This window comes from Mixophyes fleayi, chromosome 4 (assembly GCF_038048845.1).
Source record: "Mixophyes fleayi isolate aMixFle1 chromosome 4, aMixFle1.hap1, whole genome shotgun sequence".
Classification (NCBI taxonomy): Eukaryota; Metazoa; Chordata; class Amphibia; order Anura; family Limnodynastidae; genus Mixophyes; species Mixophyes fleayi.
In genome coordinates, this window is record NC_134405.1 from 114,059,124 (window position 1) to 114,203,302 (window position 144,179).

The following is a 144,179-nucleotide window of genomic DNA, read 5'->3' on the forward strand; positions in this document are numbered from 1 at the left end:
GAGAGTGGATCCTGTAGGCATATAGCAGTTGGCACAGGTCCTGCAGACCTGTTCTGGTGCAGCCTCTAATGGGCACTCTTGTCTTCATAAAGGTAACCAATAAAGAGGCTTGGATTTTGCTACAGGTGGCTCACAGACCTAAGCAAAGTCCCACTAGGAGGCAGCTGAAATCAAAATAAGTTCAAGGGTCAAGGGCTGCAGCATAAGAGAACAGTCCTAGAACAGGTCAGGATCCAGTTAGTTGAACACACAGAGTAATGATCAATTGCCATGGTGAAAAACTAAAAAAAAGATAATATACATTTCTTTTGCACAGAATGAATACCTGTTGCTCAGAGAAAGATCATAGAGAAGAGACAGAATTAATGGGGTGTCAGAGTGGCATCACATAAATATTGACCCTTACCAGAATGGAAGTGTGAAGGGCAGGGGTCAAATCAGGACTCAGAAGACAGGGGTATAATCCAAATGTGGTTTTATTACGCCAAAGTGAAGGAACAGAAAACATGCAACAAAAACAAATTTAAACTGACACTGCTAGACTTCATGAAGTGAATAAGCTCCCCCAGTGTGAGAAGATTGAGCTTACCCACACTTCAGAAGTTAACCCCTTCCTTAGGGACCATACAGTTTTGGATGTCTCGGGGCTAGACTGCACAGTTCATGACCAGGACTGCTCCCCGGCTGTTCCAGTTGTGTGCCATGAACTGTAAAGAGAAGAGACCACTGTGCTTTTCTGAAGCAGAGCTGGGGTCTCAGGTGGATACTTTGTAATGGGTTAATGGGTTAAACTCCCTCCCCAAACCTTTATTTCCTCAATATTGCTGTTGTACATCCAGGGGTGATTTCTTAATTCAGTTAATACCATGCCTCATTTACAAAACAGGCCAGGAAAAATTTGCTTTAATGCAATACATAGTAATACCCAATAACAATAGAATTAAAAAGAAAATCATATAGCCTGTAATAGCACATATTTATAGCATATACCCTCAATCCATCTATGTACTATGCTGAGTGGCAACAATAATTTCTACCAAATGAAACTAATAGTGTAGGGAGTAGGGAATAACTAAATATAAATAACTATATGGAGCTATCAGAGCTCCCCAGGGATGACGTTTTAACTCTGGATCAAACATGGAAGTATGTGTAATATAACCCATTTAGCTCACAAGGGGTCAATGATTACACAACAGTAAGATCTCACCCAGAACCTTGCTGGTTTATTTTAATTTACTAAATCAATCCCAACTAATCAGTGTTACTCTGTACGCAGAACTCACTGAGGAAGCCACTGCACATTGTGAAACGCGTTTGACCCTTACCTACCTTCACTACAAGAACAGTCTGCTATTCAATTAACTCTATTATTTAAATTTATTTAATTTTTATTTATTCTTATTTTTATAGTTGCATACTATTGTCTATCTTCTTCTTTTTACTCTTTATGTGCATCTACCATTTTTATTTTTATTTAACACCTGGTACTTCCACCTACATTCCTAGCTTGTGATCCCATCTGTACTGCTGCCTTCTATCTGTTTTATTTTTACTCTCACCTCTATTTTTAATTTGCATTTTGTTTCATTATTTTTATTTATATCTTTATTTCTATTTTCATTATTGTTTCTGATTTTTATTGTTTGATATAATTTTTACTTGTACCTGCATTTTCACTTCTACACCACTTCCACTTTAACTTTACCTCTACTAATATTGTTTTTATCTATATCCACATTTCTACCTCTACATTACTATTTATATTTCTATCTTTATTTACATCTATTTCTCATTTTATCTCTATTTGTATTTCTATGACCCCTAACCTTCGCCTGTAGCCTCATTCTATTCTGCACCACTACACTCTGCTTATCTGGAACAATTTTTCACTTTTACTTTACCCATACCTCCATTTTTGTTTCTATCTATACCTATATTTCTATCTCTACCATCATCACCCTCCATACTTCTAATCCTTTATCATTAAATCCTACTTATATTTCCATTATTATGATCCTCTAACTCTTTTCTTTATCTTCCTTACCCTACACCACTATACCCTGTATATACATCATCATCAACATTTATTTATATAGCGCCAGCAAATTCCGTTGCACTTTACAATTGGGAACAAACATTAATAAAATAATACTGGGTACTACATACAGACAGAGAGGTAAGAGAACCCTCTGGAACAACCACCTTAGCTCAACAGAAGTAACATCTGGATCCATGTTCCTTGACAATATCACAACGACCACACCTCACGGACAATAGGTGAGACACCACACCACGACAGCCCACTCCGGCCCACGCTTCACGGCTACAGAATGTTAGGTATAGCTCCTTCAAGCAGTTAAGCTACAGGAGTCGAACCATTATAAATCCCCACTGCTAGGGAGGACTATACACTCTTTTAATGACATTGTTTACCAATAAAGGAGAGTTACGAGCAAATGAAAAGGAGCACATTTGCCCTTGGACAAGCCATATTGCAATACAAGAGGTGCAAATGCATTTATTTGTTGAATGCAGGGAAAATACTGGCTGCTTTACTTGTAGCACACATATACTGGGCAGCTTTATATGTACACTGCAATTTAGAGTTGAGCTAGGACATACACCCTCCCAACTCTAAATCTGTCAGCACATTTTAAATTGCAACATGGTATTGTTAAGGTGCAGATTTTCTCCTTTGTTTTGCTCTTAACTCTATATAAAGTTCAAAATGGCTTTATCTATAAAACATAAATAAAGGTAAAAGTATGCTATAATATTTCCACAATATCACTAGCAGGAGAGAAAATACATTTTTATTTTTATGAGAAAATATAATATTATTTTTTTAAGTTTATTAGTTTAGTGTTTTTTTTCCCTTTAAAGCAAAATGCTAGTTTCAGTCAAGTTATTTTTATTTTGGCAACAGAGAAGCACCAAACTAGATTGGAAACAATTGTATCCATGCAATTGTTATAAAATATCAGGTTGATGAAAAATACAAATGTAACAGACCCTGTTTCATTGTTATTCACACCTCCCATGGACAGGATGTGTGGCCCCAGCACTAGGACACAAAGGAAACACATCAGGAATGGTTGCTTAGCAACAAGAGGAGGGCTGACAAATTTTAGCCCGGGGAACAAGACTCAACTCAGCAGCTTGTTAGGGAGCCTATTAGGAACATTTTAAAGGAAAAAAAATGCAGGTGGCCCAGTGACCCAGCTCAAGGTAGCCCACCATGGGGCTGTCCCAGGGGGGCAGATGCCCCTTAGCCAGGCCTGCCCCTGTTAGCAACATAAGGCTAGTATGAGCTGATCAGGATTGTATGACGAGAGAGTGACAGCAAGGGACCTGCGACGGAGGGGAGGCGTTCCCGGGATCTCACAGCAATCTGTGGAGCAGGTTCCTGGCCAAAGTACGTCATCAAAGAGTGAGTATGAGTGAAATGGGACAGATTTGTGGTAGAAATTGGCTGAAGAATGTAGCTGTATCATAGAAAGGACTGCTCAGTCTGAACAAATATACTGCATTACCTCCCAATATAATGGTATAGCTGAGCACCTGAGTGAGTGTACCCAGAGACATCCTGCTGGGAGCAAAGAGGCAGTAAACATGTGACATGTCACCCGCACAGAGGAGAGCTGAGCAGGGCTGAGAGAGTACTAGTCTGTAAGTAAGTGAGTAATGCTACCTTCGCTGAGGAGGGGTGAGCAGGGCTGAGAGAGCACTAGTGTGTAAGTGAGTGATGCTACCTTCGCTGAGGAGGGGTGAGCAGAGCTGAGAGAGCACTAGTGTGTAAGTGAGTGATGCTACCCTCGCTGAGGAGGGCTTAGCAGGGCTGAGAGAGCACTAGTCTGTAAATGAGTGATGCTACCCTCGCTGAGGAGGGGTGAGCAGGGCTGAGAGAGCACTAGTCTGTAAGTGAGTGATGCTACCCTCGCTGAGGAGGAGTGAGCAGGGCTGAGAGAGCACTAGTCGGTAAGTGAGTGATGCTACCTTCGCTGAGGAGGGGTGAGCAGAGCTGAGAGAGCACTAGTCTGTAAATGAGTGATGCTACCCTCGCTGAGGAGGGGTGAGCAGGGCTGAGAGAGCACTTGTCTGTAAGTGAGTGATGCTACCCTCGCTGAGGAGGGGTGAGCAGGGCTGAGAGAGCACTAGTCGGTAAGTGAGTGATGCTACCCTCACTGAGGAGGGGTGAGCAGGGCTGAGAGAGCACTAGTCTGTAAGTGAGTGATGCTACCCTCACTGAGGAGGGGTGAGCAGGGCTGAGAGAGCACTAGTGTGTAAGTGAGTGATGCTACCCTCGCTGAGGAGGGGTGAGCAGGGCTGAGAGAGCAGTTGTCTGTAAGTGAGTCATGCTACCCTCGGCGAGGAGGGGTGAGCAGGGCTGAGAGAGCACTTGTCTGTAAGTGAGTGATGCTACCCTCGCTGAGGAGGGGTGAGCAGGGCTGAGAGAGCACTAGTGTGTAAGTGAGTGATGCTACCCTCGCTGAGGAGGGGTGAGCAGGGCTGAGAGAGCACTAGTCTGTAAGTGAGTGATGCTACCCTCGCTGAGGAGGAGTGAGCAGGGCTGAGAGAGCACTAGTCTGTAAGTGAGTGATGCTACCCTCGCTGAGGAGGGGTGAGCAGGGCTGAGAGAGCACTAGTCTGTAAGTGAGTGATGCTACCCTCACTGAGGAGGGGTGAGCAGGGCTGAGAGAGCACTAGTGTGTAAGTGAGTGATGCTACCCTCGCTGAGGAGGGGTGAGCAGGGCTGAGAGAGCAGTTGTCTGTAAGTGAGTCATGCTACCCTCGGCGAGGAGGGGTGAGCAGGGCTGAGAGAGCACTTGTCTGTAAGTGAGTGATGCTACCCTCGCTGAGGAGGGGTGAGCAGGGCTGAGAGAGCACTAGTGTGTAAGTGAGTGATGCTACCCTCGCTGAGGAGGGGTGAGCAGGGCTGAGAGAGCACTAGTCTGTAAGTGAGTGATGCTACCCTCGCTGAGGAGGAGTGAGCAGGGCTGAGAGAGCACTAGTCTGTAAGTGAGTGATGCTACCCTCGCTGAGGAGGGGTGAGCAGGGCTGAGAGAGCACTAGTCTGTAAGTGAGTGATGCTACCCTCGCTGAGGAGGAGTGAGCAGGGCTGACAGAACAGTATCAAAGTTACTGTCAGAGCCAAGTGAGTCATGTCATCCCCACAGAAGAGGGGTGAGTTGCAGCTGAGAGTGCACCAAAGACAGTGCCAGAGCTGAAGAAGTGATGTTACCCCCACAGAGGAGGGGTGAGTGAAACACTGCTGAGAGAGAATGGATGTGCACTGAGGCACCACTTTATATGTGACTGTCCTAGTAACATATCCATAAATAACTGTTTAAGAAATGTGCTGGAGGAGGCCTGAGCTGCATTAATATTATTATTATTATTATTATTTGTATTATTATTATTAATATTAATAATAGTATTGCAACTGATTAAGAATGTGCTCAAGTGAAGGAGTGTAAATAAAGAGTTTCTATTTTGCAATATAGAGATGGTCTGGCACCCAGATGACTGACAACTATTACATTGCACCATCACACAACAACACCTGTGTTCCTACTCAACAGATCTTGCTGAAAATGTGCATGTGCAGTAGCCCTCTGGTCACCTATGCCCACACCCAAGAGCTAGCTAGCCAGGGCACATTAAAGTGCCAGTGAGGAAGTACATTACCCATCTATGCACCCCAGTACCACACACGCACAGGTAGATTTACACATAAATATACCTTGAAAATAATCTTTTATGAAGATGGAACTCACATTTTGAAGGAAAACTGTAGCTTTAGTTAAATGTATCTTCCAGGTACCTTAGTTTATGTTTGTACAGGACGAAAGCTGAGCTCAGACCTGTATAATGGCAAGAAACAAACTACCCTAGATGATTGGTGGGATTTGTATCCTGAGTGCCAAAACTCCGACACACACCTTCTTGGTTTTTTCTGACTTAGTCTCCTCTCCCACCCATCCTACAACCTGCCTCTTCATATAATTTCCTATCCCCCAAGTTTCCCCTTCCCTTCTTTTGTCCTCCCCCTCTTCCTCATTTTTATCTGCAAAATGTTTTCTTATTTCTTTAATACAGACTTATTTACATACTTTGCCTCTTATTTATTATTTTCTTTTTACTTGGAAATGTATTCAGTACTTGGCTTGTCTTTGTTACATTTTATATACCCTTATATAAAAATATTTACAGGGAAAAAACATATCAGCCTGGAAGACACTTTTCTCTGCAGGTACAGTTTCCCTTTAAAGAAACTGCATTTCCCACAAAATATTTTATAATGAAAAATTGTGACACTTGAGTTATGTAATGTAAGTAAATGAGGGTCAAAAGAGCAGGGAGAAAAGAGGAAACTTTGTGCAGACGGTGGTTACCCTTTTCTCTTTATCACAAACGTTTTCTCTGGCATGGAACAACCTGCTGTCTTAAAAAAAAAAAAAAAAATTGCAATTGCTCGTAATGTAGGGAGTGATGCAACCCATTAAGAGGACCAAATAAAAACCATGTATATTTCAAAATAATCCTCAATATTGCACAAAGAATCTATGCAAATGGAAAAGAACATTCCTGCATAGGGAGTGAACCTATCTTTGTGTAGTGCGGCGGTTCCCAAACTGTGCGCCGCGGCTCCCAGGGGTGCCGCGGGCCAAACATTGAAAAAAAGATAGAACACAGAAACTTACCAATCCGCTGGGAGAGAGGAGGCTGCTGGGTCCCGGCGCCCGGCGGATTGGTAAGTCTCTGTGTTTTCTTTTTTATCTATGGCTGGTGCGCAGCAGAGGAGAGGGAGGGTGACAGCGGGGCACAACGGGGCAGATGAGTGTAACAGGTGGCAGAGGAGGGTGACAGCGGGGCACAATGGGGCAGAGGAGGGTGACAGCAGGGCAGAGGAGGGTGACAGAGGGCAGAGGAGGGGGGACATCGTGAGAGAGGGCAGAGGAGGGGGGACATCGTGAGAGAGGGCAGAGGAGGGGGACAGCGTGACAGAGGGCAGAGGGGGCAGTGTTAGAGAGGGCAGTGTGTCTGGATGCAGAGGGGACAGAGTGCCTGAGGGCAGTGTCTGGATGCAGAGGGAGCATTTTTGCATACAACTAAATAAGTATTTCTGTCCTGACCTAAATACTTATTACAATTTTTTGACCCAACTACTTCTAAAACAGGACTGCTCAATAATTATTTTGGAGGGGTGCCTTGAAAAAATTTGGAGACTCTAAGGGTGCTGCGAACTGCAAAAGTTTGGGAAACACTGGTGTAGTGTGTAATATAAACACTACACGAATCATACATATGTTTGTTTTGAAAATGACCTCTACCACTACCTTAATTTAACTGCTTGAAATTCTGCATTTGTTTCACCCTTCCTCCAATGGAGCCCTGTAGCAGCATTAGAAGCAACATAGTTCTAACCTTTCAGTATTGTAAGCTGGTTTATATTTACATATATTTATATTTCTGAACTAAGGTGGAATCTATAACAATGCATTGCAAAAGGACAGCATATATAAATGTGTTAGAATCACTTATAATTTTTTTATATTAATGGGCCTGTAATCCTCTTCTAACTTTTACATTAAAGGACTTTTTTTCAATAGGTTTACAATTGGAACTATGTAAACTTATAAACCCTACTACTGATTATTGCAAAACAGTTGTAAAACGATTGATCTTTTTTAAAGCATGAAACACACACATACATTTACTACTGTACTTTAAAAAGAAAACATGCAGATTCCTTTATGCAGTTCCCTGGTCATTAATCCTTAATAATGTTTCAATTTCACTCCAACTAAGTAGATTGTTCTAGATGTGGGGATCTTCTTCTGAAAACAAATAGAGATTCATTACATAGAAGCATTAAGGCAGCAATTTATGTTGCTCACAGACAAGTTTAAAAATGATTAACGTTACAAAGTAGCATAAATTGTCTTATAGTGAAGAAGGCGTTACCCCAGAATCAGCTCAAACACATGAATAAAATATAGAAATGGCAAAAGCCTGTGACAGGTGAATTTACACAGGCACAGAGCACTGGAGTGTTACAGAATTGGAAAAAGAAAAGGCATACAGAGAAGGCACTCTGGGGGGGGTAGTAAATTGTAATACAATGCTGTTTCGTGTTGTATTTGTCGATTTCACATATTTGCTTTGTGATCTGTTGCCATAGTGCTCATGGGAGTGAGGATCACAGCCAAGGCAGCGCATTACAAAATTAAATAAAAAAGTTTTAAGAAGAAACTTTGAAAATCTTATGGAATGCAACTTTTCAGGTTATCCACATTAAGGTATTTTGTTCAGAGATGGTGATCAATGTTCCCTTTAATTTTGGAAACATATGAGAATAATTTCTTCCAGCTTTCTAGCTGTGGACAAAATACAGACCTCTCTGCAGGGCCGGATTAACCGATAGGCAACCTAGGCACATGCCTAGGGCCTAGCGGCTCTCAGGGGGCCTATTTTGGGGGGCGGGAAATAATTGTGGCTCCAACCCCAACTCACGCCACCCAAACCCCCCCTCTCCCTCCCCCGAGTGAATCGTGCGCACGGGGGGGTCGGGTGCTGCGAGTCGCGGGAGGGGCTAAATCCTCTTCAGCTTAGGTACCTTCCTACGTCACTCTGACATCACAGGGTCATCAGCGGTCACATGGTACACAGTGTATATTAGGGAATTTAGACTGTAAGCCCCAATGGGGCAGGGACTGATGTGAATGAGTTCTCTGTACAGCGCTGCGGAGTCAGTCAGCTATATAAATAAATGATGATGATGATGATGAAGGCAACAGCAAGAAGGAAAGAAGAAAAGAAGGAAAGAATGAAAGAGAGAATTTACAATCACTTTTATTCAGCTAAGTGTATGTTAAGTTTTTTAATATTACCTTATTAATCTTTATTGTTAAAAAAAATAGCATTTCTTTGTGTATGTGTGCGAATAGATAATCATACAAATAGTGTAGTGCTATTTGTCTGATGATCTATTAATAGTGCTTGATAAATAGGTTCCCCCAACAGGGGTTATCTCCAGCGATAACCCCATTAGTATTTTACGGAGTAAAACCAAGCCATTTTGCTGGCAAAACATCAGTTTTTTAAAGCAAAATGGCTTTTTGCACTTTGATAAATCAGCCCCTGGGTTCAGTACTGTAATAAAACATTATTTTATAATCTAATGCTAAACCCCCCTCCCACCTTCAAGGACGAACAGGCAAAAGTATGTAAACATGCTAAACCCGTTGTACAGCACCTCGCGACAGCTGGCGAAATGGCCGCAGCAACTCCTCCCAGGCATAGCCAGACAGTGTAAATCGTCACTGGCACCCTGCACCTGAACCATGAGTCCCAGTGACACTGGGCATTCAGCTAATTATATATAAAAATATAGGATATATATTCTTTATTTAAAAATATACTACATTTTTTACTTTAATTGTATTTAACAGTTACTGGGTAGTATATAAACTGAAAGTCAGCTAGCAAAAATGTTATAGATTCCGCTATTTTATATCCTATTTATCATTACTAAAGTAAGTACTGAAGCCTGCCTCTAAGCTTTAACCAGATTTCTCATATATATATATATATATGTGTGTGTGTGTGTGTGTGGTCCGCTACTTATGGGCCAGTGCTATGTACTTGCCCCCCGGGCTAAAATTTGCCAGCCCTCCCCTGGTGACCACATACTGACCCTGTTATAGAGGCCAGTATACAATGCAGACCTCCAAATCTCAGATAGCTTTATATTGCAGACTCCCATAATTTGTGTATTTACAATGCAAATGCCATTTCTCTGATGGTTTCACAATATAGATCACTATTTTTAAAAGGCAAATTATATCCCTTTTAGTCTCACTCAAATTATTGTGTGACACAATGATGTGTGTCTAAATAGAAATTAGAACAAAGTTACAGCCTACAGAAACAAACACTGACTGATACAGACAATAAAACATAGAATAGCTGTAATATCTCCAAAGACACAGATCCTCCTTTACCACCTACCCCACTCAGTGGTACCGTCACTAATTGTGACTGTCCTTGCTGCTAAACTACTCAGCTCTGGATCATTAAACAGCAAAGCAGCTCTAAGCAAGGAAAGAAACAAGAGCTGAGGAGCCCTGTAGGGCAATGTGGCTCTATACTTTTGTATCTATGTATCCATACCACTAATACTGGCTCTGATTGGGTAAGGAGGGGCATAATGTATATTACAGGACACAAAGTTATAACCATAGGACAAAATACTGAGAAAAATACCTAACCTACCCTAGAAGTGGCTCTAGCTAGTTCAGATATCTACCGATTAATTGCTGATTCAATATAGACTCCTAGTAAAAAGAAGATATAATTAAAAGGAGTATGAGGTCAAGAAGAATTTAGTTTCTTATTTTACACAAACAAAAAATCCCAAATGAAGTACTCGATAACCTTTTACTAATGATAACTTGGTCAAAATGGAACCCAAACCCGGTGGTAGTCAGCATAACCATTATCTATCTCCATTTCTACTCTTCTTAGTAAACATGGAATTTTAACATGAACAAGCATTCTACCCTTTGAATATTGAGCAACCTGCCCGCCTCCCTAATATTAAATTGATTCAGATGTAGGCACTGCTTCCTTTATTGCTGACTAGATATATGTCTGCATCAAAGCAAAAGGTCCTGATAAACACAATCTTGAAATAAAATAATATACAACAAAACACCTAGTAAATTACATTACTCTCTGTAGGTTACCCTAGAGATACCTAAAACGACAGCCAGAACCACTAAAGGGGAGAAAAAAGCTACTTCTTATAATGTCACCAGCAGCCTGCAGAGTATTCTACACAGTGGGATACAAAGTTGTCCAACCATGCTAACATTATTAAAAGAAAAGCTGTTTAATAAGGACTGACTAGAAAGAACTCTTAAAAAAAGCAGGTCCAGAGATGTTTCCGCATTTGTGAACGCTATGTTGGCACACTGCCTTCATTGAATAAATAACATATTAAACATATTAAAGATTGTCTCCAATGTACAGAATAGTACAAGTCAAGAATACATAGGGATGAATCAAATATAAAATAGCATGGATACTATTCTTCCACACTATCACTCAATGTATGAACCACAATTATTCACTTACACACCACAACACCTGTTCCAGCTCCCTATTATTAAAATGATTAAGATGTAGGCACCACTTTCTTTATTGTTGACTAGATATGTCAATATCAAAAAGAGGCCATGTTAAACACTATCCTGAATGCTTCAACATATTTGCATATACAAACAGTACGCTCCACTTTTTTCTGTATTCACTTCTCTAGTTCAATAAACAAAATGTGAGAAACATTTGCTAAACCCATAGTTTACCACTTATCACATTTTTGTCACATATGTTTTAGATAAGTTCATGTTTATGGACAGCACGGTGGCTTAGTGGTTAGCACTTCTGTCTCCCAGCACTGGCCTTATCTGTGCGGAGTTTGTATGTTCTCCCCGTGTTTGCGTGGGTTTCCTCCGGGTGCTCCGGTTTCCTCCCACTCTCCAAAAACATACTGGTAGGTTAACTGGCTGCTATTAAATTGACCCTAGTCTCTGTCTGTGTGTGGGCATATTAGGGAACTGTAAGCTCCAATGGGGCAGGGACTGATGTGAGCGAGTGCTCTGTACAGCGCTGTGGAATTAGTGGTGCTATATAAATAAATGATGATAATGATGATGATGCTTCTAAATGCCCTTACCTTTATAATTTTTGTGTGAGGTATTATAATGTACAAGGTCTAATTTTTTTTATAACTTATTTTGTGCACGGGCAATCTAACGACATAGGGCCTGATGCTGTGTTAGGGACAAAGCAAAAATACAGGACTAAATTTGCTCCTGGCCAAACCATGTTGCAATGTAAGGGGTGCAAATTAATAATTTTTTGTGCATGCAGGGAAAATACTGGATGAATTTGCATATACCCTACAAATACTGTGCAGCTTTAACTGTACACTGAGTTGAGATATAGATAGATCACTCAGTGCTTTGTTAGATTAGGTATATGCAGTGAAACATAGTTTTGTCAAGGTGCTCCTATTTTGCTTTGCTCCTATAACTCAGCATCAGGCCCTCAGTGTTATTTTTACCTTAACCTAACACCTTAAATTGTGATAAGACCAACAGAATGTACATTTCTCCACTAATTTAACACTTTATATAGGTATAACACGAGTATATCACATATGCCAATACTAAGGCAAATGCTTCAAATATTACCGAAGTGTAGATCATATTCCCTGCTGATTACTGAACTCTACAACAATTTACTAAACACGACTGGTGTCCACGTGAATGTCCTTCATTCATGTTGTTAGAATTTGAGCTTAATTAGAATTTGTTACAAAGCTTTACTACACTTTACATTGCAAATATTAATTTAGCAAAAAAAAAAATTCAATCAAATCAGATACACACACCAGTCAGTGGCTTTTTCTAGTATGAGATTCTTACTTTATCCCTTATTACCAGTAACTGCATCAAACACAGCCAGTGACATAAGTATCTCAAATGAATGCCGTATGTGAATTAAATCCCCATTAAACAACATTATGGCAACTTGTGCAAATGCTTTTTTAATATTACAGTAATTTCTTATGCAAAGCAGTTGTCATCACCAACATCTGTGACTCAGTGAACAGTACTGGGAAATGAAAACTCCTGCAGATTGGAATATTCAATGAAATATGAAATTATTCATTCAGCATTACCCAGTGTACTCAGGGACATGCTGGGATACCAGAGCGGAATCTATTTGAACTTTTAATAATCTTCAAGTGTGGTATGCAGATTGTGCATCAAGAGGCACTGTGTGATCAGGGCATACTTTCTGCAAACTGAAGAGGACAATGAAATGGACTAATCTATTAGCTCATCAGCAGTTATTATAATAAGAAAACAAATGGCAACTAGGGAACTTTTAAAATGTGTCTTTTTACCACAGGCGTTTTGCTGCAAAATGTTATATTTTCAGACAAGGTTTCTAAACAACTGAATACCCCATACGGGAGCGATGCTTGTAAAGTCAAGGCAGTATATTATGGTCTTTTACTTATAAGGGGCCAACAGGGATTAAAAGAGTACAAAATTAAATGAACACAAAATAACAAAGTTACACAATTACATTGAAACTTGCAAAAGGAAACATAATTACATATTACATAAGGAAAACACTAGGTGAGAGGGCACTGTTTGTGAGAGCTTACATTCAAGAAAGGATGGGCGAACACAGAAAAGGTGAAACTGAGTGGGGGGAGCAGATATGGGGAGTCCGGAGGCAGAAGAGTTAGGAGGAGGGCTGGTAAGCTTTAATGAAAAAATGAATTTTAAGAGCATGTTTGAAGACTTGGGAGACTGATGGATAGTCTAATTGAGGGTGGGAGTGCATTCCAGAGGATGGGAGCAGTGTGGGTGAAATCCTGAGGGGCGGGAGATAGTGTTTATAAAAATGAGGTTTAATTATATATAAGAGAGGAGTGCTTGAGGACTTTGTAGGGGAGGATAAGAAGTTTGAAATGGATTTTGAAGCAGACAAGGAGTAAGTGTAGCAACTGGCAGAGAGTGGTGGCAGATGTAGAGTGGCGAGAAGGAAAATGTGTCCGGCTTCAGGATGAGGACAGATTGACGTCAGGAGAAAGGAAGTGCAGAAAGAAGTTACAGTAATCAAAGAGAGGTAACGCAAATTGGTTTTATCCAGAATCAGAAAGGGCCTGATTTTCTAGATATTACAGAGTTGAAAGTGGCAGGATCGGGAAAGGGACTGAATGATGGGGTGTAGGAGAGGAAGGAGTCGAGGATAACACCCAGGAGGCAGACTTGAGGGACGTAGAGGGATGGTATTGTCAACAGAGAGGGAGGTAAAACAACTATTTCTGTCTTAGACATGTTCAGTTTCAAAAAGCACTTTGACATCCAAGAGGAGAGATAGTTGACAGACAACTGGAGACACGAGAAAGGAAGCACAGAGAAAGATAAGGGGAGGAGAGGTAGATTTGGCCATCATCGGCCTAGGCGTGACATTAGAGGCCAAAAGAGCTGATGAGATCACTGAGGGAAGAAGCGTAGAGGTAAAAGAGCAGGGGCCAAGAACAGACCATTTGGGGATGCCGACAGGTAGCGGAGAAGAGGAAAGGTGGAAACAGGGATGGAGGAGCAGTTGATGTGTTAGGAGGTGAACCATGCAAGGGCAGTGTTATGGATGGAAGTGTTTAGAAGTGACGTGGTCAAGTGTTGAATGCCGCGGAGAAGTCTAGAAGGATGAAAATGGAAAAATAACCCTTATATTTTCCAGTGAGGTCATTAGTGATCTTTGTAAGAGTTTTGGTGGAGTGGAGGGTTTGAGAGGGGGAGGCAAGCTTGGTGTGAGGCGATTGTAGACAACCAGCTCAAGAACCTTGGAGGCAAGAGGGAGGAGGGAGATGGGGCGATAGTTCGCAAACCCTACTTCAACCCTGCCTCTAAGTATGGGGGAGACCAGGGCATATTTGAATGTAGAGGAAAGTACCAGAGGAGAGGCATAGGTTAAACAGGAAGTGTGGGATTGAGTGGGAATTGGCAGGAGCAAAGAGTATCAGTATGGTGTGCAGCAATGGAGTCAGGAGTCAGAGTAGGGGCACTATGGGAGGCCTTGAGGACATACCATTTATCAGAGAAAATGTAGGAGTGTCATAGCAGGGGAAGAAGAGTGTAGAGGTGAAATTGGGTGAGGGAGGTCATAGGTAAAGGGCAGGAAGAAGGATCCAACATTGCAGAAGGCACAGAAAGGGATGTGGGTGCAAGCGTTGATATAGGGAGATGGGTGGCTTTGTAGCTTAAGGGTATAATGGGGGTTTATAGAGGCCATGGGCAAAATCCAGGGGTTGGGGCTGATGTCACCAGCTGACGGAGAAGAGATGGAAAATATTCTAGCAGTGGGGCAGAGGCAAGGCCATGAGAGATTGGGGTGTGTAGGTTAGGTAAAGAGGAGTTGGGGAAGACAGGCAGAGATGTGGGACATCGATGTCAGGTAAGAAAGATAGTGGTAGAAGAGATATGAATGCTACACAGTTGCATTGCAATGTGGCTCAGACAAGAGAGGATGATAACAGTAGTCGACACATACACTGAAAAAACTGCAATAGGTCAAATGTGATAAATTAGCTCCATTGTCTAACCAAAATTCCACCACTTGTACCGACAATTTAGAACCACAAATGGGTGGGTTAACTGGATGCAAAAATTGGTGATTTTTTAATAAGAGAATATACCATTGACTTACCACCATAACAAACATTATTCATACTTCCGGATTCCTCCATTTTCATAGAATTAGCCACTGAAGATTTACGGAATAAAGGCCTTTGTGCAAAATATATAAAACATTTTGCTGTTTTACCGGGGTAAGACAGGTTTCCTTGGTTGGAAGAAATAGACACAGTTTTTACTAGTCTTTTTTCCAAAGCGAGTGTGTGACTTCTTGCAAGCATGTGAGAACTTTAAAAGGTTAGTATCAACTGTGAAACATCCCAAGTTTACAATTTCAGTATATCTGTAACAAACAGAAAACATTCCATTCTATAAAATTAAAAAACCCTTAGATGCATTTTGACAAGGGTCAGAACCCTTATTGCATTCAGTTATAAAAATTGGTACATACAGACAAGAAAATATGGAGTGAGCTGAGGTAACATACAGCAGTCATTCCTTAGGGTCCAGAGGCTGACAAATCTGCAACTGACAATCCAGCAGTTCAATTGACTATCATGTATAATATAAGCCAAGAACAAGTAAAGCCTGATTTTGTTTACATATAACTAGATTTTTAAGAAGCAAAAGTGAAGCAATGTGACCTTGATTTAGGAGTTTAATTTTTAACAGAATATAATTTTTAATGCACACATTCAAATAAGAGTTTGAAAAAAAATGGACTTGGAATAATTGTGGTACGCTCAGTTAGTAAAAATGTTACAAATGTCAAAGGCAGCATTGTAGATGCTGATAACATTTGTCACCACCTTCCTATGTGTGATGGGATTTTTCATCACAAAAAACCTGCCTAAACGGGAGCGATTGTGTGGCCATTTCTAAAAAAAAACAAAACAAGTGACCCACTTCAAGAATATTATTAGTAAATAATGGCAAAATAGTAATTGAGAAATTACTTGAAATTTTGGGTTGAATTATAATAAACAAGTATTTTGCAATAAATTTAGGTCTTGTCCCCCATTTTGCATTACACTCTAAACTGCTCTCCCTCTTTTCCATCCCTTCTCCCCCGTACTCAATAATATTTAACAAAAAAAAAAAAAATTAAAATTTACATATTTGAATATTTAAGTTATGCACTATATTTGTTTGATACAGTTATCTCTCATTGTGTATTGCAGATTATTTTTTTCTGGTGTCTCTGCTAACGATCTTGTCTTACTAGGTGATAAACAATGCTTGTCTTAAGCTTTTCAATAAAAACATTTAAATGTATGGGGGTTTTTTTTCCCAATATATTTTTGGGATATAAAGATCTGAACATATTTTGAGACTCAAAGAATAAGAACCACTGACTTAAATCAAGTATGTGCTTTTCTTGGGACTTACAGTACGTATGGTATCCTTAAATAACAAAACATTGAAATCTTGACACAAATTTTACATATAATAATCAGTGTACTCTAACTTGTAAGTTATATGTTGATGGGAAGAGACGAGTAGTATAATCGTTAAAAAATAAAGAAATGTCAACAACTTGTGACTTTACTTATACATAAAATATTTATTTGTCAGACTGACTGTACACAAACAGCCTTTCTCCATGTGCTCTGGCTTCAGATATGTAAATGGGCTACAGTCCAAAGTGCTGTAAAAACGTTTCCATAATAAAGCAAGAATTGTAATGACAATGTAAAGAGGCCGATATCAATCCCTAAGATGTATCTTCCATGTCCACATCCTCTTGTAATTTCTGAACCATTTTGTCTTCCAACTGTTTTGCTTTTCCTGAAAAACAAAAACCCAAAACATTAACAGGTTGAAGGTATCAAGTTCGACCTAAATATTTTTAGACAAGCATGTAACTAGTGACTGCTCAGTTTATCAGATTTATTGTGTCATTCAAATCAACAAGGAAAACAAGGATGTTCTGCTTAACGGTGATGATACCCGAAGGAGAATGACTGTCCTGTCTGCCTAAAGTGAATTAAAGGCAAGTTTCAAGCTGATTGGTCTCAGCAGCCAAAAAAGAAAAAGTTGTATTAATACTTTGATGTTTAAAAGGAAAAAACTAGCAGATGAAAATTTAAATGATATGTAGATATTTATATGTATAACCCATTAGATAAAAATCTAAGTGTGGGGAATCTAATCCAATACAGAAGACACTACAGTACAGGGAGCAGAAACCTGGCTTTGTGCCCATACAATGCTGGTACTAATCACCTGACACATCTACTTGAAACTTTGGACAAGTGCCTGAAATCAACAACTACACAAAAAGCTGTAAAAAGGAATGTAAAACAAACATTATAAAAAAAAAAAAAAAAAAAAAAAAAAAAAAGGTTGTGAGCAAATATCACATAACTTACCAGCATGTGGAGCCCGAATAAGGTGTATGTTCTGTTTGACTTCTTTGATATCCTGGGCTTTCTCCAACTCTTTGCCTTTTTTAAGTCTACAAGAGAGGAAATATATTAAACACTTGCTTCATTAAAGCGAAAAGTGTTTGGGAGAGCCGGCTCGGAGCTGGTGTGTTCCTACCTGTTCATGATAAACCGGGCCTGCCGCTTCCGCTTAATCTCTTCCACTCTCTTCATAGCCTCAACTAAAAAAAAAAGTAATTTAGCAGTTATATATCAGTAAGTGCAAAGAAAATATATTTTAACAAATGTAATTTCATTCTGTTTTGAAAGTGATCTTAAAGACTCTATACATATTTTTGCAAATATCCCTCAATCACACACACAAAACAAAGACATTTCATTTCCAAGCCTGGGAGTGTGGATTATAGTAAGGGATTATTCACTTCATGACCAGAGTTAAATTTGCATCATAATAATGGAATTATTTTAATATTATTGTGCTGCACTGATTTTGTCAGGAATAATTTATTAATCTAACAAAGCAAATGTGTTTGTCTTTACAAAAAAACTGGGCTTTCATTTGGTAGATTATTGGATTAAATATCACTTTATTTTATGAGCTTTACCATAAACGGAAAAAACATACATTAAACAAAAACAAACAGAAAAACACTTTCTATTTTAATTAAACAGCACAACGAGATTTGAGGTATTTACAGAAACAAGATCAATTGTATGTTTTTTGTTTCATACTTAAATTAATTAAAATAAATACTACCTCAACGGGGATAGAAAGGGTTAATATATGTTTATGGAAAAATGAAAACAAATGTGTTTTTGCAGTATTACAACTAGCAAGCTCCTCTCTTGCAGATAAAACCGCTCTCGTGGTGGGGAAAATGGAGAGGGGCTAAAGATTAGGGGGAGAGGTCCCAGTATCTGTATGTTACTGGAAACAAACTTCTACTGTGCTCTCCAATGAGAGCGCTCTGCCTTTCCTTTGTATGAGATCCTTCCTGCAGTCTATGCATGGCAGGTGTGATTACAGACCACATATGTACAAAGGGCAGGCATGTAAGGATTACGCAGTACAGTTCAGTGTCTACAGCATTCAGCAGTTTCCAAACAGGAGAAAACTACATTTTATTCACAAATACGGTCAAACAGACAAACGTTTAGTCTCTGCTGCTGTAATTTTTTCTTAGGAAAATAAAATAATTACAACATATGTTAACAATGAGTCTTTTTTTCTAATAAAGTGTCTTTAGTACAGAATGTTTGTCAAAAGCGCCACTGTTTTTTTTATGTAACCTAAACTGCTATTGTTAACCAAGGTTAAACTAGATATTCTCTGCCATTAATGTCATTTTTAACTGAATACTACTTTACATAGCCCAAACATATTCCACAACAATGTACAATCTAGTGAAAAAACAAACATACAATGACTAACAAATACCATAATTAAAAAAAAAAACAAATAAAAACAATTACCAACCCACTGTCCAATTTTATTTAAGAACAACAAGGTGAATTTTATTATAAATATACTACATATTTTACCCCACCATATATACATACTTATAGCTTCAAAGTAAACAATGATTAACAATATTTTCCAGTATTTGATTGGGAACTTTTATATGTGAAATGATATAAAAATAAAACACATTACCTGTCTTGCTCCACAACTCCCTCTGGTATTTAACAGGTTCATTTCTTCGTTTTTCAAATTCCAGTGAATTATCCTGTAGAAAACAAAATACAATAAACTATATAGTATACGCTGCACATCATAGCACTGCAGATATTGTACACAAAGAATACTGATTCAACCGCACCAAGCAATTATTTTATGCATTCCCTAAATTTGTCCACGTGGACCTAATTGTTCAGGATATTCTGTGGTTTGTACATTGAGGCGCGCACCCACACGCAGTAACACATACAATCACAAGAGGAGGGGAAAAAAAAGAGAAGTATGTGAAATGGGGTAGTCTGAGATGTTAATAAATTAATAAAATTTAAATTCTTTATCAATAACATTTAAAATATAAGTATATCCTGATTGCTTAAAAATAGCGAAATAAATAAAACCATTGTGGAATTGTGATGAGACTAATATAGTTTGTAAACAGTAATGAATTTAAAAAATTGCAGTCTGTATAAGCACTTATATTTGTGTATCAAATAATATCTCCGCTAATAATTTTTTTCAATAATTATTCAGCTGATCATAGGGACAATCAGATCTCTAGGGTCAAACCTGATATATCTCTCAACTATAACCTTTATATTGCCATAGGCACAACGTAGAGATTATATAAACCTACAGAGGGCTCTGTATACTATATACCTATGACAATATAAAGGTTATAGATATAAGTGTCATTTTGATGCATTAATCCTACATTGCATCAAAGAACATGTACACGGAAAATAGACTAAAACTACAGTCCAGTGACCACATACTGTTACATGTGCACAGTAATGTATCAAAATGACGCTCATGTGCATGAGAACTACGAGATTTTCAGAGCATAGATTAGCACTTACCACAGTCAACTCTTTACCAGCTGCCTTTCTGAAGGCTTTTGTCCACCTGATCTTTCTGGGATTACGCTTCTTTTTGAAGTTTTTGTGGCATTTAGACCGACAGAACCTAAAGGCCTGAGGACACACAATAGCAAACAGATTTTAGTTAAAACAAAACAAATATCATTTACTTTAGACACAAATGACTTGTTTTCTGCCAATAATAATTGAAGGGGTAATAATGATTTAAAAAGTCATATTATACAGCACTAACTGCATGGTCTGTTATGAAAACAGTTATACTTTCCTATAAACATGGTGTGGCAATAAAACCAGGAGATTAACGCAACTGTGTGCAAATGGTATAAAGCCACTGTGGTGTATACAAATGATGTCCTCCAATCCACCAAGTGACCCAGGTTACACATTGTTGATTACAAATTATGATTATATTAATATTTCAAACTATACACAGCAATAGTTAAAAAAAAACACAAAACTGTATATTCCATTTCTGTGTGGAATTTGTATTTAATGAAAGCTGTTATAGGTCTCTTTGGGAGGTGTCCTCTGCTACCCCATGGGGAGATTTCTTATAAAAGTAGTGCACTGGGCACTTTGTCACTTTTCTTTGTACACTTTATACTATAGACGCAACTGTGCCTGTAATTGCTACTTAAGCCATTAGATGTATGAATTTTGTTTTTGTTTTGTTTTTTTAATGTCAATACAATACTGGAGTTTCAAAGGATTAAGAATAATATCGATAATTAATCTCGACCAGGAGGTCTGAATTTTCTATTACATTTAAAAACACCGTATCACCTTGTTATTACGATTAAAGCATATAGTTGTTATACATCAGAGCAGCATGTACACAGTGACATACAGCAAGTTACATGTACACGGTATAAGGCCAGCGCTCCCTACACACCACGCACCGCATTACCGGGACCCACGTACCTTACAGTCGTTCCTCACAAACACCATACCATGTCCCGGGTAGATGGGCGCCGAGCAGAAGTAACACTTCTCGATGCGCATGTTGCCAGCTCAGCCCACACTCCGTCCGGGCCTCACCAGCACGAAACGTGAAAGGAAGTCACGTTACCCAGACACCGATGTTCCCGACAACCAGAGGTCCTTGTACTCAAACCAACTATCGCTTTCGTTCACAGCGACACCTGCTGGAGCCTAGTGTCAACTTCGTGAATGTTATTACTGTACTGGAAGGAGCTAGTGCAAAATGATGTAAAATACATTATCGATTAGCTGTTACTTAAACAAGACTATCGTTTCCGGTTTAGTATTATTTGAGTGTGCACAACATTGTTGGATTAGGCTCCATCTATGTATTCCCAACTTTAGAATTGTTAAAAGTTGCAAGGTAGTTATCACTGCCATCAGGCCCGGCGCTCCCATTAGGCAAGGTTAGGCACTTGCCTAGGGCGCCGGGCTCTGGAGGGCGCCACAGTATTCTAAAATACTTTAAAACTGTGCGGCGACCGCTGACCATACCTGTCACGGCCGCCGCACAGCATCAGATGGACGGGGAGGGGGGGAAGAGGCTATTTTGTCACCACCGCCGCCTCTCTGCTCCGTCTCCTCCCCTCCACTTACTAGTGTCAGTGAGTGGAGGGGAGGAGACGGAGCAGAGAGGCGGCGGTGGTGAGACAAGGTAAGGAGAGGAGGGAGGAGGGCGGCGATTTTTGCGGGGGGGGGGGGGGCGCCACTTTTTTAAAAATGCCTAGGGCGCCGTGGACCCTAGCACCGGCCCTGACTGCCATGGGTTTCTATAATCACACTTACACAAATGGAGTGAAACAAACCACTGTGGTGGAGCTGGAGAATTACAGGGATGTATCAGTGCATTGAAAAGAACAATTAAAAATAATTGTAATATGTTTTGCCTGTAAAAGCGAAAAAAAAAAAAAATAGATTGGAGGCCTGCATCAACATATGCGTCAGGTGGGTTTGTATATTTTCTAAAAGCATTGGACCTCCACATTTTCGGCGCCAAAACTTAGAATTCTAGCGCCTGGGGCAAGAAAGAGAAATGCTGCCCCACTAGCCCTCAAATTTAATTAGATTAGCCTAAAATATTCCTAAATTGCGCCTCCCCTCAGCATTGCGCCCTGGACGATCGCCCCTGTCGCACAGCCCTAGTTACGGCCCTGCACATTTATAACAACGTGTCCCTAGTAATGACAGTACCTGGTACCTCTCTCTTATCCTTATCTCCCCAACTTCTCATAGGTCAACCCCTCACCTTTTTTTTTTCTTAAATTAACGAGGAGTAATGATAGAGCAAGCATAACCTTTTAGTATAAATAAATAATGAAGGAGGATGAAGTCATAGGTTCAACTGAAATGGAAAACTGACCTCTGCAGAGAATTCCGCCTATGTTGAGTGGGAGCATATATTCCAGAATTCTTTTTGCATGTCCTGGGGCCTCAACCATTTGGAAATTTTCCTAAAGCTTATTAATAGGTTATATCTCACCCCAGTAAAGTTACATAAGATGTGACCTTCCCACTCTTAAGTTTTGCTGGAGACAATGTAATATGGAAGGTGATCCATTTCATATTTTTTGGTCATGTCCTCAGGACCGCAAAGAGGAATTTCACGCCCCGGTACAGCAACTTCTTGATGCCCCTTACATAGTTGGCAAAGGGGGCGTGACCACACCAGGGTGATGGTTCTTCCAACTACACAGGCAGGCCTGGGTACCGGTACTTTGTATCTGCACCCCTCCCCCTCAGCACCCCTGCTATCCTACAAACTTTATGGAGTGAAGTCTTCACCTTGGCCAGCAAAGTAATCAGCATCTCTGTTCCCCTCTCACCTGATTTGGCACTCCTACATCATTTCCCCCCTCACATAAGTAGTGGTAGATATGTTTTGGGTCACATTTTCATAGCCCAGTGTTGGCTAACCTGTGACACTCCAGGTGTTGTGAAACTACAAGTCCCAGTATGCTTTGCCAATATATAGCAGCTTATTGCTGGAAGGGTATGCTGGGACTTGTAGTTTCACAACACCTGGAGTGTCACAGGTTAGCCGACACTGTCATAGCCACTAGCACGGCTCTTGGCCAACAGTGGAAACACCCACTACCCCAACCTTGAAGGTGCTAGATTCAGTTAGTCAAAGAGCTTTTTATTGGGATATGTTGTTTCTTCCTTAGGTAATGTTTTTTTGACCGATGTGATTTTCTTATTGTGTTCTTTCCCCACTTTGTACACCTATTACCCTGTCTCTTTTCTGCATCTCTCACTATCTTGTTTTCTGTATGCCTATTGTTTGATGTATGTTTCAGTAAAAAAAAGTTTGAAAGAAAAAAATATATATATTGTCTTCCTCCATGTCATTGCTGATTATAAGGTGTTAAATGTAAGGTGTGCAGCTGTTCAGTATAGCTTTTACTAATGCTACATAAAGATTTCAATGTATTATCACATAGTGCACTTTTCAACTTTCCTTATAGTTCTTGTTTTACACTTTAACTACATTGTTACACTATTGCTTGCCTCAGGAGGTGCAATTTACCAGATTTAAGTTGTTCTACAATACTAGGTCGCAGAGATCAATTGTTGCGTCAGTAATTTCAAATATGTTCTGCTGAACAAGAGTTTTTTTTTTCCATCTCCAAGGCTCAGTACTAGTCGCAAATAATGTAGATCCGTCCCGATCTGTAGGTTTGTTTTCTAGTGCATGTTAAAGTGCACAGCCCCTGGAAAATCGATCTGTATCCAAATCTGCAGGTTGACACATACAACAGAAAAGAATAACGATGGAAAGACTGAATTGTCCCCTCAAAGTCCAACCTAGTAACACTTTAGGGCCACCCCATATATATTTTTTTCCCAATACTGCTCTATTTATCCTCTTTTATTACATGTGCCCCTTTTGTGGTTTCCATTGGACAGTGTGTCTGGAATGGGCTTTTATGTAACAGAGCAACTACAGTGCAAAGTGCATCCCATTAGACATCTACACTGTCAGAGGTTGTGGAAAGATATAAGGCTGCCCCTCTGTGAGACATTCTCCACCCCTTTGTCTCATTTAAACTCACCCTGCAAATATCTTATTTGTGATCCCTGGCAAGGTAAAGCTATTTGCACTTATGTACCCAATCCGCTCAACTCCTCCTTTCAGACAGTTAAAAGTTATTGCTACCCCTCAGACATGGTCTTCCCGGTCTGCAAATCTATGTGCTTACCCATAAAAAGGGTGCATTTGTGCAAAGAGAGACATCTGAAAACAGCATTTTCACTAAGGTTGCACGTTTGCAAAAACTTTTTGCGTAGCATCGCTCATTTCCTTCCATCACTCAATGTTGCAATTTATTCACCTATCATGAATTTCAGGATAAGGTGAATAATTGCTTTTGCCAAGAACTATTAAACAATTCTGGGTAGGCAATGCTTATTTTAATTAGATAAAAACACTTTATTTCCTTTGGGTGATTAAATCACAAAATGTGACTGAACTGGTCTATTTTTTCTTCAGAGATGAATCTCTCGAGCTTTAATGTTGTGACTGAAGATCGTCATGTAGATCAGGCATAACTGATCTTTGAGATAATAGTTTTGGCAGAATTTGCCCGAGCCACTTTCCAGACGTGATCACACTGCTCTGAAATCGCAGCAAAGCGCCACAAAATCGTTCATACCTTATTTGGCAGCTTTTCAGACCGTCTGACTTTGCTCTGACTCATGTGAACAACCAAAGCGTGCAGTTATCTGAATCAAAGATCCCAATGCCTGCTTGAGTTTTAGGTATGCTCAGGCTGCAGACTGAAGCAGCAGTTTTCTTTATTTAACAGCCAATGTGAAGAATAGAGAATTAGAAAAAATGCAAAGAATAATTCAAGATACCTTTATTTGATAATAGATTTTAATATACTTCACTGTTTGTAAAACATCTGGTTAAAGACAAAATACATTATAACATCATCAAAAATATGCCATTTAAGTATTTATTAAATCTCACTTTAAATCTTAATTTCAGACCATTAATAAAAAAAATAGGCGCACACGATCTTCATCGTAACGAAGATGGCAACAGGCCTGGTCCAAGATGAAATCTGAGCTGTGCAAAACAACATTCTCTTTTATATGTATAAAGACAACACTTGTTTCGTGGAATGTAGTAGAAGACTATTTTGTATTTGGCACAGTAGAAACAAAAAACACCCTTTGGATGACTGGTATAAGAAAGGCACTCATCAGTGTTATACCATAGTTATGCAGTACTCTGACTATATTTAGCAGGGCCAAAAGCACAGTTACCTATGAGATGTAAATTACTATACTAATGTACAGTTATAGGTCTGTGGAAGCAATCCCCACCTATAATGCCAGTGGACTAGTTCAGACATTGGTCCTTTGAACAATGCACCTTTAGGTGCAATACATTTAGCACAGCAGGCTCCGACTATAGTTATGTATACTGCTGCAGGTCTCCTACAAATAAGTGCACAGACTGAGTCCTGGAAGACATGAACCAGATCTAATATATGACTAGTGTACAGTTACTAGTCTTTGTAGTACAGAACTGCGTGCTTCGTAATCTGTAGACAATTTCATACAGGGTACCAATATAAAATGCTATTTAAAGGCATAAATAATGAATTGTTAAGTACAATTTGATTTCCTAAGACTAACAGGTACCAGGAGCTCTTAGTTTACTTAAACTCATCAGGTGTGGTTGGATTGCTTTGGCCTGCGATAACAATGAAGGCATTTCCAGTAGTTCTTGCAGGAAGATTTGAGACACATATCCGATCATTTTGGCATCACCAAAAGTTAGAGTTATATATTTAAGCAACATGTGGCTTTCCAGCAGTTGTGTAACTAGTATTCCAAGCTTGCCTTGACAACTTGATGTCATGGCATGCTGGGACCTGTAGTTCTAAACCTGATTAAGTGCACTGTGAATTGTAGCTTCTAAAGATTAATGTGAAGTTACAGATTAATGGATCAGTGAGAAAGCTAGTTAAATGCAATCATTTTTTTTATGGAGATGTTTACAGGCATAATAAATGTAAATTATAACCAGAACATAAAAGGTATGTTTCCTTGACATTTAGGCCTCATACCCACTAGTCTTTATTACATGCGCTTTACTTGCATTTAAAATATTACTAAAATATATGTAACCAGTTCGGACACTAGAAATCATTGTTTCTACCATTGCTAAACTGATGCCACTTTGGCCAGCATTGCGGTTTTCAGAAAGTATCATGGGGGTAAATGTATCAAGCTGAGAGTTTTCTGGCGGCTTTGAAAAGTGGAGATGTTGCCTATAGCAACCAATCAGATTCTAGCTGGCATTTTATAGAATGTACTACATCAGTGATGGGCAAACTTTTTCAGGAGCAGGCCAAATAAAAAAGAAAAACTTTAGGCGGGCCAATATAATTTATTAAAAAACTCAAATATTTTAATATATAATACAAATGTTTTGAATGGGACGGGAGGGTGTTATATAGCAGTGTTACCTCTATAAGTGCAGCGATCGTACAGACACAGCACTTATTTCAGCAGGTTGTTGCAGATCCGTCTGTCTGGTGAGCCACTAACTGACAACACAGCAGCCAATCGAAATGGCCCAGCCCATCTCTTCTCACATGACTTTCAGCCATTAGGGGGCGGGCAGGTGTTTGAGTAATTGACATACGAAGTGTCCTTTTAGGAAGGAGGATGAAGTGTAATGGAGGAAATAGCTGGGAAGGCATAAAAATGAAGGTTCTGACACACAGGGTTGGCCCTAATAATTTTATGCATATTTTAATGAAATTTTTTAAAATATTAGCGGGCCGGATAGAACCTCTAAGTAGGCCGGATCTGGCCCGCGGGCCGTAGTTTGTCCATCACTGTACTACATAAATGATAGCTGGAATCTGATTGGTGTTTCAAACCCGCCGGAAAACTCTCAGCTCGATACATTTACCGCTTGCTCTATTCAGTGCGGTTACTGTGGGTATACACATTGGGGAAGCCCACAGCGAGCACCAAATGAGTAACACACACATCCATTTTTAATCATCGCATTATAAACACAAATACGAAGCCAGTGGGTATGTGGCCATAGAGTCCTTTTCTTCTGTCACCGTTACTTCTGATGATTATTGCTGCAAACTCACCTACCCTAACCCTTTTATAGGTGTTAATTCATGGCTGTTTATAATAGTGGATATGTCTTACACAACATACAACATGCACATTTTACCAACGTCCTTGTTCATACCACACTCCATAACTAAGAGCTTAGTCAGCTGAGGATTGCAGGAGAAAACCAAAAACCATGTTTCCTCACGGTGCTGACAATTGTCAGATTATTATTAACACGCACATGAAAAAGGAAATTATTAGAACAAACATCATTTTTAAATGTATGCGACCATGGCATATGGCAAACATAACATCGCTGACATTGTGTAAAGGCTGCAATAGGTCGATAAAAGAAGCAATTGCTTAGAATGGCCATGGCTAGCCTATAGATCACAGCTGAGGTATACTGGAATTTTGTAAATATGACTTGTACTGTTTCAGTTTATGTGGGACAGATTTACACAAACTGCGCATCCCCATTGTTTTATGGGTTGTTTGTTTTTTACTTCCCTCTCTTCCAGCCTGATGTATAGGAAACAAGATACTGTAGTATTATAGTACTAGAGATACAAAACCTAATGCTGTTCGTGACAAAGCTCAAAAGCTCAAAAGAAATGCACTCATTTAAATGCCATAGAACGGTTTCTGATTTGATGACCCAACGGACAGTTTTCTCCATCAGAATAGTTTATTGATTTTCTTATATACTTTCCCCATTAATAAATAGACCTACTGCTTTAAATGTAATACAAAGGATTCCAGTTACTCATATAACCCATATAACAAAATATTGGTTAAAAAAAGTAAGTACATTCATTTTGGCATTTTGAAAGATCTTGTTAAAGCCATTGTTTGTACTTATGTTTACATTTCAGCACAATGGACATCTAGATAAATGTATGTATATGAACTTATAATCAGTGTATAAAAAGAGAAAAAAAATGAACCCCCTGCCAAATTAACACCAAAGAACAGTGAAAAACAAAATAATCAAAATAATTATAATTGTCATCCAGTGAACAAGTGAAGCATTTCCAACCCAATTTTTTTTTTTTTTTTTTAATTTGGCCTCTCGCAACATTGAGTTCTTGTGTGGCAGCATGTCTCACCAGGACCAATGTGGGACTCTCTCTGTCCAAAAGGGTCCCAAAAAAGCACAAATGGCACATACAAAGTCATCGCTTAGCACCAGCCCTGAAGAATTTTTGTTGTTTTTTATTCTGCCCTAAATTCCTGTTGAAACATAAGAAATTGTATATATAATTTATGCATTAATAGCTGTGCACATAAACATAAGGTGATTGGTATAGGTCATGTCAGGAATCCTAACACTTACAGGAAGATAATAGCAACATTGCTGAACAGAATAAGTCATACTGCAAAATTGTATTATAAAGGCTAAACACAGCCAGGAGCAACGGGCTTGTGAGTGTCTATAAATGCAGTCATGAATTATATTATTTTCCTTGCAAAAAAAAAAAAAAAAAGCCATATTGCACCTTGCAAGATTTTTGGAGAATGTAATATTACGTTCTGACATAATTACATATTTATGTACAGAACACACTGTATTTTGCAAACACTTAAATGTATGACTACAGAGCTCTAAAACTAATGGTGGCATTATGGATTTTGGTTAAGATTTATTTTATAGGGGTGGTCTCAGCATCCACATTTGCCTTGGTCTTTGTCCTCATTTAATTGCTCAGTAGAGCTGTGGCCATTGGACCGTACAACCCCTTGGGGTATCCAAGACTTGTCCACACACCGTTCCATGCGCTTCATGATCAGGTCCAGTAAAGTGTCCACTGCTTTATTCACGTTTGTCCCATCTGCAGCACTTGTTTCAAAGTAGGGAATTCTGAAATGAAAAAGCACTTTTACCGTAAATGCTACTTGGTGGAGCATATTAAACAAACTGCTCTGATTCAGAAACCTTAGAAATGATAGACTGTAAGCATATTGACAACAGAAAGTTTGACATTTAGAGCAGTTCACAGGTAACACTTTATTTTCATTTTTTAAATAGAAGAGAATAAAAAAAACAAAAACAAACATGCATCACTGCTATTGACTGGGTGTACTCAGAATATTCATTGAGAACAGAGGGGATCTAGGAATTAAATTAAGAGGAAACAGAAGGAATGCTTCAACTATAAAACGTATTTTATACCTTATCTAAATCATATAAATACCCTTTACAGTTGGTGCACACAGAGCACAAATGCTCAGCACCAATAGAAAAAAAAGAAAAGTCGAAATATCACTCTGCTATGATAATGCAGAGTATTGTCCATTAAACCAAATCGATTTGGATTTGAAAAATGTATTGAATGTCTGTGCAATAGATCTATATTTATATACACAATATTCAATAAATGTTATTGTCCCTTTTCCACTATTTAGTAGACTAGAGAAACAGGAAGCAGATTCTCCTTGAAGTAAAAAAATAAAACATTCCCCCCAACCACACAGAAATGCGTAAATATTTAAATGTGTTGAAATATGAGCTTTAAACAGCAAAACGGACATTGTGTTTTAAGGAAAACAATTTCTGTAAAGCAAATAGTTATATTTACCATCCACAAGGTGGTGGTAAATGCAATACGAACAACTGGTTGCAACAATTGCAGGCATTTCAGCTTCACAAAAAACAAACAGAGCCGAATTGACGTCTATTTTAAACAGCCCATCTCAGTGATCTAGGACACCACTATGCCAAGTGGAAGAATCCAGTTCAGACGTTTGCTTTTTTCTGCAATTCTTTCTATAGTATCGGCAATGAAATTTGTCAGGCGCCTTAATTACTACGGTAGATGGTCTAAAGGACTATTAGTTGTTGCAAGATTACTTATGTGCTCTAAAGGAGAACAGTAAAGTAAATTATGGAAAACACCAGGCTCTCCTGCCAGTATCTACACATTCAATGACCATCTACTCTCTTTCCAGCCACCTACTAGTGTAGTTCTACAGATACTTTTAAATGCAAAACATCAATCAACATAATCTTTGTGAACTCTTCATGGAACAGCAGCATTACAGCATCTAGTGGTCCAGCCAAAGGACTCAGATGGAGCAGGCAAGCTGCAGGCTATCTGAAACAATAGAAGGAAGGAAATTGCTCACCCATATTTCTCCGCAAATTCCTTGGCCTCCTCTTCCTTAACGGCTCTCTGATCCTCCAGATCACTTTTATTTCCACATAGTACAATGTCTGGGTTTTCACAATACGCGTGTATTTGCAGCTGGCCTAATAAGAGAAGCAAGTAATTGGTCACCTAGTCATTTCTCTAGTGTAAAATGCAAGAGGGGGTTGGGAATTCCATACCTTATTGTTTATAGGTTACACTAAAGCTAAGTGTCTTTATTAAAACAGGAATTCTTTTGAAGATCACCATTCTTGTGCATAGCTTCTTGTTTAGTAAAACAAGGTAATGTCAATGTCTGAGAAAAGCAATGTTTCAAAGCTATTTGTGATCGGGTCATAGAACTGTGCTGCATTATGATGTACAGTTTTCAGCACCAGGTGGTGCTGTTGTAACGAATTTCATGATATATTAAGGCAGTTCACACACATACAGGAACATAACTGCATCTCTCTTTTTAAAACTTTGTTTTAATGGTTCAACAAAGCACAGATGGAAAATGGGTTATTTTGCAATTATACAGGCAGCAGTGTGATGTTTCAGTCAAAGTTTTAGTTTTTCCATAATTGTAGCATGTAAAAAAAAAAAAAAAAAAAAAGAAGACTTTACTAATTTCTGTTTTGTTCCTCACTCTCTCTATTACTCCTGTTCTATTTAGCGTAAGGCATGCTAATTGTGCCCCTGAATGCAAATCATATATTAGACTACTATAACCCTTTCCATAGACATTAAGTAACTAAAAAGGGAACTAAGATTTTGGCTAAATAGAAATTGTGGAAACCGTTGCATAATTCAATTTTGTAATAGGTTTTTATAATAAAATGATAACCAAGACTTTGTTCTAAAAGATCCCCAAACGCATTATCCCAGGTGTGGGGGAGGGAGAAGTGTTTCAGAGTGTCTTGGGGGTATATTTATCAAGCTGCGGGTTTGAAAAAGTGGAGATGTTGCCTATAGCAACCAATCAGATTCTAGTTATTTATTTAGTGCATTCTACAAAATGACATCTAGAATCAAATTGGCAGCAATAGGCAACATCTCCACTTTTTCAAACCTACAGTTTAGTATATATACCCCCTGGTCTTTTATTTTACACTTCCTAACGGAGACTAAACTTTAAAATGTATTTATGTAACAACACAGAGTATATTTCAGGTAAAATGTCATAATAGTTCCCTCTAGAAGAGTGGCAGTTTAGGTTGTGACATTTTGGAGGAGTGGACTATTGCGGTGATGGCCTCCCTTGCACTGAACCTTAGCAAAAGTAGTAAATCAACTTGATGTTTGATGGAAGCGCTGTCTCCCAGTGAGAGCAATTATTTGCAGTAAGGTCTGGTGAGTAGTGTGAAAACCTGAGCCCAGACTACAAGTTCTAAAGTCATGGACAAAAGTTTTGAGAATGTCACAAATTTTGCAGCTTCAGTGTTTTTAGATCTTTTTCACAGATGTTGCTATGGTATACTGAAGTAAAATTACAAGCATTTCATTAGTGTCAAAGGCTTTTATTGACAATTACATTAAGTTCATGCAAAGAGTCAATATTTGCAGTGTTGACCCTTCTTTTTGAAGACCTCTGCAATTCGCCCTGACATGCTGTCAATCAACTTCTGGGCCAGATACTGACTGATGGCCGCCCATTCTTGCCTAATCAATGCTCAGAGTTTGTCAGAATTTGTGGGGTTTTGTTTGACCACCCGCCTCTTGAGGATTGACCACAAGTTCTCATTGGGATTAAGGTCTGGGGAGTTTCCTGGCCATGGACCCAAAATTTCGATGTTTTGATCCCTAAAACTACTTAGTTATCCCTTTTGCCTTATGGCAAGGTGCTCCATCATGCTGGAAAAGGCATTGTTCGTCACCAAACTGTTCTTGGATGGTTGGGAGAAGTTGCTCTTGGAGGATGTTTTGATACCATTCTTTATTCATGGCTGTGTTCTTAGGCAAAATTGTGAGTGAGCGCACTCCCTTGGCTGAGAAGCAACCCCACACATGAATGGTCTCAGGATGCTTTACTGTTGGCATGACACAGGACTGATGGTAGCGCTCACCTTTACTTGTCCGGCCAAGTGTTTATCCAGATGCCCCAAACAATGTGAAAGGGGATTCACCAGAGAAAATGACTTTACCCAAGTCCTCAGCAGTCCAATCCCTGTACCTTTTGCAGAGTATCAGTCTGTCCCTGATGTTTTTCCTGAAGAGAAGTGGCTACTTTGGAGGATGTCCTGGTGTCAAGAAGGCCAGCAAACGTCTTCGCCTCACTGTGCATGCAGATGCACTCACACCTGCCTGCTGCCATTCTTGAGCAAGCTCAACTTCAGAAGACGGTCCTGGCGCTTGCTGGATGTTCTTGGGCGCCCTGAAGCCTTCTTCACAGCTGAACCTCTCTCTTTGAATTTCCTGATGATCTGATAAATGGTTGATTTAGCTGCAATCTTACTAGCAGTAATATCCTCGCCTGCGAAGCCCTTTTTGTGCAAAGCAATGATGACTACATGCGTTTCCTTGCAGGTAACCATCGTTAACAGAGGAACAATAATGATTTCAAGCACCACCCTCCTTTTAAAGCTTCCAGTCTGTTATTCTAACTCAATCAGCATGACAGAGTGATCTCCAGCCTTATCCTCGTCAACACTCTCACCTAGAGAATCACTGACCTAATGTCAGCTGCTCCTTTTGTTGCAGGGCTGAAATGCAGTGGAAATGTTGTTTTTGGGATAAAGTTAATTGTCATTTTAAAGAGGGACTTTGAAATGAATTGCAATTCATCTGATTACTCTCCATGAAATTCTGGAGTATATTCAAATTGCGATCATAAAAACTGAGGCAGCAGGCTTTGTGAAACATAATATTTGTGTCATTCTCTAAACTTTTGGCCATGACTGTAGCCACCAGGTTTGCGCTACGTTTTGTATACTAATCACTAGTTTGGAGTCTGCTATTTAGAAAATCCACTAGACTCAAATGTAGAGATGCACCGTGTTATATAGTAACTCTCATATGGGTGAGGGGAGCCCAGGGGCAAAATCTGTATCAGTGACTATGACCTCTAGATACTCCACTAGTCCACACCTGACACATGTGCAACAGAAACATATCTTCATGTGTGTTGCATGAAATATAATTTTTTCCCCACTTCGAATATAAAGTCTTGATAAAAAAAAAACGCTAGGAATACATACTGCAATTTCTGTGCCGTTGCAAAACAATTGAGCAGATATTACAATGCGTTGGATCCCCAAATTAAGCAATTTGATCATCAAAGATATTGGTAAATCCAGTCAGTAAACAAACGCTATCAGCCTGTGTGCACGGTCATCTTCCATCCACACTTACAGCCCCCAGTTACACAATGTAATTGGAATGCTTGGCCTGAATCCAACGTGATCACCTACATTGCTCCTGCCAAGCTGCAGGATCGACCAGTGTCTAGCTGCTTTAAGAAAGCTAATCTGCACATCCACTGTATGCATTACAATACATCATCACTCACAAAGTAATCAAGTCTAATAAATGACTATTTCCACCCAGTGCTTCAATTAGGAAAACTATGGGATGCTGCACTGGCCATTTGTACACACTACTAGTAAAACTATGGCAAGACTGAAGAAGTGAAGTTTCAAGGACAAAACATGACAAAACACAGCTCAGGTAGCTTGACTGGTAAATGTATGGTTTGTAAAAAAATAATGTGGGTGGCAAGTTATATTTCCCTTTATTCCATGCACTACAGAACTGCAACCAGTTTGTTAGAGATTCTTAAATATACAAACACAAATGAGGTGAAAGTTCTACTCCCTCTTTGTGCTGCCCTTTCCATAACTAATCTGCAGCTCTTGATCTTGGGTGGGAATCTAGACTCTCTCTAGACAGCATACTGTTTGCAGAAGAGGAGGGTGTTCCCTGGTAAGAAATACAACAGGGCTTGTTAAGCTTCCTTTAACAAATAAAAAATATGCAGATAGAGCAGCCAGCTCTAAACCAAACAGCATATAGTTTCACACTGACATTCCTAGCCTCTGCTGAATCTGACTTTACAGGTTTATGTCTCTGTAATTAAAACACCAGTAACACCAGTCAAATAGATGTCAGGAGTTGTGTAAAACAGTTAAAGAGCCAGAACTTACTTACAATGTTTTCTGGCACATGGGCCACGCAGTGCAGTATGTATATTTAGGTGAATATATGACAAGAGTACTAACTCTAATACCTGTAATATTATCACTTCTCTGCCTTGTGGCCAAGATCAAGTATAGTATATCTGTTCTTATCAGGTGGTTAATGTAGACAGGCTGCGCTTGGTCCTCTGGCCAGGAGGTCAGGAGCTGCGTTGAAAGCCCAGGACAATATGTGCCATCGGAGTGGTGACCCGGGCTTGCCAGACAGTCACAGATCCTCTGCACATCATTATTAATGCACTCTTGCACATTTTGACCACTTTCTTTTAAGCAATGTCTCCTTATGGCCATGCCTTTCTGACTGGGAGGTAGAATATTTATATTTGCCCGGCCAGTAGGCTGGGGCCGTACCCACAATGCACTATTTATTTTCACTCCCTGTGTGTCACTTTCATGGTTATTTTTCATGGATTTTAAGGCTGTGGTAGAAGCTTGTGGATTCTGTATTCCAGAAGACAGGGAGGGGGGCGCAACAGCGGGGGTAGATGCTCTCCCTTTCAGGACGTTGGACAAGTTTTTAAACCACATAGGATCCTTGGGATGCAAGGCTAAGGGACCTTTTGTCTCAGGAGTCGGGGGGCAGAAGGGCCTTTCCTCTTGAGGCAGGCCTGAAGTTCTGCACCCCTGTGTACTTCTTGGGTTTTTGCACTTGTACACAAAAGCCCTGATCCTGGCCTTTCAATATCTCACAATCCAGCAAAGACTACCTGTACTTTAAAGTAATTAATAATTATTCTGCATTTGAGCTCTTTAACCACTACATGGGCTTTGACGTTCAATAATGGGTTTACTCACTCTTTAAAACTGTATAGTAAATATTGAACAAGAAAATGCATCCTCAGTATTTTGGTCCTCAATGAATGAAAGAAACAACACAGTTTGTACCTGAATGACAATGTTGCTCTTAACCCTCCATATAGTGTGTGCCCATTACAGGATTCTCATGTACGTGAAATACATATGCGAGTTACACTGAATTGATATCTAAATTCATGCTTGTGTTTGATTGGTTAAAGAAATGTATAACAGGGTACTAATTGCTACTGGTAACTGCTGTCAAACAATACGAAGCAATGTACCACTAGAGGTTATATACAATGGGAAGTTGGAAAATAACAGTTTAATTGTATTCTTATACCAACTTTGGTTCAGGTTTATAAAGACTATATATAAAAAAAATACAATGGGAAAATCACTGAAATCACTGCAGAACATACTTATCCAGTTCCTGACATTCAAGAAGCTTTGCTCATTTGTTAAATCGAAAAGCAAAAGGAATCCCATCGCATCTCTGAAGAAGGCTGTTGTCAGACTGCGAAACCTAAAAACCAGTACAAGACACATCATTGGCTGCAGTACCTGTACGACGCACCTAATGTAACATTGTTCTCTTATACACACACTTGTCTGACGGCTCCTTTATCATGTTTTTATTCATCCCTGAAAACCGAAATTACAATTGGCTAGAATGTATATAGTGCTTCTCTCCCCACTGCCAGAGATCACTCAGGGCCAGCAAAATATGTCCAGGACAAGACCATGGCCTTACTGACTGTCACCATGACAATACCGCTACATGCGTCCATATAAATAGCAGCTTCAACCGTATTAAAGATCTGTGGTTGTTGACAAGGCTAATCATTTGTCTTCTAACTGCAGTACATATTAGTAGCAGTGGAGACTTGCAAGACATGAAATTCCATGTCCAGTTATCCAGTGGTAGGATTTCATTTTCAGTGATCATTAGTTGAGACATCTAAAAGGTGCTTGGGAACATGGTCTTGCTGAATTGTCTAGGTGCTTTCAGCCTGCAGTCTTTACTTTGTTGGAGTTCATTACTGCCTTGACCCAGACAAAAAAGAAAATAGAATACAGAAATATATCAAATATTTGACAGATTGTTTTGGGTTTTTTTTAACACAGAACTTGGTGAAACTTGTGTTAAAATAATGAATCCTTCACATATAACCAAGAGTGATTTTATTGGGTATAAGTAGATTACAAAGACTGAAAGGATTTCTTTCACTCTAAAAATATAGTATTGTCCTAAAACAGGCCTCCAGATGTATTGTGCACATACACCTACATTTGTTTTCTATTAATAATTTACTCAGGAGTATGTCCTATTTGACTTCATGTGTTCTTAGCATTACTTAATATTCCTATGTCTTATTACATTTACCATGAAGCTGAACACTGACAATACATCAATTTAAAATGTTTCCCGTTTTAAAACCACAAGGTAACAGATTTCCTCTTTTTAGGATGTCACGTCTAGGAGCAGAGTTTATTGTAAAAAATGGTTGGTTTGTGGTGTGGCACTTAATCGGTTTCCAAACTACTTCTCTTAGAGATTAACCCTTAGTCACAGAATCATGGGTGCATGGCCCGCAATACTTAGCCAAACACCATCAGATTTTGTGTTATGCCTGAAACAAAGTAACAAACCGTCCTGACAAAAACATAAATCATGCAATGCATTTCACACAAAATCATACCTTTTGGATCATTACAAAGTCTGTAACATCAGAAAGTGTACAGAAGAAAACCCACCAATAAAAGACATGGTTGTTTATGATTTCAGCATTAGACTCTCACATAAAATCCATGTGTACCTACCTTTCCTGACCTGCTGTGTCCCATAACTGCAGGTGAACTCTTTGACCTCTGCCAGCAATGCCATCAGGACCATTCGAGCGATATACCTGTGTAAAAGAGCAGCATTAGACATGCAACAGTATACGGCAAACAACCAACATTTCTAACAAAATAAAACAATAACAGAGATACAGTCAATCCCTGCTTCAGTAAGACTAGCGCACATAGGGGGAATTCAATTAACCACGTAGTTCGTCAAAACAACACAGCCTGTGCACTATTACCATTACTACGGTAGTAGTGCACATTATTACTGTTAGTACGGTTATTTAATACGGATTTGTGCTCACAACTCTGTGAGCCATGAGCAGAAATCTGCGTTAAAATTACCTTACTAATGCTAATGGTAAGTGCGCGGGCCGCATTGTTGGTCAATTGAATTCCTCTCATATAGTACGGAAATATGCATCTTGTAGTTCAAAACCTTAAAGAGGCTGCCAGAGGCTTGCGTAGAGTTTACATACACTCATATTTAAAAAGCATTTACTCAGTCATAAGGGGTTTTACTCTCATTTGTCTCTTGATTGTTAGGTTTGCAGGGACATTATAGTGAACTTGTATATCAAAGATGCTACATGGGGGCACTATAACATTATTCTATGGCTAATATTTCATTGCATGTCGGACAGGAATGCAGTATTCAACCTGCACCACCTCTACAGCCAGGCTAGTGCTGGGCTACAGAAATGATCTTTAGATGCACACTTGTTTGTAGGTAATCAATCACCTTATACACTTCACAAAGTCTGTAGCTGTCTTTTTTGAGCCTTGTTACATGTCGCACCATTGGACAATTGTCTAGCACAATCACAGAGTCATTTGTATGGATTCCACCAGTTCACATGACATTAATTAGGAGCGTAAAGAATGGGAATCACATATATGGCAAAACCAGAACATAAACTGTACACAACTAATCATGCAGCTACATAATATGCTGCCACTATAAAAAAATGGTAATAATAACATCTGTATGTGTTATTTGTTTTCAACCAATGAGATAAATTTGCAAGTCTAATTTCTACTAATTACAGGAGTATACATATGCAGGTACTCTGGGTCATAATTTAAATGTGATAAACAAAGGAAAGAAGAGGAATACATTAAAAGTTGAACTTTTTAATAATTGTTATCATTTATAAAGTGTACAACTACATGTATACAGTATATTTCAGGAGTAGAAAGCAAAGTAGGAACACAAAGAGATAAAAAAAAAAAACATGTTAATGAAAGTAAAGGTAAAATAAAAGATGTCTCAAAGTTATGCATAATATACAAATTTGATATATTTAATGGTTAACTAATAAGAGAAGTTTGTACAATTACCCGTTCAACAAGTGCAACAATATAATGGATGAAGCATACAATAGAGGGAGAGTAAAGAGATAATGGATAGATTTACTTAAAATTTTCTGCAGCAAGTACCAATTTTACTTAATGATGACATAAGTAGGTAAAGCCTGGCTTAATAATGCCTTCTGGGAAGGAGGAAGAATGGACTTTCTATAATAGGATTAATATGATCAATGTGAGGTTAAATAGTAACATATGTGGTAAATTGTCCTACAAGTTCTAGGCATCGGCCGAGAAAGTGCCCAATAATGGCATGCAGACAGCAGCTAGTGATGGCTGGGCTCTAGATCAGCTCTACCAGTAGCTGCACAGAAATGCCAGTCACCAATGGTTGCTTTATTATAGGAGGCTGATAACGCTACTGTCTTACAATAGCCAAATGCACTTACCCCACCAATAGTTATTCCACCATCTCCTGTATCATCATTTATTTATATAGCGCCACTGATTGCGCAGAGCTGTGTTCCCCACACCTCTTAGATTGTAAGCTCATTTGGCCACTACCTCCTTTACTTTCTGTTTTACGGCATGGTTTGCTGCAGGAAACTCATACGGGCACTTTCTATGTTATAGGAACTGATAAGTGAAAAGAGGAATGTTACAGATCAGGAAAAAAACCTGATCAATGGGGATAAAGTTGAAAACTGATCCACAAATGAAATTGTTCATTTCAGCTCTACAACACCATCATTCAGCTCTTGATGTGCAACATCTAAACCAACTAAACCTGTACAACTGGTCCACTCAAGGAGAAAAAGAAAAAAAAGGATTTCTAGGTTTCGCAATATGTGAGCACTAACAATACCTCTTTACCTTGCAAACTAATGTTTTTAAAATCAATTTCTCAAGAAATCCAGAGACTGGAAGAAATAGTTGTGAAATGTCAATTCCTTTGCATTTTCCTGTTGGCATACTGTCATCTTGGCTCCGCCCCTAAGACGCAAAAGCAGCATTTTGCCACGGAGGGTGGGTGGACTAGGAAGTGGGCAGGATACCGGAGAATGGCCTGCTCTCCCGGAAGTCCAGGAGACCTATCCGGAATTCAGGAGTCTCTCAGACATTCCAGAAGAGTGGGCCAGTAAGCCTGTTGGTACTTTTATTATAATGTTTGTCTCTATGAGTCTTCTAAGCACAAGCAGATTCAAATTTGTCAGTCCGTCCTTTTGGGTATCGTATCTTGGTGAAATAGCTCTGCGCATGACCAAACATAAACATTATGCCGATGAATGCAGTTGCATGTCTGCCCTCAACAGATACTTACAACTGCCTACGACTTGAGAGGCAGAAGGAGAGGTAATAGGCATTCCAACATAGGCCTTGTACAGTAAGGCTGTTCTGACGCAGATGAAGACGGTTCAAGTTCTGTGTGTCATAAGTACGCTTGTTTTCAGCCGCATGTTTTGCTATAGGTCAGGTGTAAATGCCAACTGATTGCGATGACCGACATGGCAAAGTGTTCAAATGGAAAATGACCTGTATACTTGCCAGTACCCTTCAGATAACTGTATGCAATTAAGATAGACTATAAAAATGCATTATATGTACAGCACACATTTAAATATTCCCTATTTATGTACTTAAAATAAAAAATAAAATATATTTAAAAAGAAAAAACTCACTTTGCATTTGTTAACAGTATAATCAATTATATAAAATATTTATTTTCAGCTATTTTTAGGAGATCAAATTTGCACACGTTCTGACGTGCACTTTTATTGTACTTACGCATGTGCGTATACTGCAGTCTTATGTGTGCCTACGTATGGCAACAGGGGCAGGCTGGGCTGGGGGGCATCTGCCCCCCGGGCCGGTGCCATAGTGGGCTTCCTTGGGATTGGCCACTGACTGGGACATCTGCATTTTCTCCCTTTTAAATGAAATGTTTCTAATAGGCTGCTGAGTCGAGTAATTCCCCCCAGGCTACAATTTGCCAGCCCTCCCCTGTATGGCAAGTACTATTAAGGCAAAGCGTACTTACAACAGGATTCAAATCAAAACGTATCTTGAGATACACTTGGATTTGAATACGGCCAGAACTATGCTAAAGTTGCACGCTCTTTTTAAAAATGCAACTTGTGTTCAGATATAAATCAGACCTATAGTGTATATATTTACTTAATTTTTTTCTAGAAAAATATTCACTGATACACACTGAAAATTCTGCTGTTTTCATATATTTTCAACACTAGAATTCCTATCAGGGGTTCCATTTTTTCCAGGTGTAGAATGCTTTTGAAAGATTTATTTTTTGCCCATTTAATATAGCAGACTTCCAAGAAAAATGAAAAAAATATATACATGTGTATTTAGGTGTGGTTACCCTGCCTACAATACACACACAATAAAAAATAAAAAAAACATGTTAAATGCCTAGATGTGCATGGCTTGTTATGATGATGCACCTGTTATGATACAGGCTGATTGCAGCCTATTAACTTAACAATAAAGTGAATTGACAGGGTACATTCTCAAGAACATTGTTATAGTGTAAGCTGCCACTGTCTGCAGGCAGCAAATGCACTTATGAACATGTTCCTTTTTGCAACTGAAACCTTGAGTTCAAACATTAATCCAGAACACACAGGGTAATGCTTAGCCTGCATCACGTGTTTAAATACAGGAACATATAATCAGGGATTTTATAATCTGGATCCAGCCAATCGAATGAGTCTTTGGAAGCCATTTGCTCCTCCCCCATACAAATAAATAAACAAATCTCACCACTCTCTTTTCCCGGAAGTCAATGCCTACTGTTGTGATGAACTTGGAATTGAATTTTCCATCTGTATATTGGAAGAGGAAACTGGTTTTTCCAACGCCGGAATCTCCCAATGCTAAGAATTTAATGAGGTAGTCATAGTCCCCATCAAACATGGTGAAGTTTGGTTGATGACCTGAATAGAAAAAGGATAGATAGATAAAAAAAATGTTATCAAGAAATTATCTGTGTGTTGGATCAAGTAAAACATGTTTTTGAGTAGGGTCGCCAACAGGATTTCAAGCCCTGGCACTGCAACTTCTTGGGGCCCCTTCTATAACCACTAAAGGCAAAAAGAGTGCCGAGTTGTAGATTTCCCTTTTATCTGGGGGCTGATGTGATAGGAGTGAGTTCTCTCCTCATGTATCCTAAGCAGGTCCTGTTATGGAGATTTACCCCTATGTGTGAGCACAGCATAATCGCTCACGGGTACATACCAATTCACTGTATTAGGCTAATTCTGTTATGTACAGATTATATGTGGTGAGCATCTATAGATCAAAAGGTAGGTAAAATAGAACAGCAGATTACAGGGATTTTAAACCTCTTAACATAACACATATACTGCTTTCAGATCAGACTTCTATTTGTAAAATGCCACTTAACCCAACGTTGTCGAAAGTATACTAATAAATGTCCACAAATATCTAGCTAAAATTTTCAGACACGTATCATGTTTATTATGTTTGCGGGGAGAGGGTTTCCTAAAGAAATCAGACTTCCTATTAGTAATCCCATTGAAGAACGCTCCAGCCAGCCTATTTTAGCCAAAAACATCCGATAGGGAACAATAGAGTGCACTTTCCTACAGAACAAGTAAACACAAATGTCAACAAGTTCTGTCAAGGTATGGAAACTTTTACATCTATATTCATGTTATCAGAAGTTCTTTTACATCCAGCATGTATACTTCTATCTTTAGCTATGTAAATTGTATAATTGTGGCATAGTATCTACCTTACTTTGCAGCCGAACAGAATGTACAGGCAGTGTCATTTATGCATCACACATTTCTGGGTACTGAACTACCCAAACATTGCATTCCATAGACGTGTGCAGAAAAATCTGCAATGAAAAATGTACACTGCTGCATCAGCACGGAGTAAGCCTTTGCGACTGATCCGGAGAGTCAGCAGGAGAACTGAATCAGCCCCTAAAAGCTGTCAGCAGTGCAGCCAGAACATTATAACAGCTCAGAGAAGTTCTGAGTTCCACTGAGCACAGCCCCACTAATCCCAGTTACACTGTGATGCTTGTATTAGACCCACTAAACCCAATTCCACAGCAGCTATGAGCACTCCTGAGCTCAGTACCCCTAAACAGCTACTAATCTTATACCGTGCATTATCCAAACAAAGGAGATTACAGCAGCACTAGATCTATATCAATAAACATAATTGTTTGTTCGCTCCCGAATCTTGATAAGATAGGATATAACCAGTAAAATATAATCAGTTTATTTTTAACGTAATATATAATTGGAGGAGAGGAGCTAGCACTTTAAACAATATGAATTCACATAAGGCAAAGAAAGTGCCAGTGTTATAATGTGGTGTACAATCACTGAACAATCTAAATTTTAGGTAGCTTTCAGTACACTTCTCTTTATAAAAATATAAACTGCTATTATCTAAATGAAAAGTTTCTCAGCGAATTGTTAAAATTTTTTGAAGTGTAAAAACCGTGTGTTGGGAATAGTCTCATTACTATAATATTTATCTGAATAATACATTGTAATAAGTCCTCAAAGTAAGAATCAATGTAGAACAATTGTAGTGATAGTTAGATCCCTATAATGACCGATTTAAGAGCTATTGGTTATACCCTAGTTAATGAACTGGCTTTCTCTCACAAATAGTGAGTCACAGAGTTGTTAATGGTTATGTTCTACTAACTATCCCTTGCAGACTATGGGGTAACTTTATCGAGCTGCGGGTTTGAAAATGTGGAGATGTTGCCTATAGCAACCGATCAGATTCTAGTTATCATTTATTTAGTACATTCTACAAAATGAAAGCTAGAATCTGATTGGTTGCTATAGGCAAAATCTCCACTTTTTCAAACCCGCAGCTTGATCAATTTTCCCCTACGCCTCATTCTAATGCCTTTACTAAAATATTATTACTCCGTATGGGTATCTCAAATTCAGTGGTAGAGATACATCCAGTTATGGTGAGTCAGCTATTCTGCACAAACAGCAAATCACCATGTGATGCAGTAGGTAACAGGCTAACTATCCCAGCATTGTAATCCTGCATCAAAAATTAATAATCCTGATTCACTTTTAACAAGTTGAGGACATGAGACTCCCAGCGTACACGCCGACATGCCTTTCACTGTACTTTGTCAAGGCAGACAGACTGCCAGTAGAGCGGGACATTTAAACTTGTTCTGATCAATCCTTATACATCTTGATGATAACACCCAGATTGTTGGTCTACATACCTTTTGTATTAACTGTTTCCTATTGGTGTTCAATTCATTAAACGCCAAATGGCTGATATTCTCCCTCTGCACATTCACCTTCTACGCCTTAAAAGGAATATAAATTACTTCATACCTGAAATAAGATATGGACACAGGTTTTCAATTTTGGTGCACTAAGGTCATAGTTTTAATTGTATAAATGATGGTGGCAATGAAAGGAAATGCAAGTTTAGCTAACCAGCTAATACTATACCAGCAAAAATAGGGGTGGCCAACTGGCCCAGAATCCCAGGCGCTAACTTAACGGTGTCAGAAAGACTGCACCCCCTTCTGGCCTGAAAGGGTATGTTTGCCAAAACGATGTCCAGGGCATTCAAATAAAGGACCTTAAAAGAGACAGATTCTGCATCCAAACAAAATTTAGCACCATGTATTAACTGATTACTACGCCGCTTTCACGCCAAAAGCAGTGTTTCTTTAACAGACACACAGCGCTCCACCACTTGACCCTAGAAACGCTGTCAAAGAGCAAAAAATTTGGACTTTAAAAATAGCTACATTTTTGTCCATGAGATATATCCCATTGGGTCTAAAAAGATGAGGGTGGCAGAATTTAATCAAAAGCTGTTGGCACTCCCCCTGAGCTCCTCCGGAAATTAGAGACAGGCCGATTAACCTGTCGTCTAACTTTGTCCATGACAAGTCCACTATGGGCACCCCACCATGTTCATCTAGGGATGATATTGAACCAGCAGATCTTAATTTCTGGCCAGTTATCAGCTATGATATACAAAATGAGCCTGACACAAGTCATTATACCCTAAATTAATCACTAAAAAATCTGGAGCATGATCTCTGGCAATTATAATAAGCAGCAAATCATTGAAACTGAGTCAGCACATTCCCCTCCTACCAATGCACTTGATGTCCACTAGGATGGTAAAAATGGATAAGTCCCATGCAAAGGAATTTCTGGCAGACCAGAAGATGAAAGAAAGCCTAACCAGGGCCAGATTGAGGGGGGGGGGGAATAGAGGCACTATGCCCCGGCCCCCCCTTTCTCAGGCGGCCCCCTGGCCATGGGCAGGCGGGCTGGACAGAAAAAGACTAGGTGCAGGGACCATTGGAAGTCTCGATTACTTGGTGGCTGGCCCCTCCTCCGGGAACAGCCACCTATCATTGGCCGTCCCCCCTCCCTTCCCCTCTGTGTTGCTTTCGAGAGACCCGGTGTCACATGGGACGTACACCACGTAACAGGTGCCGTCCCATGTGTGCGCAGCAGCAAGACCACACAGCCTGCACAGATGGAAAGGGCGAGGAGTGGGGGGGGGGGGGTAGTATGTTAATGTAGTGTGTGTGTGTGTGTGTGTGTGTGTGTGTCCATATAATTTGTGTGGGGGGGGGTTTAATACAATGTGCGTGTATGCATGCGTTTCTGTTAGGGGGGTGTTAATATAGTGTGTGAGGTAGGCTGTTTAACGGTAGAGTGCAGGTGGGGGCAAATTATTTAATGGGTGCTATTTTATTTGTGGGGTGATGGTGGGGCAATTTACTTTAATAGTAGGGCCTATCAATTTAAGATGGGTGGCTGGACCTTTTAATTTAATGCTGGGGTAAGTTGGGGCTGTTAATTGAATATGGGACTGAATTTATGGAGGGGGGCTAATAATTATTAAATGTGAATATGGATTATTTAATACCGGGGATGGTTTTGGGAATTGGTTATATTATTAAATGTAAATGTTATTTCATTTATTGCTGGGGCTGTTTTGAGGGAAAGATTTATTTAGCAAATGTGAATATTATTTTAATATTGGGGCTGGAGGAAGGCCTAATTATAAAACGTGAGTGTTCCTTTCATGTACCCATGTTTTTTTGTTTTGGTTTTTTTTTGAAAGTGGGCCTCCAACATTCCAGGATCCAGATAAGCAGCAACTAATCTAAAAGACACCAGCAGCCACAGGTGGTGAAAGTGAAAACAGGAGAAGTAGGAGAAAGCAGGATAGTCTGCCAACTGTCCTTAATCTGGTTGGGCAGTTCTGAATTTGGGAGATATGTCCTACTTCACAGTGTACTGCTTGTGAAGGCAGAGCTGCGTGCACCTAACAGTAGTACACACAGTATTGCATGTCTATTTGTCTAAAATGATAACCATGTTACATCATAGGGTCCCTCATGTCTAAAGTGCCCCGTGCCCCCCAGAACCTTAATACAGCTTTGGGCCCAAGTATTGGATAATACTTTGCCACATTACAGGGAGTTGCAAGGGCAAATTGTAAGGAACTCATCCACTTAGTGAGCCAAGTGACCTGTGCCCGATTCTATGCACTAGTGTAAAAACGTACTGAAACCTTAAAAGTAAGCAGATGAAATAAAGCACCCCATGGGAAGGCACCTGTGACAGGATGGACCTCCTATGCTACTCTGACCGTGCTGCTGGGAATAGGCTAGGCTTGCTTTGCCAAAGTCCGTTTTTATTTATCCCCTCTACGCAGTAGGAGGGTCTTGCTGCTGCCACCACTAGGCTCCTTCGTTGACACCTAGAACCGGTTGCCTTCTGGGTAACTCACGCTGCTAGTGTACCCCTTGCTGGGCACCTGGGCTTGTACACCAGACCTCTTCCTTTAGATAAGGTTGCTGTGGATGGTTTCCCCTGGCCTATCACACTGACTAGAGCTGCGGGGTAGCAGAGACTGTTGGTACTGGATGCTGGGTCCCAACCTCAGAACAGCCGGATAATGGATTACATTTGTGTAATCTGTAGGTCATAGGAATTGCCGCAGGTAAGTAGGTGTCAAAGCAGGATCTTGAAGCAGAGATGTTTATTAGCTCAAGTAGCCTTTATAAGGACAATTACACGACCACTTATGGTACTAGTGATCTTTCCAAAAGTGTGCAGATGGAATGATACATTACATGGTAAAACCTCTCTCTTTTTACACACATACCCTGGTAGGAGGTAATCCAGCCTCCTGCCCCTTTAACTAATCCATGCTGCTTCATGCAGCCTGCACATAAATCAGCCTGGAGGGGGTAACACCTTTTTACATAGCTGCTAGTGGCAACACGTCTGAAATATTACATCAGATCTCAGGATGTAAAGTCCTCTAGACATGGAGTTAACACAATTTTATACTTTTAACAACATTAATACCAATCTGTGATTTCCCAAAACTTTCTAGTTGCATTGTACAGAGGTTTCCTCTTCAACAAGGCAGGATAACAGGTAACAACTCCCTGATGTGTATTCAAGTGTTGGTCACTCACAGATGAAAAAGATTTAATTAGCATAATTGGGGTTGCCTCTAGAAAAGTTACAAAGCCAAATCATGACATACTGGGCCTGAGTCATTAAGGAGAGCAACGCATAAAAAAAAAAAAGGAGTAACTTTGCACCTGGGCAAATTGTGTTGCATTGGAGGGGGAGGTAAATTTAAAATGTGGGTACAGATTTATAGTTGGGATGATGCATGTCCTAGGTCAACCTTAAGTTTCAGTGTAAAATAAAGCTATCGAGTATTTGTGTGCTAGATGAAAACATTCCGCAATTAACTTATGTGCAAAATAATAAACTAATTTGCACCCCCTTGCATTGTAACATGGCTTGTCCCAGAGAACATTTACTACTTTTTTGCCTTACTTTCCTTTATGACTCAGGCCCATAAGTTACAAAGCAAATTTCCCCCAACATTTGGCTATTGTATCAAAAATCAGTGCATTTGCAATGCTATAAATTGGCACACTTCGTTATGAATTTAAATAAATTTATACAATAAGTTAGTTATAAGTGATCTAGCCACAGCACCCATCTATGAAAAAGCCTCTGATGTTTGAAAACCCATGAATTGTAACGATTCAGGGTACAATGAGAGGAGGCAGAAGGCTGAATCTACAGCCACCTTTGCCAGTAATGCCTCATAGCCAAATTCCCTCACTAAACCCAGGGCAAACTCAAAAGGTCTGTTAAATCACTCTGGAATGCTGTGGGTCAATAGTGACATTTACTGAACAGCCCGCTAGAAAGGATAAGTGCTGGATCAGACAAAATTTGCCAGGAGCTGCGACAGAACAGACCGCCTATGCCACCCTGTCTGTTGCTGGGAACCGGCTGGGCTTACTCTGCTACCGTCCTCTTTCGTTATTCCGAATACGCCCCTCCTGCCACAGTAGGAGGAGCCCGCTGCCACCACTGCATGACTTCTTTATGGCGTCCAGAGCCACATTCCTTCCGGGTAACTGTTGCTGCTAGTGTACTGCCCTGCAGTCTTGAAACAAAGAGTGATTTTTTTTCGCACAAGTGTCCTCACAAGGACAGTTTAACTGATTAAAAGGTATCAGTGGTCAGGTCAGGTGGAACATCAGAATGATACATTTTAGTTTACAAGTGCTCTTTTTATACAGTTTAAGACATAGCCTCATAGGCTATTTCTAGAAACAGGATACAATCTGTTTATCCAAACATGGATTTACATGCAATGCAAAGCTAACAAGATTTACGCTCATCTGTGATATCCTAAAACCTTGCTTTGATTTTCTGCATCTTACAGTGGACATCCGACAGCAAGTCTAATTACCCCTTACTTTCCCTTAAGAGGTATTGGAAGCGCACATCAAAAGGTCTAATCAACATGAGATTAGCATGGGTGCTTTCTTCCAACAGTCGCAGAATACACATTTCCTCCAAAGAAAATAATCCCCCTAGAAAAGATGGAAACCCCAAACAAGGCATTTCCTTACACCAAGATATACAAAAGACTTTCTAAACAAAGGCTTATTCTATCACATATATACATCAGAAATAATGCATGTCCCCTAGCAAGGTTAAAACATAATAAATAAATTTTCTACCCTGGTCTCAGAAATAAACATTTCCTATTTCAAAATATATACAATATCAAAAATAAGTGCATTGGCAATTATATAAAAAAGCGCCCTGCGCTATTTCCGTTAAATAAATTTATACCATAAGTTACTTGTAAGTGATCCTGTCACTGGGGCCTTTTTGGGTACAACGCCAATGGTTGAAACAATCAGCCTCTCTAAAGGTGGGGAGGCTCACACATGCAGCCTAAATCAAATATGTGATCACCAAAATGTATAAGGATTGGTTGGAACAAAGGACCAAGTTTAAATGTCCCACTCTACTGCCAATCTGTTTGCCTAGACAACGTACAGTGAAAGGCATGTCGGCATGTACGCCGAGTCTCACATGTCTTCAACTTATATGTTAAAAGGGAATCAGGATTATTAATTACTAGTGCAGGACTACAATGCGGTTTAGATTTGCGAGGGAGAGCTAACCTGTGACTTATTGAATCACTTGCTGATTTGCTGTCTCTGCAGGACAGCTAACTCATAACTGGAATTACTATTGAATTTGAGATACTTCTACAAAGTGATAATACTGTACTTTAGTATAGCATTAGAATGTGGCATAGTCTGTGAGGGATAGTCAGTAGAACATAACTATTAACAACTCCATGACTATCTGTGAGGAGAAGCCAATTCATTAACTACAGGCTACTGTATGTAACAATCAGGAAACTTACAATTATTCTATAACCCCACAGTATGTGAACACAATTAGTAGCTCCTTAAATCGAAATTATACAATTTGCTAACCTCTAAAACTACTATTAAATCATTTATAATTGTCTAACTGTTCACGATACAAGAGCTCTTTAATTGGTGATCATTAAGAATCTACCACTACAATTGTTATACATTGATTCTTACTTTGAGCACACAGTACAAACATACTATGCAGATAAGTATTTTAATAATGAGACTATTCCCAACGTACGGTTTACAATACACTTCACAAATTTTAACAATTACCTGATCTACTAGGTAATATCAGTTTATATTTTTAACAAAGATAAATAGTTTTGTTTTTAAATTACTGATAGCTACTTAAACTTTAGATTGTTTAGTGTTTGTGCACCACAATATAACACTGGCTCTCTATTTTCCTACTGTGCATTATCTGCAATAAAGTATGAGCTTTCAAATAGAGTATCACAAGCCCAGCAGATACTGTACACCTTGTAAATATAACTGTAAAGTGAGCTGAACTGCTGGGAGCTTGAAAATGTGCAGTCACTGTTAACAGGTTGGAACCTACAGACTAAAAAAAAAGTGGAAAGAAACAATTTAAAATTAAAAAGAAGTATGTCAGGCTGCAGGAATAGACACAGGAGGTTGGACTGGTCACCAACAAAAAAAAAATCAAAGAAGAAGGCAGAAAAATGTAAAATACAAAACGGTCATAAGATGATCAGTTTCACTTAACAAGATGAGCAGTATATTTTGAGCTAGTGACACTGAAGGCTATTAACAATGCATATTTCAAAGTTACAAAAAGAAACAAGGTACAAAAAGAGACAAAAAAAAAAAATGGGTTTCATAATTACCAATTTCTGCAAAAGGTAGAATCTTGGCTTTAGACTTTACGCTGCTTATGCACAGTAGAAATAGTTGCTTACTCAATATCACACATACTAACTCATTTAGTTTAAACAGGTATTGCTTAGTATTCTGAAGTCTAATAAGTTAACAGGACACACCTTCCTGTTTCCACCAACACACGCAATGTATGTTTAAGCGCAATTTGTAGACTATTTGCCAGAGTTCTGGTAATCAATTTTCTGAAACAGATGAGGAAGTGACAACTAAAATTACTATTTCACAAAGTTATTTTATAGGAGTCACCACAAAGGAAGTGTTGTCCTCAGAAGATCAGGAGGGCACAAACATAAAAGGCAGATGTAAAAATAAAATGAATGTGGTTTATAAATTGATCACAGCACATTTTCTCACACTGAATTAACAGTCTCTAATATCGTTTTGGGTTTTGTACCTATCTTTACGGTTGATCTTTTATCATTGAATCTTTTTAAATTTGCTTCATTGCAAACACATAAAAAAGGAACTTGAACAATCATTGCATATTTGGACATCGATGTAAGACTACTTGATCACAGGTTTTCTGGTTTGTCCTATTATAGTACATCTAAACTAAACTTCCTAAATCACTTGTGACTTTCTTGCAACCAGTAATTTGAAGCATTACCAAATATTCTAAGGATATTAACCTACATCCTTAATTAAAATGTTGCATATGGTAATTACACACCTCAGTAATGTTGTTGTGTTGATGTTGTATTCTCATCTGTTGGATACTCGGATTATGACATACAATATACTGAATATTTCTGCACTTTTGATGGTGGGGAGGACTTGGTACTTAGGCTGATAATTTGTATAAAACCCAGCCCCTTTTCTCCTCCTCACCTATCTTAGAGGTAGTAACCCTGTTCTGATCAATACCAAGATGGGAAAGTCTTGTATGTTTTTGGTATGTACTCTGGCACCTTGCTGGTGTCTACACCAGAACCATAGTCTTGGGGTACCAGATGCAGGGGGAAACCTCACTTGCCGCCCACAGCGGATAAATACTGACTGCTATTTTTGATGATTATCCGTTTGCTTCTGTCCCCCCTCCCAGATCATTTCTTGTACTATGTTCTTGTGCATTTATACATTTTTGGCCTGATTCATTAAGGGAAGCAATAAAAAAAAAAAAAAAAAAAAGTTTTGCACCTTAGCAAAACCATGTTGCATCGGAGGGGAGGTAAATTTTAAATGTGGGGGCAGTTATAGTTGGGGTAGGGCATATCCTAGATCAAGTTCAGTGCAAAAATTAAGCAATTAACTATTTAGGGGGGGGGGGGATTCAATTCCCCCCGAAGTAGCGCTGTGATAACGATCACCGATATTATGGTAAAGTTAACTCTGCTTGCGCTGAAACTACCGTAACATCGGTTTGTAAGCGTACTATTACCGTAATAACGGTAGGTAATAGCGTGCAGGCCACGTTACTTTTTAAAGTAACGCGGCCAATTGAATTCCCCCCTTTGTGTGCTATATGAAAAAACAGCTAGAATTATGAACTTATGGGCAAAAAAATAAACGAATTTGCACCCCATGCATTATAACATTGAAACAGACCATTTGTGTTTATGGTTTTATGGTGAAATAGTAGTGTGACTGAAACGATTAATTATTTTATTGCTTTAATGTCATTTATATTTTTTTTGTAGTGTGCAAAGAGACCTGGGGGTAAATGTATCAAGCTGAGAGTTTTCCGGCGTGTTTGAAAAGTGGAGATGTTGCCTATAGCAACCAATCAGATTCTAGCTTTCATTTTGTAGAATGTACTAAATAAATGATAGCTAGAATCTGATTGGTTTTTCAAACCCGCCGGAAAACTCTCAGCTTGATACATTTACCCCCTAGCTGGTAAGTACATAACTACATGTAACTTAACAAGAACACTTCTAACTAACATGATATAACCACCATTAGTTTTGAAAGCCATTTCAAGAACTGTACACAAACATAGTATGGATGAATGTATTCATGAGAAAAGTGCGGCTGTGACAAATTGTTAATGGTTAACTCAGAGTCACAAAACGAGTTAAACAACAACTAACAAAGTAGCCTTAAGACTCCTGAAAGTGGAGCTTAGAAAGTCTTCCAAATAGCTTTGAAATTAAGGACATCAAAACATAGCCTGCTCTACCTCTAAATTACATGTTTGCTGCTCATTTAAAGCATTGATAAATTACGAAGATCAGTAAAATTACTATATACAGTAGATTAACTACATTAAAGAAAAAAAGAACATGCAAAACTACAGATGAAACTGCATTCATTCAGGTCACAGTCTAATATACAGCATGATTTTGCTGTAAAATAAAAAAATCGCTAGAACCCAAAGATGGCAATAGGAAATTAGGAGCTATAACTAATACTTGCAAAGCAACAAAAGTGAAAGTGAATACGCTCTCTCAGTTTGTCATGGGTTCACTAGGACGCAGTTGTCATGTGAAAATCTAACTTAGAACCACCACCACCTTACACAAATACCAGTGGTCTCTCCACCCTCTGATATTATTCTAACGAAAACCGCAGATTTGTCTTGGGGAAAAGCATTTTATACATTATAAGCCTTATAACCAAACAAGACATTGTATTCCTCCACAACAAGTACCCACACCTGTAAGATTTATTCACAAGTTCTTTAGTGATAATCGGTAATTCACATAATGGGCGAAGTCTTACACTGCTTTTAGTTGCTAAATTACTCAGTTTACCACTGGCATTATCAGTGTAAAAATTTCACTTCACACCCACTGTACAAAGTCATTTTATCACCATTTCAAAGTCAGCATATGAGTAACTAAGGTCTTTCTAATCTGGTCTTTTTTGTGTTACACACACACACAAACATACATAGATGTATATACTTTCATACATGAAGTATTTCATAATACCCTGATCCCATTTTTCCCAATTCTATTCCAGTCTCAGTAAATTGGGGCGGAATGCTACAGGTTAATGCAAACAAGCTGGAATGAGGGAAACACTGCATTGAGTGACTGGACCATGTTGTAACACAATATAATTTAACAAATGGGTTGTTTTTATGCAGCACCAAGTACCTTTAAGGTGATGTTCACTTTAAAAATCAGGTTTAATAAATAAACTTCCCTTACCAAAAATAGTGCTTTGGTTGGAACTTTTAATTAGAGCCCCTGTGTCTTATCACCCCTGTTATTTTTTAATGGGAAAAAAAAAGAAACCTTTAAAGTGGAAACCCCTGCAAGATATAATGTATTGTTTCACCTGGCCTGATCCTCAAACAGGCGACACTATCCATTAGACACAAATTAGTTCTGTTACATGTATCGCTGGATACCAGAATTTAACCTGTAGGAGGTCAGCCTTTGACTATGTAAAGAGAAAGTCTCCATGTAATATAGCTGTTTGCAGAGTGCACTGAGGCACATCATTCTCTACAAACAATTTATTTCCAGCCCTGCACTGAGCAGGAATATATAAAAAAAAGGACAGGGGGAGAAACATGTGAATATACTGTACATCTGTCAAATTACAGTCTAAACATAAGATTACAATACACACTAGAACCACAGAATCTGTGTACTTTAGAAGACATAGTGTATGTTATGTAGGAATAGTGTAGAGTTCTGCAGTGTAGTACTTAAGGAAAGAAAAAAAAAAAAAAAAAGGAGTGCACAGGAAAACTCACCTCCACTATGGACCAGGGAAAGAAAATTCCAGCTGCGCTGTAATCTAAAAGGTGGATGTTTAGTAGATGTGCTTTCTCGCTCCACCTGTTTAGCACACAGTGAAGCAGCCTACGTGTCACCTGCTCGCACTAATGTCAGTATGAGCTGAAGGTGTGCCTGATGTCTAAGCTTACAGGAAAGGCTATAGCTGTACAGGTGTCAGGAGGACTCCTGACTCAACAACTCAAGTAATGGAGAAATCATTGTGCATTTCCTTCCAAAAGCTATACATTTTATAGGACATTTTACCATAGATGGTGGTGTCCTATATGCGCTTTGCTGCACCAGAATCATATGCACTTTGGAGGAAACTATTCCCAGAAGCCCCAAGATAAGGATTTTTGTCTTTTTTCCAAGCAGCTTGCCAAGTTGGCATGTGCCCAAATAACAGATAGGATCTCCTGTATTTCTTTGTTTGTACAAGCTGGCTGGGAAAGGTCCCACACAGTGGGAAATGTTACGTTCCTTAAGTAAACTTGCTACTCTATTTTTCAGTGGTTACATTGATGTATTATCTTATATTTACTTATTAGCAAGGTTTTATTGTATTATTTCAAAATGTTGGTAATTCTACAGACAATATTAATACATAGAACAGTCTCTAGGTTTTTTTATGCTTCTTTATCTAAAATAGAACTCTTCACAGTAGCCTGCAATAAAGAGTAATCATTCCAAATTGTTTTCTTATTTTTTGACCCTGTAAATACAGATTTACTTGGCACAGAAAAAAAATGAAACGGACTGAGGAGGTTGAAGCCAGAAGCCAGTAGAGCCCAATTGCGGCTTGATGCTCACTAAATGCATATAAGAAATGGACAGAGATAGAGAATCTGTGCTTCACTCCCTGTCTTTTAAATTCTCAGATTTGGGGAGACTAGTCAAACAAATTACCAGATATCACATTAGAGCAGATATACTGTATGTTGAAATGTAAAACAATATATGCCTTAAGCAGCTCTCCTTCCACCTCTTATCCTGAATTCCTATCAGGTTATTCGAATATGGAGAGAGAAAGCCATGGTTAATGGCTCAGTCTTTGTTGTGTGCGCTGGAATTTGTTTTGATTAGTATTTTATTTGTTCTGCTACAAATAAACAGCATCACATACACACCGATCAGCCACAACATTAAAACCACTGATAAATTAAGTGAATAACATTGATTATCTTGTTAAAATGGCACCTGTCAATCAGTTCTTGAAGTTGATGTTTGGAAAGCAGAAAAAAAAATGGACAAGTGTAAGCATCTGAGCGACTTTTACAAGAACCAAATTGTGATGGCTAGACTGGGTCTGAGCATCTCCAAAACGGCAGGTCTTGTGGGGTGTTCCCAGTATACAGTAGTTAGTACCTACCAAAAGTAGTCCAAGGAAGAACAACCAGTGAACAAGCGACAGGGTCATAGGCACCCAAGGCTCATTGATGCGCATGGGGAGCAAAGGCTAGCCAGCTTGGTCTAATCTCTCAGAAGAGCTACTGTACCACAAATTGCTGAAAATTCTGAATATCATAGAAAGGTGTCAGAACACAATGCATTGAAGCTTGCTGCTTATGGGGTAACGAGTGCCCATGCTGACCCCTATCCACCGCCAAAAGTGCCTACAACGGGCACATGAGTGCCAGAACTGGACAATAAAGCAATGGAAGAATGTGGCCTGGTCTGATGAATGCCGTTTTCTTTTACATCATGTAGACGGCGAGGTTAACAAAACCACCTTCAATATTATGATGAAAAGGAAAATGAATGAACAAGTTACATTTAATGCAGTCATCTATTTTGAAAACAAAGAATTTAGGGTCTATTCTTCGGTGAGAGAGTAATTTTATTGACAAGACCGTGCAGTTTAGGAATGGAGAGCTGCAGGCAGATATCAGAGTGACACTGCCCTCTCATGTCAGAGCCAAGACAGCTCTTGGTGTGTACTAGAACTGCACCTAGATGACATATTTCACAGTGAATCCACCTCCTTCCTTCTAGAAAAAAACAGCAGTGGTACAATAACTGGGATCTCCACCATTCAGGAGATATTAATCTCCTGCTGTAGAGGGAAGGAAAATTTAGATGATGTCGATGCTCATGTCATGATCAATAACTAGAAGCACTGTACACCACCGCTACTCCCCTCCCCTGTCTCTTATTATGGAAGTTTGCAGATCGCAAATGGGGTTAAATGTTCTGTATTTACTGGTTATTGCTTTTGGCTATTAATCAGTTCCAGGGACCTGTTTAGCCAGGAACAAGATGGGTTGGATGTACATACTCTGCTTCACCTGAGTGAACTTACCTAAATTTCTCATTTAGACCTAAATCGACTACTAGCTAATTAGATATAACACAATAAGTTACCGTTGGCAGCACATTGGAAAAAGACAAGCTATTGAGACTCACAAAGAAACCTACTGAGAAGACAACTACTACTATGTTGCTTTGTGATTGAGGGGACCTTTCCTATAGAAATGTGTTTAAACAATGTCAATTAGATTATGGTCCATTTCAAAATGTATCTGTGAATGGATCGCTTATAAATAACTTATGGTATAAATTTATTTAAAGGAAATAGCGCAGGGCATTATTTATATAAAGTGCCAATGCACTTATTTTTGAAAATGTGTATATTTTGATATAGGAAATCCTTATTTCTGAGACCAGGGAAGAAACTCGTTTCTTTTAACCTTTCTAGAGGAAATGCCTTATTTCTTATGTACAGTGCATCCGAAAAGTATCCACAGCGCTTCACTTTTTCCACAGTTTGTTATGCTACAGCCTTATTCCAAAATGGAATAAATCCCCCTTTTCCCTCAAAATTCTACACACAATACCCCATAATGACAACGTAAAAAAAGTTTTTGGGGAGCTTTTGGAAAATTTATTAAAAATTAAAAAAAACAACTAAGAAATCACATGTACATAAGTATTGTCAAAGTCAGCAAATTGGATAAAGTAATTTCAATATCTAGCAAACTTGGTTGTCTGTCTGGAATTATGCGTAGAGCACGCTACGGCGTGGAAGGGCGTATCCAGCCACGACACGTGGCAACAACAGGTTTTACACTTTTACATACATTTACACGAACATACACATTTGTAATTAGTACACATAAATTGTAGTTGCAACACATAGTTATTGATGTCGAAATGTAGCAGTATTTATGTTTAGTATTATAAGTTATATACATGTTAGTGAAATCAAAGGTGCAGGTTGTCATGTTTAGTATCATTTTAATCCCCTATTCATCCGCAGTTGTCCGATTCATTCGCCGAAGAGATCGCACATTGCATACTCTAGTTAGCGATGTTAGGGAATAAATGTTTAAAATGGTGCTGACAGTAAAATGTAAATAGACTAGTTTAAACTGGATTCTTGGCGGGAAAATCGGAGTGCATCCCGTGGAGAGATGACCCCCACCTTTGGATATTTTGTTTTGAACTGGCCTATGACCTGCAGTACACTGAACCTCCTTGAAGCCTGGAACAATAGAAGCAAGCCACATCATCTGCATTGTTTTACTGTATTCACCGACTGTATATAAGCAGGGGCTCTGGACCTAGTGGACAGTCTACTTGACCACAGCTTTCAGACCTGAATGACTGTACACTGGATCCAGGGCGCTTGCGATAAGTAACGGTTGTACTGGTTTTATTCTGACTTGTTATTCTGCTACTTTTGGCTATTAAATTACTTTGTGCTTTGGAACCACACATCGGCAATCGACAATCGTTATTGAATAGCAATTAGACGTGCATAACAGTATTCACAGCCATTGCTCAATACTTTGTTGATGCACCTTTGGTGGCAATTACAGCCTCAGATCTTTTTGAATAGGTTGCCACAAGCTTGGCACACCTATCTTTGGGCCATTTCGCCCATTCCTCTTTACAGCACCTCTCAAGCTCCATCAGGTTGGATGGGAAGCGTCAGTGCACAGCCATTTTCAGACTGGGTTCTGGCTGGACCACTCAAGGGCATTCACAGACTTTTCCTGAAACCACTTCTTTTATATCTTGGCTGTGTGCTTAGGGACGTTGTCCTGCTGAAAGATGAACAGTCGCCCCAGTCTGAGGGCGAGTGCTCTGGAGCAGGTTTTCAGCCAGAATGTCTCTGTACATTGCTGCATTCATCTTTCCCTCTATCCTGACTAGTCTCCCAGTTCCTGCCGCTGAAAAACATCCCCACAACATGATACTGCCACCACCATGCTGCACTGTAGCGATGGTATTGACCTGGTGATGAGCGGTGCCTGGTTTCCTCCAAACATGACGCCTGGCATTCACGCCAAAGAGTTCAATCTTTGTCTCATCAGACCAGAGATTTTTGTTTCTCATGGTCTTAGAATCCTTCAGGTGCATTTTGCCAAACTTCAGGCAGCCTGCCATGTGCTTTTTACTAAGGAGTGGCCACTCTACCATACAGGCCTGATTGGTGGATTGCTGCAGGGATGGTTTTCCTTCTGGAAGATTCTCCTCTCTCCACAGTGGAATGCTGTAGCTTTGACAGATTGACCATCGGGTTCTTGGTCACCTCCCTGACTAGGGTCTGTGACAGGATGGACCACCTATGCCACCCTGTCTGTTGTTGCTGGGAACCAGCTGGGCTTACTTTGCCACCGTTCCCTTTCGTTATCCCAAATGGGCCCTCTTTCCGCAGTAGGTGGGGCTTACAAGTGCTGCCACCACGGGACTCCTTACCGGCATCCAGTAGTGGGTTTCTTCTGGGTAACCGACGCTGCGAGTGTACCCCGTTACTGGTGTACCTGGGCTGGTACTCCTGATCTTACTATGGATCAGGGAAGCTGTGGATGGATCCCCCCTGGCCTATCCCACTGACCAGGGCTACATGGGTAGCAGGCAGAGTGGTGGTACCGGAAAGCTTGGGTCCAAACCTCAGAAACTGCCGGCGAACGGATTTGATTTTGGGTTTAATCTGCAGGTCACAGGAATACAGCAATACTGAAGAGGTTTTCAAGCAGGTCTTTAAAGCAAGATGTTTATTTGCCCTCACACTGGTTAAAGGTACCAGGTGATCACTCAAGTCAGAAGAAATCAGAAGAACAAGTTTCCAATACAAGCTAGTGCCTTTTATACAGTTTAGATACAGACTATTTTTAGCAACAGGATATAACCTGTTTACACAAACAGATTTACATGCATTGCAAAGCCAATAATATTTACACTTCGCTATGAAATTCTTAAAACCCTTGCTGTGATATCCTGCATCTTATTTCAGAGGCAGGAGACCCACTATTAAGTCAAAAGATCTAACTGGCATGAATACTTCAGACAGTCGCCAAATACACATTCCGAAAGAAAAAGTACAAACCTCAAAACAAGCCATTTCCTCACATCACAATACACAAAAGGCTTCGTAAACAAAGACTCATTGCATCAGATATATACATCAGAAAAGGGATTTGCTTTAGAAAGGTTAAAATAGAAAACACAAATTTTCTACCTTGATCTCAGAAATGAAAGATTTCCCTTACCAAAATATATACAATATTAAAAATAAGTGCATTGGCAATTTATATAAATAAGCACCCTGCGCTATTTCCTTTAAATAAATTTATACCATAAGTTATTTATAAGTGATCCAGTCACAGGGCCCTTCTCTCCCGATTGCTCAGTTTAGACGGCCGGCCAGCTCTAGGAAGAGTCCTGCTGGTTCGGAACATCTTCCATTTACGGATGATGGAGGCGCTCATTGGCACCTTCAAAGAAGCCAATCTTTTTCTGTACCCTTCCCCAGATTTGAGCCTCGAGACAATCCTGTCTCGGAGGTCTACAGACAATTCCTTTGACTTCATGCTTGGTTCGTGCTCGGACATATACGGTCAAGTGTGGGACCTTATATAGACAGGTGTGTGCCTTTGCAAATCATGCCCAAACAACTGAATTTACCACAGGTGGACTCCAATTAAGCTGTAGGAACATCTCAAGGATGATCAGTGCGTTTTCTAAGTTTTTATTTTTAATAAATTTGCAAAAATCTCCCAAAAACTTTTTTCACATTGTCATTATGGGGTATTTGTGTGTAGAATTTTGAAGGAGAAGGAATTTATTCCATTTTGGAATAAGGATGTAACATAACAAAATGTGGAAAAAGTGAAGCGCTGTGAATACTTTCCGGATGCACTGTATATATCTGGTACAATAAGCCTTTGTTTTGAAAGCCTTTTGTATATCTTGGTGTAAGGAAATGTCTTTGTTGTTTACAACATTTCCTGGGGAATTCTTTTCTTTGGAGGAAATGTGTGTTCTGCAACTGTTGGTAGAAGGACTCATGCTGATTAGACCTTTTGATGTGTGAAGGTCATAGGAAGATGCAATTACACTTGCTGTCCACTGTACGATGCAGGATATCACAGTAAGGTTAAGATATCACAGATAAGCGTATATATTATTAGCTTTGCAATGCATGTAAATCCATGTTTGTGTTAACACATTGCATCCAGATTCTAAAAATAGCCTGTGTCCAAATCAGTATAAAAAGCACTGTTTTGTACACTGAAATATATCATTCTGATGTTCCATCTGACCTGATCACCTAGTACCATAAACCAGTGTGAGAGCAAACAAACATCACTCTGCTTTAATTACCTGCTTCACAACTTCAATATTGCTGTAATCCTGTGACCTGCAGATTAGACCCCAATTCTAATAATTTCTCCGGCTGTTTCTGAGGTTGGACCCAGCTCTCCAGTACCACCGCTCTGCCGCTACCCAGCAGCTCTGGTGAGTGCGATAGGCCAGGGGTGATCCATCCACAGCAACCCTGATCCATAGTAAGAGGTCCGGAGTACCAGCCCAGGTACCAGCAAGGGGGTACACCAGCAGTGACAGTTACCCAGAAGTAACGTGGTTCTGGCGCCATAAAGGAGCCCAGTGGTGACAGCAGGCTCCTCCTACTGTGGCAGGAGAGGTATATTCAGAAAAACAAAAGGGGAGGGTTGCAAAGTAAGCCCAGCCAGTTCCCAGCAACAACAGACAGGTTGGCATAGGCGGTCCATCCTGTCACAGTATTGATATTTAATAATACTCCCTAAATGGCAACATTATTTATAATGGTTTGGGTTCTAAATATTGTGAAGTAAAAATGCGGACAGACATTTTACACAGAAATTATTTTTTTCTCAGTAGATCTATACTGACTGGAGCACACTGATCACCTACACACAACAGAGGCAGCTGTCTGCTGGAATGAACAAATGTTTAATGGGAATGCATTGTGACTATTCGTTTGGTCTACAAAATAGATGAAACAAATACAAGAGGAAGCAGTGATATCGGTTGCTCAATATAAGATTTAGCATTTGTACTCCAACACAACAATGCCACCAAATGGGAAGACAATGGGAAAAAAGAAAGGCAAGCAGGGACATCTGAAAGGTATGCAAGTTCTTACTACACTCTATGCCTGGGGAGATGAGAAGACATTGCAAAGATGAGTCAGTATGCAGTGTGCAATATGGGTCACAGAGGGGGGTATCAATTATGCGCCATGTGCTGCTGAACATAGCAGCTACACACATGTCCAGGTACTATGGTATCTCAACATCGCGGAATACTCCTGGCACCTCTATGGGGGGGGGCGAGGTGAAATCAGCGACGTTACATTACCATGGAGTGCTTTCACGAACGCTCCAAAGGCAATCCGGGGGTAACTGAATCCCTTCCTCAAAGAGAGAATGGGACAACAGGACACCAAAATGGATATGTCTAAACAGAATACCTTCTGTGAAGGATTCCAAAAAACTATATGTTGAAAGAAAAATAGTTTGAAAAATAAATAAAATTGAACAGTCCTTAAGCTGGGTTCAAAATACAATAATTTCATACAATTATCGTGCAGAACACACGATAAATGACCGTTTGGTCAGACACTGCATTAGTGTGTCCCACGATCATGTTTTATCACACCAAAGCACATTGTATCGTTTGATTTCATTTTATAAACTTCCTAAAATCACAATCAATGATGGAATGATGATGGGGAAATGTGGAAATGTGTATGCACTCAGGACCAGCAGTGTAGGCAGATCTCTATAGAGTGTGCAGAGTCACAATCATTTCAGCAGATGGTTATGAGAGATGAAAAGCACAGATCTGATGGTAAACCGTACAGGTGTGTACACATAAATCTGCATGGATTTTCAGTTGTTTGTAAAATAGTTACAGAAATCGCATCTTCAGTAGTCTGTTCCCAGCTTTAATCTAGTTACAACAGTGTTTTCTGTTGCAAGACTAACATAACTTGTAACAAATGCTGCAACTTCCAACTTTGGACAGGAACACTAGCATATTGTTGTCTCTAATAAGAGGGTGGAATGCGGATATATATTACTTGGGTGGTAAAAGACACAAAAAAAAACAAAAAAACTTTTATATAGAATTCTCTCTATAAACCACATCCACCTTCTTTCAATGTTAAGAGTTACATAGTGACTCAATGGTGGACATTTATTAAAGCAGTGCTTAATAAAAATCAGGAAGAAAAAGAGGAGGGACATTTATTTTTAAGTTGTGCCCCCATAATTTTGAAATGAAAAAAAACTCATGTGACCTGGATGATAAGACTCTAAAAATCTTTTCCCATACCACCTTTTAGGCCCCATATAAGACAAGGGTTAAGGAAACATATCTCCACTTACCTTGTTAATGTAGGTGTCTATGATGTCTGTATTATGCTAAACTAAGCATTGTGAATTAAATATTTGAAAAGGATAAAAGGACTGACTCCTGATTACATAGGAGTCCCTAGATTATTTGTCTTACTTTGCAATGCCTTCACTGGATATTATATTATATTGTGATGTCAAAAGTTGATATGTTACAGACAGGCTACTTGGCTTTGAGATATATGGAACTGAAAGGGTTAATGCAACTAACTCTTAGTTTGCCAGTCACAACCGACATGACACCACAAAATCACACACAATTAGTCCCTCTCCAGCTCCTTTACATTAGAAACAATTAATCTAGCTTCCACAACCAGTATCTAAGGTTTAACATAAATTATATTTTATCTCTTATAATAATCTACAATATAAAATCGTGGGGCCAAGGTTACCCACTTGTGAAACCTCCGAGTTATGAAACACAAAAAAAGTATTAAATAGTACTAAAGACATAAGAATCATGCTACACTTTATTCAGAAGCAAAAAGTTTATAACAGGAAACAGAAACAAACAAATGTTTAATCTGATAAAATACCACAGTGCTTATACATATATAATAAAGCAAAGAGAGTATAATTGGAGCAAATCAGAAATCTTTTCAATGTGCATAACAGAATAGAAAGCATACAGCCGGGAAGATGGATTATGAAAAATAAAGCTTATGATGTGTAATCTACTCTTCCATAGGATCTTATTTTATTAGTGTTCTTTTTCCACAGTGAATGCTGGCCACACACGAGCTGATGCTGCCGATAGATTACATACAGGTGGCCTAAGGAAAGACTTCTGGCTCCTTTCCTGTGTTACACGCAGGCCAACAGCAGTCGTCTTCTAGCTGCTTTATCCACCGTGCCAATAATGTTGGTCTTGATTTTGAGAGTGCTCTATCAAACCACTAGCCAGATACTGAAGCTCATTTTTACAGCAACTCCTGAGTGTCAAAATGAGAAGTAGGCAGACATGCATATAATAATATAGGTAGTATAACACCTGAACGATAGAACCATAATAAAAAAGATCTGTTCCCACCATGAACTTTGTTAGTACCAGTGTTTCGGGGTGGTTGGCATGCTTACAATTAAGCTGTCACAAATGTGATTTATAGCATGGGAATACTTGGCAGAAACTAAATCCCCCATACTGGTTTAAGATTTAGAACTATGGAAATACTAGCCCCAGTGCACCCTGGGCGCTGCACTTCTCACAAGTGACCTGTTCCTTTCTCCTCCTACTCTGCCTTAGGTTAGGACTGTCGCACACAGAAGCTGCAGATTGAGGTGTCATCCCAATCCGCTGCTTGTCTACTCTTCAGGTAAGAAAAGGGCAGGTTAGAAAAAAATTGGGCGGGCAAAAGTTATGCGTGCCCAGTAGTTAGATATACAAAAATCACAGCATGGACATTGGATGTGTCAAACATACTAAATCAGCAGTTGTTGGAAAATTAAATTACATGTACTTAAAAATAACACTTTTACATTTCTAGTGTTGGCGAATTACACTTAAAATAAATATAACAGTGTATGTTTTTAGCAGAATTGTGTAATATTTAAGACTTCCTCTATAAATATATATATAGCATATGTTGCATTTGTTCCCCTCTGGACTGCATGAGCTAAATTTTTAGAGTACCAGGCACAAAATGTTGTATATATCCTCCACTGAACAGACAAACAAAAAAAATGCCATGCCCAAAAAATACACACAGACACATACCACACACTATTGGTGGCTGTAATCCAATTAGTATTTAGATTCTGGATATTATACAGACCTACACTTGGCTGCTGCTAACCACAGGACGTTAGCCTGCTAGGTGAAAGCAATCATGGTTTAAAGGCACTCACCAATCACAGCCCTTACACACAAGATTATTCAAATTCAACACTAGTATACTTCTTAGGCCTTTGTATGCTACCATTTACTTTCCTGTTAATTGATAAGGGTAGTGTTAAACCTAGATTTAGAACACTTAATTCAAGCCAGGAAAATGCAATAAAAATTTGCAACTGATGGGTGCATGATTGCTATTTTATATTTACATATTTATTAAGCATCAGGCAGTTGCATTAGCAAATTCTTGAGAAAACTGTCTATTAACATATAGCAGTGGAAAGTCCTATACATAGGTAACTGCTCCAATGCAAGTGTGTGTCCTGGAGAGTCACTTCATTGACATAAAGAGTGGGCAAGTTTCATAACTTTCGCCATAACGGAACTTCAGGGAAAAAAATGCACTACTGAATGTCATGTTAAATAGGGACAAGCGAGTTATGTTTTCCAGACAAAGCATTAGTTCAGAACTGGTATAGATGGATGTGGTATCTCTCAAACCACAGACTTCGGAAGGAAGTACTTTTATGCTACCATGTTCAAACACAAGCTCTTCCAAATCACAAATGGGTCTGCAAACTATAACAATGTGTGCATTCATGGTCACCCTTCCCAATTATACTGCCAGCACAACTCACATGATCTTCAATGTTTTCGTGGAATTTTATGGTTAATTAGGAGCATACAGATCTACAGAAAGCGGGAGAAGTAGCTGTAGTAAAGAACCATCATATAGATCAGTAGGATAAGGTATGATACAGAGGTCAAAAACTTAAAATGGTATGGGGAAAAAGTTGCAGTTCAAAAGAAGAATTAAAGAATAAATTCAACCAAATGTTATATCTTTTTAGCAGATCGACTCTACTCATCGCAACTGGGAGAAATGCAGGGTTTTCTCACATTTAGGAGCATATACAGACCTACGTCTCCCAGTAACTGTCAATTCTTCAGGGCTAAACACTCTAAAGGACCAAGAAACCACCACTAAGTGCAAATGTATTGATATAGCTAATTGGATGGAATGGGACGCATGACATCCCACAATGTACATCAATGTACGCAAGACAATGGTATGCTGATCTATAAACAAGCTACTAAAGTACACAATCTGAAAATATTTTTTTATTTTTTAAGTTAAGTTACTTTGCAAAATGAACTTCAGATTCTGAATGGTCCAAGATTACAGATAATTACAGGGTTCTTCAAGATGAATTATCTTTTAAGGATAATCATCAACTTGTACTCCTGATTAAACAATCTAAAACACGAGACTTGGAACAATTGGATAGCGTTTGAAGTTTAGAATGAATAAACAAGTTATTCTGGTTGGTTAATACAGTTTAGATCATGATATTTATGGCCTATCATGATAAGGGAAAAACAAAAAATACAACGTTGGGAACCTTGGCTCCAGAATTACACTCTATATAGGTCTGGAACAGTCTATTAACCGTGACAATGTGAGAGGTATACAATGCTAATTCAGCAATATCTGGTCACACAGTTCAGGGACACTAGTGAGAACCTAGTACGCAGTCACTAGCATGGAGGGCACGAGGGAAGGTTTACCAAATATTGCTTCCTTCCTTGTTACTGCCGTCTAATGTGCCATCGCTTATGCATATAAGGAATAGTAAATTACACTATATAGTAAATTAAGGATTGTTACAAGAAACTGCAAAGAGAACCTGCCAGTCACAAAATAACATCCGAACATTACTCCAACCAAAGATGACATTTTATCTTGTAGGTTTATAATCTTCCTAGAACTTGAACATTCAGTCAAGTAGCAAAAGCATTTTCATAGTAAAGTTATCCTGCATATTATCTGTTATTTAAGCAGATGGTAACATTGAAGGGGCGAGAAAAGCATTCCTTAATGAACAGGTTCTTCTTCTACTTGGAACCTACAGAACTGCCCTGTGTCACAGGAAGAGGCTGCATGTTTTAGATAGACTTTTAGTTGCATCTGTTGTGGTAACTACATTTGTTGTATCGCTTAAATGGTTCCGGTGTTATTTTTGGCACATATTTAATTTCTCTTTTTAACGAAAAATATATGCAGTTACAAATGAGGAATGCATAGGTGTTTTTATCCACAACCTGCTTCCTGCCAATGTACTACTTGTACTACATCAAACAGAACACGTTTAGTTATAGCTACTGCATGAGCTGAGCAGTATAACAAATGATAATACTTTTAGGGGTGTTAAGTGAAAGGCCGGGTCCATTATTTACACTTAAGTAACTTATTTCCGTTTTCACTAAATAGAGCACAGTTTTAAAGCCAGTGAAAATAAAAGCACACCTAAATATAATGATCATCCCTACATATACAGTTTCACTTCATGTGACAAATAAAGTCTTTATCCTACAAGCAGGTGGTTCACACCTATATTACATATACCATGTAAATGTAGGTCAGGCGTGAGGACCCATATATGGGGAGGTGCCCGAGTGTCTTATACAGAGATACAGAAAAAGGGAAACAAAAGGCATTATTGACTGTAAATTCCCATGCTATCTCAAAGGCTGTTCTGTAGGTGAAATCACTTACATCTCTAGACAGGTGGTTTGTTGTATCTGAGCATTAGTTGGAAGAGAACTTGGTGGGACTTTGTGGTACATCAGTGTAGAAGGAGAGATCTGGAACACACAGTTTGCTTAGTTTTAGTCGTTCTGCCCATCAACGAGACCAATGACTAAAGGTACTAAACTATAACTGACACTGGCAGAGTGCTGGTCCATACAGCTTTAACATGTACTTGACAACCTGCATCCCTGAAAAAATATACATGGCTGATCCCAAATACAAAACAAACATTGTGCCTTGTGTTTCCCCAATTTCCTGGCAAGAACTCACCTTCTGTTTCATTGTATATTATTATGAGAGAGGCCATTAGCCGAAGGAGTTTAAAATCATGTGTTGTGAAGCTGATAATGTTACTCACCACTGGGGGGTTTTAAGGCTGTAGTGTAATCAGCCAATAGGAAGGAAGTGGGAGTGTCGTGGAAAGAATATATCAAGCAGTGGGAGAAGGAGAGAGCTTCCTGTTTCCTGGATCCGGAGACACAAGGTTTCAGTTTATATTGGTTATATTTCCTCGTCAGGAGGAGCGAGGTTTTGAATGGCAGGAGAGCATGGCAGTCATAAGGTTGTTAAACATACGGTACTTAATGTGTTGGCAATATAGCCTTGGTTCCCTCAATGTTATGAGACTCGTTGATACTCTGGTAAGGAGTATCAGGTTTTTGCCTAGAAAGGGCTTGACCAGTTTGAGTTCAGAGGGTATTGAGTTAATCTATAGTGTATAGTACCGGCCAATAGATAAGGTGTTAACCTGGGTTGGTGGAAAGGAGGCGATCTTCCACCGTATTGGTTTATGTTGGTTTTAGCTGGCTGTCCTTGCTCTTCGCCACCTCTATAAAGAAAAAGGTCCAAATTGTTTATAGCATTTTGATAGTATTGATAGATAAAATAAAATAAAGATAAATAAAATTAAATAAAAATAAACAAATAGTTTAAAAAAATAATAATGTATTAAAAGGACCTTTTTATTCCAAACTTAAGTCGGTGTCCGTGTCTTTATTTTTATGGTTGTATATGTGGGGATTTTTTAAACAAAGAGGGGAATGCATTTGAAGGGTAATCAACACTATGCATTTTAATGTAATCATGCAATGTTCAATTTATCTATATAGGTTCTATCACTATATAAAGGATCTAGCCTGTGTTTTGTCAATGTTAGCTTTGCAATGTATATATGCAAGGATAAATAAGTGTTACACTAGGTCAAATTGGGCATCTAATTCTAACTCCAGGCTGAGCATGTGTTCTCCCAACATTAGACAATTTGGCTGAAAACCAAAACTATGCAAACCCTTTCCCACACAAAAATCCTTTGATTACAGCATTCTGACGTCAATGGTTTTAAAACTAGCTCTGTCGAACTGAATGCTTGTGTTAGTCTAAAGGAAAATCTTACTCCTCAGAAGCATTTTAAAAAGATGAGAATGTTGACTCGTGAGCCAGCAGAACTGCACAACGGGCAGATACAGATCAGTAACTTCTTAGTGGTACGGCAGCCTTTAATTCAGCCCTTTATAGTGGGTAGATCAGACAAAACTGAATCCGCTTACCTACTAAATACATGGGGTCAAATTAATGGACATCTTCTAATTTAATCACCTAGGGATTATTTAGAGCAAATGACTGTAGCTGAAAATAATTACAACACATAAAATCAAAGAAGATAAATGCAAAATGAAAATTACAAACCACAAGACTCATCTTGGCACATCTCATTTATTCCCTTGCACTCCTGCCTAACATTAAGTCATTTTCTTGCCCGACTATTCTCAGATGAGCAACTTGGCAGTGATTTTATTTGTTAATAACAGTAATTGCTATTAGACCGATTTGCCCAACTGGTGTTCGTCAGTGGGAACGGTACAATTTGCTGACAGCATGTCAAGGAAGTGCCCTGACTGGTTAAACTGGAAAAGAGTTTCAAAAATACAATCAGTTATTTTAAATAAACTGTGATCATTAGAATTGTTATATTCCAAGTACATTCTTTACCTGCAAGGAAGGTTGTATGGATATCAATATCCTTTAAAAACAAATAATCTCATAAAAACAACTGATTGCAAACAGCAGGATTATAATTCTTTACAGTCTTTGGATGTCTACCACAAAATTTCTTCTTTGTAACTACGATATATAAAAGTATTACTTTTTTTTTATAAATACTCATACAAGAAATAGCTTCATAAAGAGTAATGGCAGTATTCAAAATTTAGGGTCTTAATAAAACTTTAATATGTAGAGATAGTAGCCGAGTTTACAATACACAACATTCACAGTTCTGTCTATCCTTATAATACTGAATAAAAATAACTGGAAACTATTGAAAGCAACATATATTGAAGCAAGGTATAAACCAAAAAGCTATTTTCTTTTATTAAAAAAAAAACCTTTTTCTTCTACAAATTTTTCAAAGGTACTTTTAAATCCACTTCTATTGAAATTTCTATGCGTGTTTTTAAAAGCACATTATGGTTTAAATGTGCTCTAAACCATTATCGGAATCTGAAAAAGGTTTTCAAAAATGTCTTCATATAAAAATTTTACACCATATTCAACTAAATAGTCTTTACTTACTATATACAAAACTTCCTTTTTATTTTCCTTAAAAAAGGGTTTTATTGCATGCTCCATTAATAAAAAATGCCTTTATAGTAATCTCCTCCTTCTATACAGACTTGATAATTTCCTATTTTTTAAAAAAAAAAATGAAGTGCTTATTCAGTCAGAGAAACAAATAAAAAAAACAAACAAAAAAAAAAAAAAACACCTAGTATGTAAATCGAGAAAAAAAAATTAAATTAAATATTTCGGGGATAACTAAAATAACTAAACCACATCCAGTTTTCACTCCTTGGCATAAGGGGCGGTTAACTAAATTATACAATATGGAGTAAAAAGAAGGCGGATCCTTAAGACAAGTTAAGGCAAAGTTTTCCATTTCTCCTCTTTTCTAGTATGTCCACTATACTTTCCTACATATTAGCCGTGATTAATTTCATATAAGCCCATGTGAACAGACCTCACAAATGCTGTCTGTATATAGTTCACAGAATAAATTAGAACATAGGTCTCATTCACAATGGTTTATTTATACTAACACGGATACATTATTTTATCACATAATATGTGTTTTGTATAGCATTTCTTATAAGCAGAACTGCCAATGTTAAGGCTCCCATCCTGGAAGAATGTGCAGGCCATTTTTTTGACACAGAAAACATTTCTATCTACTTCAAAGTACAATCATAAGATGGTTTTCAGTGACTGCACACAATAACTTCTCCACATTTATTATACTGTTCTGGGTTCAGCTTTAAGACCTAGATATTAGATCTTTAGTTCTAGAAACTAAATACAAACAATAAATATTGTAATAAGGTAAAGAAATATCATACCTTGCTAAAACGAAATTAATTTTCTGTGTGAAGGCTCCAGTACAAAAAGCTGCTCAGAAGTCCGTATACATCTCACATATCAGTCAAAAGCTTGAACTGTGTTGCTAGTTAAAAAAAAAAAAAAAAAAAATCATATAAAAGAACATCTGATTCAAGAGACGGCAGGAAGCATACAGACATTCACAATGGCATTCTCACTGCAAAGTCCATCTAATTCTCCTCAGCTGTTTGTCATGTGGTCTTGCTGACTGATCAAATGATTTTCCTTTGACAAGCTTAGCAACACAGCTCTGTATTCCTTCACAGTGTAACATACTCCAAATTCATTCATTACATGTACTATGAAATGGTTATACTAACAATGCCACAAGGATCATAATAGTCTATTTTCCATTTTTATTTACCACACAAAACACTACTGACCCCATTTCTCCTCTAGTTTAAATTGAATTAGATCATAACAATCCTAAAACTGAGTGGAGCATAAATATACTGTTCTATTTCCCAATGGTCATCATCATCATTTTATATAGCGCCACTAATTCCGCAGCACTGTACAGAGAACTCACTCACATCAGTCCCTGTCCCATTGGAGCTTACAGTCTAAATTCCCTAAAATGCACACACTGACTGACAGAGAGAGACTAGGGTCAAGTTTGATAGCAGCCAATTAACCTACTAGTATGTTTTTGGAGCGTGGGAGGAAACCGGAGCACCAAGAGGAACCCACTCAAACACGGGGAGAACATACAAACTCCACACATAATATTATAATATTCCTATATATATTATCTATTATTAAATAAAAAAACAAGACAAACCCAAACTAAAAGAACCCACTTTACCTTGAAAATGTCTCCAGTGACTTAAATAAGTTTCCCTTCCCTTTGGTGTCTCGTTGAGGATCTTCCCAAGCTATCCTGGTAAATATAAACCAACAAAATGGGTGGGAATAAACGGGTGCTAAGAATAAGTTGAGATGGAGCAAATGGTTTACACGCTCCTGTAGGTGGAATAAAAAGTTGATCTGTCAGAGTTCTTTTGTTCTGGAAAGGCAATTTTAAATTGCCCTGGGTATGTAACTGCTCTTCTCTATTCTTAGTTGGTTGCGGATAGTGGGAAGGAAGTATAATATTTTGACCGATATGGAAAGTGTAAACCACCTTAGGTAGAAAAGTAGGATAGGTTCGTAGTAGCACTTTGCCCATATATAGATTTAGAAAAAATTCTCTACACCGTACATTGGTTTGTGTTTCAAACCATTGTCCCATAAGCTTGCGAGCAGGGTTGTCTTACCTCTGTCTGTATTACCCAGTATTGATTTATTAATGTTTGTTTCCAATCGTAAAACGCTAAGGAATCTGCTGGTGCTATATAAATAAATGTTGATGATACAGCATGTAGCTCTCCAACTGAATGGGAAGATGTTATTGCTACCAGAAATACCACTTTAAAGATCAGCCATTTGAGGGATACTTCTTGCAGAGACTGAAAGGTATCACCCAGTGCATCTAGTAACATATTAAGATCCCCCGGTGTTACAAAATTTTTGAAACATGGGCAAATTTTTTGTACTTCTTGGAAAAAAAAAAAAGTGAAAAATAAATTTATTAGATTACAACCTTGAGTCTAAAAAAGCATTAAGTCTAAACACCTTAAACTTTCAGGGTAGCGGGTGCCATCCTGAAGAAATTCTAGAATTTGTGTAATGGTAGCAGAAGCTAGATCAAACAAGTTATGTTTGCACCACATAAATTTTATTTTCTGGCTTTTAGAAGTTCCTTAATGGCTTTACCTGAGATTATCTTGCGTCTGAGCAATAACTGCTCAATTTCTAGATCATCAAAGACATGGGGGTAAATTTATCAAGCTGCCAGTTTCTGTCGGGTTTGAAATGTGGAGATTCTAGTTATTTTGTGGAATGCACTAAATAAATAACTAGAATCTGACTGGTTGCTATAGGCAACATCTCCACTTTTCAAACTCGCCAGAAACTCACAGCTTCATAAATTTATCCCATGGTCTTTTGGTTGGGATGTAGAAGGTCTGACCAAGCAAGTAGAGGCCAAGGTTGTTCCAGAAACATTCCCCAGGCTACTGCAAACCAAGGTGGAGCGTGGCCAAAATAGAAGCACTGCTACTACTTCTGCTGTTTCTTTCTCAACCAGAAATTGAAGTTATAAGTGCTTGTGACCTTCCGGCACGCCTTCTGTTGTAGAAAAGTAGTAATAATCAAAACGGAATTACAATTTTGAAGGTGCAGTTTCACAAAACAGCCACCTACTAAATAAACAAAGTGGTGAAACAGGTGATATACAAAACAGCAGTAGTACAGATATATATATATAAAATTTGATTTTTTTTTCATGCAAACTTTACATATTTTGGAACATGTTTAAACCACATGGTGATGTCTTAAATAGTAATAAGAATTCTAAGTTTCCTAATCCTGTAATATATTGAAACAGTCCCAGATACTTGGCTGCAGGTACCCTCCACATGAAGTGTTGAAGTCGAATAATTGGATGAAGTTGTTATAAATTAATAAAGTATTGATTGTAATAGTTTCACATGCGATTGTGATGAGTATGCTACATCATGCCAGGGTTAACTACACAATCGCATGCGCAAAACAGAGCAAATACACTTAGACTCACTTCTATATTTGTAAATAGTTCACATTTAATAAAGTTCCAACTCACATTCTTTTATTATTAAGAATTAAAGATTATTTACACAAAGATAAGCCTACATTAAAGTCTTTATATTTTTGTAATCCCGGTACTGGGGCAATGTGTATGACCTGTACTGTTGTGCTTTTTACACATCTGCTGTTATAAATAAAAAGTTAAAAAAAAAAAAAAAGATAAGCCTACATTAAAAGGTACTTATGGTTCAGATCCTAAGAAATGTATGTTGTTTGGTCTTATATTAAGACACATTTTACCAACAGAAATCCGGTATCAGAGAAGCGATCGCTAGTTATGATTAGTATAAGATTAGTTTTTAAAAGAACCCTGTTATTATTATTATCCTTTATTTATTAGGCGCCACAAGAGTTCCGCAGCGCCGTACACAGCACAAACAGTAGACTAAACAAGGTAACATCACAAACGGTTAACAAAAAATACCAAAACTTCAGAGACTCCAGGCAGGCTAATGCAGTAAAGACGGAGCAGAAGAGCAGGTATGGAGAACAGAGGGAAGAGGGCCCTGCTCAAATGAGCTTACATCCTAAGGGAGGGTAGACAGAACACAGGCACACAGGGAGCAAGATGAAGAAGTGGGGAGAGAACAGGGGGCGGGAGGAGAGAGGGGAAGAACAGGTGGAGGAGAGGTTAGGTGGAAGGTTGGTAAGCCTTTAGGAACAGATAAGTTTTGAGTGCCCTCTTGAAGGAGGACAGATTGGGAGAAAGACGGATGGAGCGAGGGAGGTCATTCCAGTGAAGGGGGGCAGCACGGGAGAAGTCTTGGATTCTGGAGTGGGAAGAGGTGATCAGAGTGGAGGAGAGGCGACGGTCATTGGCCGAGCGCAGGGAACGGGCAGGGGTGTGAATGGAGAGGAGGTTAGAGATATAGGGAGCAGTAGACTGGGAGAGAGCCTTGTAAGTGACGGTCAGGAGTTTGAAGAGGATTCTGTAAGGAATGGGGAGCCAGTGTAGGGCAAGGCAGAGAGGGGAGGCAGACGAGGAGCGGCGAGAAAGGAAGAGGAGTCTTGCAGCCGCATTTGAGTATAGAGCGGAGGGGGGCGAGATGGGAATGGGGGAGGCCGGTAAGAAGGAGGTTGCAATAATCAAGGCGGGAGATGATGAGTGCGTGGATGATAGTTTTGGTGGCATCCTGGGAGAGGAAGGGCCAGATGCGGGCAATGTTGCGTAGCTGGTAGCGACAGGCTTGGGCGAGGGATTGGATGTGGGGGGCGAAGGAGAGAGAGGAGTCGAGGGTAACGCCCAGGCAGCGGAGTTGGGCGACAGAGGAGATGGTGGTATTGTTAACAGTGATAGAGAGGATGTGGTGGGCGGGGAGTCTAGGGGGAGGAAAGACAATCAGTTCAGTTTTGGAGATGTTCATTTTGAGAAAGCACGATGACATCCAGGAGGAAATGGCAGAGAGGCAGTCAGATACACGAGAGAGGAGGGAGGAGGAGAGATCAGGCGAGGAGATGTAGAGTTGGATGTCGTCAGCGTAAAGGTGATACTGAAGACCGAATGAGGAGATGAGAGCCCCCAGGGAGGAGGTGTAGAGCGAAAAGAGTAGAGGGCCAAGAACAGAGCCCTGAGGGACACCAACAGGGAGAGGGAAGGGGGTGGAGGAGGAGCCAGACGTGGATACTGAGAAGGAGCGGTTAGCGAGGTATGAGGTGAACCAGGCAAGGACAGATCCAGAGAGGCCAAGAGAGAGAAGTGTTTGAAGCAGGAGGGGGTGGTCCACGGTGTCGAAGGCCGCAGAGAGGTCAAGGAGGATGAGCAGGGAGAAGTGACCCTTAGATTTGGCTAAAAGTAGATCATTAGTTAGATTTGGCCAGGGCAGTTTCGGTGGAGTGGAGGGGGCGGTAACCGGATTGAAGAGGGTCGAGTAGGGAATTGTCCGAGAGGTGTCTAGTGAGGCGGCAACAGACAATCCTCTCAAGTAATTTGGAGGCAAAGGGGAGAAGTGAGATAGGGCGATAGTTTGCAAGAGAGGTGGGGTCAAGATTAGGTTTTTTGAGGATGGGAGAGATAAGAGCGTGTTTAAATGAAGAGGGGACTACACCAGAGGAGAGTGATAGGTTGAAAAGGTGAGCAAGGTAAGAGCAGGCAGTGGGAGAGAGAGAGCGAAGGAGGTTAGAGAGGATAGGGTCGAGAGGCTAGGTGGAGGGTGGAGAGGAAAGAATGAGGGAGCGAACTTCATCACCCGAAGTGGGGCAGAAGGAGCACCAGAGTAGGTTGTTGGAGAGAGAAAGGATGAGGGGGGCGGGGGAGGGATGGGATAAGGAAATGTTCAGTCGGATGATCTCAATTTTAGAAGAGAAAAAAGTGGCGAAGTCAGAAGCGGAGAGGGAGGGCGGGACAGGAGGGGGAGGGGGAGAGAGGAGGGAGTTGAAGGTGGCAAAGAGGCGGCGGGGATTGGAGGACTGAGAGGAAATCAGGGACTTGAAGAAGGATTGTTTAGCCAGGGAGAGGGCGGAGCAGAATGAGGTGAGTGTAAATTTGAAGTGTTGAACTGGTGAAGTGAAGTGTTGAAGTGGTGAACTGTTAATGGGTTAGTTCAAACCAGATTTTCAGCGGCAAGACACATATGCAGCTGAGTGAGTTGCCCCCCCCACCTTTGGAGAAGAATCCTTTGAATTGAACTATGGCCTGCATTGGACTAACCCAATGGTCAGGGAACAGGGGTAAATTACCCCAAATGGTGTAAAAATTAAATTCCTGGGGGTAATGCTGCCGATTCACATGCTGTCAGTTGGATTGTAGACCCCTTTAAATGTGAAATTGCTGTTGTACCAGAAGAGCCTCAAGGGTTGGCAGAGGCACTTCTTGAGCTTCGATGCAATAATGAAGCACGTATTGCATTTGAATACAAAGCAGATCTGTCATATTTTTGGATGTCAACAGCTGCAAAGGCATTCAAAATTGCACATGAGGAGGCAGTCAAAAAGTTGCTGCCTTTTGCAACAACCTACCTTTGCAAACAAGCAGAGAAATCGATTGGACGCTGAAGACTGTATCCAAATTGCTCTGACAACAAAATGCCCCAATATTGATGCTCTCGTATCAAAAATGAAGCAACATCATTTCTCCAAAACCTGAAGTTTTGAAGTTGAAGCTTTCAAAGAAATTTTGAATAGATTCAATGAAATTTTGAATTCCAATAATTAATATATGATTTCCTTCCTTTCAAATCAAGGGGGTAACGTTGGCATATCTAAATATATTTTGGGGTTAAAGGTAAAAAAGTTCCCCGACTCCTGGACTAACCTGAATCTTGAACCAATGAAGAACTCTTTTAGTTATTAAATATGCCGCTACAGATAAGTAGGCGACCTTTGGCCCTCTGGTTGTTGTAAAACTAGAAGTCTCAGAAAGCCCCGACAGCAAACCACGGGTTGCCGGTTTACTCTACTGCAACCTATAGGGTCATTATTCAAAGCAAATTAAAGCTATTTACATATTTGAAAAGTATTCAATGATTAGTACACATTGTGTAGACATTGTCATTAATTTGCTATTACTGGGTCACATTAAAATCATGTAGTTACTCCTCACGGCAGGAGGTGTTTGGCATGCAGTCCTCAGAATACTGCATTTTTATTTACATTAAAGTGGGTATTGTTCTATTCACTCATTCTTTGATTCAACAAGGAAAGGATTAAGAAACATAATCAAACAAAGCAGACAAGGCGTGGGAAAATACAACCATACTCTGGACTATTAAATGGTGCAAATTCAATTTAAAAAAAATAATATATAAATATTTTATTTTTTTGTTTGTTTGTTTGTTTTTAAGTGTTAGGTGGCATTGCTGGGATTAGAGAACTTTGACAAGTTTGTCTTAACATATTACTTTTTGGTGGGCATGAGTTCATACCAAAATTCTATGTTACATTGATGAACAGATTAAATTATTATATATTAAATATGACAATATTAAAATATCTAGAAACAAAGCACTGAGAATCAGGATGACCAACACCACCCCAGAATACTCCTTGCTATGGTTGATGTATGACTCATCAGGATTGTAAGCGTCACCACAATAGAGTTGGCTGCCAAGTACCAAAATACTTTGCCTACACAAAAATGTAACGTTTAACGGAAGTGAAAACTATTTACCAGATTCCGTGCGTATTAACCCAGCCAGAAGAAGACATTCTTTTGTATAACTACTTCACATATTGCTGATTTTCCATGTTTGTTGACCATATGAATAACAACATGGCCGGCCACATATTTGAATTATGCAGAATCAGGTACAAGGCAAATTTTTATACCGATTTTTTAACTTTAAAGATTGCAAAGTATGCAACTGCTTTTTCTAACAAAAGAAGACAGGGCCAACTCTAAAAGGTAAAACAGGAGGGACAAGCTCACTAATCCAGCAGGGCTAACCTACCAGCACAGTTTGCTAAACATTTCAGCACTGACCAGAAGGGTCACAAAAATGACGTAGGTCCAAATATGAAGTAAAAGAATAAATAAATAATCACATTCCTTAACAAGAATAGAAACCACTTGTAGAAAAAGTCCAATCTATGTGAACTGGCTAGAAAAAGTCCCCTTTTTGGCACGACTGTCTGGCTTCCAAGACCCTGAAAGGGATGGTGGCTAGCAACAGGTAGGCTGTGGCTTCTCGAGACTGAACTTTGTTGCATGTAAAAAAAAATAATTATTTAACCGTTAGAAGTTTGTAAGCAAATTCAGAGACCATTCAAGTTGTATGCCTCATGAAAGAGTAGAGAAATATTTTGGCTGATTCTCATGCCAAGTGCCAGCATTTACATATAGGATGGTCAGTTTTGTATGTCCTTCTCCAGTTTAAATGGAACATATTTATTGTTGATCTGTTTACACTTAACTTGTAACACTATGTGAAATCTGTATTAGGTCCTCTTTAAATCACACCTGCCAGACAGAGGTGAAAAGGCTTATTTACAGGTACCTAACATGCTACACCCATGGGCCATAGACCAACCTCTAAAGTGTAAGCAAGGTCCTTGTGCTTGGTGTTCACATTTGTTAGAACTCATAGGTAATATGCAATAATAATAATAATAATAATAATAATAATAATAATAATAATAATAATAATAATAATAATAATAATAATAATAATAATAAAAAGGGGTCAACTTTGCAAAAGGATAAAGTATACCACTCCCAAGAGGTGCCTGAACAGGAGCAGTCATCCCTTTGACTCAGATATGAAAGACGTGAAATTCAAACTAGAAGATGTTGACCGCAAAAAACGGAACAATGTGCACATTACAGGTATCCCAGAGTCAATAGACTTCTAAGTGCTCCCAGCCTTTATTGTGGGCCTGGTCCAGAGAATGCTACATGAAACCTGTGAGGAAGACCTACTTCTAGATAGAGCCAATCGCACCAAGAGACCCTCTACAAAGCACCCCTCAGATTTCATTACACTATCTACAATGAGAATATTATGACCATTACACACCTATGGTTTCCTCCCAGGGGACCAGAAAAGTTTTGTTAATTGATCTTGCATTGAGTATATTGAAGAAGAGGAGAGATTAATATGCTTTACAAAGTCCCTGCAGAATAACAGGATCCTTTACAGGTGGAGGTTCCCCTTCCACCTGCTTCTTTTATCAGATGGTCAAAGCACATACTGTAAAAAACCAAAAAACTAAATAAAAAAAATAAAAAAACCTCAAGCAGGGGCTGACCACCCTGTTGAACAAATTGGGCATACCGATTTCTTCACACAAGAGAAACTACTTGCCAGATCCCCAGCAAGAGCACCCCCTTGAGATTATTAATCAGAGACCTGTTAATAACAGATTTATAAATACCATGTCAATTTAAACCAAACAAACTGGTACCTAGTGCACAGTGACACAGTAAGGACCCTCCGTCTTTCAGACAGCCAAGCTTCACCAGCACTGCCCAGCATATCATCTTTGCAAGGCCAACTACACATTTGTACTTGGTTACTTTTGATTTGATCTTTTATTTTGTTTGACTTCAACAAAAAAAAAAAAAAAAAAAGGGAAGAGTGCCTTGATGATCTCTAGGATTCATCGTTTGCAGTTATAAAATAGAGATGCTCAGGCTTGGTTCCTCGAGAACCGAACACACCCGAACCTAGCAGATCCGAGTACCAAGCCAGCTCGGTACTTTCGCACGCTCTCGGAATTGAAAACGAGACAAAACGTCATTGTTGCGTCGTAGGATCTCGCGAGTTTTGGATTATATAAGTACCGCCCACCACAGCGATCCAGCGCCAGTTCACAAAGGGACACAGAAGTGGTAGCACAGTTCTTGGCAGTCTGTAGAGCAGTTGGGCAGCGTCATAGGTAGAATAGAAAGAGTAGAGTTAGCAATGTTCTTCAAAGTCTCCAGTGACATTCAGGAGAGCTCCATTGCTAATTGTCATTGCTGAATTAGAATTAATAAGTCTGGAAGGCTTAATCTTCTAAATCTGCAGTCACAGGGTACTGTGTTATATAGGTTACACACAAAGAGGAGCTCGTTGCCATGTATTAGCTATAGAAAAACCAGTTATACAAGAAACGGGTGGAGCGATCAAATGAACCATAACTGGTTTCATGATCCAAGGACAATTCCATCTTGCACCACTTTTATTTTCTGCCACTGCTGTGTGCCAATGTTTCCTAGATGTGCTAGGAACTGCCGAGTGTTTGAGTCATTGCTCTGTTGCTCAGTATCCAGCCAGGTCACTGCAGTCTTTGTTTGAAATAGAGATGCTAAGGCTCGGTTCCTCAAGAACCAAACACACCCAAACTTAGCATATCCGAGTACCGAGCCGGTTCGGCACTTTCACTCTTTTTCGGAATCAAAAAAGAGGCAAAACGTCATTGTTACGTTATCGGATCTCTGGAGTTTTGAGTTCTATAAGTACCGTCCTCCACTGCGATCTAGCGTCATTTCACAGAGGGATACAGAAGATGTAGCACAGTCTGTAGAGCAGTTGAGCAGCAAGCTAGATAGAATAGAAAGAGGAGGGGGTAGCATTGTTCAACAAATTCTACAGTGATATTTTGAGAGCTCCATTGCTAATTATCATTGCTGAAATACAAATACTATGGTTGCCAGGCTTGGTCTAAGTCTGCAGTAACATTTTACTGTACAACAGTCATAGCTCACTCAAACAGGAGAGGTGGCAGGGTTCAGTGCAGATACAGAAATTGTAATAATAGGGCTGTCAGTGTTCTTAAGTCTCTAGTGACCCTAAATATTTCGGGACACAGACAGCATCTCCTTCATGTCATTGTCATTTTTAAAAAAGTTCGGTACCACCAAGTTGATTATGTGAGCAAAACAGGAAATGTGATGGAATTCCCCCTGCTGTAATGCTCTATCGATATTGGTGGTGTTAGCAGCAATCATATATCCTCAGGAGAGTCCAAGCAGGATAAGCCATGTTGCAATGACATCCCTTGGTTTTTCAAACAGGTTGGCAGCGATATTACCTCTGACTTGCGCCTTGTCTCATCTCTGATAACCACCTCTCACTCCCGCCTTCAAAACTTCTCCCATGCTGCTCCCCACTTATGAAATTCCCTGTCACACTCAATCAGACTTTCCCACAGCCTTCAAATCTTTAGATGCTCTTTGAAAACCCATCTCTTTTCTAGAGGTGATCTTATCCTCGATAGCACTATTCACACCAATGCACTCTCACAACTATCCCAATCTCCACTTTGAGCCACACTCGCTTCTCTTGTTTCAGCTGTGCCCTCTTCCCTTTATAATGTAAGCTCTCTATTGAGCAGGGTCCTCCATACCCTTTGTTTTCATGTCTCCATTCATTTTGTCTGCCTTGCCTGTGCTTGTTTTGCGTATGTCCTGTTTTATGTATGTCCTTGCCTTCCCTACTGTATGGCGCTGTGGAGCCTTAGAAATCTACGATAATAATAATAATAATAATCCTCTTAGTGAATCAGATGATACACACAGTAGCCTGTGTCAGAAAAATGTGACGTACTTGGGTACATGCTGCTGCTGTTGAAGACGAATCACCAACCCAGTGGGCTGTCACAGTCATATAATCTTTAGTTTGCTCAGTTACGCTTGTCCACATATCTGTGGTTAAGTGTACAGTGGTTAGAATGGCATTTTGTAGCCCAATTACATTTTTACAAATCTTCTGGTAGAGGTGAGGAATAGCTTTTCTAGTAAAATGGTGTTGTGATGGAATTTGGTAACGGGGACACAAGACCTCAAGTAATTGTCTAACACCAGCTGCATTAATTGTGGATATTGGACGCAGATCTAATACTAGCATAGTCGCCACAGCGTCTGTGATCCGCTTTGCGACTGGGCGACAGCTTTCAATCTTGCAAAGGATTGTTTAACAGTCAACTGTTGTAAACTACTAGTAGTCTTCTTCTTGATCTGCTTCTGGGTTGAAGATCCACCCCCAGTAGCAGGAGCAGCAGCAGTGGGCCTAAGGCACAAGGATTCTTCAGAGGAGTCATCTCGCATTAGCAACTTGGATGCAGGACCAACTCCGATCACTTGTGAGGATATTGATGATGAAGGTGTTGGGGGTGTAGACTGCAGGTGTTGGGATCTAGATGAGAGAAGGATCCTAGCTGATGCTTGACTGCTTGTTGTTATTTTTTTAGCATTAGTTTCTGATTTTCCCAAGAGCTTTCCATGAACTCGCTTAAAATGGCGTAACATGGATGAGGTTCCTAGATGGTGAAGATCCCTACCTCTACTGACTGTGGCTTTACAAACACTACAAATGGTTGGACAACTGTTGTCAGGATTTGGGTAAAAATAATTACACACATAAGAGGTGGATTTTTTGGTCTTATACCCAGGCATGACAATGGCCTTCTTCTTATCACTGGCAATAACTGCTGCGGTCTTTTTTTGAAAGTGTATGAAAATAATATTGTGACCTGTGAGGTGGTCAAATTTGACTGCAAATGACTTGAAATTAGTGTTATTGAGGTTAATAATAATGTAGGGGGGGGGGGGGGGGGAGAGCAAAATATGTGATTTTAGGAGGAAACATCAGGATCCAAAACCAAAACACACAAGGGCGGTTTTGCCAAAACAAAAACAAAGTTAATCCGGATCTAGATCCAAAACCAGAACATGGGGGTCAGTGAACATCTTTAGTTATAAATCACTTGGATATCAAAACAAATGTGATCTGCCTGAACATTAAATAAAAATGATTTTTGCATAGAGCTTCGCAGTTACACCTTGAGGCAAATTTATCTTCATCAGATAAAAGATATTAATGCATTTATAATACTAAGGTATTTATGGATGAAGTGAAATATGCATGATCGTTGACAGTGGCTGACCATTTCCATACAAAATGAACAACTATAGGCTTATACTCTCACCAATATCAGTTAGATGGGAAGTTGTAGTGTACACCTCCCTTTTATTTAATCCATGTGTTTGTGTAATTTCTGCCTGCTATCTCTCTATACATACTTGGGGCTATTTCACTATGATGTTTAACAAACTGTATAATTATCATTTATTTATAAAAACTATAGCACTATATTTATAGATAATCGTTTCTTTTATTATATGTTTACTTATTTTATTAATATGTGGGAGACATTTAAACTTAATGTGAATTAAATCTTGATACGCTACACAACATATAAAAGGGTTTATTTCATAACGTTTTTAGCAAGTGTTTCTTTGAGAATTAAATGTTATAGTAAATCTCACTTAATGTAAAGATCTTGAAACAAACCATATTTTTAGGAAATAAGTATATAACTAAAATATTCTTGTTTTTGCCGTGGCGCAACCTGGGGAGAGAAAAGAAAAAGAAGAGGGGGGGGGGGGGTTGTAGGGGTGGTGTGTAGAGAACACAGTAGAGGTGGTACAGGGATCCCTGACGAAGTCTAAGGACGAAACGCGTTGGACATAACTACACCCCGCACAAGACTCTCTGCACACTCACCTCTGCCCCTGGAAAACATCACGTCAGGGATCCCTGACGAAGTCTAAGGACGAAACGCGTTGGACATAACTACACCCCGCACAAGACTCTCTGCACACTCACCTCTGCCCCTGGAAAACATCACTCGCAAACTCTCCAAGATCTGAAGCAGAAACAAAAGAACAAGTATCGGAACAACCTGCAGTGGAACGCAGAGTGCGCTCCAACAACACCGGAAGTCCGGCGGAAGCGCCTCAGGTGAACTAGCAGCACCCGCTCGGCCCCAGTCAAGCCATCACTCGGTACACGCTACAAATCAGCTCTAACTGATAGCGCCAAACAGAAAACCAGAGAGAACGGCTGACGAACATCCAACTGCTCTTATAAGAGCTACCTAAGCAAAAGTTCATTACTTACATATCTCGCTACACATCCATATTCCATAACACATAGTTTTTATCACCTTGCACACAACAACTGCCCAACACTTTAAAAGCACACCTCAGCACATAATAACTAACAATTAGAGGCAATCATAACACTAAGTGCCTCTATTTATAGCTCTAGCCAACCAAGAGCTCTTAACACCCCTACAGATACACTAATCACACCCCACACAGAAGTAGGGATGTGCACCGGCGACTTTTGAGGTCTCGTGTTTTGTGTTTTGGATCCGGATTTTCGTTATTTTTGAGGTTCGGATTTGTCTCGCAAAACACTTGACGAAAGGTCTCGGTTCGGATTTAAGGTATTGGATTCGGATTTTTTTTGAAAAAAACATAAAAAGTTTAAAAATCAAGTTTTTGGGCTTATTTTCACTCCTAGGCTATTATTAATCTCAATAACATTCAATAACAAGCATTTCCACTAATTTACAGTGTATTCTGAACACCTCACAATATAGTTATTAGTCCAAAACGTTGCAAAAAGGTATCTTTCTGGACTGCGTAGAGGAGTGGGTCACCACAATATATATTAAAAACCCTGAACTTTTATGATTCGCACCAATAATTGTACCTGGACTGCGTAGAGGAGTGGGTCACCACAATATCTTAAAAACCCTGAACTTTTATGATTCGCACCAATAATTGTACCTGGACTGCGTAGAGGAGTGGGTCACCACAATATCTTAAAAACCCTGAACTTTTATGATTCGCACCAATAATTGTACCTGGACTGCGTAGAGGAGTGGGTCACCACAATATCTTAAAAACCCTGAACTTTTATGATTCGCACCAATAATTGTACCTGGACTGCGTAGAGGAGTGGGTCACCACAATATCTTAAAAACCCTGAACTTTTATGATTCGCACCAATAATTGTACCTGGACTGCGTAGAGGAGTGGGTCACCACAATATCTATTAAAAACCCTGAACTTTTATGATTCGCACCAATAAATGTACCTGGACTGCGTAGAGGAGTGGGTCACCACAATATATTAAAAACCCTGAACTTTTATGATTCGCACCAATAATTGTACCTGGACTGCGTAGAGGAGTGGGTCACCACAATATATTAAAAACCCTGAACTTTTATGAATCGCACCAATAAATGTACCTGGACTGCGTAGAGGAGTGGGTCACCACAATATATATAATAAGAAAACCATCAACTTGTTTGATTCGCACCAATAAATGTACCTGGACTGCGTAGAGGAGTGGGTCACCACAATATATTAAAAACCCTGAACTTTTATGAATCGCACCAATAAATGTACCTGGACTGCGTAGAGGAGTGGGTCACCACAATATATATAATAAGAAAACCATCAACTTGTTTGATTCGCACCAATAAATGTACCTGGACTGCGTAGAGGAGTGGGTCACCACAATATATTAAAAACCCTGAACTTTTATGAATCGCACCAATAAATGTACCTGGACTGCGTAGAGGAGTGGGTCACCACAAGATATATTAAAAACCCTGAACTTTTATGATTCGCACCAATAAATGTACCTGGACTGCGTAGAGGAGTGGGTCACCACAATATATTAAAAACCCTGAACTTTTATGATTCGCACCAATAATTGTACCTGGACTGCGTAGAGGAGTGGGTCACCACAATATATTAAAAACCCTGAACTTTTATGAATCGCACCAATAAATGTACCTGGACTGCCTAGAGGAGTGGGCACTGGGCACCACAATAAAATATATAAAAAACCTTCAACAGGTCTGCATTACACTACACATACGGCTGCTCCTCCATCCTCTCCATCATATACATGTTGGAGTTTTAGCGTGTGACAACCTCTTGTTTTTGATAATGTCAGTGCATTTTGAATATTTTTCAATTTGCCCCACACCACTGAATGTACTTTATCTATGATACGCATCTATCTATCTTGACTGCGTAGTGTGGTGGCCCCGGTACACAATTTGGTACCGAGGCCACAATATAATTAAAAAACCCTCCACGTGTCAGAATTCCACCAAACAAGTATCTGGACTGCGTAGTGGGGTGGCCCCGGTACCCAATTTGATACCGGGGCCACAATAAAATAAATACACCCTCCACGTGTCAGAATTCCACCAAACAAGTATCTGGACTGCGTAGTGGGGTGGCCCCGGTACCCAATTTGATACCGGGGCCACAATAAAATAAATACACCCTCCACGTGTCAGAATTCCACCAAACAAGTATCTGGACTGCGTAGTGGGGTGGCCCCGGTACCCAATTTGATACCGGGGCCACAATAAAATAAATACACCCTCCACGTGTCAGAATTCCACCAAACAAGTATCTGGACTGCGTAGTGGGGTGGCCCCGGTACCCAATTTGATACCGGGGCCACAATACCTCCTCAAAACATGCTCCAGACAATTCGTCATTGACAGACCCCAGACAGACAGGGTCGTAGTGTTATTGTTTGACTTTGTAAACCCAAAAAAATGTCCCTGTTGCACTTGCACATAGTCGTGCAATGAAGACTGACTTTTTCATTTAAAGGCACGATCTTTAAAGTGTCAGAAATAGAGAGAAGACACAGGAGAGGAGAGTTGTAGCTGGGGACCTGGGGTGGAAGCTCCCAGGCTCCCCCAGCATTGCCTGGAAGTCTGAGCGTGGTGACTGAGCCAGGGCAAGGAATGTGTGCCCTGGATGAGGGGGAGAACTCCATGCCACTATAGTGAACCCAAGAGAGAGGGGGACACTGCACATGGAAGAGGCCCTGGAGTGAGGGCTGCTACAAGAGGCATGGTAGCTGTAGTGTCAGATCCTGAGGCTGAGAGTACACAGAGTGACGTGTCAGAGCACAGGAGACATTATCCCCGCAGAGGAGGGATGAGCTGCAGTTGAGAGGTCTGTTGTTGAAATAGGACATGCACACTTTAACAAACCAATCATTTCAGCGACAGGGCCTACCAAACAACTTTGGCTGAAATGATTGGTTTGTTTGGGCCCCCACACCAAAAAAGCTATTCATCTCTCCCTGTACAGACTAAACAGGCTCTACTGAGGCAAGATGTCGTCCTCATCCTCAACCTCTGATTCCTCTCCCCCTACAGTGTGTACTTCCTCCTCATCACACATTATCAATTCGTCCCCGCTGGACTCCACAACCACAGGTCCCTCTGTAGTATCTGGAGGGCAGTGCTGTACTTCATTGAGGAATTGATTATTCATTTTTATAAACATCATTTTTTCAACGTTGTGAGGAAGCAACCTCCTTCGCCGCTCACTGACCAGGTTCCCCGCTGCACTAAAAACTCTTTCCGAGTACACACTGGAGGAGGGACAACTCAGGTAAAATAGAGCCAGTTTGTACAGGGGCTTCCAAACTGCCTTTTTTTCCTGCCAGTAACAATATGGACTGTCTGACATGTCTACTTGGATGGTGTCAGCAAAGTAATCATCCACAATTTTTTCTATTGTGACAGCATCCAATGCAGCGAGAGTAGACATGTCTGCAATGGTTGGCAGGTCCTTCAGTCCGGACCAGATGTTATCAGCATCCCCGCCAGTGCCTCTTTTGGGAAAACTGAGCTTTTTCCTCGCAGCCATAGATGTGGAAGAAAATGAGGGTGGAGCTGTTGGCATGTCACGGTCCTCTTCAGAGGACAATCTCCTGACCAGCAGGTCTTTGCACCGCTGTAGATTTGTGTCCGCCGGAAACAGAGACACAACATACGCTTTAAACCGAGGATCGAGCACGGTGGCCAGAATGTATTCCTCTGACTTTAAAAGAGTGACCACCCTCGGATCCTGGCAAAGCGTACGAAGGGCTACATCCACAAGAGCTACATGCTTGCTGTAATCGCAATGGCTTACCAGCTCCTCCCTCACTTTCTCCAGCTGCTTCTGCAACAGCCTGATCAGGGGAATGACCTGACTCAAGCTGGCAGTGTCGGAACTGACTTCTCGTGTGGCAAGTTCAAATGGCTGCAGAACCTTGCACAACACGGAAATCAGTCTCCACTGCGCTTGACTCAGGCGCATCCCCACTCCTTTGCCTATGTCGTAGGTGGCTGTGTAGGCCTGAATGGCCTTTTGCTGCTCCTCCATCCTCTGCAGCATATAGAGGGTGGAGTTCCAGCGCGTCACAACCTCTTGTTTGAGGTGATGGCAGGGCAGGTTCAAGCTTTTTTGATGTGCCTCTAGTCTGCGGTAGGCACTGGCTGAATGCCGAAAGTGTCCAGCAATTTTGCGGGCCACCGCAAGCATCTCCTGCACACCCCTGTCACTCTTGAGGTAATGCTGCACCACCAAATTAATGGTGTGGGCAAAACATGGGACGTGCTGGAAATTGCCCATATTTAATGCCCGCACAATGTTACTGGCATTGTCTGACACCACAAATCCCCATGAGAGTCTAAGTGGGGTAAGCCACTGGGAGATAATTTCCCTCAGTTTTTCTAATATGTTGTCAGCGTTGTGCCTCTTATTAAAGCCTGTAATGCACAATGTTGCCTGCCTTTGCATGAGCAGCCATTTTGTAGATGCTGCTACTGATGCAGCTGTTGCTGTTGCTGCGGAAGGGGATGCATCTACCCAGTGGGCTGTCACAGTCATATAGTCCTTCGTTTGCCCAGAACCACTTGTCCACATGTCCGTGGTTAAGTGGACAGTGGGTACAACCGCATTTTTAAGAGCACTGAGGACACTTGATCGTACTTCTCTGTACATTTTTGGTATCGCCTGCCTAGTGAAGTGGAATCTCGAGGGGATTTGGTACCGGGGACACAATACCTCCATCAACCCTCTAAATCCCACTCCACTGATGGCGGACACCGGGCGCACGTCTAACACCAACATTGCAGTTACAGCCGCAGTTATACGCTTTGCAATAGGGTGACTACTATCGTATTTGGTGGTCATGGCAAACGACTGTTGGACGGTCAATTGTTTGGTGAAAGACTTAGCGGTCTTACGACTTCCCCTCTGGGAAGATGACCGACTAACAGCAGCAACAGCAGCAGTGGCAGTAGTAGGCGTACCGCTGCAGGATTCCTCGGATGAATCCCGTATTGAGGAGGACTCAGTCTGGCTGGTGACTTGGGCTGCAGGACTGAATCTGATGGAGATTGTGGAGGAAGTTGACGAGGAGGGTGTTGCTGGTGTGTATCCAACTGGACCACGGGATTTAGGTGTCCCTGTACCGATGAGGGTCCTAGCCCCAGTTCCTGAACTAACCACTGAACTATGAAGGTTATTCAGGTGACGTATAAGGGAGGATGTTCCTAGGTGGGCAAGATCCTTACCCCTGCTTATTTGAGCTTTACATAAGCTACATATTGCCATACATTGGTTGTCTGGATTTGGATAAAAATAACTCCAGACCGAAGAGGTGCATTTTTTGGTCTTCTGACCAGGCATGACGATGGGCTTTTTCATCCCGTGGACATCAGCTGTTTCCCCCCCTGGTGCCTCATTTACAATAACCACATCACCATCCTCATCATCAAGTTCCTCCACAGCGCCAGCTACATCATCAATAGCCTCCTCCCGAGCCACCTCTTCCCGTACAGTGATGGGAAGGTCAGGCTTGACAACCACCAACACCCTTGGACTCGCCTTGGGGATTTGTGATAATTTCTCTTTAGAAGGCAGAGTTGTTTGCTGTTTTGTTGCTGACAGCATAACTCTCTTCAATTTTTTGTAGGGGGGGGGAGGAGGAGGAGGGCTAAGATCCGTGGGTGAAGCTGAACCACTAGTCATGAACACGGGCCAGGGCCTAAGCCGTTCCTTGCCACTCCGTGTCGTAAATGGCATATTGGCAACTTTACGTTTCTCCTCAGATGATTTTAAGTTTCTCTTTTTGCTACTTTTTCTTAACTTGGGCTTTTTGGATTTTACATGCCCGGTACTACGAGATTGGGCATCGGGCTTGGAAGACGACGTTGATGGCATTTCATCGTCTATGTCATGACTAGTGGCAGCAGCTTCAGCATTAGGAGGAAGTGGGTCTTGATCTTTCCCTACTTTATCCTCCAAATTTTTGGTCTCCATTATATGTAGCACAAGATACTGCAGAATGTGTGAACTTGGTAATATTGCAGTACCAATGGACTTATACTGCTGGATTGGTTTTGCAAATTTGGTTATAATTATTATATATTTTTTTTTTTTTAAATTTTTTATTATTTTTTACTTTTTTTTTATTTTTTAAAAACTTGGGAATAATGGGGAAATAACTATGCCCTTAGAAGCACAGAGCACAGGACACAGCACCACTGGACTGAACAGGACACGGCACAGGACCCAGCAGCACTACGGAACTCAGCAGGACAGAGCACAGGACACAGCACCACTGGACTGATACTGCAGAATGTGTGAACTTGGTAATATTGCAGTACCAATGGACTTATAATGCTGGATTGGTTTTGCAAATTTGGTTATAATTATTATATATTTTTTTTTTTTTTAATTTTTTATTATTTTTTACTTTTTTTTTATTTTTTAAAAACTTGGGAATAATGGGGAAATAACTATGCCCTTAGAAGCTCAGAGCACAGGACACAGCACCACTGGACTGAACAGGACACGGCACAGGACCCAGCAGCACTACGGAACTCAGCAGGACAGAGCACAGGACACAGCACCACTGGACTGATACTGCAGAATGTGTAAACTTTGTAATATTGCAGTACCACTGGACTTTTACTGCTGAATGTGTGAACTTGGTAATATTGCAGTACCAATGGGCTTATACTGCAGGATTGGTTGTGAAAATTTTGTGGTAATTAAAAAATATTAAAGTAGTTTTTGGTATTTTTTAAAAAAACTTTTTTTTATTTTTTTAAACACAGGGGAATATTGGGGAAATAACTATGCCCTTAGAAGCACAGAGCACAGGACACAGCACCACTGGACTGAACAGGACACAGCACAGGACCCAGCAGCACCACTGACCTCAGAAGGACAGAGCACAGCACACAGCACCACTGGACTGATACTGCAGAACACAGCACAGCACAGCACAGCACTAAACAGCACAGCACAGCACAGCACTAAACAGCACAGAACTAAACAGCACAGAGGACCACCTAACACACCCTCCCTCTACCCTGATCAATGCCCGAGTGAAGATGGCGGCGACTAGCGGGGAATTTATAGGATCCGAGTATCGCGAGATCCGACAACGGGATTATGAGTCAGAGCCTCAGTTTCACTTTTGAATTTGGCGCCAATACCCGGATCTGTCTCAGATCCGACTCGGATCCGCAACGTTCGGGTGGGCTCGGATTTCAGAAATCCGAGCGCGCTCATCCCTACACAGAAGGTACCAATCCACCCCAATATACATTGCAAAAAGCTATAAACCAACAGCAGCAAAAGAGCTATAACATTTAAAGCCCCACAAGTATATTGGTGGTACCACCTCTACTTTGTTCTCAACACACCACCCCTACCACCCCCCTCCCCCCCCCCTCTTCTTTTTCTTTTCTCTCCCCAGGTTTGCGCCACGGCAAAAACAAGAAGGCAAACAACGAATTCGGAAACCGGAACATCCGAAGAATCCGTAACGGCAGCACCGATCCCAAAGACACTCCCGTCAAGCGCAGACGCCCAAGGTAAGCTCACCAAAAAGAGACCCTACCACCTGATCCCGAATATAACTAAAATAAACCTCAAACCTATCATAATGATGAAGTTATTTGCAGAATGTAAAACTGGTTTGTAAACCTTATCAAAGGAATTAACAAGTGTACTAATTAATTGAGGGGTGATTTTATGCTCATAAGACTATTTAAACTGGCTGCACTTGGGAAATTTAGCTTTGAAGAAGTGTAGATCTGCTGAAGGAAACGACTCAGCTATTTTATACACAGACAACACTAACTGAATACTCCGATTGCAGGGAGGATAATTACAAAATCACAGGCTACCATCTGAATTACCATTGAAATCTAATTTATAAAATAGCAGGTGGCCACCAAAGGGTAACAACTATACATCATTTTCTTACTCTTTGCTTCCCTCTATCGTTTTCATGAGATATACACTACATGGACAAATCTATTCAGACCATTATACCAACAGAGACTGTAATGATATTGTATTCAAATACATATACTTTACTATGGAGCTAGTCCCCTTTTGCAGCAATAACAGCTTCCGCTCTTCTTGGAAGGCTTTACACAAGATGTTGGAGTGTTTCTGTGGGAATTTGTGCCCTTTCATTCTGTAGAGCATTTATGAGGTCAGGCACTGATGTTGGACGAGAAGGCCTGGCTCACAATCTCCGTTCCAGTTCATCCCAATGGTGTTCGACGGGGGTGGGGCAGGGCTCTGTGCGGGCCAGTCAAGTTCTTCCACATCGAACTCATCAAACCATGTCTTTGTAGTCCTTGCTTTGTGCACTGGGGCACTGTCATGTTGGAATAGAAAAGGGCCTTCCCCAAACTGCTGCCACAAAGTTGTAAGCATAACATTGTCTAAAATGACTTGGGATGGTGAAGCATTAAGATTGCCCTTTACTGTAGTAAAGGGACCTAGCCCAAACCCTGAAAACAGCCCTATGCCATTATCCCTTCTCACCAAACTTCACAGCTGGCATAATGCAGTCAGGCATTTAAGGTTCTCCCGGCATCCGCCAAACCCAGACTCACCCATCTGACTGCCAAACAGAGAAGTGCGATTCGTCACTCCACAGAACACGTTTCCACTCCACAGTCCAGTGTTGGTGTGCTTCACCACCCCATCAGACGCTTAGAATTGGTCTTGGTGATGCGAGGCTTGCATGCAGCCGCTCGGCCATGGGAACCCATTCCATTAAGCTCCCGTCGCACAGTTTTTCTGCTTACATTAATGTCAGTGGACGTTCGGAACTCTTCAGCTATGGTATCAGCAAAGCACCATGGCGCCTTAGCAGTCAATGACCCCGCTCTGTGATTTTATGTGGTTTTCCGCTTCATGACTGAGTTGCTGTTGTCCCTAAACACTTTTTAATAATATAACTTACACTTGACTGTGGAATATCCAGCAGGGATGAAATTTCACGAACCGTCCAAATGTGGCATCCTATCACAGTACCATGTTTGAAGTCACTGAGCTCGTCAAAACAGCTAATTTTATATCACAAATATTTGCAAATGGAGACTGCATGGCTAGGTGGCTTGGGGAACCACAAGTGCCAGCACGCCCTGGCACAAGGGCTAGCTAGGACCTGTAGTGCACACAAAAAAAAAAAAATGTAAATAACAGAGTTAATGTTCAAAGCCTGGTTAAGTACTGTTTGCGACTTGAATTTCCAACCCTAGGATTTGGGGTCACATCAAGTAATGAATATGGAAGTGCCATGTGCCTGCAGAATACAGCTACAGTTCAATCTCCTAAATGATCTCCTCTGCAGAAACAATGGTCCAACACATGAGCAGATTGCAATCCAAGGTCTATGTCGATCCAGCCTCTTGGCCTCATCATTGCACTATGAGGTTCCAGTGCTACATCCATTGGTTGAAGAGGCTTGATGAGGAGGGCAGGAGGCTGAAATATTACTCACAATGAAGCCTACTCACCTATCTAACTATCTGTTGTGGGCATGAACTAAACACGGACTCAGAACAGAAGAGGAAGGTACTCCAGGTGAGGAAAATCACTGATTCAGGTAAAGGAGTCCAAGAGGGTGCAGACCTACTTTATTACGATATCACTAAAAGGGTGTATTTAGCCATAAGGTAAAATGTAACAAACACAGAACCTGGTGCTTTATAAGTAATGCAACACATTGGCTACTTAAATTAAAACCTCCATTTAAAGAAAAATGTCAACCCTAGAAACATGTACAGCAGAGGTCCACACACACACACACACTAATACACATATATATATATATATATATATATATATATATATATATTATATTATATATACACACACACACACACACACACACACACACCCTCCTTCCCAGCCTAGCAGGAGTAGAATGTCCATTGCAACAAGCTCTGCTGCGATGGTTCCACTGCCTGCTGCTGTTGGCAGGAGAATAGGGGAATATTTTATTCCTCCGCTGTTGACATCTCTTGATTGGATAATTGTCACAGCTGTCAGGAGAAAGAGTCTGGGGTATTGCCTGAACAGGAGGAGAGTACTGAACAGCAAAGCCCTGCACTAAATCTGTACAAAAGCTGAACTTCTTCAATAAATGTTTAGCATACCAGATGTGTACTTCATTTTCACAAACCATATTTGTCTCCATATTTGAATGTATTAAAATGATCAAGAGATGCCATATTGCTAGCCTACCCAAGTTAAAATGCAGTGTAAGTCACTAGTGCAAAAATTATCTTGAAAATGGTGGGTTACATGTTTGTATTTACAATTACAAAAGTTGTAGAATATGGGAAAAAGAAGTTGGAGAAGAGTATTTGGTTTTGTTACCCAATACTGGAAGCACAGATTATAATAAAACGGTAATCTATGTACATATAAATCTGTGCTCAGTGATAGAAAGGATATAAATATTTATATGGCAGATGCTAAAAACAAAAAAATGTATTTAATATCAAACTTTTACACTGTACTCGCACAACAGAAAATAAGTTACTTTATGTACCAAGCAAGCAACTAGTGTCAGCATTCGGATATACTCATTTTATTATCTGTAAGAATGGTTGTTAAATACAAATGTGAATATAAAGGGCAAACATTGGATAAATACTATAAACTCAATATCAGAATATAATACATTTAAATTAATTCTGTTGAGACATAATACAATTTCATCTGACACTGCTTACTTTGAAATCAGTTTCATTAAGGGGGGGGGAGTTGCAGACGAGCAGCATAGGATAGTAAAACAAACCGTCACACGTTGGTGGGATAATCAAGAGAAAAAAAAAGTTTTCATAAAATACATTGTTATAGGAATATTTAAGGATTACTTTTTCGAGGAGCCAAAATACAATAAAAGTGCATCCTGTATGCAAATACAGTGACTGCGCTATGTGATGACTGACTCATCCCACATATTGCTTTATACTCTCACCTAGGAATCTTCACTGCCTCACAAGTGATATGCTAGGTGCACATATAGGTTGTCTTTCTTTTTTTCTCTCATCATGTTTTTGACAATGACACTGCTTTCCAATAAAAGAGACAGATTCTTTTATTCTTAAAGTGGACCTGATCCATGCATACAATGTAGGTATCCATTTGGGAGCTGCAACAGTACGTATCCTTTCAATTTATGAACAACCAGTGACATCACTGAAGTACTGTCTGATTAATATTCATGAGGTCCGCCTTACATTTACTTGGAATCGATAGGTGGCTAGTGTCATAAATATTAGATCAGCAACCACAATGGCTGCAGTCCCTTGGCCTGATTCATTGAGGCACCCAAAACATATATGTAGTGCATTAATGCATGTAATTCAGGCATACGCACGTTCGTATTCAACTACAAGCGGATCTGAAGAAACGTCTCTTGTTGTATACGGGTTTAGGTGCACTTTGATTATACGGTACATGCTGTACTGAGACAGACAAAATATGCTACAGGATACATACAAGACATATGTGGAATATAAAATCCCATCAGACGTAGGGGGGGGGAAAAAAAAAAAAAAAAAAAAGTACTCAATTATATGCACCTGTTAATAACCATTAATGAAAAATAATTTTAAAAAATATATATACTTTCCCTTGAAATCCATTTAGTGTGATGTTATTACTGTATACTGTACACATAAAGCAATTTTACAGTTGCTCCTGATTGCAAACACGTGTCATCACTATCAGTCAGCACTAATACCTGCCCTGTAGCTAGTGAAAGTGATATGACTAAAAAACACGCACCTTAGGAGGCAAGAAAGGCTGCGTGCACTAGAGTTTTGCACGCCCTTACTGTACATTGACTACAAGCATATGCCCATTCCACTGCCTGTTCCACTCCTGAAATCTGTTGCAAGTGTTCTTTGTGCTCGAAAATGAAATGCATACTCTTACTCTTTATGGGCATGCACAGAATACAGCACGTATCGGCATTAACGTTCCATAATGAATGAGGACACCCTGTAAGTAAAAGATGCAACTTAAGCCTATAGAATGGAGACCTACAAAGGTGCTATTAGAAAATTACCCTAAATATTTCGAGACACAGACAGCATCTCCTGCATGTCATTGTCATTTTTTAAAAAGTTCTGTACCACCAAGTTGATTGTGTGATCAAAACAGGAAATGTAATGGAATACAGTTTCTGGGCATGCCCAGAATACTGCACGTATCGGCATTAACGTTCCTTAATGAATGAGGACCCGTGTGTGTAAGTAAAAGATGCAACTTAAGCCTATAAAATGAAGACCTACAAAGGTGTTCTTATAGTACATCAACTGTACAGTCGAGGCTTGTCAAACAGGGATAACCCATCATCAACATTTATTTATATAGTGCCAGTATATTCCGTAGCACTTTCACTTCCATGTTTTGACAGTGATCATCTCAGTGTGCAATTATCCTGAAACCATAAAAAAGAGGAAGTTTTCAATAGAAAGCATAATATAGCTGGCAATCAGGGGATCTTTAAATGGAAAAAAAAAAAACAACACATGTTGGTATCATGATCTGTAAGTAAATCTAGATTCATCTCGATTACGGCTTTCCCAAGTTGTGAACAAACAATGGTGTAAGCTGTCTGCATGATTTTAACCCCCAAATTCATAAACCTACATTTATTCACTTTGACTAACTTGCCATGCTGCTACCCAATCTCCCAAATTATCCAAGTCTACTTTTAAGGAATAGTATAAAGAATAAAGAAAGAAAGGAAAGAGTGTAATTTGAGGCACTCCGTGGGTGCTTTATTAAAATTTAACTTTTATTGAATATGATTAAAATGGAAAGTAGATGAGCGAAATAATAAAAATATAGTGAACTGTGGTTTATAATTGGAAAAAATTGGGGGGGAGGGGGGGGGGGGGGGGTTTTTTTTTGCAAGGTCTCACCTGTATCCTAATACATATACAATAGTAAGCTGATTTAGCACTGATAATTGTATCTATTGCATATAAGATGTAAGAAAACTCTGTTGCCTGTAATTGAAAGGGCACTGTATGGTGATAATATTAGGATATTGTATTCCCGGGTTTACATAGCGATCCTAATATATAAGACATCGCCAGATAACCCGAATCTGCAGTGCCCCTCACAATAATATATAGAGTAACATAGCGGGATTAATGAATTAAAACCTCCCACGGGCTAATATGCCAAATTGTATCACGGAGAGGCTCCCTATGAGAGCTGTATAAGAATCCCACTAGGTACTTTGAAACCGCATCAGGCTCTGGTAAGCTTTAGCAGAGGCATCAGAGGTTACAGATACTGTGACCAGGAATCGCGGGATTATGTGATAATTCCCTACCTAAATAAAACTGGGGAGCGATTCCTGGCAGAGATAATAGAATTAAGGATTGGTGAGACAAAACGCCGATGCGCGTTTCGCTCCGTGGCTTTTTCAAGACGCGTCTGATGCCTCTGCTAAAGCTTACCAGAGCCTGATGCGGTTTCAAAATACCTAGTAGGATTCTTATACAGCTCTCATAGGGAGCCTCTCCGTGATACAATTTGGCATATTAGCCCGTGGGAGGTTTCAATTCATTAATCCCGCTATGTTACTCTATATATTATTGTGAGGGGCACTGCAGATTCGGGTTATCTGGCGATGTCTTATATATTAGGATCGCTATGTAAACCCGGGAATACAATATCCTAATATTATTATCAGCATACAGTGCCCTTTCAATTACAGGCAACAGAGTTTTCTTACATCTTATATGCAATAGATACAATTATCAGTGCTAAATCAGCTTACTATTGTATATGTATTAGGATACAGGTGAGACCTTGCAAAAAACTTTCCCCCCCCATTTTTTGCAATTTTAAACCACAGTTCACTATATTTTTATTATTTCGCTCATCTACTTTCCATTTTAATCATATTCAATAAAAGTTAAATTTTAATAAAGCACCCACGGAGTGCCTCAAATTACACTGTCTTTCCTTTCTTTCTTTATTCTTTATACTTAATTGTTACAGTGTTGGGTGCACCCCCCGATTAGAGTCTCTCTTCGGGTTAACAAGCAATTATCATATTCAGTGCTTATATTATTCTCCCTAGTGCGGTTTTCTACCCAAGTCTTTGTTTTTAAGGAATAGTGTTGTAAGCAAATTAAACATTAGAAACTCAACAGGATTCTGGGGTGCACCACTTACACCCTTAGTCCACTTAAAATATGAACCATTCATAAAAGTTATGGTTTTGAGTTTTTATATGAAAGACCAGTTTGTGTTGTTTGATAGTCATTGCCCATGAATTCTCTGAATCATAATCACCATTTATTTATATAGCGCCACTGATTCCGCAGCGCTGTACAGAGAACTCACTCACATCAGTCCCTGCCCCATTGGAGCTTACAGTCTAAATTCCCTAACATCTAAATACTGTTTTATGCATAGTTGTGTAAGTTTGTATTATGATCCTTTATTTATATAGCAGCAGCTAAATACTGTACAGAACACAATGTTGTTTCATTGGTATCCATAAAGCACCAGTGGCACTTACAATCCAAATTTCCTATTTCAGGCACTGTAAATCAATTTAGTCAGAAGCAAATAAACCTGTATGTGGAAGGAAACCGGTGAATTTAGAGGAAAACCCATGCAAAGATTGTGAATTCTCCATGCAGAGGAAGAGAAGGGCCTCAACGCTATGGTTTATGGAAGGGTAAGAGTGTGGGCAGCACGGTGGCTAAGTGGTTAGCAATTCTGCCTCACAGTGCTGTGGTCATGAGTTCAATTCCCGACCATGGCCTGATCTGTGTGGAGTTTGTATGTTCTCCCCGTGTTTGCGTGGGTTTCCTCCGGGTGCTCCAGTTTCCTCCCACACTCCAAAAACATACTGGAATCAGTGGCGCTATATAAATAAATGGTGATGATGAGTGTGACCACTCAATTAATGTTAGCACAGGGCCTGCAACATTGTCCTTACCTCTTCACCTAAAGAAAGGGTGGGCACACACCACAGGATTTTCAGCCGACTATTGGGTCAATCACGCGATAAACGACCGTTTGGGCCAACATTGCATTAGTGTGTATATTTAAATGAACAACGATAGTTGTTCCAAAGTACTGATCGTCATTTCATTTGATTGTTCAGCAGAGCTATAAATCTCGTTACAATCCTGCAGTGTGTATGCACTCACGATCAGGATCTCCATAGAGTTTGCAGAGTCATGATCTTATCAGCCAACAGTTAGAACAGTTGAAGAACACAGATCTGAGGGTAAATCTTTTAAACCATATATAGTGTGCACGCATGGTGCAGCATGCTGATCATGACTTTCCCACCCTCCCCCCCCCCCCAGTAGTTGGTACAATTGTTGTAGATAACACATTGGCCGCAAAATTCTGTAGTGTGTACCCAGCCAAAGTCAGATGGATTTTGACATCACGATCATTATGCACATAAATTAACGATAGCACCCTCCTTTAACCCATATGTGACCAGGATTAACAGGCCTGTATGTGTTGCCATTTGATAACACTTATATAAATCTAGTTCAAAGGCTTTTCAGCTTTTAAAAAAAAGAAAAAGGCTGACTTTAATTAATATGTATTTTAACTATAAAAACAGTTTGGTTTTTCTATGCTCAAACTATTACAAGTTTTTCAGAATCTTCACTGTTGTATGCACAAGGAAGTTTGTTGCTAGTGACAAACATACGAGGTGGAAGTCACTGACATTATCTATAACAGCTAAACACATGGCTGTCCCTTCAGTACCACAGCTTCCTGTTACGCCACAGGCGGTTTGAAGTGATAAAACATTAGGTCCTTAACTAGTTTTGCAAAGCTGATTGGAACATCTGATTTGTTAATATTTAAGTAACCGACAGTGCAAAGCTTTGTCGCTGCAAATGAGGAAATGTAAGATAAACCTATTAACACAGAGCTAGCTGTTTGTTATTAGCTGGGGGTTACTGGAGATATGCACAATATATAATATTTACATTTTTCATGAGTGGAATTATATTTTGTACTTAATTCTATTTATTTATTTTTGTTTTAAAAAAGAACTTCCGTTAGAATCATAACACAAGACTCATTTATAATAAACGTCTATTTTTAGGGCGCCACAAAGTACTGCAGAGCTGTACATGTAGTACAAACAAGGTAAAATAATTCACATACATAAACGTTGACAAAAATGAAAAGCGCGGGTATAAATACAAGTAGGAATACAAGAAGGGTAACAAAAATCAAATAGATTACAAAGGGCAAATGCAGGATGCCGTGGGTAGCATAAGGTGATAAGGGAAGGGAAGCAAGTGGGGAAGAGAGGCAACAAGAGGAAGGATGACCCTAATTGTGAGATCCTACAACCTGAAGTGGAGGGGTTAAAGTGAAAGAACAAGGGGCTGCCATGTAAAGGGGAACGGTAGTGAGGAGCTAGACAGAGGTCTGGTAGGCTTTAGTGAAAAGGGAGCGCTTGAAGCAAAGGAGGGTGGGGAGAGTGAGAGTGAGGGAGTGCGTTCAAGAGATGGGAAAAGAGGACAAGCGTGCGTAATGGTAATCAGAGCACTGTTCATTGGCCAAGCAGAGGAGGCAGAAGGGAGTGTGGATTGAGGGGAGACGAGAGATAGATTGTAGATGTAGGTTATTATAGTTTACAGTAAGGTAGCTCCTATAAAACAAGGAAATTATTTTTTATATGTCATAATTAAAATAATTTCCATCTCCCTGTTAAATAAGGCAGCCTACTTTTTTACTATTTTACTTTGAGAATAAGACTGCATATAAACAGCACGTCATGCACCCATTGTCTGTTCATTCAAACCTGCACCTAACCTCATGGTGATCATAGCAGCAACAACATCTTGTGCATCAATCACCGGCACCTACAGAAAAGTACACACAGACTCAATTTGGAATTGCATTGGTCGGACAGCATAAAAAGCCTAGGTTTCGCACCGCTGTGTATACGAGATTCACCCTGCAAATTTCAAGCTATGCACATGCTCCATGCTCTCGGGAGACACAAATTAGAAGTGCACCCAAGTTTGCAGGGAGGTGGAAAGACTGTGCCAGACTTTATATAACCACACAGTTCATGAAAATAAACTTTTCCATTTTTTTTTTCTCCATAATATCTGCTTCTGTAATCATTCATGGTTTAAATTAATCATGAGAGTGAGTAACCATTGGGACTGCCTTTATTACGAGTGGCATATTTGTGCATTTGAAGCTTATAGAAAAAAAACATTTTGCCTTGTATATTTGGTGAATCTTTCAGGATATGGCAGTGTGTGGCTTCTGTGCAAGTGTCATGTGTGCAAGGGAGTTTGTGTCTGTACAGTAAAGTAAAAGATTGTCACTATCAACACTTAATTTCAACAAATAAGGTTAGAAATTCACAAATAGGTCATAAAACGCTACAGCTGAATCAACATGTGACCAGTTTTTTCATGCCATAGCCTCTTCTAAAACAGGTGTCTGTTCCTCCCTCATAAATAGCACTTGCTGCAACATAACTACCTTTCCAGATTAACTCTTTAGCTACTTATTAGAACACTGTGTAAACATCAACTAATCATGCTTAATAACTTGGGTATAGGTCTAGGCCCGTTCACCAGCTCAGACCTGGTGAAAAATTTTTGCATAGTAAAAATAGCCATATGTCCTTCAAGACAAGAATGAACATTTTATTACCCCTTTATCTCATTCAAATTACAGCACAGCGCAAAATTAAATCTGTTGTTTTGCAGTGCTACAGTGTGCCAACTTCACGTTAGCAAGAAAAATCCTCACTCTGCCTCAATAGCCACTGCAATAATCTACTCCTCTGCAAATGCTGCCATCTTACCCCACCAACTCCTTCCTCATTCGCTAAAGTGTCTTCTTTTCTTCCTTGATTTAGAGGAAATCAAGGGCACAACAAAAATGTTGTACATGACAAAGAAGGCCCACAGTGTCCATTGTGAATGCTGGAACAGATCACTGCGTAAGAAAATACAGCAAATAGTGGATGCTGGAACAGACCATGGCCATTATAAGTGTAGAGTTTACTTTCATATTCCAAATTGTGTTTGATGATGCCATGTTTTTTATGCAAATGAACAAAGCTCAGATTGGATGGACCATGGAATCATTACAATCGGTGTAATCATCGGTCTACCTTGACAAAGTTTTGGTATTTATTAGCCCGGAGATATCCGGGAGGGAGTGTAGGCAAGTGTATGTGGTTTTTATAATGTTCTGTAGAGCAATGAAATATATAAAAATGAGATCCATCCAACATTGTTCCCTCTTTATACCACCAGGGACAATCTTTTAGCAAATGTGAATTCAAACATCAATTCCATACTATGCAGAGCTCTCATCGCTTTGTAACAGAAAACTAGAATATTGTCAGTTTATTGTGTCAGCAAATAATATCATTCTTCATTTCAGGTGGCACATGCAACAAATGGGAGCCCAGGCATGAAAATGTTACTGGAGCCAAATAACGGGCAGTGGCTGCCAGGCTTCCTGCGCCAGCAGTACGAAGGAAAGTAATACAGGCAGGTGATATTTTCCTATAGGATATTCGGTCAGTCTGGGAAGGAAGGGTCGGGTGGTGTGTGCCGGGCAGCTTTAAATAGGCAACAGGGTATAGGAGGCCAGCATTCCAGTTACGGATTTCCACACCCCTTATGATTTGAGCTCCTCCCCCCCAGGAGGGGTGTGTGGAAATAGTGTGCAAGGCATAGCGCGCAGGGGGGTCAGCAGCAGGGCAGATACTTATCTTCAGAGGACGGCCATGTGTTTGATTCCAGCTGCAATGGTTGGGTCTAAGAGCAGTGAGGGAGTTGCAGTGGCCAATGGGACGTTGACACAGTGTCTACTTGGTAGGCAGAACACACAGGTCGGTTTGTAAGTTTAACTAATTATACTGTTGTGTGCCAAGTTTCCTGGTATGTAATTATGTAAATAAAGCTATGACCATGTTTTCTGCCAAGTTGGTCTACACATCATCTCTCTTTAGTTAATAAGGCAAGATGAATGTGCACCCATAGGTGGGCATATGCTGCTTTATCATAGGATCCCATTCCCATTAGTAATAAAATGGGTGCATTTGAAATATGAATTGCAGATAAATGAGCATTAAAACAACTTCTACCGCATGTCACTATTTATAACACCACCATCTCTACAATACAAGCTTTGCCTTGTGATTCAAATTAGAAATATAAAAAAGGGAACAATATTTGGAATACAACATCATGAGATAGATTTTAAGTTTAGAAAATGTACCGAGTGAGGCATACAATGAGATCCCCAATAATTGGACCTTAAATAACATACATGTCGGTGAAGTCCGGCTCCGATCAATCAAGTTTCTGATGTACACTACAGCTGGGTAACCCATTATGGTCACTAAGGGCCTGAGTCATTAAGGCAAAAAAGGAGTAAATGTTCTCTGGGACAAACCATGTTACAATGCAAGGGGTGCAAATTAGTTTATTATTTTGCACATAAGTTAAATCCTGGCTGTTTTTTCATCTAGCACACAAATACTTGAAAGCTTTATTATTACACTGATATTTAAAGTTGATCTAGGACATGTCCTACCCCAACTATAAATCTGTCCCCACAATTTAAATTTACCTCCCCCTTCAATGCAACATGGTTTTGCCCAGATGCAAATGTTACTCCTTTTTTATGCTTTGCTCTCCTTAATGACTCAGGCCCTAAGTGTTTATAAAGTTTATCTCAATCGGGAGTATATGCAGAAATAAATAGTATTCCTCATTAGAATGTTTCCTTTTGTTTACCAATCCCCAGCTGTGTCCTAATCAACTTTAATTAAATGTTTGGCGCATTATTTTTCAAGACGATCTAGTTTTACATTACTAAAGAAATGGACATACTCCAGTTGGTCAACTATATTTAAGAAATGTAATGATATACTATTTATTTTAGGGTTTGTTCATATCAGTTTTTTCTTTTGAGTTTTCACACATTAGTTAAAAGCACAAAAAAATAGGTCAAATGCACTGTTCCCGTTACTGCTACTACCAGCACAATAATCTGTTGATAAAACCTCAAAACAAGGGAAATATATTAATGCAACATTTATGATGTGATCTGTAAACAGGATACTTAATTGTAGAGTTTGAAATCACCAGTCGTCATGGCAAAATGAAGGCGGTGAAATTAAATCTACTTCATGGAGACCTTGGCTCTGCCAGCACAATGTGTGATTATAGTGGAAATGAAAGCCCAAGCAGGGCTTCATTGCCAATACACTGGCCCCTGCACATGCTAGGAAGAGCAGAGGGGACTTCAGAGTGAATGGACCCCATCCCCATAATGCATCCCACCCTCCAAAAAAAAAAAAAAAGTAAAAGGACCCGATGAAGGTGTCTTACGCCCCAGGGTATAGTCATCATCATTTATTTATATAGCGCCACTAATTCCGCAGCGCTGTACAGAGAACTCATTCACATCAGTCCCTGCCCCATTGGAGCTTACAGTCTAAATTCCCTAATATAGACACACACTCACATAGACACAGACAGACAAAGACAGGGAGACAGACAGCCAGAGACTAGGGTCAATTTTTGATAGCAGCCAATTAACCTAGCAGTATGTTTTTAGAGTGTGGGAGGAAACCCATGCAAACACAGGGAGAACATACAAACTCCACACAGATAAGGCCATGGTCGGGAATCGAACTCATGACCCCAGTGCTGTGAGGCAGGAGTGCTAACCACTAGGCCACTGTGCTGCCAGTTAGTCTTGCATTTCCTTGACTGTGAAAACAGCTCTGGTTCCCCTTTGGACCTTCTATCCCTTTCAGTAGATCCCACTCAAGGAAGAAGTTGTTTTGGATGTCCCTCCAGATGGGGGTGCGTTAGTCTTTCTGCTGCCTGAGCATCTGAAATGGAACTCTATTCATCCCTTCCAGAAAATAACATCATCCTATAGATTGTAAACTTGCAAACAGGCCCTCTTACCGCTCTGTCTGTATTACCCAGTATTGTTTTATGCCTGTGTTTGTTACCAATTGTAAAGAGCTACGAAATTTGCTGGCGCTATATAAATAAACATTGATGATGATGAATTTATAATATGATGTACCATATAAAGCGTCTATTTTATCAGTATGAGCTTTCATTTCTGGAACTGAAAAAACAAACTGTGCTTAAATGAACATGTGCCAGCCCCCCACACATTATCTACAGAACAGAATAAGGGTTTTAGGATCAGATGGACAAAGATCGCTGAACCTCCCATCCCGCCACTTGTCCCCACAGTAGCCACACGACCTGCTCCATCAGTATTTAGTCTAACTATCCTATTCATCCGACTACTAAACAGTCATTTCTTCTTAAAATCTAGTAGTCAGACACCTCATATGAAAACCACCTTCTTAATGTCTTCTCAGACATTCTTAACTCAGGCAGGAGAGCTGACAGTTGGGCAAACACTAGAGGAGGGTATTTGGCATTGCAAACCAGATCCCCAGACCCCTCAATAGATCTGCTAGCTGAAACACAGGGTTAGCACACTAATTTGAATTGTTGGGATTACTTCTACAAATCGCTGTGTATTAAAACACACTTTTGCAATAGAACAAAATATGAGGAATACTATCTTCTACAGAGGGAAAATAACAGAAACATTGTCACGGCCCACATATGCAAACCAAACACATACTAAAGTAAATATTTTACTATTTACATGAATACAAAAACAAAATACCGAAGGGATGTTGCCCTTTTTTGTTGAACTAAAGTAAAAATATTTCAATAGTATACCGAATGAAACCAGTAAAAAAAAATATTTCCAATGTAACCAATACATTGCATGACCGCGATAAACTACCAAAAACATATATTGCGTGCATAAACTATAGACTTAGCATAAGACACAAACCAATGTGTCAATCAAAAGTAAAACTCATGGCACATGTACGTTTCTGCACTTACGGATTACCTCTTACACCACACTCACTTTCTCATATATCACATACATGCACATCACTGACCGCATAGACTGCATGATATTGCTACGTTCGTGTAGCAGACTACAGCTGCGCTAAGGATAGGTGCAATGTGCGCTATCATGCGCCTCTCACCTGTACTCCCCAAAGCCCCCGCCAACACCGTGCACATCCCGGTCCCCTGCAAACTGCTTTTGCCTTTTTTGGGTGCCTGTGCAGCGGATTGCATTGAAGAACATCACTTCCCGAGCCGGTGTCAGCTACGCCCTCAAAGAGGCGGCACCTGAAGTGTAGTAAAGGAACATATGATATGACGCCCTGCAAACACTTGGAGATTTTCATCTGTGCTTGTTCGCAGCTACAATTTCCTCTGAAGATGTCTTTCAGATATTAATATAAAAATAATAATAATAAGAAAAAATTGTTGCACTGAAAAAATTGACACAGTTATTATCCCACCCTTCATTATAATACATTAACCTCCCTCACCAAAACCTTTCTTACATCCACCCAGAACCTTGTAGCACTTCTTCATTCCTCTCTTACTTTTGTAGCTCACTTCCCCCCACCCCATTAGTAACACATTTCTTCCCCCTAACCTCAGAAATAACACAGTTCTTCTCCCCACCCCTCCACTGTAATACATCTCCCCCACCCTCACACACACTTGTATGGTTCTCATTCTCCCACCCCCACTCATGTAGGGAGACATTTCTTCCCTATCTCCTCCCTGTAACAATTATCACCAGCAATTGATCACGTCTCACTTGTGAGTATATCCTCTGTATAGGGTCTGCACTACCATTATAGGATCCTTGGTGGTTTGCTAGGGTGCCAATGATTGGGGCGTCTCCTAAAACATTGAATGAGTGATTTAAAACCCCAGCAGTAGTTCTACCATGAAGCTCCTGCCACTGACATGGAGGAGAAGCAGCTAGCAGCTTCCATGACTGTGATGGCTGGGAGTGTGGTGCTTGGCTATGATGTCTCACGCAAGAAAACTACTCCCACTCCGAGGAGCAGAAGATACCACCTCCCGCCTACTAAGGTACGAAACCCCGTAAGAGGGCTCTACTTCTCTGGAGATGGGGAGAGGTCACCATCTATGCTGCGCTGGCCCTGGCTCTCCAGTAATACAGTGACAGTCTGGCAGAGAACCCAAGTGCAGCTCATTCACTCTGAATACAGAACAGATTTGAAAAGTTTGATTATCTATACTTTTATGTTATGTTCTAGTTAGCAAAACCTGTTTATGGGTTAGGATTGCAAACCCTTAGGAACGTTTTTAGTTCTAACAATTTTGGAAAAGCAGAATTTTCTAAGAATATATTCACACATCTAATATATAAATGCTTAGTGGCGTCTGTGTGTGGAAAAAAAAAACAAGTTGCAGCGCCACCTGCTGGGCAGAGTTATACATTGACCTACTAAATTCTTAGTGTGTGTGGGAAAAAAAATTCAAAAAGGGCTGAAATTTGGTAGGGCTCAAACTCATTTTCGTGAGGTAATTTTACCTCATGAACACACATGTGTAGAGGCGTGCGTTAGTGTGTGTGTGTGTGTGTGTGTGTGTGTGTGTGTGTGTGTGTGGAAAAACTATTTTCTCAGAAAGGGCTCATCCAATTGACCTGAAATTTGGTATACTGACATTATTTGACAAAAAAATTAGAATAGTCAAGTCAGTTAACTTCCATCATCCCCCCTTCCCCCCGTGGGAGGGGTAGTAAAGGCTAAATTTACGAGTTGAGGGGTCAAACTCATTTTCGTGAGGTAATTTTACATCATGAACACACATTAAAAAGGCCGCTTGCGTCGGGAACTAACGCTCTTCCCCTGAGGAGGCCTGGGCTAGGCCCAAATGTAAACCTTAAGTAGCTTGATTTGACTAGAATGCATGAGTATCATGCACAGGTTAACTTGTATATATGTATATATATATATATATATATATATATATATATATATATATATATATATATATATATATATATATAAAACTGTCATCAACAATCTGATGATTGACAAGTTCCAACTCTAGGACCAGTTACAGATTATTTCATTTTAATTAGAGGTGGGGGGAGGGAGGTGGTAGTAGAGCTGTCACTGGGAGACTCACCAGCGTTGGCAGAGCTGTCACACTACCGGCTCTTCTGGTGCAGTCAGTGGATCCCTGCAACAATGCCACTACAGTCTCAACTGCGGTTTCTCCTGTAGTAGGCGCGTACCCCAGGCACAGAGTGATGCTGGGGTAAAAAGTGTGCTTCTGGAGGGGGCAATGTGATGCTGGGTGAAACATTGTGAGGTGGGGGGCAGTGTGGGCAGCAGGGTGATATTGGAACAGTGTGGCAAGAAAGGTGGTATTGGGGCATTGATGGCAGAGGAGTAGTGTTGGTGCATTGTGGGCAGCAGGGTGGTATTGGGGCAGTGTAGGAGAGGGGTACTATTGGGGCATTGTGGGGAGTGTGTTGTTATTGAGGCAGTGTGGGCAGCGGGGTGGTTTTGGGGCAGTGTGGGGAGAGGTGTGATATTGGGGCAGTGTGGGGAGAGGTGTGATATTGGGGCAGTGTGGGGAGAGGGGTGATATTGGGGCAGTGTGGGGAGAGGGGTGATATTGGAGCAGTGTGGGGAGAGGGGTGATATTGGAGCAGTGTGGGGAGAGGGGTGGTATTGGGGCAGTGTGGGGACAGTGGGGGTATTGGGGCAGTTTGCAGAAAGATTTGGGTGGTATTGCTATAATGTGGGACTTGTATAGCTGATTTCTGTAATCTGGGATCAGGGTTACTGTAATGTGAAGGGGCTGGATTGTGGGGGAGTGTTTCCTTGTAATATAGGATTATGTAGGGGTATTTCTGATTGATGTATTGTGTGATATAAACTATATATATATATATATATATATTATTAATGTAACGGGGATGCTAGTGTGGAGACATAGGCCCATTTTGTAAATGTGAATACTAAGCAGATTTAATGTTGGAGCTGGTTAGGGTGTATATTATTTGCTTGGCTTTCTAAGAGATGAATAGTAACTATGTATTTTCCAAACAGGGCCCAAAATTCCAGGATCCGGCTAAGCAGCAGCTGCGCTTAAGAAGCCAGCAGGTAGTGTAAACTGCAAGAACAGGTAGGATAGGGACTGTTTTGAATGTGGTGGGACTGTCTTGCGTACTAGGGTTAATAAATGTCATACTACCACCACTTCTAAATTCCCATGTGTGTAATATGGAATTTTTTTACAAAATAAAAACTTGTGAAATCTAGAGGACAACTGAATAAAAATGTTTTACAACCCTGCTCAATAAACCCTCTCTTGATCCTGCCTCTCTAATTACTGTCCAGTTTATCTCCTCTCATTCACCTCCCAATTACTTGAGCAGCTTGTCTATAACCACCTTATCAGTTTACTCTCTGAAAACTCCCTCCTTAACCTTCTTTAATATGGCTTTCAGTTTCTCCACTTTACAGAAACCACCCTAACCAAAGTCACTAATGATCTTCTCTCTGCCAAGTTCAAAACTCACTTCTGCTTTCTTATCCTCCTGGACTTCTTTGCTACTTTTGACACTGTGGATCACCCTCTCCTCATGTACACCCATTACTCCATGTGCCTTTGTGACATTGTCCTCTCTTGGGCAACCACCGACTTTCTTTCCTCCTCCTGCTTGCTCCCTTTACCCATTGGGGTCTCCCAAGGCTGAATGAATCAGCTTATTTTATCTCCATTACCACCTTTATGTTGACAATACTCAAATCTACCTCTCCTCCCCTGACCTGTCCCCACACCTTCTTTCTTGTGTGTCCAGTTGTCTCTGTCATTTTGTCCTGAATGTCCCAATGCTTTGTCAAGCTCAACATATCCAAAATCTAACTCATCGTCTCCTCCCTCTATAGAGTCCCCACTCCTCTCCACTTCTCCCTCACTACTGACAACACTACAATCTGCCCTGTTCCTTATGTCCACTGCTTAGGTGTCACCCTTGAATCTGCCATCTCCTTCATGCCGTTCATCCAATCCATCTCTGTATTTTGATAACATCATCATGGTTTGACCCTTCCTTTCCCTTACAGCTACCAAAATTCTTATCTAGTCTCTCATCTTGACTATTTTAACCTCCTGCTGTCTGGCCTCCCCCTCACCCACCTCTTCAATCTATCATTAATGCTGCAATCCTCTCTTTTCTGCCTCCGTCTCTGTCAGTCCCTGGCTCCACATCCCTTATAGAATACAATTTAAACTCACCCTCACCTACAAAGCCCTCAGCCTCTCCCTCCCTCTCTCCAAACATCACCTCCCTCAACACACCCCTCTGCTCTCACCACTCTGCCAATGACTGCTGCCTCACCTCCCCACTGGTAACCATGTCTCACTCCCGCCTCCAAGACTTCTCCCTAGCTTCCCCTCACTTATGGAGCGTACTCCTTCGCCCAGTCAGACTCTCTAAATGCTTCAAACACTCCCTAAAAACTCACCAGTTCTTTAAGGTCTTCAAGTACACCTCTTAACCCCTCCACCACTGGCCCACCGTCCTCACACCACACCCTTACTCCATTACCTTTTACATGTGTCAATCCCTTCCTTTGTAAGCTCTCATGGGCAGGGTCCTCTTTCATCTTGCCTCCTTACCTCTTCCCATCTTGTCCACCCGTGTCCCCATGCACTACCTCATGTATTTTTACGTCTCCCAAGAGATGTCTATTAGTCAGTGTTGACACTGGCCTTCCCTGGGCGCGGAGTCTAACGGACCTCCCGGTCTTCACCGAGTACCGCCGCAAGGCCGGATGGATTTGGCTGCCGGAGGACCGCAGGTCGCGGCCCCTGGGTTGGCCCCCTGACGTAATAGATGGTGAACAGGAGAGGGAAGAACCAGCGAACAGACTCAGAGGTGGAAGCGCTGAGCGGGACTGTTAGCTAAAATACCAGCAATGAAGCAGCAGTCCTAACGGGTCAGTGAGGTTCTGGTTTGGACACACTGAGGCAGCCACAGATGGGAGAGTCACCGGATGGAATCCCGGAAGCACCGCAGAATGCACCTATGAGCAAGCCGCAGAGAAGTCTAGGAAAGCCGGGTCGGTACACATGTTCAGCCGGGTCGGGTACACCAAGGAGCAGACAGAAGAATGGTCAATGTGCTTAGCCGAGTCAAATACACAGGTTCAGCCGGGTCGGATACGCCAAGGAGCAGACAGAAGAATGGTCAATGTGCTTAACCGGGTCGGATACACAGGTTCAGCCAGGTCGGATACACCAAGGAGCAAACAGGAGGGTAGTCAGCAAAGCAGAGGTCATGCACAGGGGAAACAGCAATTGCAGCACAGGTACTCAGAGGGAAGCCAGACGTCGAGGAGTAACTCGTTGCTCTGACACAGCTAGTGTGTCAGAGTGAGGAAGAAATAGGAGGGGAGATTCAAATTTCCCGCCTTCAGATCACATGATCGTAGCCATCCCCGGCCGGAAGCACGGAGCAGCGGCCGCGATCGAGGTTTCTGACATGTATGTTCTCAAATTCACCTATTCCCCTTCCCTCTCCTGCCATATTTTCCTTTTATGTTTCCAGTCTTTTGCTATATCATGCTGTTATGCTTCAATTATCTTAGAACCTAAATAAAAAAAATGTTCTATACAGGGTACTCTGTGAATAGTTGATAATATCCTTAGTACCATTAAAATACATGCATTATTAGAATTATTAAAACCAATTCTCACTCCATCCATATTGTACGTAGCAAAATATTAAAAACAATCAATGTGCAGGAAGTGCAAAATGAAGAAAATAGTGTTTAAAAATTGTGGAATTACCACCAGCCTCGCTATCTGTATTGTTTTATAAATCAGTAAAATATCACTATTACTCTGTTGTATATTTATTCTTAAATTTCCATACATATGATTGGTTATGTGTAAATTATAAATAAATCTACACCATGAAACTAAATTATTTGTCAAAGAAGGACCAGGCCACTATAATGGATAATTCTTCAAATTGCAACCATTAGCCCCTATACATTCACAGTGGTCTTAGGTCATTATAGTTAGTGCATTGTTGCAGTCTGTTCATATTTTTAACAGAGTGCTATATAATCTTATAAACAATACCAGCAGTTATTATAAACAACAACAATATAGTTTGTAAATCATTCAGCTTTTAGTCTTCAGTGTAATTAACAAACATAGCCAATGCTATTCAGAAGATGAAATGAATATATATAACTGCTGTATATCGCGAGGAGCTATTATGTTAGCCCCCCTCTTTTATTAGGGGCTTTTAAATAAACCCATTCATCTGCTGCACTACATTAGGCAGCCATTGTGGTTTCATTTATATCGATACAAGAAAGGCAATGTTGCCTCCCCACTTTAATAGTAAAGATAATGCTTAGCCCTGTTTTAACAGTCTGAACTCATTAAATAATGATGCACTAACTGATTGCAATAAAGCCTGGTCTGACTGAAAAGGTGGTTTAATATCACATAACGAGGTGAACGCCAATGCGCGTTTCGCTACTTACTTCTTCAGCCTTGAATTATATCTATAGAAATATTTTGCTGCCATCTACTGGACAAACAAAAAACAAACATTCTGTAATGAAAATCACTGATGCTGTGGACTTGATTCATCTTCGAATGCAACGTGAATGTAACTTGCAAGAAAAAAAAATGGACGTTACTTGCACGCAAATACACCTGTATTCAAATACAAGCGGATCTCAAGAGATGTTGCCATTTGAATGTAGGTATACTGTAAGTACACTCTGGCTATAAGTTTCTTGCCATATGCAGACAGACAGAACACACCTCAAAGTACTTACATGCATATGTGCAATATAAAGTCCCATCAGAAGGCATGCAAAACAAAGACTTTGTAAAATTAATTTACAACTATTAATAGTACAATCATTATTACATGTATTATTATTATTATTATTATTTTAAATGAAATACATAAATCAGGATGTTCCTAATGCGTACTATACATAGAATTAATTGTTAGAGTTTCTCTTACTTGCTAACACATGTTCTAGCATTCATACATGTAGTCATCACTATCAGTCGGCACTTACACCTGCCTGTAGCTGGTGCAAATGATATGGCTAAAAACATGTAACTAAGAGATGCACAGAGCTTGAATTGGATGAATGTGTGTGCACTCGACCTTGGCACGCCCATAGTGTACATTGTCTATGTGCGTCCACCCCTTCTCGCACCTTTTCCGTTTTTCAAGCTGTAGGTAGTCAGAATTGTCATTTGCATTTGGACATGATTTTGCTGCAATTGCATTCACTGGCGACAATTTTGAGCATGCGCAGAGCAATTTCACACAAGATAGGGCACACAACAGGACTTAAGTCCAAAGATGAATCAGGCCCTTTATGTATATTTTTATTAAGTTAACACAACACAGTTGGGCCTCTTTTACAAAAGGCAAAACGTCCGAGGTGCAGTGCAAAATCCTATTTGGTGGTGCCGTGCCTCTCGATTTGTGCCAAAGAGCATTGATTAATGGAGCAAGAAGGCAGAAGTCTGCCTTGGCTGATGGAAAGGGTTGGGTGGAGCGAGGTAAGCATTGAGTACACACGTTGCTGTGCCTGGTTTTGTGCAGCAGTGTGTAGCAGTATAGTATTTTCCTTTAATTATGAAACAAGATGGAGTCTCATTGATTTCTATGTGTCTCTTTATGAACAGATACTAAGTCTTTGATGTTTCAGCGCATTATTTGCTTGTCTTTTATGGCCATGTTTTCCCTAAACCTAGTACAGTGGACTATGTCCATCAATCCAGCTCAGACAATGGTCATTTACAAACTTAAGGTAATGTTGGTTTTACAACAGACAGAGAGTATTTGTGTATTCTTAAGTATTTGTTGTAATGTTTGTTGTTAAGCAATATATGGATATAATTGCTCAGTTTGCAAACTTAGCTGTTTTACTCAGAATTATACTGTCATCAACTGCCCATAATGCATCAGCATTCACTTTAGTGTAAGGAAAAGGATTATATAAGATGGCACAGTTCCGACCTTCTTAAGACCTCGCTGGTGAGTCAGGAAGGCTGTGCCAGATCTCCTCCATCAAAGTATTCTAGGATGCATGATTCAACCTGCTTGTTGAATGTGGAGTCTCCATGCTGAAAATCCAGGGAATTACGTGTGTGTCTAACAACCTATCGAAGCTAAGTATTTTAATTGTCATATTAATTATTAAATCTTTTCTTATACATAGTTTGTGAGTGTATTATTCTTTATTTGTGCTAGTATTTCAGGATTGTAATCTTGCAACCTGATACAAAGTGCAAAAATGATTTAAATATGGCAGAGTGAGGTTATTGAAATGAGATAAAGAGGTGCAGCGGGTGCATTTATGAGATCTTTTCCCCTGTACAAAAAACAAAAAAAAATAAATCAAACTTTGCACCAGCACTGGGCGGATGGAAATGGAATCTCTCCAATACTTTTAATAGGACACGTTTTACACCTCTCGGGAAGTGCATTTCTAGGTGCATTTTGCCCTATGTAAAACAAAGATTTGTACACAAAAGTGCCACATGTAATGATGATAGTCCCAGTGTCCCTTCACTCTCATGATTAAATAAGTCATATATGATTAAATAAGTGATATACACAGCTGGCAGTATTTTAGGAGAAAAATGTAAGTGTTTTATTAAATTAAAGGGAGGTTAGAGTTGTAGGAGGTATGACTTTGATGTGATGTTTTGTACAGTGCGAATCTTAGGCACACCAGTGCAAAAGCAAATAATTTATTTAGCTGAACAGAAAATTAACATGCTACAATAATACTGGGATTTTCTCCACTCCTGCTAAGACTTTACATTATTCCCGATATTATTCTCTAATTTTTAACATGAAAGTCTGACTGTCAAAATACTATAGAAATAGCGTTGGACATCCTTGGTTTTTATTAGGGCTACAATGTGTCTTGCATTGTTCATGACAGTTCATTTGTTGACCATGGAAATGGTTATTCTGGATTGCTAGATTTCAAACTACTGGATTAACAGAATAAACTGAAATATCAGCAGTCATCAGTTTTACTGAATTTTGAGATGCATCTTATTTTGGACTACATGTATCTTTGAAATATTCCTTACTATACATACATTCTGCGCCTACACAACACGGGTGCATTTTTCCAGTACATGATGACTGTCGCATCTTTGCTTTGGACGCATCTATACGATACAGTTTGCAAGTGTATTAAGACGTGTGTAACTCAAAATATAGACAAAATAGAAACATAAGTGTGCATACAAAAATAAGCCACCTTTAGAAGTTCAGTTTTCCCAAAATAGATTTAATGGCAACAGATCAAAATACCAAGACAGTCAGATTGTTCTCTTGCCACAAAGGTGGCCTGTCAATCCCGACATACTGTTGCAAGCAACAGAAATAACTCTCCTTTGGTCTATTATAACTTTTCAAAGAAATGTATCATGTGGTATCAACCTAAGCTAGATTCAGCTTCTGCCAATATTTCACATATTCCTGATTTTCTTCATGATGACCTTAGCAAAGCCAATCTAATGTCTTTTTGGACACTATATTGGCTTTGAGAGACTTTGTTATCGTTTTTTTCAAGCAGTGAATAAGATACATCCCCATAAGAAGACCTTTGTAGCACCCTGGTTTCCTTTAGGTGGCTCACACTGAAGTAGTGTTTGCTGTGAGTTACCTCTGACCTCAGAATTGGGGGACTGCTGGCCTTATGGTGCGAAAAAACCTTTTTGACTGTCTGTATGGATAAGGAGGTGCTGAGGACTTATCCATCCTTCTTACCTAAAGTAGTGTCTTCCTTCCATATCAATCAACAGACTGTACTTCCATCCTTCTGTTTCGCAGCCACATGATAACAAAGAAAGTAAGTTACATTGGACTTAAAGCAATCGCTAACTAGAACAGAAGAATTTAGGGACAAGAATCAACTCTTTGTGATTCTAACTGAAAATCTGGAAGTGAATTAGAGAAGTTATTACAAAGGCATCTAAGAGAAACAGACATAAGGTGCGAGAAAATCCTGAACTAGAACAGCAGCACCCTCTTGGGCACGTAGGGCACAGGCCTCTTGGGAACGTAGGGCACAGGCCTCTTGGGCACGTAGGGCACAGGCCTCTTGGGCACGTAGGGCACAGGCCTCAACAGCAGATCTCTGCAAAGCTGCGGGATGGTCAACTGTTCACACCTTAACTAGACATTATCTGCTGGATATGAGAACATTTTCCAATGGGCAGTTTGGGAGATGAATTCTTTACACAGCTACTCAATAAACGCTAAATGGCAGATATGGCCAGTTTTCGTAGCCCTCCAGGGACAAAAGTAGGATTTATAGAAGGTGGTTTTCAAATGCTTGGTTTTGGAAACAAAGTAAAAAAAAAAACACTAGCCGCAATAAGCAGCAGATGCTTGTTAAGTGGCTCCCCTCCAGCCTCGTCTTGCTTGAGAGGGAGCTATGTGATTGGCTATTGGCAGCACTTACAGTCTGACAGCTGAGATGAAGCAGAGAACAGAGAAGGCTAGATAGGTCTAACTTATATTTAAGTCTGCCATAGTGTGTTCTCAGAAAAAGAAATTAACAGTAAATATAATCTGCTTGTATCTTTTGCTGTGTAAATGTTGAGACAAATGTATGTGTATACTTTGCATATAAAACACAGTGGCTAAAGTTACTGTGTACAGTCAGGAATGCAGAAGTATGTACAGAAACCAAACAAGAAAATGTACATACACACAGTTTATTTGCTGTAGAACATATCTCAGGAGATGAAACCTATTTTGCTATACTATTGGCTTATAAAATATTTTGGTATTTGCACATAAGAAACCTGACTTCATAACACATTCTATGGAACAAACTTGATAATTTTAATGCATTGACCAAACAAGTCAATTATTGTTCTATGACTGTTACGAATACAGATGTCTTAATGCTAAAGATGTGTCATTTTCAAAGAAAATGACTTCACAATAAATTTGACTGACATTAACAACTGCAGAAAACATTTCTGAGAACATTACATTGTTGTGGTTCCAAATCAATCCGCCCACAACCTACCACTAATGGGACCACTGAGATCTGTCTTCTCATTCACAACCATAACTGTCCTTGAAATTCTCAAGCAAGATAGAAATTACACTAATACAAATACACACATTCATACTAAGAGTACTCTGTCCGTGGGAAGACATGCATCTCAGGGGTTTTATCAAACAGGACTAAGGTAATGAGTATCAAGATCATAGTTCCTATTAGAAAAGCTAAAAAAAAAAAAATGATGCTGGCAAAGAGGGGGCTTTATACATGTTTTGTGGACGTGTACCAAAATCTCCATATGCTGGAAGAAATGACAGTCTCTGGAAAGATCCAGAACAGCAGTCTATTATTTTCCTAACGCTTCTGTGCTGCACACTACTTCCCCTTCTTTTTTTCCCACCCACTGAACCCTTTCCTTTCACCCCTCCCTCACACAATTGAACAGCCATATAACAGTGAAAATATTTATACTAATGACTAATTAATAAGGAGGTCTAACACAATCAGGCACAACAATTGCTAACACAACCTGTTGCACATCCACTGGAGAACAGTCTGAGCTGGTTTACATAGAAAGCTCTCACACGTTGCACCTACTCAGAAATCTATGTGCATGTGTCTAAGGATACATGCTATTAGCTTGGTGCACTCGCAAAGAAGTAAACAGGGACACTGAACCTGGGGCAGCAGGTATATAAGGACAGGTTGTGTAACATAATAAATGATGTTTACTAAGAAGGTGTTATCAGAAAACAGAAACTAGTTGAAAAGTTAGTCAACAACATAGGATTAAGAGACAAAATACCCTGCTCCCTCTTGTGCCTGTTTGTCCACCCTTCCTTAGGATGTAAGCTCGTATGAGCAGGGCCCCTCTCCCCTCCTGTCTCCATACCTGTTCTTCTGCTCCATCTTCGCCCATATGTCTGCCTGGAGTTCTGAAGTATTGGTACTTTGTGTTTATTGCTCTGTACTATGTCACCCTGTATGGTCTCCTGTTTGTATTATGTACGGCGCTGCGGAAACCTTGTGGCGCCTAACAAATAAAAGATAATAATAATAATAATAGGTGCTTGTTTCTTTTTCTGACAACGCCTTCTGATTATACATGAATTAATGAATTAATCCTACTCTTGTGTGGCACTGAAAGTAGGGCAGCACAGTGGCTTAGTGGATAGCACTTCTGCCTCATGAGTTCAATTCCCTACCATGGCCTTATCTGTGTGGAGTTTGTATGTTCTCCCTGTGTTTGCGACAGTTACCTCCTACACTCCAAAAACATATTGGTAGGGTAATAGGCTGCTGACAAATTGACCCTAGCCCTAAACCACTTGATTGCCTTATCTTGAAAGCTGTTAGAGTTAACCACATGAGACCTGATAACTCATTTTACCATATTTGGAATACTTAATTTCTCTATGCAAGGCAGTATGTCCAAATGGAGATAGGGCTAGCACACTTATCCATTTTGTCCCTTTGGATAACCCGCAGACCCTGTCAATTCCTCAGTCTGGTCATCCTGCCTGTGTGTTTATTACTGTCAGGTCCTGCATTCAGGAGAGGAAGGCCTGTTTCTCTTATTACACCTCTTCAGGTGGAAGGCTTGTTTCTCTTATTACACCTCTTCAGGTGGAAGGCTTGTTTCTCTTATTACACCTCTTCAGGTAGAAGGCTTGTTTCTCTTATTACACCTCTTCAGGTGGAAGGCTTGTTTCTCTTATTACACCTCTTCAGGTGGAAGGCTTGTTTCTCTTATTACACCTCTTCAGGTGGAAGGCTTCTTCAAACGGGCACTTAAAACTCACCTGTTCCTCAAAGCTTATCAACCATCCATTTAACCTCTCATCTCTTCTGCTCATCCTCCCTTGACCCCTCATCTCTCTCCCCTTTGATTCACTGGCTCCCTTTTGTGCCTGACTTTGTTTACCCTCCCTTAGGATGTAAGCTCGAATGAGCAGGGCCCTCTTCCCTCCAGTCTCCATACCTGTTCTTCTGCTCCATCTCTACTGTATCTGCCCTCCCAGAGTTTCTGAAGTACTGGTACTGTGTGTTTATTGTTCTGTACTGTTCTACCCTGTATAGTCTACTGTATAGTCTACTGTTTGTACTATGTGCGGCGCTGCGGAAACCTTGTGGCGCCCTACAAATAAACGATAATAAAAACGATAATAATAAAGGCTTGTTTCTCTTATTACACCTCTTCAGGTGGAAGGCTTGTTTCTCTTATTACACCTCTTCAGGTAGAAGGCTTGTTTCTCTTATTACACCTCTTCAGGTGGAAGGCTTGTTTCTCTTATTACACCTCTTCAGGTGGAAGGCTTGTTTCTCTTATTACACCTCTTCAGGTGGAAGGCTTGTTTCTCTTATTACACCTCTTCAGATCTAGGACAACTTGTGCTTTGACTTGCAGCTTGTTTTGTGCATGTATTTAGATGTCTAATTGCAGCTAAGCTTTCCCTGAAACACTTGAATTATTATTATGTCAATAGTTTAATGCAAGGTTCCTATTATAAGGGCAGTATACATCTTATGATCATCTAAAAAAAAATAAGTGACCCATCTGTGGAGCCTGTACGTACACACATATCCCATCACTATAGAAGTCTGTTGATTTTGCCTGTTTGTGAATCTAAACTTGATTACTAACATTGGTATTTTTTCATGATCAACGATATTCAATAGTATATATGTAGTTAAGGATATTATACTAAAGCATATGGGAGCATAGGCAGCATCTAGTAATTCTCTTAGAATTGCCATACCGCCACTTATAAATTTCTACTGCTACCACTGTATATATATATATATATATATATGTTGATAGAAAAAACAAGTAGGGCGCCCAATGTGTAATATCAGATAGAAATGGGGACGATGTAATAAACTGCGTACCGTAAGGATTCAAGGATCATGTAGTATGGTAGGAGTTCCTCTTCAGAGGTGATACCTCCCCCTCGCCCACAGGATGACGACAATGTGGAAATACAAAAAGCACATATAGTGTGGTATGGTCGTATAATATAACACCAATTGTGATGAATCCTCCACCACTATCAATAGTGGAAGCCCAGAACCAAATGACTTAATATTAGGTATACACCTCCAAATGGAAACAAAAAATCTGCGTACCAGAAATCTTGTTGTGTAAGCGACGTAAGTATGCTCAAAATCAACAGTCCATCATTGTGAAATCGATCGGACAGATGTCATAGGCCATATACTGAAGCCACACGCTTTACTTCCGCGTTCCTGCAGAACAGTAGACTCCTAAAGAGCTTTTGTTGCTAACACAGTCAAGTGTTAGCAACAAAAGCTCTTTAGGAGTCTACTGTTCTGCAGGAACGCGGAAGTAAAGCGTGTGGCTTCAGTATATGGCCTATGACATCTGTCTGATCGATTTCACAATGATGGACTGTTGATTTTGAGCATACTTACGTCGCTTACACAACAGGATTTCTGGTACGCAGATTTTTTGTTTCCATTTGGAGGTGTATACCTAATATTAAGTCATTTGGTTCTGGGCTTCCACTATTGATAGTGGTGGAGGATTCATCACAATTGGTGTTATATTATACGACCATACCACACTATATGTGCTTTTTGTATTTCCACATTGTCGTCATCCTGTGGGCGAGGGGGAGGTATCACCTCTGAAGAGGAACTCCTACCATACTACATGATCCTTGAATCCTTACGGTACGCAGTTTATTACATCGTCCCCATTTCTATCTGATATTACACATTGGGCGCCCTACTTGTTTTTTCCATCAACAGTTACTACAATTCCTCCGGATTAACCATCTGGACACAAGTCATCTGTGGCTGCCGCTCTGAAATTGAGCTATGTGTGTTTTTTCATTACGGGACTAATCATCTGGTACATTTTTATACCAATTATTTATAAATTGGTGGTTACAGTGTGGTTGCTAGCGCCTTATTATATTGATTTTGTGCTTTTATATATATATATATATATATATATATATATATATATATATATATATATATATATATATACATATATACAGGGCCGGACTGGCCATCTGGCACTTCTGGCAAATGCCAGAAGGGCCGATGGCTGGATGGGCCAGCCCGACTCCTACCGTCCTCTTGGTGGCTGGTTCCTCCCCAGGAACCAGCCACCTCTGCTGCGGGCTCCTAAGCTCTCTCCCCCGTTATGCTGTGCAGTTACGCTGGTGAGTTTCCTGGGTTTTTTTTTGTTTTTTTTTACTGAAGAGGGAGGGGGGGGTGCCCGTGATTTTTTGGGGGGGGGGGGGGCGTGTGGGTGCCCTCATTCTCGTTATGACTCAGCGGGTAAAGAGTGTGGAAGAGCCATGGGGTGCTGGGAAAGGGGGTGAGATAGCCAGGGGGTGCTGGGAGAGGGGGTGAGAGTCAGGGGGTGCTGGGAAAGGGGGTGAGAGAGCCGAAGGGGGTGCTGGGAAAGGGGGTGAGAGAGCCAAAGGGGGTGCTGGGAATGGGGGTGAGAGAGCCAAAGGGGAAGAGGTGCTGTGAGAGGGGTGAGAGAGCCAGGGGGTGCTAGGAGAAGTGGTGAGAGAGCCAGAGGGTGCTGGGAGAGGGGGTGAGAGCCAGGGGGTGCTGGGAGAGGGGGTGAGAGCCAGGGGGTGCTGGGAGAGGGGGTGAGAGAGCCAAAGGGGGTGCTGGGAAAGGGGGTGAGAGAGCCAAAGGGGAAGAGGTGCTGTGAGAGGGGTGAGATAGCCAGGGGGTGCTGGGAGAGGGGGTAAGAGCCAGGGGGTGCTGGGAGAGGGGGTGAGAGCCAGGGGGTGCTGGGAGAGGGGGTGAGAGAGCTGAAGGGGGTGCTGGGAAAGGGGGTGAGAGAGCCAAAGGGGAAGGGGGTGCTGGGAGAGGGGGTGAGAGAGCCAGAGGGTGCTGGGAGAGGGGGTGAGAGAGCCAAAGGGGAAGGGGGTTCTGGGAGAGGGGGTGAGAGAGCCAAAGGGGAAGGGGGTGCTGGGAGAGGGGGTGAGAGAGCCAAAGGGGAAGGGGGTGCTGGGAGAGGGGGTGAGAGAGCCAAAGGGGAAGGGGGTTCTGGGAGAGGGGGTGAGAGAACCAAAGGGGATGAGAGAGCCAAAGGGGAAGGGGGTGCTGGGAGATGGGGTGAGAGCCGAAGGGGGTGCTGGGAGAGGGGGTGAGAGAGCCAAAGGGGAAAGGGGTGCTGGGAGAGGGGGTGAGAGAGCCAAAGGGGAAGGGGGCGCTGGAAGAGGGGGTGAGAGAGCCAAAGGGGAAGGGGGCACTGGGAGAGGGGGTGAGAGAGCCAGGGGGAAGGGGGCGCTGGGAGAGGGGGTGAGAGAGCCAGGGTGTTAGGGGGTGCAGGAAGAGGAGTGAGAGAGCCAGGGGTAGAGGGTGCAGGAAGACGTGTGACAGAGCCAGGGGAGTAGGTGGTACAGGAAGATGTGTGAGAGCCAGCGGAGAAGGTGGTGTAGGGGGTTAAGTGAGAGGGACAAAGGAGAAGATGGTGCAGGGGCATAGGTAAAAGAAGAGCCATGGGGTGCTGGGAAAGGGGGTGAGATAGCCAGGGGGTGCTGGGAGAGGGGGTGAGAGTCAGGGGGTGCTGGGAAAGGGGGTGAGAGAGCCGAAGGGGGTGCTGGGAAAGGGGGTGAGAGAGCCAAAGGGGGTGCTGGGAATGGGGGTGAGAGAGCCAAAGGGGAAGAGGTGCTGTGAGAGGGGTGAGAGAGCCAGGGGGTGCTAGGAGAAGTGGTGGAAGAGCCATGGGGTGCTGGGAAAGGGGGTGAGATAGCCAGGGGGTGCTGGGAGAGGGGGTGAGAGCCAGGGGGTGCTGGGAGAGGGGGTGAGAGCCAGGGGGTGCTGGGAGAGGGGGTGAGAGAGCCAAAGGGGGTGCTGGGAAAGGGGGTGAGAGAGCCAAAGGGGAAGAGGTGCTGTGAGAGGGGTGAGATAGCCAGGGGGTGCTGGGAGAGGGGGTAAGAGCCAGGGGGTGCTGGGAGAGGGGGTGAGAGCCAGGGGGTGCTGGGAGAGGGGGTGAGAGAGCTGAAGGGGGTGCTGGGAAAGGGGGTGAGAGAGCCAAAGGGGAAGGGGAAGGGGGTGCTGGGAGAGGGGGTGAGAGAGCCAGAGGGTGCTGGGAGAGGGGGTGAGAGAGCCAAAGGGGAAGGGGGTTCTGGGAGAGGGGGTGAGAGAGCCAAAGGGGAAGGGGGTGCTGGGAGAGGGGGTGAGAGAGCCAAAGGGGAAGGGGGTGCTGGGAGAGGGGGTGAGAGAGCCAAAGGGGAAGTGGGTTCTGGGAGAGGGGGTGAGAGAACCAAAGGGGATGAGAGAGCCGAAGGGGGTGCTGGAAGAGGGAGGGGGGGTGCCCGTGATTTTTTTTGGGGGGGGGGGGCGTGTGGGTGCCCTCATTCTCGTTATGACTCAGCGGGTAAAGAGTGTGGAAGAGCCATGGGGTGCTGGGAAAGGGGGTGAGATAGCCAGGGGGTGCTGGGAGATGGGGTGAGAGCCGAAGGGGGTGCTGGGAGAGGGAGTGAGAGAGCCAGGGGTAGAGGGTGCAGGAAGACGTGTGACAGAGCCAGGGGAGTAGGTGGTACAGGAAGATGTGTGAGAGCCAGCGGAGAAGGTGGTGTAGGGGGTTAAGTGAGAGGGACAAAGGAGAAGATGGTGCAGGGGCATAGGTAAAAGAAAGTGTAAAGGGAGAGACATCTTAAGAATTCGAATATCAGGGATGCAGCTATCATAAAACACAAGTAGTAATGAAGAATGGAAATGCACAGAGGGGACAAGTGTTAAAAAAAATAAAAAATCAAGCCTTCATACTCCATTCACTTATATTTTCTATACCCGCACTCCTAAATTTCTGCCTCGACCACTGCCTTCTATTCCTGCTCCCGACTGCCTGTGTGAGCTGACAGCTGCTGATCCCTCCTCACCCAACGCGCCAAGTAGGAGAACAGAACACAGGATGCCATAATCAGGTAAGTTCATATATTTTCTTGTGTGCAATATGTTTTTAACCATCCTTTCTTGAACTGGGGACACTACAGCGTATCCAATAATGTTTAACACTATGTATTGCTCATTATTGCGCTGTAATGTTTTTTGCATATTTATCTGTACAGAGATTTTTAATTAAGAGGAAAAAATATTGCTTGTCATAAATTTTTATCTGTAATTGTGTCAATATATCTATTTTTGTTTGCATTGTAAATGATGTATTAAGCTGCTCTTGGGACTCACACCCAGTATCTGATATGCTGTACCAATTTTTATTTGTGAATGAGTTTTTGTCTGAGATTTACTAATGATTTGGGGGCACTACTATGGCATAATGTTATTTGGGGTCACTATTGTGGCATAATATGATTTGGAGGCACTGTTGTGACATAATATGATTTGTGGGTACTACTGTATGGTATATGTTTTGGGGGCACTACTATGCCATAATATGATTTGTGGGCACTTCTGCATGACCAAATATGAATTGAGGGTAATACTATGTGGCATAATATGACCTTGGGGCACTACGATGTGGCATAATATGAACTGGGCACACTACGGTGTGGCATCATATGAACTTCTGCCAAAGGCAAGTCTTTCATTGTTGAATATGATGGGAGCCCAAAAAAGTTGCTGTATCGGGGCCCAAAATTCCTCTTGTCAGCCCTGCCTGTGAGTCAAGGGGGTAGACGTCTCCAGGTAAATAATCTAAATGTTTCCTATCTAATCAAACTGATTGATCACATCCAATTATTTCTCACCCACCTCCTCTATCCCCCTTAATTTATATACTGTGTTATTTAAAATGAATAGAAAAGACGCATATCCAATTACTGTAGTAAAACAAAAATATTTTTCTCTGACATTTTGCTGTAGATGGAAATACTTTTAATGCGGCCGTGTGGGTTCAACTGATCATTCAATAGTTATGTTTTTTTAGATATATGTTAGTTTTATTTCATGTGGAATGATTCATGAAAATTCGGCCATTACTACTTAATTGAGGGAAAAGGCTACCTGTTACCTATATGTGTGTAAGTACTCTGTTCGTTGTTGCTATTTTGTGGGAGATTTGAAAAAAAGCAAAACATTGTTTCCTACAGTGGCGTCTGTATAATTGGTGGTATTGCTGTAGTATGGGGTGGCGTGCTGGTGGCAATGTTGTAGTGTGTTTGGTGCTTAGTATTGCTAATAAGTAGGAGAGGGTATTGCTATAATGTGGGGGGTGACGCTGGACGCTGTAATGTGATGGGTGATGCCGGTTGCTGTAATGTGGCGGGTCATGCTGGACGCTGTAATGTGGGGGGTGATGCTGGACGCTGTAATGTGGCGGGTCATGCTGGACGCTGTAATGTGGGGGGTGATGCTGGACGCTGTAATGTGGGGGGTGATGCTGGACGCTGTAATGTGGGGGGTGATGCTGGACGCTGTAATATGGGGGTGATGCTGGATGCTGTAATGTGGGGGGTGATGCCGGTTGCTGTAATGTGGGGGGTGATGCCGGTTGCTGTAATGTGGGGGTGATTGATGTAGTATGAGTGTGTGTGGGGGGTTATTTATTGTTGTAATTTGGGTACTAATAATGTATTGTCATGGTATTTATTGATGTAATTGGGGTGCTAATAATGTAATGTTGAGGGTCATTAGGAGAAATAAATACCACCCCCCCACACAAACTCATACTACATCATGTTGTACTGCGCCAGCATCAGTGCGCAACAATATAGTGCATGAAGCCCACAACACGTGGGCCTGTGTGCTTTAAATGCCAGGGCTGATTTTTAGTCCCAGTTCGGCCCTGCATATATATATATATATATATATATATATACATATGTATGTATGTATGTATATATATATATTTATGTATATGTATATATATATATATATATATGTGTGTGTATGTGTATGTGTGTGTGTATATATATATATATATATATATATATATATATATATATATATATATTTTTATATATATATATATATATATATATATATATATATATATATATATATATATATATTAAACTAGCCTGGGAGACAGACATTAAAGTTTTAAACTCCCTTCCTTAATTCCAAGTGAACAGTTCAGGTAGGATTTCTATATACAGGAAGTCACCATAGGATCAGTGGTGGAACAAAGTTTGGCTCACATTTTATGGCAGATCTAGAGGATGGACACATAGCTTGTCTGGCTGGATACAGTAAATTCATGAAATTGCCGGTCAAATATGTTAATGACGTGATCCTTCTCACCACTGGCTTCTGGTGCTCAAAGAATTCTGAAATTATATACTCACTGTTCATGATATGGACAAATTCAGATTAGATTATTATGACCCACATTACATTTGGTGTACTTCTTACTAAAAATAATGACTCACTGGTTACCAATTTAAATTCAAATCCTACAGATAAAAACTACACATAACATAGGAATAGCTAACATTGTCCTAAGTTTTCTCTGCTGTAACTAAAGGTTAAATATTTAGAACAAAACTATTTTCTCTTCTGAGTTATTTTAGTCAAATTAGAACATCTTTGTTAAAAAAAAATATACATAGAAGTTATTGTGTAAAAATATCCCCAACTGTGCATGAAGGAAGTCAAATAGATATTGTATTATGATAGGGAAACTCACTATAAAAGAGACGTTCCCTTAAACAGCTTTTGTCAGCACATAGAATCCCACATCTAAATCTGTTAAAATAACTTTTTAAAAATGTAATTATGCTAAAAATTGATCCCAAGTAAGTGACTAATGGAGACCTGCCACTGTGCCATCCATGTGAAGTACCTAACCACTACACAACTCAAAGTTCCCATACCTCTTGAAAGCCCTGTATGTCAACTCAGGGTAGCTGAGACCTGAGAGACAATGGATAACCAAACTCTCTCATAAACCCTTAGGTTTAAGCGACATTTAAGCAAAAAATGGTCCATTGTCTCACCTTCCCTAGACACTTCAAGGTCATATATAGGAAAAGATGATCTGAGAACTCCACCACCCTTAGCTCAGGAGCCAAGGTCACAGAGTCCTCTTTAACAAAAAAAAATATCTATCCTAGTCCTACAGTTGCCTCTATAACAAGTGAAACCTGTGAGGTATGGAGAGTGCTTAGTATGCACATCTACCAGACCTGCCCCTCTAATCATCCTATTTTAAAAAAAAAGGGAATCATAGCCCAAGGTGGTCCTTGAGGCCCCCATCTTTGGGCCTAGTGATGGTGTTAAAATCACTTCCAAAGACTACTTGATGGGCCTTAAAAAGGAAAGGCTTCAAAATACATTTTGTATCCTATTTTATTTGGGGCCCATAAATATTAATAAGTAGCAGATCTTGCCCTTTTAGTTTGAGGTTCAAAATCATATCCACTTGCAACTCTATAACCCGTTGAATGGGTATCATTCCAGTAAAAAGCACTGCCAACCCACCATACAGCTCGACCGCAAGAGACCAATTGGAGGGACCTCTTCTTCACGCTTTGCGAAGATTGGCAGAGTTCCCTACCCTGGTCTCCTGAAAAAATAGAAAAATCAGCCTCAATTGTGCCGAAAAAAATATTGATGGCCATGTAGTGAGGTCATTAGGAAAAAACAGAAGCCACATTAATGGTAGCAAATTTAATGGGTTGGGGATCCATCATTCAGAGTGATAGCAGCAGGACCAGTTCATTTCTTTTTTTGTGTGTCTCTGTGATTCCTCATCTGAGGAACCTCTGCTTTTAACTATAATAGCCGAGGGAAGAGCATCACTATCTGAAAGGACTACCTTCTCGTTATCTTCCTGTCCCTCACTTAACCTTTCGTCTATATCTTTGTTTTAGAGGCCTTTATCAAGGCTAGCAGGTCTTCTTTTCCGAGGACCTTAACCCTTCACTACAACTTTAGGGGCTCTCCCAGCTATTCCCCTTACTTCCCTCCCGGATAATCGAAGGCAAATTAACAACCGAACCATTAGCCGGGATTACTGAATCTTGTTTTAATGTGATAATTTGTGTGACACTGGCAAGGCTGTCCTGCATAAAAACATTGTACTCTATCTCACCTAATCTAAGCCGCAGAGGGAATGCGAACAGGTCCTGTGTCAAAATGGCAAAACCTTATCCAGACTGACCATGCTCCAGCCCATACTTTTTGCTCCTCATCCGGTACTTTTGTTAGAGGGGTGACTACATCTGCATATCTACTAGCCAAAAAAACAAAAAAGGAACAGAAGCGACAAACATAGTGTAGTATGATAGTATATACAAGTAGCAAGTGTGTATTAGCAAATGAACTCCTACCAAAGTGCAAAAAGAAGTAAGCTTATCTGAGATAAATGGCAAAGATGGTTCAGTCTTCCTTGACACTTTTCTCAAATTTTCATATCCCACAGACTCGTCCAGTACTCGTCCAGTACTCGTCCAGTATGGAACTAGACAGCATCACTGCTACCATTCACAGCTGACGCAGTAGCACTTATAGCACTGCTGTGTTTCACACAGGTTACGCTCACTGTTAGCACTGAAAGCAGATGCATTTACCTTTGTATCACTTCTGGTTCCATTAAGAGGCTTACATTCACTTGCATAAGACACATCAACCTTTGCATTGCCGCTGATACCTTTCATAGACTTCTTTTCTTTTAGCAGGTATATTAGCATTTGTACTGTCACTGTTATCTTTCACAGATAGGTTACCCATACTGCTATCATGCATGACTGACTCATTAGCAATTGTTTCACTGCTGTTACCCTTCACAAACAGTTTTCCTTTGCTTTCAGAAGCCATATTAACATTTGTGATGCCATTGTTATCTTTAATAGACAGTTATCAGTAATGTTTTCAGCAACAATAATACTACTATCAATATTAGAAAGTTTGAGTCCCAGCCTCTCACACTCACCACCTGTGTGCTGGTGTCCATATCATCCACCATCTCTACTATAGATTTAAGCAGAATATTCTCTTGGCTCTCCTCAATACTTTGTTCCTCTTCCCCCGGTACATCCTGTTTTCCTCTGCCTCTCCTCAAGGAAAGCACCACTTCTCTCACACTCTCCCAGCTGCCGTGACTTTTGGGGTGTTTGCTGTATGAGGTCACACGATTCCAGCCCGCAGTCTCTCTTTACCTATCACACAGGTTATAGACCTACTGAATCGCCCCCAAACAATGCTCACATCTCACATACTTCAGGTTTGCCACCACCTATTGAACTTAGGCAATAGGACCCCAATATACTGTCCCACACTGGTACACAAGGCTTCTAGCTATCCACAGACTAGCAAGACCCACACCAGCAAGCAAAGGTTAAACTCTTCACACCTCCAAACTGTTACACAAATGTAAATGCAAGCACACACACCTTGTTAATCAAATGTATGAACGAATCGCACACTGGCATTCAAAGGGTTAACTTGGCCAAGCTATATTCTTCTTAACAAGCGAATGGATTTGTTAGAGTGTGAAGGACGCAACATATTAAATTATAAATTTAATATACAAAAGTACAGGGCATACAGATATAAAAAAATAATCAATAAAAAATTAATAGATTGACATAACAAGCAAAACAGTTTAAAATAAAAGGGGTTACATTCAGAGTAGCACTTATGTGAATTGCTTTTTCTGGCCAAGGGAAATTGGCTTGGATGATGACAGCTTATCAGTGTGAATTGATTTCCCAAAAAGTCTGACTATTTGCAATAACTGGTTTCTGCCACTGACACACCTCTTCCAACCCCCGGGGGGTTGTGGCCAGTGACACTTTTTCAATCAATATTTGCATGTTGTCTGATTTACTACTCAATTCTTCTATGTGACCTAACTTTTCTGTGGAGCGTCACACAGACCCAATTTTATTATTAATAAATCCCTTATGGCTTTGTCAATCTTTTGATACCAAACACGATGAAATTGTGGCATACTTTTTCCAAAGATATGTGATTTTAGCTGTTCCCGGATACCACCTGTAACCTGTCATTCACAACCCTGGTGTAATTTCTGCTCCTCAGTATGGAGTGCCACCCAGATTTCCCAAAATATGAACTATGAAGACATTTTCCTTGGAACCTCCAGCTGTGATCAACTCCACAAAGTCTATTCAGGAGCCCAAAAACTAACTTGTGTCAGGATATAACTCACAGCAAGAGCCCTTTGAAGCTGCTACAGGTGACATGGTTATCTTCTCACACTTGGATGTGCACAGCCATCAAATACACACATACAACAGACTTTCTGTCTTTACATTTTACACTTTAGCTAAACTTATCAATGGATTCATTTGATATAACATATTTACACTGCAGTTATGATTTATCCCTTATAAATAACTGTAAGTTGTCTATGTTCACGAGAGATGGCATGGGGATTGACTGACAGGTCATTGCTCAGGCCAACTCCCATAGATTCCCCCGGGTTCAACTGGAATAGCTGTTAGCTGGGTCTCAATAGGTTCTCTGGTGAGAAGGGTTAAGAAGGGGTTAAATATCTCATTCAGCTGGGACTTCTGGTCCTTCAATAGCTGTGGGCTAACCTCTGCATTCTTACCTACACTCTCTGTACCTCTCACTGACTGTTCTCTTTGTGGGTGCTGCCTGAGAGAACGCCTCGCTCCCACAAAAACTGCTGTAAGTGGGAACCCCTTAATTCTGGCACAGCAGAATACCTACTTCCACTCTGCCATGGTTCCCAGTTACAAAATTCCCTGTCAGTGGGACACACTATGTAATTCTTATCATGGAAGCTACTAGATAGGACACTCCCCTCCCCCTTGGACTCATCTATATGGGGGTGAAGTATAACAGGGAGTGTGGGCCCCTCATCTACCTCCTCTAAGATGTTAGACAGCTGACTAAGTGAGTGTGGGCTAGCAACTGACCCCCCTGTCTCTATAGAAAACTTAAGTGAATAGTCAGAACTCAGATGTAGATCTGAGTGGTAAACATTCAAACTACAGGTCCCAGCAGCAATGTAATGATTGCTGTCACTCGCTATTTCCCATTGGTCAGGACTATGTGTCTCCCCGACATTCTCAACACCCCTGGGTATAGCTGGATCAGGTACAGAAAACACAGTTTCACTCTGCCCTTCCTCCCATTTAACACGTACCCTATCTGGGCATATCTGGGTAGAAACTAGGGATGTGCACCGGCGACTTTTGAGGTCTCGTGTTTTGTGTTTTGGATCCGGATTTTCGTTATTTTTGAGGTTCGGATTTGTCTCGCAAAACACTTGACGAAAGGTCTCGGTTCGGATTTAAGGTATTGGATTCGGATTTTTTTTGAAAAAAACATAAAAAGTTTAAAAATCAAGTTTTTGGGCTTATTTTCACTCCTAGGCTATTATTAACCTCAATAACATTCAATAACAAGCATTTCCACTAATTTACAGTGTATTCTGAACACCTCACAATATAGTTATTAGTCCAAAACGTTGCAACAAGGTATCTTTCTGGACTGCGTAGAGGAGTGGGTCACCACAATATATATTAAAAACCCTGAACTTTTATGATTCGCACCAATAATTGTACCTGGACTGCGTAGAGGAGTGGGTCACCACAATATATTAAAAACCCTGAACTTTTATGAATCGCACCAATAAATGTACCTGGACTGCGTAGAGGAGTGGGTCACCACAATATATATAATAAGAAAACCATCAACTGGTTTGATTCGCACCAATAAATGTACCTGGACTGCGTAGAGGAGTGGGTCACCACAATATATTAAAAACCCTGAACTTTTATGAATCGCACCAATAAATGTACCTGGACTGCGTAGAGGAGTGGGTCACCACAATATATATAATAAGAAAACCATCAACTTGTTTGATTCGCACCAATAAATGTACCTGGACTGCGTAGAGGAGTGGGTCACCACAATATCTTAAAAACCCTGAACTTTTATGAATCGCACCAATAAATGTACCTGGACTGCGTAGAGGAGTGGGTCACCACAATATATATAATAAGAAAACCATCAACTTGTTTGATTCGCACCAATAAATGTACCTGGACTGCGTAGAGGAGTGGGTCACCACAATATATTAAAAACCCTGAACTTTTATGAATCGCACCAATAAATGTACCTGGACTGCGTAGAGGAGTGGGTCACCACAATATCTTAAAAACCCTGAACTTTTATGAATCGCACCAATAAATGTACCTGGACTGCGTAGAGGAGTGGGTCACCACAATATATATAATAAGAAAACCATCAACTTGTTTGATTCGCACCAATAAATGTACCTGGACTGCGTAGAGGAGTGGGTCACCACAATATATATAATAAGAAAACCATCAACTTGTTTGATTCGCACCAATAAATGTACCTGGACTGCGTAGAGGAGTGGGCACTGGGCACCACAATAAAATATATAAAAAACCTTCAACAGGTCTGCATTACACTACACATACGGCTGCTCCTCCATCCTCTCCATCATATACATGTTGGAGTTTTAGCGTGTGACAACCTCTTGTTTTTGATAATGTCAGTGCATTTTGAATATTTTTCAATTTGCCCCACACCACTGAATGTACTTTATCTATGATACGCATCTATCTATCTTGACTGCGTAGTGTGGTGGCCCCGGTACACAATTTGGTACCGGGGCCACAATAAAATAAATACACCCTCCACGTGTCAGAATTCCACCAAACAAGTATCTGGACTGCGTAGTGGGGTGGCCCCGGTACCCAACTTGATACCGGGGCCACAATAAAATAAATACACCCTCCACGTGTCAGAATTCCACCAAACAAGTATCTGGACTGCGTAGTGGGGTGGCCCCGGTACCCAACTTGATACCGGGGCCACAATAAAATAAATACACCCTCCACGTGTCAGAATTCCACCAAACAAGTATCTGGACTGCGTAGTGGGGTGGCCCCGGTACCCAACTTGATACCGGGGCCACAATAAAATAAATACACCCTCCACGTGTCAGAATTCCACCAAACAAGTATCTGGACTGCGTAGTGGGGTGGCCCCGGTACCCAACTTGATACCGGGGCCACAATAAAATAAATACACCCTCCACATGTCAGAATTCCACCAAACAAGTATCTGGACTGCGTAGTGGGGTGGCCCCGGTACCCAACTTGATACCGGGGCCACAATAAAATAAATACACCCTCCACGTGTCAGAATTCCACCAAACAAGTATCTGGACTGCGTAGTGGGGTGGCCCCGGTACCCAACTTGATACCGGGGCCACAATAAAATAAATACACCCTCCACGTGTCAGAATTCCACCAAACAAGTATCTGGACTGCGTAGTGGGGTGGCCCCGGTACCCAACTTGATACCGGGGCCACAATAAAATAAATACACCCTCCACGTGTCAGAATTCCACCAAACAAGTATCTGGACTGCGTAGTGGGGTGGCCCCGGTACCCAACTTGATACCGGGGCCACAATACCTCCTCCAAACATGCTACAGACAATTCGTCATTGAGATCCCATTAAGTATGTTAAAGACAGACAGGGTCCAAGTGTTATTAGTTGACTTTGTAAAGAAAAAAACTGTCCCTGTTGCACATAGTCGTGCAATGAAGACTTACTTTTTCATTTAAAGGCACGATCTTTCAAGTGTAGTGTTTGTAAGTCTAAGTCATATTATACTTTTGGTAAAATTGGTTTTTTTTGTTCCTCTTTATGTTAATTAATTAGTAATAGAATTAAAGTAGGAAATAGAATTAAATAGAATTAAAGTAGGAAATAGAGTGGTATAGAGTTGTAGTGTGGTATAGATAGAGTGGTCCACACAATATAATAATAAAACCCTCAACTGGTCTGAATTCCACCAAACAAGTATCTTGACTGCATAGTGGGGTGGCCCCGGTACCCAATTTGATACCGGGGCCACAATACCTCCTCAAAACATGCTCCAGACAATTCGTCATTGACAGACCCCAGACAGACAGGGTCGTAGTGTTATTGTTTGACTTTGTAAACCCAAAAAAATGTCCCTGTTGCACTTGCACATAGTCGTGCAATCAAGACTGACTTTTTCATTTAAAGGCACGATCTTTCAAGTGTAGTGTTTGTAAGTCTAAGTCATATTATACTTTTGGTAAAATTGGTTTTTTTGGTTCCTCTTTATGGTAATTAATTAGTAATAGAATTAAAGTAGGAAATAGAATTAAATAGAATTAAAGTAGGAAATAGAGTGGTATAGAGTTGTAGTGTGGTATAGATAGAGTGGTCCACACAATATAATAATAAAACCCTCAACTGGTCTGAATTCCACCAAACAAGTATCTTGACTGCGTAGTGTGGTGGCCCCGGTACACAATTTGGTACCGAGGCCACAATATAATTAAAAAACCCTCCACGTGTCGGAATTCCACCAAACAAGTATCTGGACTGCATAGTGGGGTGGCCCCGGTACCCAATTTGATACCGGGGCCACAATACCTCCTCAAAACATGCTCCAGACAATTCGTCATTGACAGACCCCAGACAGACAGGGTCGTAGTGTTACTGTTTGACTTTGTAAACCCAAAAAAATGTCCCTGTTGCACTTGCACATAGTCGTGCAATCAAGACTGACTTTTTCATTTAAAGGCACGATCTTTAAAGTGTCAGAAAGAGAGAGAAGACACAGGAGAGGAGAGTTGTAGCTGGGGACCTGGGGTGGAAGCTCCCAGGCTCCCCCAGCATTGCCTGGAAGTCTGAGCGTGGTGACTGAGCCAGGGCAAGGAATGTGTGCCCTGGATGAGGGGGAGAACTCCATGCCACTATAGTGAACCCAAGAGAGAGGGGGACACTGCACATGGAAGAGGCCCTGGAGTGAGGGCTGCTACAAGAGGCATGGTAGCTGTAGTGTCAGATCCTGAGGCTGAGAGTACACAGAGTGACGTGTCAGAGCACAGGAGACATTATCCCCGCAGAGGAGGGATGAGCTGCAGTTGAGAGGTCTGCTGTTGAAATAGGACATGCACACTTTAACAAACCAATCATTTCAGCGACAGGGCCTACCAAACAACTTTGACTGAAATGATTGGTTTGTTTGGGCCCCCACACCAAAAAAGCTATTCATCTCTCCCTGTACAGACTAAACAGGCTCTACTGAGGCAAGATGTCGTCCTCATCCTCAACCTCTGATTCCTCTCCCCCTACAGTGTGTACTTCCTCCTCATCACACATTATCAATTCGTCCCCGCTGGACTCCACAACCACAGGTCCCTCTGTAGTATCTGGAGGGCAGTGCTGTACTTCATTGAGGAATTGATTATTCATTTTTATAAACATCATTTTTTCAACGTTGTGAGGAAGCAACCTCCTTCGCCGCTCACTGACCAGGTTCCCCGCTGCACTAAAAACTCTTTCCGAGTACACACTGGAGGGGGGACAACTCAGGTAAAATAGAGCCAGTTTGTACAGGGGCTTCCAAACTGCCTTTTTTTCCTGCCAGTAACAATATGGACTGTCTGACATGTCTACTTGGATGGTGTCAGCAAAGTAATCATCCACAATTTTTACTATTGTGACAGCATCCAATGCAGCGAGAGTAGACATGTCTGCAATGGTTGGCAGGTCCTTCAGTCCGGACCAGATGTTATCAGCATCCCCGCCAGTGCCTCTTTTGGGAAAACTGAGCTTTTTCCTCGCAGCCATAGATGTGGAAGAAAATGAGGGTGGAGCTGTTGGCATGTCACGGTCCTCTTCAGAGGACAATCTCCTGACCAGCAGGTCTGTGCACCGCTGTAGATTTGTGTCCGCCGGAAACAGAGACACAACATACGCTTTAAACCGAGGATCGAGCACGGTGGCCAGAATGTATTCCTCTGACTTTAAAAGAGTGACCACCCTCGGATCCTGGCAAAGCGTACGAAGGGCTACATCCACAAGAGCTACATGCTTGCTGTAATCGCAATGGCTTACCAGCTCCTCCCTCACTTTCTCCAGCTGCTTCTGCAACAGCCTGATCAGGGGAATGACCTGACTCAAGCTGGCAGTGTCGGAACTGACTTCTCGTGTGGCAAGTTCAAATGGCTGCAGAACCTTGCACAACACGGAAATCAGTCTCCACTGCGCTTGACTCAGGCGCATCCCCACTCCTTTGCCTATGTCGTAGGTGGCTGTGTAGGCCTGAATGGCCTTTTGCTGCTCCTCCATCCTCTGCAGCATATAGAGGGTGGAGTTCCAGCGCGTCACAACCTCTTGTTTGAGGTGATGGCAGGGCAGGTTCAAGCTTTTTTGATGTGCCTCTAGTCTGCGGTAGGCACTGGCTGAATGCCGAAAGTGTCCAGCAATTTTGCGGGCCACCGCAAGCATCTCCTGCACACCCCTGTCACTCTTGAGGTAATGCTGCACCACCAAATTAATGGTGTGGGCAAAACATGGGACGTGCTGGAAATTGCCCATATTTAATGCCCGCACAATGTTACTGGCATTGTCTGACACCACAAATCCCCATGAGAGTCTAAGTGGGGTAAGCCACTGGGAGATAATTTCCCTCATTTTCTCTAATATGTTGGCAGCGTTGTGCCTCTTATTAAAGCCTGTAATGCACAATGTTGCCTGCCTTTGCATGAGCAGCCATTTTGTAGATGCTGCTACTGATGCAGCTGTTGCTGTTGCTGCGGAAGGGGATGCATCTACCCAGTGGGCTGTCACAGTCATATAGTCCTTCGTTTGCCCAGAACCACTTGTCCACATGTCCGTGGTTAAGTGGACAGTGGGTACAACCGCATTTTTAAGAGCACTGAGGACACTTGATCGTACTTCTCTGTACATTTTTGGTATCGCCTGCCTAGTGAAGTGGAATCTCGAGGGGATTTGGTACCGGGGACACAATACCTCCATCAACCCTCTAAATCCCACTCCACTGATGGCGGACACCGGGCGCACGTCTAACACCAACATTGCAGTTACAGCCGCAGTTATACGCTTTGCAATAGGGTGACTACTATCGTATTTGGTGGTCATGGCAAACGACTGTTGGACGGTCAATTGTTTGGTGAAAGACTTAGCGGTCTTACGACTTCCCCTCTGGGAAGATGACCGACTAACAGCAGCAACAGCAGCAGTGGCAGTAGTAGGCGTACCGCTGCAGGATTCCTCGGATGAATCCCGTATTGAGGAGGACTCAGTCTGGCTGGTGACTTGGGCTGCAGGACTGAATCTGATGGAGATTGTGGAGGAAGTTGACGAGGAGGGTGTTGCTGGTGTGTATCCAACTGGACCACGGGATTTAGGTGTCCCTGTACCGATGAGGGTCCTAGCCCCAGTTCCTGAACTAACCACTGAACTATGAAGGTTATTCAGGTGACGTATAAGGGAGGATGTTCCTAGGTGGGCAAGATCCTTACCCCTGCTTATTTGAGCTTTACATAAGCTACATATTGCCATACATTGGTTGTCTGGATTTGGATAAAAATAACTCCAGACCGAAGAGGTGCATTTTTTGGTCTTCTGACCAGGCATGACGATGGGCTTTTTCATCCCATGGACATCAGCTGTTTCCCCCCCTGGTGCCTCATTTACAATAACCACGTCACCATCCTCATCATCAAGTTCCTCCACAGCGCCAGCTACATCATCAATAGCCTCCTCCCGAGCCACCTCTTCCCGTACAGTGATGGGAAGGTCAGGCTTGACAACCACCAACACCCTTGGACTCGCCTTGGGGATTTGTGATAATTTCTCTTTAGAAGGCAGAGTTGTTTGCTGTTTTGTTGCTGACAGCATAACTCTCTTCAATTTTTTGTAGGGGGGGGGGAGGAGGAGGAGGGCTAAGATCCGTGGGTGAAGCTGAACCACTAGTCATGAACACGGGCCAGGGCCTAAGCCGTTCCTTGCCACTCCGTGTCGTAAATGGCATATTGGCAACTTTACGTTTCTCCTCAGATGATTTTAAGTTTCTCTTTTTGCTACTTTTTCTTAACTTGGGCTTTTTGGATTTTACATGCCCGGTACTACGAGATTGGGCATCGGGCTTGGAAGACGACGTTGATGGCATTTCATCGTCTATGTCATGACTAGTGGCAGCAGCTTCAGCATTAGGAGGAAGTGGGTCTTGATCTTTCCCTACTTTATCCTCCAAATTTTTGGTCTCCATTATATGTAGCACAAGATACTGCAGAATGTGTGAACTTGGTAATATTGCAGTACCAATGGACTTATAATGCTGGATTGGTTTTGCAAATTTGGTTATAATTATTATATATATATTTTTTTTTTTTAATTTTTTATTTTTTTTTTATTTTTTACAAACTTGGGAATAATGGGGAAATAACTATGCCCTTAGAAGCACAGAGCACAGGACACAGCACCACTGGACTGAACAGGACACGGCACAGGACCCAGCAGCACTACGGAACTCAGCAGGACAGAGCACAGGACACAGCACCACTGGACTGATACTGCAGAATGTGTAAACTTTGTAATATTGCAGTACCACTGGACTTTTACTGCTGAATGTGTGAACTTGGTAATATTGCAGTACCAATGGACTTATAATGCTGGATTGGTTTTGCAAATTTGGTTATAATTATTATATATTTATTTATTTTTAAAAATTTTTATTTTTTTTTACTTTTTTTTTATTTTTTACAAACTTGGGAATAATGGGGAAATAACTATGCCCTTAGAAGCACAGAGCACAGGACACAGCACCACTGGACTGAACAGGACACGGCACAGGACCCAGCAGCACTACGGAACTCAGCAGGACAGAGCACAGGACACAGCACCACTGGACTGATACTGCAGAATGTGTAAACTTTGTAATATTGCAGTACCACTGGACTTTTACTGCTGAATGTGTGAACTTGGTAATATTGCAGTACCAATGGGCTTATACTGCAGGATTGGTTGTGAAAATTTTGTGGTAATTAAAAAATATTAAAGTAGTTTTTGGTATTTTATAAAAAAAACTTTTTTTTATTTTTTTAAACACAGGGGAATATTGGGGAAATAACTATGCCCTTAGAAGCACAGAGCACAGGACACAGCACCACTGGACTGAACAGGACACAGCACAGGACCCAGCAGCACCACTGACCTCAGAAGGACAGAGCACAGCACACAGCACCACTGGACTGATACTGCAGAACACAGCACAGCACAGCACAGCACAGCACAGCACAGCACTAAACAGCACAGAACTAAACAGCACAGAACTAAACAGCACAGAACTAAACAGCACAGAACTAAACAGCACAGAGGACCACCTAACACACCCTCCCTCTACCCTGATCAATGCCCGAGTGAAGATGGCGGCGACTAGCGGGGAATTTATAGGATCCGAGTATCGCGAGATCCGACAACGGGATTATGAGTCAGAGCCTCAGTTTCACTTTTGAATTTGGCGCCAATACCCGGATCTGTCTCGGATCCGACTCGGATCCGCAACGTTCGGGTGGGCTCGGATTTCAGAAATCCGAGCGCGCTCATCCCTAGTAGAAACATTACCTTTCTCTAACACAACAGAATTAATTACATTGTCATCTGTCCCATTTCTAGCAAGCATAATATCTACACCAGAATCAATGCCAATATTTGCAGTAACACTGTCATCTTTCCCTACCTCATGACAAGATGTCAGTGGAAGAACATGTGTAGATTCTAATGCAATACTACTTTTGGCATTATCATCCTTACTGACTTAAGGTACAAAAGAAGATACCCTCTCCCGGTCACATCCTGGTGCCTGGGAAAAAATGTGGTTACTCTCAGCAGGTTCTGATACTGTAACATGGGTGGAATTAAAATCATTACACACTTCAGGTACAATATGGCATTCCCTTTTCCTGTCACCTCCTGGTAGCTGGGAAAAACGTTGGTATTCTCAACTGATTCTAACACAGTGACAATTTGTGGCATTTTACTTCATTATATGCATCAGGTACAATACGACATTTCCTTTCCCTGTCACCACCTGACCTGGGAAGAACCATGGGTAGTCTCAGTAGATTCTAACACAGTAACAGGTGTGGCATTAACATCATCATTAGAGACATACTGAGACAACATCCTTCCTAAATCTGTTCCCAGTAACACATTTGCAGGCATATTATCCAAGATCCCTACAATTCTTCCGGCACCCCAATCAAGGTAAACCTTGGCCACAGGCATAGAAAGGTGAATTCCATCCACCCCTTGCACAGAAATACACTTTCCTGGAATGAAGTCCTTTAACTCTACCAGTTCTGAACGCACTAGCGTAACATCCGTCCCAGTGTCTCTTAACCCCCCGGTTACCTTGTCACCCACAGTGACTGTTTGCAGGTTGATCTTCCGGCCCCCTTGTGGTCCAGCAATGCACAGGGCAGCTGGATTGCAGGGAAGGTACCCCCCCCCCCCCCCCCAGAGGAGGCTGAAGTGGTCTTCTTTGGACAGGCGGTACTGATGTGTCCCAACCTGGTTACACACAAAACATCAGTGGGTGTCTCCCAAAAGAGGCTTTGCTCCAACCCTCCCAAAAGATGAAGAAACAGTGGATGATGGCGTTGAGGGGGGTGGCATTGATCCTCCTGGCCGTCCTCCTTTCCAGACTGCCCTGGTGCAAAAGTCCCTCTTTTAGCTGCAGGTGTCCGGGTAATAGTATATTTGTTAGCAAGTCTATCTGCGGATGGATTCAGGGTCCCGATCCACTACCCATTCCTTCACATCAGCTGGGCACAAAGTGAGAAACTGCTCCTGGATCATTAAATCTTTCAGAGCATCAAAGGTGGTGATCTTTAACCCTCCAATCCACTGTTTGAAGGAAGCAGACAGTTGGGCCACAAGTCCTTAATAAGTGTCAGAGGCAGTGCGTTTTAAATCTCGGAATTTCTGTTTACGTGTCTGCAGCGTAAAGTTAAAAAGCTGCAACAGGGCACTTTTGATTGCTTCACAATCTCCGTCCATCTCAGGTGGAAGATCTGCAAAGGCCTCTAATGCTTTTCCTTGCAAACCAGGGGTTAAATACTGTGCCCACTGATCTTTGTGCAGTCCATACTGTCGGCAAGTTTTTTCAAATCCTTGCAAGAAAGCATCCAAATCCCCATCTGTTTCCAATACAGGGAAATTCTCTGGACGGGGTCTGCTGATACCAGCCACTCTGGCCTCTGGCTGGCGTTGGAGCTTGGCAAGCAACAGCTGGTATCTCCTCTCTGCCTCTCGCTCTGCAGCTTCTCTTTCTCCCTGGTGCTCTGCCTGACGCTCCGCTGCCTCCATAGCAGCGCGCCTCTCTGCTGCCTCCATAACAGCACGCCTCTATGCTGCCTCCATAGCAGCATGCCTCTCTGCAGACTGGTGTTCTGCAGCTTCCTTCTCCTGGAACTGCTGTATAAGGTGCATTTTGGTTGTAATGTCCGCTGGGCCCAAAAATTTTAGGGCAGTTTACAAATAAACGTCCATAGCAGTGTCCACACATGAACTATTAGAATCATCAGAAATTAACAGACCCCTGTTTTGAGCAATATCCACAGTCAGGTGCGCTTCTGAATCCTGGCTGTGCCCTTTCTGGGACACGTCTACGATTTGCTCCTTGCTTTTGCCACTAGTGGGAATTCCTCCATCCTCACATTGTTAAATCAATGCCTCCTTTGTCATACATTTATATGCCGCAGCCATCTCTTCAGTTACATTGCAAAATTAAAGATAGAAAAGAAAAAACAGAGAGATGGAAGGGAACTGCTATGTATGTATGTCTTCAAAAAAATAATAATAAGCCCTGAGTTTTGTCCTTGCAAAACTATTGTATTCCTCGCAAGGTTACAATCAGTTTATAAGCGCAAGGGTTAATTGCTTAAATCAGGGGTGTCCAACCTTTTAGCTTCCCTGGGCCACACTGGCAGACGACTAGTTGGTTTGGGCCGCACATAAGATACACTAACAATAACGATAGCTGATCATCCAAAAAACCATAGAAAACATAGTTAACATATATATATATATATATATATATATATATATATATAGATAGATATATATATGAGAAAAAAAGTGATATATATATATATATATATATATATATATATATATATATATATATATATATATATATATATATGGATATATATAGATATCACTTTTTTTTTTCAAATCCCCCTATACTTACCTTTCAATCGCCCTGTTCAAAAAATCCTCTCTAGTTATTATACTAAAATCACTTTTTGTATTGTTTTGATGCAATATCATTTAAGCCAGGCATTGTATATCAGGGTGCCCTGACCAGGCCTGCGGTACCTGACATATACACCACTGTGACCCCAAATTGTGACCTGTTTTGATAATTACACCACTATGTTAGTTAAGGGATAATAACTTATAACGGGCCAAAGAGAATAATATATAATGCCCCATTAGTAATATAAGTAGAAGTATGTAGCAGGGAGATAAGGTCCATGATGCTCCAGGATCAGGTGACTTTTATTCACTGGTCAGCGTCCCTTGAAATAATAAAAAAAATCCCCCTTAACTTACCTTTTAATCGGCTTGTTCTCCTGTCCTCTTCTCTTTTCTCAAATTCTATGCTGCTGATTGTTCTTCTTGCGCGGGTGACTCCTCTGTGCTGCGCTCCGCAATGAATGTTGGGCGTGATGACATCACGCCCGAAATTCGCTGCGAGCACCGGACGGAGGAGGAGACAAGGGAGGGAGCCGGAGTACCAGCTGACGTGACCGCGTGACCGCAAGGTAAGTAGTTTCTTTTCTTTTTTTTTTTGCAGGATTTTTTTTTCCCATTAAGAGCGCTGCCCCCTTGCCACAACCAAAACTCCTTCTGGGCCACATTTACAGGCGTGTTGGGCCGCATGCGGCCCGCGGCTTGGACAACCCTGGCTTAAACCATGCACTTAATACTCTAAGGAATTAAATAATCCCACCGCTATGCCACCAATTTGTCACAAATACACTCCCAGCTGCCGTGACCTTGGAGGTGTTTGCTGTATGAGGTCACACGATAACAGCCCCCAATCTCTCTTTACCTATGTTCACTACACCGCTCTTTTGCGGATTTGGCTTGCTAACCTCCTCTGTTCCTTTGATGCTCTTTCATCACCTCTATGGATCTTTCTCTGCTCTGTGGACACCTTTAAATTCTCTACATTCTCTTTTTCATTTAAGATTTCATCATAACGTTAATCTCGCAAGTGTAAGCTACATAGTTATAACTGAAGGCACAGTTCCTCTGCCACCGCCTCCTCGGCTTTAATTAACGCATCAGCATATCTTGTAGATTCAGTTTCGTCTACACTCTTGCTCACTTGCCCTTGTTTTTCCCTGCCGCAGAAGGCTTCATCCAGGCCGACTTCACCTCACTCAGAAGAACCGCAAGAGGTATTCCCCACGGCCTCCTCTCAGGGACTAGCAGTCCAGACTTATCGCTTCTGCTTAAGATAGTCACTGGGTTTTCGGCTGCCTCCTTAGCGCACACAGTCAGTTCCTCGCCCCCTTATGTTTTCCGGGTGATAGGGATCACACCTTCACTGCTTGGCTGCAAACTGTAGCATTTCCCTGGGCCAAGCTCACTCCTGGATTGCCCTGGAGGAGCAGCCACACTAGGTCCTGAGCCCAGGGCCTTGCCTTGTTTTTCATGCCTCAGGTCTTCATTTTATCCAGGCTGCTGCTCTCTGATGATGAAGGAGAGCTGGAGGCTTTGCCGACCTCACAGCCTGGGGACTCTTCTGGGGAGGATCCCCAGGAGGTTTCATCTTCCTGGACTTATTCCCAGGAAACACTGCTTACTCTGCAGCTTCACCAAAACACAACTCATAGCTTCAGCTTCTGGCTTTGGAACACTCTTCTGAGCCCTGTCTGCACTGTGAGGGGGAGAAGATTATCCTCCTTCTCCCCCTCTGCCATCACATGATGTGTTGAGAGTCTGTGAGCCTGTGTCTGGCAGCTATTTTTGTTTGTCAAGTATAACAAAAGAAACTCAATCCTATGGTGCACTGTAGGTTTAAATTATATATAACGCATTACAATAACAATAAAAATAAGGGGGAAAACCAGTTTTTACACAAGCAGTACTCCCTTAGGAACCTAATAATAATTAATAAATATAAAGGTTAGATAAAAAACGCAGCTGTATAGAGGCTGTTTGAATCCCCACTTTTTGCAAATAGCAAAAAAATGAGGAGCGCAGGTGCCTGTGTGAGAGTCCTGTCCCTGACAGGTCGCCTGGAGAGGCGGATGCCGACACTCGCTGCAGTGCAGCTGACTGAGATTGTGGTCGGTGAGTGCCCTGATCGTGGAAGTCCCCCTTCCTGACCGATATGGTGCTCTGCCTGAGTTGCGGGAGACCTGCACCAACGTAGTGTATGTCCAGTGCCCTGGTGCCACAGCACCTCACTACCCCTACTATCTTGGGGTCTGATAGTCCCCGAATTGAGCTTGACAGCACCTTCTTCAGTCATTGAGATCACTGTCTAGCTAAATTTTACCAACATCTGTAGCAGCATTTTTTATGTCTTAAGCAAGAGCACTGAGAGTCATTCTGCACTATCCATATATCTCCTGGTACATGAAATCTAAGTGCTGTGCCACATTTCCTACAATAAAGAATATCTACAGGTCCCTAAGGGGTTAATAAACTCATAATCCTGTTTGCATATATGCTTTGTACAATTCGAGTTCTGTTATCTGCTTCCACCTAGTGACAGTTTCTCATACTACAATTTCCATCAACAAACATATATTTAAGACAGCACTCTGAAATTAAAGAGACCTACATTCTGAACAATTCCATCATCTTTTCTAGCGGGCTGATGAATCATCTTAAGTGTTCCGCAATTACGTCTGCCCTGCCTTCATAAATATG

At 40.9% G+C, this 144,179-nt stretch overlaps 2 protein-coding genes across 5 annotated transcripts; both read right to left on the reverse strand.

Annotated features, from left to right (window-relative positions):
• Nucleotides 1-16,767: 16,767 nt before the first annotated feature.
• On the reverse strand, nucleotides 16,768-21,241 carry RSL24D1 (ribosomal L24 domain containing 1). Its single transcript, XM_075208025.1, has 6 exons — nucleotides 21,095-21,241; nucleotides 20,153-20,266; nucleotides 19,272-19,344; nucleotides 17,775-17,838; nucleotides 17,603-17,688; nucleotides 16,768-17,018 (listed from the first exon to the last, which is right to left on the reverse strand). The coding sequence occupies exons 1-6, from the start codon at nucleotides 21,173-21,175 to the stop codon at nucleotides 16,945-16,947; spliced, it is 492 nt and encodes a 163-aa protein (XP_075064126.1). The 5' UTR covers nucleotides 21,176-21,241; the 3' UTR covers nucleotides 16,768-16,944.
• Nucleotides 21,242-24,998: 3,757 nt separating this feature from the next.
• On the reverse strand, nucleotides 24,999-105,720 carry RAB27A (RAB27A, member RAS oncogene family). Of its 4 annotated transcripts, XM_075208029.1 has the most exons (8): nucleotides 105,588-105,720; nucleotides 70,410-70,513; nucleotides 41,304-41,476; nucleotides 37,191-37,276; nucleotides 35,789-35,892; nucleotides 30,377-30,500; nucleotides 29,019-29,111; nucleotides 24,999-28,483 (listed from the first exon to the last, which is right to left on the reverse strand). In XM_075208029.1, the coding sequence occupies exons 3-8, from the start codon at nucleotides 41,454-41,456 to the stop codon at nucleotides 28,426-28,428; spliced, it is 618 nt and encodes a 205-aa protein (XP_075064130.1). In that variant the 5' UTR covers nucleotides 41,457-41,476; nucleotides 70,410-70,513; nucleotides 105,588-105,720; the 3' UTR covers nucleotides 24,999-28,425. The 4 variants fall into 4 exon arrangements, with proteins under 4 accessions (XP_075064130.1, XP_075064127.1, XP_075064129.1 ...); XM_075208026.1 differs by having other exon boundaries at nucleotides 24,999-29,111; nucleotides 105,588-105,719; XM_075208028.1 differs by lacking the exons at nucleotides 70,410-70,513; nucleotides 105,588-105,720 and adding an exon at nucleotides 53,882-53,983 and having other exon boundaries at nucleotides 24,999-29,111.
• Nucleotides 105,721-144,179: the final 38,459 nt, after the last annotated feature.

Excerpts from the sequence above, each read along its gene's own strand:
- RAB27A (XM_075208026.1), bottom strand. The coding sequence starts at position 41,456 with ATGTTTGATGGGGACTATGACTACCTCATTAAATTCTTAGCATTGGGA. Across the intron at positions 30,501-35,788 it reads GAATGTCAGGAACTGGATAA|GCCAGCTGCAAATACACGCG; the intron begins GTATGTTCTGCA and ends TTCTCTTATTAG. Across the intron at positions 29,112-30,376 it reads GAATTTGCGGAGAAATATGG|AATTCCCTACTTTGAAACAA; the intron begins GTGAGCAATTTC and ends TTTTCATTTCAG.
- RSL24D1 (XM_075208025.1), bottom strand. The coding sequence starts at position 21,175 with ATGCGCATCGAGAAGTGTTACTTCTGCTCGGCGCCCATCTACCCGGGA. Across the intron at positions 17,689-17,774 it reads GCCCGGTTTATCATGAACAG|ACTTAAAAAAGGCAAAGAGT; the intron begins GTAGGAACACAC and ends CCTCTCTTGTAG. Across the intron at positions 17,019-17,602 it reads TATTCGGGCTCCACATGCTG|GAAAAGCAAAACAGTTGGAA; the intron begins GTAAGTTATGTG and ends TTTGTTTTTCAG.